Source organism: Uloborus diversus, chromosome 8 (genome assembly GCF_026930045.1).
Source record: "Uloborus diversus isolate 005 chromosome 8, Udiv.v.3.1, whole genome shotgun sequence".
NCBI lineage: Eukaryota > Metazoa > Arthropoda > Arachnida > Araneae > Uloboridae > Uloborus > Uloborus diversus.
In genome coordinates, this window is record NC_072738.1 from 29,313,671 (window position 1) to 29,429,135 (window position 115,465).

General features: G+C 35.2%; 1 protein-coding gene across 1 annotated transcript; it reads left to right on the plus strand.

Annotated features, from left to right (window-relative positions):
• The first annotated feature begins 5,487 nt into the window (after window positions 1-5,487).
• LOC129227767 (palmitoleoyl-protein carboxylesterase notum1-like) lies at window positions 5,488-102,061 on the plus strand. Its single transcript, XM_054862374.1, is given in 15 exon segments — window positions 5,488-5,696; window positions 60,302-60,583; window positions 70,644-70,696; window positions 74,858-74,928; window positions 74,930-74,954; window positions 77,138-77,198; window positions 79,401-79,459; window positions 81,221-81,323; window positions 82,614-82,802; window positions 83,451-83,551; window positions 86,481-86,619; window positions 88,356-88,403; window positions 89,512-89,667; window positions 91,417-91,625; window positions 101,317-102,061. Coding segments are annotated over 14 exon segments (1,785 nt in total). The 5' UTR covers window positions 5,488-5,696; window positions 60,302-60,320; the 3' UTR covers window positions 101,625-102,061.
• The last annotated feature ends 13,404 nt before the right edge of the window (window positions 102,062-115,465 follow it).

Sequence of the window (115,465 nt, forward strand, 5' to 3'; positions counted from 1 at the left end):
ATAAACAAAATAAAATAAATAGCTTGAATCAAAAATAAATCAATAAATAAATTGAAATAAATAAATTTAAATAAATAAATAAAAATTTAAAAAAATCCCCCTCCCCCCCAAAAAAAACTTTGATGGCGCAACTTGCGATATAATCCCTCCCCCCCCCCTGTGGGCACCCGTGTTCTGCTGAGGAACTCGGAATCATGGAGTTGGATGGGTTTTGGAGCCGAAATCATCGAGAAGTTTAGGAATCGAAGTAACCACCAACAAATCAGTTCATTTATTTATTTTTGGTTTTAAATATTTTCTATTTTGGAATGGGTTAGCTTACCCTCTCTTTCCCCTCTTTGGATACGTCCATGAAATAAGGCAATTAAATATCTCATCTAAAGTTAGTTATTTGAGAATCACAGGGGTGCCCATCCCCCCAAAGCTCAATGGCGCAAATTCCCCCCCCCCCCAAAAAAAAAATTTCTCGTTTTCGAATCGGGTTAAACGTAACAGTTTTTAGAGTGTTTAATTTCCAGTCAAATTCTCGGGGGGGGGGGGGGTAGTGCTAACAATACTTCAGTAACAAATACCATTTGAACTGAAGTATTGTTGGATTGTTGACCCGCCTTACCTTCCCAAATTTTACAACGTGAACCTTGAGTAAACAAGTTTTGGGAACCCCTGAAATTTGCTACACCTTTTTTTTTTTTCAAACGTATGAATAATTATAGGGAGAGTGGATTCAACTTTCTAGCTTGGGATGGAGTCATTACTATAGATGTATACAATATGAATCTTCAAACGGAAATTTATTGTCACTTAGATAAGGGGTCCGGGGGTTTCACCCCGGAAAATTTTCGAAATTTTAATTTTAAAACCACAGTTTTAGGCGATCTCTGGTGATGTTAGGGGGATAAAAGGTTTGGTGGCCCCTTCCCGGTAATTTTTTAATATTGAAACTTAAAAAGCGCAATTGTAGATAGTCTACCGTTGTGTTAAAGAGGGCTCTCCTTTGTTTCCTAAATTGTAGTTCTAAAAACGCAGTTTTAGACTATCTGTGGTAATGTCAGGGAAAGAAGCGATCCTAGGGCTCGCCCCAGGAACATTTTCAAAATTAAAGTCTTAAAAACGCTATCTATGGTTGGGGGGGACAAGCAGTTTTCAGAAATTGAAGCTCTAAAATCGCAATTATAGCCGACCTTTGTGACGTTGTGAAAAGAGAGGAAGCTCTCCCGGAATTTTCTCGAAATTGAAGCCCTGAAAACCAAATTTAAGACAATTTTTTAATAATGTTGACGAGAGTTGGGGGAGGGGCGCTCCACTTAAATTTTCGGACTTGTAGCTTTAAAAACGCAGTTTTGATAGATCTTCATAATGTTAGTGGAAGGTGAATTTCGGTGCCATTCCCCAGACAATTTTTTGAAATTGATACTCCAAAAACGCAATTCTAGGCTTGTCTTTGATCGTATTAAGAAAAGAGGGAGGAATCAGGGGCTCTCTCTTATAAATTTTTCAAAATTGCAATACTAGAAACGCAGTTTTAGATGACTCTTGACGATAAAGAGAGTCGTTATTCTGGGGGCGCTGTCCTGGAAGTTTTCCAAAATTGAAGTCGCATAGCCAAAAAAGATGGATCGCACGCACTGTGACAGATATTTTTCGGAAATCCTTAAACATGGATTCAGCTATTCAGCACACATCGAAAATCAAAACTCGAGAATTTTAACAAATCAAATATCCTTTTATACATACTAGATATGGAAGAAAGTAAATATGATTTACGAAAAAGTATTTAAACACCTTAAGAACAGACTGCTCTACTTCCGTCAGCAAAAACTATCATCACTGAAAGTTTTAATAAAAATCATGTAATGATAAATTGAAACAATCAGTTTAAAAATGGTAGAGAAGATGGAAGTAAAGTGAAATGAGAAAAATTCTTCATAAGCTTAAGCTAGTTAATGAAGAAAATATATTAATTGTCGATTAGAGCGATAAAAAATATGTTATTCGCTAACTTCAAATCTATTTCTTAACGATTGTCAAGGTGCGAATGAATCAATGAAGGACTAGAGCATACTGATCAGAATTATTACAAACAATAAAACATTTTTGACCTCTCTCCCTCTCATCACACACTTATTCATCATGCAGAATTGTGCTACTTCCAGAAAATTTATAAAAAATTTGAAAATAAATCAAATCGTCTAGTCCAGCTTTGAAACGAACGCCAACTCCATGACGTCTGCGATGTTCCCTTCATTGGGGGGAAGGGGGTATGCTTTTGGTGGCCCCTTAATTGTTTCAAACGCATGTTCCAATATGCAGAGAGATAGAGAGAGAAGATTTGGCTTCTAGTTTAGCAGGTCTAGTCATATTACTAGACCTTAGTACTAGTAATATAACTTTTAAATATTCAATCGGAATTAGGGGGTGTCACAGGGCTACCTTCTTGCATTATTTCAAGATTGTTATTTGAAAAACACAGTTTTAGACGATCTATGGTGATGTTCAGGAAGGAGGAGACTCGGGGTCATCGTTCTATAATTTTTCAAAATGCAAACTTCAAGCACGCATTCTCAATTGTGAATTATTTCTGATTATGACACGTAAAGGGGGATCCGGGGGTTCTCCCCCGGAAAAAATTTGAAGATTGTAGTTCGAAAAACGCAGTTTTAGAAGATCTATGGTGATATTAAGGAAAAGAGAAATTCGGGAGCCACCCCTCCCCCTCCAAAATTTTTTGAAACTTCGAAGCCTTAAAAACGCGATTGTAAACTTTTTTTGTTATAATTTAGTACACCGGGGCGAGGGAGTTTTGAAGGGGTTCGCGACCAGAAATGTTTCGCAATTTGAAGCTCTAAAAGCGAGATTTAAGACATTTTTCGATGGTACTGGCGAGAGAGGGGGGGGGGGCATCCTCTCGAAAAACTTTCGATTTGTAGAAACTGCAGTTTTAGAAGATTTTTGATAATGTTAGTGGGTGTGGAGATTCGGAGTCCTCCCCTGGCAAATTTTCGAAATTGAAATTCAATTAAAGCAATCGTAGACGATTTTCAATACTGTTAGAGGGGTAGAAGGTTTTGGAGATCTCTCCTCCGAGACGGCGTTTCTCGTAGGTTACGTTGGGAGCACTCTCATGGTCTTTAGAAATTGCAGTCCTAATACTCAGGTGTCGACCATCTTTAATGACGTTAAGGTAAGGGATGGGGTTTGAGAACGTTTTCCCTGGATTTTTTCAAAACCTAAGTTTTGAAAACTCACTTCCAGGCCAGCTTTGGGAATGCAAAAAGAAGGGTTTGGAGTTCCCCACTCTTCCTTTTCAGTTTGGCTACGTCCCTCCATCTTCATTGTAAATTTTAATTATTGATAAACATATTAAAGGAATATTTTTTCATAATTTTCCTTTGCAAAACACGATTATTTACTTGAATTTTCCATACTAAAATTTTCAATTTCCCGCCTAATATTTTTGTTTTCTTGCAACATAAGCGTTTGCGGCCTTAAAAAAAGGACTTTTAACATTTTGAACGGATGTGGTAATTTTCTGCGATACCTTAGGTCTCTACACCGCTTCATTTTATTTTAAATATGCCACCAGCATCTCTTGATCAAGCTTTGATTTACTTACAATTTTTACATTCAAACATTTAGAACTTTTGGTGTGAGTATTCTTTATATAATACTTTGAATCTCTCTTTGCATTTATAACTGTTTTTTTTCCTCTATCTCTCTATTTCAAATTTATTTCGACGACCCATACATTTTTCTCCACTTAGCAATGATTTTCAGGACAACATTTTTCATCAAAAAAAAAAAAAAAAAAAAACATATGGGAATGTTTCGGCGACCCCTATCCTATGGGCTGTCCTATTTATTTATTTATTTTTATTTTTTTAACTGCAGAACCATGAAGCATGGTTTTGTATAACCAGGGCCGCCGAGAGACGAGGCGTGCAACATGTTAGTTTGTTCGCCTGTCCTCCCTCTCATTATTCAAATTTTACTCAATGCACAAAACTTTAATTCGAGCCGGAGCCCATAGTTTCCGACTAGGCAGACATACGCACTCTGCGGATTAGTGAAGAGTGTACTGTACTGAATTATTTTTCTCGTGTTAATAAAAATGTTTGAAGTGTACTTTTCCGCAGCTCTTACTTAGATACTCTTGATAAACGAGAATCATGGATGTTCCTAAATTGTATTTTAAGATTATACATTTTCTGTTCAAATTTTACCGAAAAAATACTTTTTGCCACAATTATTTCACTTGTTCATTTATAATTACTATTTTAATTTTTTAAAACAACGAAGAGTTTTCCCTTTTCTTCGTTAGTTGCATCGCTAAAATGAAATTGTCGGCCGCACTTCTAAAAAACGGAGAGGGGGGGGGGGTGCTACGTCGACGGCCCTGAAGAGTACGCGGGAAAAGTATTATTAATGCATCTATTTCTTATTGAATGAGTTTAAACATTTTTTCTTTCCAAAATTCAAAAATTTCATGTTCTAAGGAAGAAAAAAAACCTTCTGGAAAAAAATCCCCCCCAAAAATTTTGATGGCGCAACTTGCGCCATAATCCCCCCCTGTGGGCACCCCTGGAGAATCATAAAATTAAATTCAATTCAACTTTGAATGTAACAATGCTGCTTACTCTTAAATATCACATGCAGTACTAGAGAGTATTTTGAATTTCTGTCAGTAAAATTGTGTCTTATTTCTTCAAATAGTTGTGTGACTAGTTTAATAGCTGTAAAAAGAAAGAAAAGAAAAAAAAAAAAAGAAAATATAAATCAGTTAAAAGACTTGTCTTTTTATGAAAAGATGTCGTTTTCCCCCATAAAATTAAATTTAAGGTTTTTTTTTTTTTTTTTTTAATAATACTCCAGTTTTACATTTAACTAAAAATAAAATACATAACATCTTGTTCTTCCACCAAACATTATTCAGTTTGGATTCGACGCTTTTACAAAGATGAAACTTATTATGGGTTTATTGCAACACTAATATTGATAATTTTAATAATAATTTATTAGTAATGACAATTTTGGACTAAAATTCGACATATGAACAATCGAATTTCAGTCAATAGCTGATAAATACTACGAATTAAAAAAAAATTCCCTCTGGAGCAGAGAGAATTTATCTCCGGGGGCAGGAGGTCATAAAGGGTTGCAATATGTTTTAAAAAACAAGGGTTCTGGGGAGGGGTCTCTTACTGCGTGCCTCTGACAAAGATTGATGACTTTTTTTAAAAATTCCAATCAGTATATTATTTACTCTTCTGATTTTGTTTTTAACAGGAGAAATGTGTTGAAAGTTATCAAGGCAGCCAACTGTAAGCGATGACTCAGAGCGTAAGGCAACCCCTTGCGGCGACCGGATGGCGAATCCGGCAACCAACTGCGCGCTCCCGTAGTAAGAACTAATAAGAAAGTCGAACCACAAGCATCAAAGAATCTTTAAAGCGCGCTGCTTTCGCGAATCCAAAGCCAACCATGAAAGCACCGACCCGCCGCACCTGCTGCTCTACGAAAGCCGAGCACAGATTCCAACTATCGACTTCGCCTGCTCCGTGAAAAAAAAAAGAAAAAAAGAAAAAAGAGAGAAAAAGTCCCTCCGAAGCATCTCATTTATTTGTGTTTGTTTATTTACCTGTTCGCATTTAACGGAGCTGGGAAAAAAATCGTCTACCAATTACCGGAAAATATTACGGGTAAGTTAAATTTTAGTTTTTCTGAATGTTGGAAAATTTATACTGTTACAAATGAAAATTTTGTGCATGTATCTATTTATTTATTTTTTCTTGGTAAAGTGGTGCAAATTTTGTTTCAAGACGTGAAATTCTCATTCGATATCTTTTGTAGTTTGATATTATTTTGAATGTTTGAACTCAGTATTCTGACGGTTTTAGTCTTGTTCCATTCCAGCTAAACGCTCCATTCATATGCTATTTAGGAATTCGGAAAGAATGTCTTTATATTTTTTAATTTTTTATCTTTTTTACTTTCTTGTTAAAATATTTATTTATTAATTTATCGTTTTTTTCATTTATTGATTTATGTATAACTTATTATCTATTTGTTCTTAATGTGAGGAAAAAGTCCAAAATTTCTGCTGCGCAAAATCAATCAGCCAAGTATAAAATAACAACTTAGTAAAAGAACAAATGTTAATAAGTTAAAATGAAAAATTTAAAAGTTTAATTTGTTTTGAAATTTTGAGTTTCTAATTACACGAAATACAGCAATGGTTCTTTCTTTTCTCAGTTACACTTTTTATTCATACAAAATTTAAAACAACTTGAAATAGGAATATATGAGTATATCTGAATTGTAAAACGAGGTTGGTCGCATTTTTTCCCTATTATAGTCTTTCAGTTTCTTTCCTGTAACATGGTGAATCATTCACCTCATCAAAAACGAATTCTAAGTCTAAAAATAAGTAAAACGAACGGTTTCACAACTTTAACAGGAAAAAAAAAAATTCATCAAAAATTTATCTTCTTTTTTTTTTCTTTTTGCAGTGGGTCGTTTCCAAAATTTTAAAAGTATTTTTTTTTCTGAAAGAAAATGCATAAAAACATAGGATCTGACCATTTTTTAAATAATTTGTTTAAGTTTAATATTTAAAAAAAAATACTGAAATCTGTGCGCTTTCGTTGTTTACGCTTCTGTCGTGTGACATCACAAATGATGAAATGCCATTCAGTGTTGCCAATCACAAAGCAAAATATTTAATTCGCATATTTACTCACGTGTATTGGTAACGATATGGTTGATAGCAGGCGCAGAGCGCAATATTTAATTCGCTTCTTGATTATCATAACGTGGAAACGTCGTAGAAAGATGCGCCAAATTGCATTATTTGTGACGTCATAAAAATCACGCCTTGTTTTCAAAATCGTACATTTAAAAAAAATTATTAAAAAATAACTGTTGGGAAAATGAAAGTATTTTCAGGGTAAATGTTATTTTTTTTTACTCATTCTATCAATTTCAGTGACTAAAAGTGGTACTTTTGACTGAAGGAAACCATCCCATTGTTTTCATTTTTTGACCGACAAAATCTACGTAAAGTTTTCTTTTAAACGCTAAATGTATAAGTAAAAAAGCACATTTAAATGTATCGTTTCCGAAAACAAATGTTTTTCTCATTTAATAAATATCATAAAAGTTTCTTCTTACAACTGTTTAAATAATCTTTCAATCAAACAAATTCTGATACACTGATCCTTGAGAATATCCATTAGGTTTCCAAAGTTTTTATATTTATGGATAACATATATACAGTACTATCTCATTTTTCCGGACTAAACGGGATCAAAGGTAATCCGGACAATCGGAAATCCGGCTAATATGGATAAAAAGCAAAACAAATCTTTAGATACTTAGATTTACCATTTTCAACTAAAAAAAACCAAAGTTTTGTCGCAAAATTACGCAGAATTTTTTACAAGAAAAATCAAAAGAATATAAATTATTTTTCGTAGCATCTATTGACTATCTTGGCATGGTTCACTGCCTTCTATTTCAAACATGCAGGCCTGGCTCCTGGGGAAGGCGACCTAGGCGGCCGCCTAATGGGGCAGATTTTAGGGGCTGCAAATGTCGAAGTTGAAGCATTTTTTTTTTTTTTAAGTAGCATAAACATTTGTTTCAATGCCATAAAATTCACTGCTTCAATGCTGAAAAAAAATAATATTAATAATAATAAAAATAATAATAATAAAAAAATATAATTTAAAAAATAGCGGGTGTACCAGCACTGAAAAAATTCCGAAACGTTACTGGTTATTTCCGTGGAACGTCTCGGGATTTCACGCGTTTTCACCTATTTCCTCGAAAAAACAAGTATCTTCATAAAAAAGTTTTCTGAATCGTTACAAGTTGCACTCGTGCAGACTTTTCACTGTTGTGGAAAATATTTTTAGCAACCAGTTTAAAGATTTAATGGACGTCTTTATTAAGTGTATCGGCCTAACGTTGTTTACGGCCTGTCCAGATTGACTAAGCTCCCAATGAGAGCGAAATACGGCCTGTCCAGATTGACTAAGCTCCCAATGAGAGCGAAAAAGTCAATGAATAGCTACAGCTTTACAAGGCAGGAATTGCAGGCAAGAGATAGGCTTGGTTCCTCCTTGCATAGCTTTGGCCGAGGTTGTTCTGATTTTTATGGTTCTAATCAGCTACACTAACCCTACTCAATTTTTCTAGAAGGTTCCAGAGACATGACTAGCTTTAAAAGAGGAAGATTTCGCACTTCTTCAAAAAGGTTACTGACTTTTAGCGGAAAACGTTCCTGGTTTTTCCAAGAATTGTTACTGGAAGAAATTAGGCACATCAGCTGCCTATTATTTTCCAGGAACGTTTCTGAATCGTTTTTACAGTGAGTGCTTGGATGGATATGCAAAATATAGTTCGGAATTCAACTTAATTTTAGAGGCGGCAAATTTCGGGATTTAAAAGTCTTTTGAAAATATCAATATTTGTTTCAGTGCTAGAAGATACACTACTTTAATGTTAAAAAATACAATTTAAAGTGTGTACTAGTGCTTGGATATGCAAAACCCAGTTTGGAATTAAACTAGAAACTCACTTTAATTTTAAGCACTTTACTATTATTTTTATTTTAATAAAATATTTTATTTTATATTATTATTTTTTTCAATGGAGGAGGGGGGTGGCACTTGTTAATATCGCCTAGGGTGACAGAACTACTAGAGCCGTCCCTGCAAACACGAGTGACGTTTTGACTTTTGAAAGAAACGCGTTCACGTATAAGTCTCACTTAAAGATCATAAAGCTAATGTTTGGTGTATTTAAACTAACACTACTGCTAATTATACTTTTAAGTTGTTATCTATGTAAGCATCAAATTAAATATGGAAAGGTTTTCAGTTTTGATCCGGGTAGTCCGGATCAACGAGAGCCGGATAAATATGGTGTAAAAATTTAATCATATGCTGTAAAAAGAAACACTTCCCAATGATGGAGTGGAAGAGATGTGTAATGTTTATTTGCTTCTTATTTTTATACCCAATTTCATTTATTGCACGCTCTGTACTAGTATTTTTAAGCAAATAAAAATTGTTTTAGAGTTTCTGTATATTTTGACCATTCAGAAAATAAAACGAAAAGAAAAGTGCTAAATGACTTCAAACAGCTAAGAAACGAGTTTAGCTAAAAAAAAAAAAGACTTCAGGGGGGGGGGAGGGGAATGTGTGAGTTTTGCATAGGAAATACACTGTAAAAACGATCCTGAAACGTTCCTGGAAGATAATAGGCTGCTGATGTGCCCAATTTCTGCCAGTAAAATATCTCGCAAAAACCAGGAATGTTTTCCGCTAAAATTCAGGATCCTTTCTGAAATTATCCAGAAAAATTAAGAAATTTTCCCGTTTAAAACCAGTTGTGTCTATGGAACTTCAGAATATTCTTACGTGGGATAATATAACGGCTCGGCACTTTCCTGATTAATCAAGACAGACCCATAAGCACTATTGCAACCATGGCCAAATATAAGTCAGAATTGCAAGTATCAATCATCTCGCTTGCATTTTTAGCAAAGCTGCGTAGACTAAAGACTTATTCGTTCCCTTTGGAGGCTTAATTAGTCTGACCGAACCGTACTCGATATGAAACCGATAGATCTTATAAATGCTCTCAGTTATTCTTTAAACAGTAAACAGGGAGCTTTATTTATTTTTTTTTTTACAACAGAGAGAAGTCTGCATTCATGCAACTTGTAGCAATACAGGAAATTTTTTGACAATGATACTTTATGTTTCGAGGAAGTGGATAAAAACCTTTGACATCCCGAAACGTTACACGGAAGTACTCAGTAACGTTTCGAAATTTTTTTACAGTGTATGAGTTTGATATGTTTTTAGAGATTTTCATACAAGTTATTAACATTTTATCCTGATATTTCCTTGCAGTAAACTGATTAAATAATCAAACATAAATATTCTTGTCAAGGATTAGAAATAAGTAAATAAAGTCCCATTTTCCGCAAACATGCACATTTCAAATATATAGATTCCAAGTTTAATTTAAATGCTGTTCGTGCAAATGAAAAGCAATTAATAGCTCAAAAAAACCAGTTCATACTCTTAGCGCCGTCACTTTGCTTCCCCAATCAGCTAATTTTTTCTTGCATTTCAAACCTAATTTAAATTAGACTTCTAATTATTCTCATCACTAGCGCAGGCGGGATTAGACTTCTGGGGAAGTGGGGGGGGGGGAGTACCTACCTATAAATAAACTATCATATCAGTAAGCAGCAGGTCACCACCCTTAAGCTAGAGCCGAGGCAGAATTGTATGCAAAATACCAACAGCCCGTTATACCTTCCAATGACGGTTCGTCCTTGTTCTGAACTCATCAGTCTGGAATAGTCAGTAACCGAGCTGAGAGGCCCCCTGCTCGATGACTGACTACGAATGAGTCCATAACAAAGACGAAACTGCCGTCTCTGGATGTCATAACCGGGCAGACGGTATTTTGTATGTAGTACCATGTTAGTGTCGGTAATATATATTACACCGACTGCTCTAGGAGGTTGACTCCCTAAAAACCTAGACTGCGGAGTCGGAGGGAAAACTCCGACTCCGACTCCTTTACCCCGAAATCCGTCCGACTCCAACTCAGACTCCGCAAGCATTGGCAGAGCTGTAGTCCTTAAGGGAAAATGACTAACTTTGACTCTTTTGTCCCAAAATCAGTCCCGACTCCCACTCGGCAATCCCGCTAAATATCCCCTCACAGCGCTCAGTGTTTTTATAAACAAATTGGTGAGAAGATAGAAGAAGAAGGCGGGAGATCCGTTGACGCCTTTTTTCTAGTTGAAACAACCATTTTTTTTTTTTTTTGCTTATTTTTTAATTTTAATTTTTGTGCGGTCATGCCTTCAGCAAGAACTCTCGTTTTTTCACACATTCAAAGACGAAAATGCATTAATTTTTACTAAATTTCGTTATTTGCAACATTAACACTGAAATTAATTCTGGCCCTACTGGCTAAGAAGTGCTAAAAAACACTTTAAACATTAAATAACATTTTAATAATTAATTTGTCAAAAATCTGACTCTGAGGGGCACATCGGCGGTAAAAACTACATCTGTTTAGCAAATGTTCTACTTAGGTCTCACCGTTTTCCCGGGAAGCGCGACGCACGCACGCACACACACAATCTGATTTTATTATATGGATAGGCTCCCTGTGTCGTATACTTCTTAATGCACACACAACCATAGCAAGCTTGTAGAATTAGCAGAATTTTATTTCCTCTGGCAAAAAGTATGAGGTTCGGTTCTGACAATAAATAATAATAAAGTAAAAAAGGCCTCCAAAACCATAATGAAATTTTAAATGGATTTAGGTTTTTTTTCTCCATCTGTAGAATATGCAATATATCTAGGTTAGATAAATTTCCTCCTATGTATTTCATAAATTTTAAAACACATGATGTCCAGCAGTTGTCCGTTTATGCTCTCTGCTTTTAGAGTGATCCCCGAAAAAAGCTTAAAATTTATTTCTTGCTTTCGTACTTTCGCTCTCTTTTTTATTGATGCCAGTGTCTATGCGGTTTATTTGGCCCTTTGAAGTTTAACACAACCAAAAAACTTCTGTAGTGTTTTTAAAAGTTCGTTTTAAATTTTTATCTTGCATTTATCCTTCAAACTTTTTTTAAAAAATAGATTTTATTATATTACTATTGCGAGCGTTCCCTAGCTAATTCTCAAGTAATACATATTCTGTACTCTCACATTTCATGTCATAAATAAATATCCACCACACAACAGCTCCCAATCATAATAGTACTAATAAGACATGAGAGATTGAGACCCCCTCCCCCTTATCTTGAGTTATATTAATACTGGGCTACAAAATTAGAAAGAAAAAAAAAAAATCTGGTGGTAAAATTTACCACTGGTTGGTATATTTATAAACCAATTTGGTTTTAATTTGAAACCAAATAGGAGCATTTTTACTCATTTTCTATTGGAAAATAGTTTTAAAAGCGAGAAAAAAAAAAAAAAAAAAAAAGATTATGTTTTAAAATTCCAAATTGCACTCTCTTAAAAAATTCCAGCGATTTTAACTCAGACTGAGTAAATTTTCACTCCTTTCCAGTATTGAAAACGCACTTTCCTTATAGGAGTGAATTTCATTCCTTTTGCGGAGCGGTTATTTTCACTCCTTTTGGATAAGCTAATTTCACTCCCTTTTGATAAGTGTTTTTCACCCTTTTTTAAGACTAAATTAATATCCTAAATGAGTGGCTGCTTTCCGTTTTGGAAAGCCGCTATTTCACTCTTTTTTAGAATAAAATAGGTAAAATCATTTCACTCTCATTTGGTGAAATTGTTTTTTAAACGTGTTTTCATGTGCTTATGCTGTGTATTTGAATTTAAAACTGTTTTTTAAACTGTTATTTCATTTGAAAAAAAATTTAGTTTTTAAGTTTAAAAAATGAAAAAAAAAAAAAAACTGTTTTTAGTGTTTCCGAAGAGGATGCACAAAAACTGTATGGTAAGTACGAATAATTTTCTTTTTTATTAAAACTTTAACTGGTAATATTTCTTGAACTACACGTATATCGTTACAAATCACCTACGTGCAATATTACGTACATTTCCGAATCTAAAGATTGAAATGAAATTAAAAAATCCACACAGTTCCAAATAAATAGATTTAAAATTTTGAAACTCTATATTGATATTCTCGGTGTGCCTTTTAACATTAATAATGTTTTAAAAGTTACATCAGTCCAAATTAATTTAAAAAGTCACTCATAAATTGTGACAAGATACGTTTGAATTCAATTTTGTTTCTTCGGGGCCATTCATTAAGTAAGGACAATTTTGGCAATTTTTGACATTCCCTTCCCCCTATGTAAGGGTATGTAAGACTCCTCCCCCCTCCCATCTTACGTAAGATTCTTTTTTTTTTCTTCACAATAATAAAATAAGAAATATTACATCACTGGGATTGTCCTTAAATTAACTATCATTATTTTTTTATATTTTTTTAAACATTTTTGAGTAAAGAAATGTTAACTGTAAGGCATCTAGACCGAATGTTTTTCCGACAAATAATTTTTGTATATGATGCGATAATAATTAAAAATAAGACATGCAAAACACAGTGCGATTCTTTTATTATATTTTACACGTTTCATTCTTCAAAACACAAGTAAAACACAGCTCATCCTATAATGCATACTTTTACCTTCCTGAAGCAAATGAAATATAATATTTGCCAAACCACTTGACCGCGGATTTCTAATATAAAATTTTCCACCCCCTCCGCCCAAGAACCCTTACTTAGTTAATGAATGGCCCGTTACAAATATGAATGAGTGTATTATACAAAGTTTATGATACTCTTTAAAGTTTATTATACACAAAAACAATATTTGATTAATTTAAAATATACGCAGTGGTTGGTGCTCCGACCATCGGGAGCGGATTCGGTATCCGACCTATAGATTTGCGCATGGTCGGATCTGTAACACCTGCCTAAAATATATATACAGTACACACACACCAAAGATGGTAGCGACTGTTTCAAATGTCATATTTCTGATTCGATGACCGAAACAAAATTGTTGATGAAAGTTTCATTAAATTGGAAGAAAAAGTTTCAAAAAGTTCGCCGTAACATTGCACGTGGGTGATTTGTAACGATATACGAGCAGTTCAAGAAACATTAACAGTTACAAGTTTTAATAAAAAAGAAAATTCTTCGCACTTACCATGCAGTTTTTGTGCATTTCCTTCAGAAACCTCATTGGGAAACAAATATTGTTTTAATGCATTAAATGAAGACATTTAGATAGCGACATTCACTTGGTATTCGCGACCAAAGTTAGTTAAGCCGAACGTGGAGGTATAAAAGATTCTCCCTAAACAAAATCACGTGACAGAATCGAACCAATGAAAATATTTTTGAGTCCTTCTTTAAAAGAATGTTTTTATTTTTCGCTCATCAAAAGGAGTGTTTCCGAATTTCACGCCAATAAAGAAAAGTTTTAGTCTTGTTTTTTTCGTAAAGCGTCTTTTTTCGATAAAGCTAGCACTCAGAAAGAATGAATGCACCCGCAATAGATTTCACTCTTTTTAAGAGTTATTTTTTCGTTCTTTTGAATTAAGAGTGCACCTTTTTGATTTGAAAAAAGTTTTTCAAAAGTTTTTCTTTCTAAAGGACAGCCAATGAACGAAGCTTTATTATCCTACAAACTATTTGTAACTTTCAAACAAAACAAATAAATTGCAATTCATTTCCGAATCAAATAAAAAGACGATGATTGCAAACCAGGTGTCAAAACCAACAGTAACTAACATTGAGAACAGAATTATTTTGAACTCCTCTTTCGCTTTCTGGCTTGAAAAGTTACTTAACTCATGTTAGGTAATTTAAGCCAGAATACATTACAATGCTTGAATCGATTTTGAAATGAAATAAATGGGATCCTGAATGACAGCGCTGGGCACAAATTTACAATACAATTCATTGAATTACAAATCTGCAGTGAAATTTGCATTAAGAATTCCAATTTTAATTGCAGGTTTGTAACCTGTTTTACGAATTTACAAAGAAGAGAAGGTAATCATTTGAAATTATTAAAGTTTACTGAGTTAAAATATTCCGAAAACGCATTTTAGGAAAGCAGTAATGGAATTAGTTATTAACTAAGGGGGTCCTGGACACAAAAATCGTCAAATTTTGAAATTTTTTTTATCATTTTAAAAACTACTCCGTTTTTTCTGCTTAAAAGGACGTTTGAATCTTATTTCTATCTTAATTAAAACGAAAGATATAATTATTTTGGGGGCATGCATTTAACTAATATTGCATTTAACTTTAAAACTTTGAACGCGTTTTTCTCCATGATGAAATTCTTCGCGATTTCTTGCATTCCAACTCTTATAAGTCAGGAACCGATAAAAATATAGTGATGAAATTTGGAGCATATCTTTTTCAAACAGTTTACTTTAATATTTATTCGGCGAATTTTAAAAAAGCGTTTACTGTCAAAAATATGATTTTTTTAAAAAGTATCTTCGAATTTTTCAAAATTTTTCTTCATATATTTTTATTTTTTTATTGAATTAATATTTTTTAAATCGCTGAATAAAAATTAAAGCTTAGATATTTTTGCATATGTTTTTGAAAAAAAAATTGAGAATTGACCTAGAATATTTTGAGTTATAGCAATTTAAAGCAACCCCATTAAAAAAATAATAATTTAAATAATTCTTTTTTAATATTTATGTTATGATTTTGCTTATTAAATAGATAGTGAATCAGTGCAAAAATTTCAAAATTCTAAAGTATTTAATAAAATTTTTTTCAAAATGTGTCCCAGACCCCCTGAATTTTTTTGTCGCTTGGTTTGCATATTGCACTTGAAAGAACTTTATATGCACTTGATAATGCTTGTCACGTGACAATGATGAAAATGATAGATCACCGGGAAGCTTTTTTATCGTTTCCCAAAAGGAAACATTGTCTCTACTGGAGTACTTTCTCTGAAGACATTGTTGTTGTCTTGAGCCAGCTAGGCTGGCAATTTGGGGTGTGCTGCTTCACTTTTCCAACTATACCATAATTTGATGTGAAGTCTGACTTATATAGTACACACATGCCATAAGGACCCACTTATAGGGTAGGCAACCATTCACAGCACAACAACACATTCCCACAAAGAAAGGACAAGAACTTGGGATTCGAAACCTGGAGCTCCTCATCGCAGTCAGACTCCTCTGACCACTAGACAGGGCGGGTGCGCTCTATCTTGGAAAAAGCAAAAATGCTTACCTTACATTTGCTGATATCATGTCAAAGCAGGGCCGTCCGAAGAGGGAGGCGAGCGGGGCAATCGCCCCGGGCGCCAAGACATGAATGGACGCCGTGAACTACAGTGCTGGTAAAAAAAATTGCATCACCCTCACATTTTCACAGCAATGGGATTATGTGAGAAGTTTTGGTCGACCGATTAACGATGAATGTATGTAAAATTCTGCAAAACTTATGAAATAAACATTTAACAGCAGGAATCCGATAATTGTTTACGTAGATCGGGGCTGTTTCCGGGCCAAGGAAAATTGCTTACCCTATGCTCATTTTTCCATTTCTGAACCTGCGTGTGAGTTTAGAGAAAAAAAAATACTTAGCCCCATGTCAATTTAAGTCTAATGTCAGGAAAAGGGTTTTTAAATTGTTACTTACCAGTTTTGCCTTATGGCACGGAGCAGAATCATCCTGGAAAATGACGTTTGGAACTGAAGTAATGTGATCCCGGATAGTATATAGGAAGCAATTTCTCCTCCAAAATGCCAATATACACCTGAGCGTTTACTGTTCCTTGCACTAAGTGAAGCCCACCAACTCCTTGATCAGAAATCCATCCCCAAATCATCTGGGATACGGGATGCTTGACTGTGTGTTGAATGCAGTCGGGATGATATTCCTCTCTTGTGCGGCGCGGGTGATGCCAGAAACCTTTTGATTACCACGTTCTGCAGAATATTACGGGAGCGCACACTTGGCATTAAGAACCGAAAACCTTTATCTTTTACAAGGTGACCTTACCATGTGCTGTTGCTTAGGATGGAAGACCCCGTTGGATATTGTTCTCCCAAAACCCGAATGTATGTTTTCATAACATGAAGCTTATCACACGGCACACGCTTCTGTACATTGCGGGGGACCACATTTGATATTATTCTCCTTAAACTCGTACGTTTTTATAACGTCAAGACAACCTTGTGTTGCTAGATAACGCGAGATTCCACATTGGATTTTATAATCTCCCCCGAATCCCCATGTTTTATAGCGAGAAATCATAGGTTTACCACACGTTGCTGTATATCATGGTCTAGACCACATTGGATATTATTCTACTCAAATCCGTAGTTTTACATAAGGTGATGTTTTCGGATTATCATGCGTTGCTGTAAAGAGCAAGAGCAGCTATCAGCTCCTTCCAGTGTTGTTGTTGGGGAAAAGTGACACCGTCCTCCAAAATATTAACCCTTAAAAAATAAATGAACAAATAGATAAATGTTTGTTTTTTAAATTAAATTTAAGCTGGCAAAGTAGTCTGACCTTTTGTGGTTGCATAAAAATCCGCCCGCCATGACATTTACCCTAGAATAAAACGGTGCGTTTCTCCAAACACTTTTTCCCCACTACACCACCTGGTCCTTTTCTTGTTGTATCATTAGATTGAACGGCATCAATACTGCCCCACATTGCATCCTTAATACGATGCAGAAAATATACTGTAAAAAAAATCCGAAATGTCGATGATTACGGGATTACTTCCAGGTAACGTTCTCGGATTTTAATGGTTCACCTCCGTTTCCTATGAAAAACAAGTTTCTTTAACGAAAACTCTTGTTTTTCGCTCTGGAATTAGCTTCCATGAATGCCGATTTAGCACTGTGGTGATAAAACGTTTTTATCTACCAGAGTAAAAATATATTCGACTTAACTATCAAGTGTTTCTCTTGCAACTAAGCTACTGCAAATCCGGATTGACCAAAGTCCCTAATGAGGACAAAATGCAGTAGAATGTGGGTAATGTAGATTTGAAGGAATTTACTGGCAATGCCGCCTTACTTTCTGTTGTGATTCAGTTCATTTGGGGGATTTCCAGGTAAATCAGGAAGGTGCGAGGCTCTTACTATAAGAATGCAGTGGCGTCATTATGGGGGGCGGGGGGGGGGCGGTCCGTCCGGGGACTGACACTCAAAATGAAATTGCAAGTTTCAGAAAAATAAGAAGCTAAATGGCATTTTTAAGACTATAAACTTGAAAATTTTTGGGGGGAAACCCCCTTTCTTCCACTCTACATCATGGGGTGAATACTATACTCAGGATTAGGTTCATATTGTCAGTTCTTAGACTGAAACTTGTATGAATTTCATGCTTACATAGAATATTATCCCCTCCCCCTCCCTCCTTTTTATTCGTTTGTGTGTGGGGGGGGGAGGGTGACCCCACAAATTGTCGGCCCGGGTGTCATCCATGCTAGGTTCGCCACTGAAGTATGTCATAAGTTTTCAATGAAATTTCCTGAGTTAAACATGACTTGCTCAGGTGGGAAGATTTCTGAATTATGCTGAAAGATTTCTAACTATTCGCGGGAAACTTTCCTGGTTTTTGACAGATATGTTTCTGGCAGATATTGACCGTTTTAGTTGTATGATACGACAGTCGAAATTGGTGAGATTTATTTCCAAACTAGCTTCATCGCCCTTCTTTGCACGCTCTACCTCGAAAATAAAAGCTATGTCAAGTGACGCGTGTTCAACAATCACGCTTGGGAAAAAAAAAAAAAAAATCAGTAAAATTTTGCGGCAGACTCCGAAAAAATAACCAAAAAGGAAACATTTTAAATCCCCCGATTTCAGGAAAAGTCTTTAAAACAAAGCCCAGAATTTTATTTGGTCATATTCGAGGAAAAAAAAAAGCAACAGATCTTTCGTCTCAATGATTTTATTCACGCAACAAATGTTAATAAAAGCATAGTTACGGAAAGCTGAGATGAAGCACAGAATAATAATTTGAATGGAGGAAAGCCTTCGAAAAATACGGATTTTATGTCGAAAGCTAAGTGATAGTTTTTAATTGATAGCTCCGCTAATTATGTTAAATAGCCAAACATAAAGACGGGAAGATGACGAATCCATCGATACCTGGTTCGATGGTCAGTTCACTGTCGTTCGGGAGAAGTAACTCGGACATAGATGACTACATACATAGATGACTACATAAGTACATAGATACATACACGGCCTGATTACCGCACAGGCCAACTGGGCCTGGGCCTGGGACCCCATCTCTCTAAGGGGCCCCTAATTACTTGAAGAATTATGCAGAGCATTACAACTATACAAAAAATACACGTTTTTTTTAAAATAATAGTAGAAAAGTAATGACTTGTTAATAGGAGAAAAACTTCTTTAAAGGAGAATTTTTATTCATTCTGCCAGCAGTGAATTTACTCTGTTAAAATTATGAGGGGCCTCGAAGGAGATTCATAAATGCACACAATAAATGATTTACTTAGTTCTGTGATAGACAAAGAGGAGCCAAAAATGCATTCCGCCGAGCCTCAAACTTATAAATCGGCCACTGTATTTCGCTATAGAGTCTTCAGAGGGCCTCCAAATTATTGTAGGCCTAGGGCTTCAATTTTAGTTAGTCGGGCTTTGGATACATAAGCTCTATTTTTAATTAGATAAGATTGATACACGAATCCAGTGGTTCTCCCTGAAATTTGTATCAGTCTTGAAGATTTTCCTCCGAAATTCCCTCAAGAAGACTCCTTAAGTGAGACGTCGCCGCATGCGTCGATTATGATATAAGAGTTGATCGACGTGTGACAAAAAGACGAAAAGGAACAGTTCATTATCCCCCTTGATTGCTTAGTAAACAAAGGTAATGAGTTTCTCCGAGAGGGAATGATATCTCTCTCGCTCCCGGACGACGCTAGAATAGCAGCCTTCTTCCATCTCTGCTAAATTTACTTGCTCTGCGTTCCTCTGCCTTTGGCAAAGGTGAAAGCCTTCTTCCGAATCTTAATTGAAAATCTCCTGCCTTTTGGAAAAGTCCGGGAGTTGTTCACACCAGCCTGCGAATCGATATCCCGTCGGAGAATGAAGTTTTTGAGGAATGACAAAATGGTTCTGGAGGACTTTTTTTTTTCAGAAACTAAGTTGGACAGTTCGAGATAAAAGTTGGACCTTAATCTGCGATGCTCTCTCGGATCTTCCTGAAACTGAAAAATGGCTTTGAGTATCAAATAATTAAGAGGTATAAGTGGAAAATCGGAAAGATGGAATCATATCTGATTTGGTTTAAAGTAATAGAATGAAGTGACCTTTACTTTATTAGAAGCGAAACTGAAATTTTCAAAGTAGTTTAAACTATAATTTACCTTGCTTTGCTTTGCGAGCAGTAACAAAGTAAAAAACGGATTCCTATTTTTTGTTTATTTTATTTTTTTAGAATCAAAGTTGGACATCATGAGATCAAAGCTGGATATTTAATCTGCGATGAACTCTCGAATCTTCCTGAAGTTGCAAAACGACTGAGAATCTGAAATAATGAAGGGGTATTAGTGACAGTAGCATAACTATGGGGTCTAGCGCCCCTGGAGAACTAAATAAATTGCAACCCTCCCCCCACCCGGGGTCGCCCACATGGGATGTCACCAGAGGTCACAACAGCAACCTCAAAACAAATTGTGTTAGATCTTTTTCTTGCAAGTTTTTTTTTTTTTTTTTTTTCAATTTTTAAAGCATTTTTCAAATTCTATGGTTAAAAAAAATTAAAAAAAGAAACTCTTAGAATTTTTTTTAATCAGTTGAAATGCCGCCCCCTGGCTGCTGCGCCCCTGGCGAAAGCCACTCCTGCCAACCCCTAGTTACGCTACTGATTAGTGAAACATCAAATTGATTTGGTTTAAAATTCTGAGAGTGATGAAATGAAGTGACCTTTTCTTCACTGGAGGCGAAACTAAAACTTTCAAACCAGTCTGAACTGTATTTCATTCTGTGAGAAGTGAAAACGTAAGAAATCTTTTTCAAAGTCCCCCCCCCCCCCACACACACTTTTTTTCAAAGCAAATTGGAACCCTTCGATGTAAAAGTTGGACCTTAATCTGCGATGCATTTTAGTGAAAAATCGAAATAATGGCTCATATTTCTTGCTGATTTAGTTCAAGGTAATGAAGTGAAGTGAACTTTTACTCACTTCATCGAAGCTGAAATTTTCAATCAATTTTAAACTATATTTCACCCTGCTTTGCTTTGTGAGGTTTTGGAAGCAAAATTGAACATCTCGAGACAACCTTAATGTACCATGGTCTCTCTAATCTTCCTGAAACTGTGAAATGTCTTTGTTTGAGTCTCGAATAATTGAGGGATATCAGTAAAAAATAGAAAAAAATCATGTTTCAGGTTGGTTTGGTTCAAAATTCTGAAAGGGATGAAATTAAGTGACCTTTACTTCACTAGAGGAGAACCTGCCAATTTCTGAATTAATTCGAACCATCTTTCATCCAACTCGCTTCATCCTGTAAGTACTGATAGCCAGTAGCGTAGGTAGGGAGGGGCGGAGGGGGCGGTCCGCTCCGGGCGGCACTTTTCGAGGGGGGGGGGGGCGATTTCACACTTTCGATGCGAAAAAAATTAACGCTTTTTTCCCATTAAGGAAATTATGCTTGAGATCTATTACAGGAGGCAAAAAAAAAAAGAAAAAAAGAAAAGAAAAAAAAAGGTCTTCGAATTGTAAGGTTTTGGTACAACTATGATAATTAAATTACTCTTATACAAAACATGTGTTTTTCTTGTGGACATCTCAAGTACTATCATTTGTTTTTTCACTTCCTTCGTCTGAAGCTACAGACTGAGGGAGGTGGTAGTGTAAAGTCAAGAGACCATGATTTTTTCCTTTTACAGTTAAGGTTCACTATTGCGAAAGAAACAATACACTTCATAACGTTTCGTTATATGATGAAGCTATCACTTTATTTTAAGAAAGTTCCTTGGTAAAACCACCTTATCATTTTTTTAAAAAAAAATCACTTTTTTTTTCAAGGAGGGGGGGGGAGGAGGGGTTGAATCTTGCTCGTACCCTGGATGGGAACTTCTGAGTTTGTCAATATTAAGTGATTTGCTAAAGCACGGATCCAAAAGGGAGTTATAACTTCCCCTGAGAAACCAAATTGACCCTGAGTTAGCGTTTCTAAAATTAGGAAAATTTCCCCGACCTTTAAGATCTTTCCCATACTGTCACAAAGCTTAAAATGTATTTTTACAGCGTTTTGTGGGGCTCCATTTTCAATACTCCCCCTTTTTCGCTGTCTAACGTTGCCAAAGAAAGCTTTAAAATGTGTTTTAAGGTCAGAGAGTTTTGTCCCACCAAAAACCGCTTAAAATTGTTTTCTTAAATCCTCAAAAAATGTCAAATTTTTGGGGAAGAGCAACCGAAACTTCCTATCTCTTAACGTCACCAAGCAGCCCAAAAGTGCAGTTTTAGGCCTTGAGTCTCGAACCATTTCCAAGGGATAATGCCCACTCCATCCCTTCCCATCTCATCTTTTAGCCTATTATTGAGTTTTTAAAACTTCAACACCAACAAATTCCTGAGGGCAGTCAATCTCTGACGCTTCCTGTAACGTGATTAAAGATAGTCTAAAATGTGTATTTAGACATCAACTTCGAACTTTAAAACCCCCAGCTCATCCATTGTCTCCAAAATTAGCTTAAAGTAAGGTTTTTGAAAGTTAAATTTCAGAAAAATTCTAAGGTAGGGACCTCAAATATGCACGAAATCACCTAACGTCATCACAGTTGGCTCCAAACTTCGTTTTTTAGAAATTTCTGGAGATGATGTTTTTAGGACGTCATTTTCAAAAAGTTTCAAGGGGAGACGGGAAAACCATTTGACTTCCCAACATTTGAGAACTAATGCCGTCGAAAATATTTCGGGAGGAACGTCCAATCTTTGTTGGAGTTTGGGGAGGCCCTTACACCACTAGATACAGCTTACAGTTACGTGTTTTTCAGTTTAGTTGAAAAACTTTCCGTACAGCTCCCCCGAATTTTCCCCAATATCTTCAAGCATTTATAAACAGCCAAAAATTGCATTTTTTAACATCTCAATTTCGGAAAATTTGCTTGAGAAGTCCCGACCCCCTAACTTCACCAAAGAAAACACAAAAATAATTTCATTTTTGAAAAAAAAAAAAAAAATCTGGATTGAGCTCTAAGCCCCTTTTCTATAAGCGTTACTTAAAATTGCTTAAAATTCCGAATTTTGACTTAACTTTTGGAATAAAACCCTGTTTCGTTAGGGATCTGAATTCCTTTGTTTTTTCTTCTGCAGGAAAAATACGAAAGAAAAAATATAAGTTTCTTTTCTTCTTTTTTAAAATCTTATTAAATACTTTTGACTTTCTAATGCATTAACTATTTCCCATCAAAAGGGCGGCAAATTAAGGAACCGCCCCGGGCGGCAGAAAGTGTAGCTACGCCACTGCTGATAGCTGGTTTAAAGAATACCCGACAAAGAAGGCTTTTGCCGAATGTTCTTTCAGCCCCTCACGTCTTCTGCACTGAAAGAGTGCTCATTCTAACTCCGAAACACAAGAATAAAAGAACATACAATTTTTGTGCTTTACTAACATTGTTTTTATCCATTTATTTCAGGCATACATTTATCGTTTCATTTCTTATTATTCATTTCATTTCCATAGCAATATATGGAAATGAAGTTGCTATCATTTTATCATCAGCAAATAATAATTCTGTTTAACAGTTGCATTCAATTTTAAAATAATTAGTTAAAGAAAAGAAGGGAAAAAATGCAACAGTAGAAAACTGAAAATTTTTGATAACTAATATCACAAAACCAATTAGTGCATAGGAAAGTAAGCTTTTTTAATTCTGGACGAACTAAATATTTAATCTTGGCCAGCAAAGATTGGCATTAATGCACAAAGTTTTAAAAGTAAACGATTAAATGAATTATAAATGAACAAACAATCTGCACAGGTCGAAATTTTCAATGTTGCAGAATTAAATTTAAATCATAAATATGCCATTCCTGAAGAAATTTGATTCTCTGCTAGGGCAGGAATTCTTCTTAACATCTCGGCAAACTTCAAGTAATTACAAATGTAAATTCCTCTCAAAATTTTCGAGTTCTTCCCAGCCTCCCACGCACCACATTTTTAAAGTTCCCTTTCGAGGAGAAAAAAAAAAAAAAGACGGGAAATTACGTGAGAACTTCGACAACTGTTTCTCAATCCTTTTCAAAAATTAAAGCGAATTCTCGTCAATTAACTGAATGCAAGGATTCTTTTTGCGGGAAAACATTCCCTAAAGTTGCTTTTCCCCTTTAATTTCCACAAGTTTGCGAAGCATGTGCGTGCAGCGCCCCCAACAATAACTACCAACCTCAGATCTTCCCGACTTTGCTATTATTCAGAGCACCCCCCTTTTCATTCCCCGACACCCCTCGTTCCACAAAGCACCTGGTGTTCCTCATTCCTGCTGCCAATCAAAGGAGGCCGCCGATCTCCCCCCCCCCTTTGATTTTTCCCGCTCTTTTAGATAACTGCAGAAAAGGTGCACGTGCCTAATCCGTTTAGGAAGTTTATTGAGGGAGAGAAACTTTTTCTTTTCTATTTATTTATTTATTTTTGTTTAAAAAGATGGAAGGAACGGAACCTCAGAAAGTTTGGCGATCTTGGCGAAAATCAGTTGGCTACAAATGAATTCTCCCTATTTAGGGATTATTAATGCATTTTAAGTTGTATAACTCCAGCGGTAGGGCTGTACTTTTTTTTTCTTTTTTCATTTGCTGCATTTAGTTTCATGTTAATTTGTTCCATTTTTTAATATTTTTTAAAAATTTAATTGGCAAATACGGGTTTTTTTTTAGCTTTTATTGTAATTTATAATTGCTCTATCGTTGCCTTGTTACGAAGACAAGCTTTTTAACCGTTGCCAAAAACGAATAATAGTAATTATGAAGCTAAATGTTTATAAAGTTATCGAATTAATTAAGGCTGAACTTAAGCAAGCACAGATTTTCGAATTTTCAGCTTTTGAAGTTTTTTAAAAGCTTAAAATCCATTAATATGAAAAACGACGCTACTGTAGTAGCTACATTTTTTAGTAGTTTGTAGTGTAGCGAGTAGTTCGATACAAAAAAAAGTAGTTTGTAGCGATTTCTAAAAACTACTTTTAAATAAAGTTTCAAAAAAAAAAAAAAAAGAGAGAAGAAGAAAGGAACGGAGGTTTCAAACGAATCTGACTTGTGCAAATTTTACGCGAGTAAATTTTGCACCAATCAGATTCGGAAGACTCTGAAAATTACGAGCTGACCTCAGATTGACGCCATACGTTCTATCTGTTTGACGCCATTAGTTTGTTTAGCATCGAAATTTTCACATTTCCCCAATATTCACCTTATGGCTTAGAAAGAAAAGAATAAGAGATAACTGCCAATGTAGTACCGCGTTTCATGGGCGTCCATATGGAAGGCACGTTTTGGCTCAAGCCCCACCTCCTCTGCTTTAGAATTTACCTCTTTCTTTTAGTACTTTTTTCTTCGCAAAAATATAAAAACATTTCTTCTCCTGCCATTAATGAATAAGTTATTAAAAATGTCAATTTTTTTGATAATTCTAATCTGTAATGAAATCGGTTTTCATGTGAAAATATCCTACTAAACCATGTGAAAAATATCTGACCCCCCCCCCCCCTAAAATTTTGTATATGGGCGTCCACGCCGCGTTTGTGTTTTCTGGCAGCTGAGAATGTCCCGTGGATGAACATTTCAGATTTCAATGAGACTATTGTGCCAAAATATCTACCTAATATGGAAGCTACTGTAAATGTTATGGAAGACGATGATACTGAACTGCCTTTTTTTTGGCCGGATTTTTGAAACTAAAATACTAAAAAAAAAATAACTCCGCGATTTTGAGCTTTTTTCAATAGTAACAGGTCAAGGCTAAGCCCAAAGGTTTTACACTGTTAAAACTACAGGATGCATTCGGCACCTTTCAGGGGAGAAACGCTTGTTCACCAGCGGCACCCAATACGGAGCCGAAATCGCACCTCTAAATAGGGTGAAAAACAGGCACCTTTTAAAAACTAGACAGCCGGAGTGAAAAAAAGGATCCTTCGGAGAGAGAAATGGCACCCTTACTATAGATCCTCCTCCCCCCTCCCCCGTATTGTGTGCGTTTTTAAATACAGTTGTGTACCTTTTTTTTTTTAGTTTTGTTTTGATTTATGATATTCTACGTTTTGGACATTTTTCACATTGAACTCGGTATTGGAAATGATTAAAACATGTAATTACAGCATTTGATCATATTTCAGAGTTTTCAACATAGTTAAGAAGTGCTCATAGCGTTAACTCATCTGATCGTGCTCTAACTCAGTGTTTCTCAACCTCTTTTGACCCACGGGCGCGGTAAAAGCAAATGAAAAACTTTGCGGACCGGTGAAATCTTTATCGTTTTCTTAAAGAATCATAAAATAAATAATATGAACTAGTCGACCCGTGCGGAACTCCGCACTGTTCTTCGAATCGTTTCATAAGGTATTTCGCTCTTTAAGAATTTCAAAGGAAGAACATTATGAAGAAGAACCGAAAAAAAAAAGTAAGCCCAGAAGAGAAGGCATGTAATTTAAAGACATCAGTAACAAAACCTCGTTAAATACAATGTTGTGATAATTTGATCATCGCTCACCTTTTGGTCGTACATATTTTCAATTCAAACATAAATATCATTAAAAGTGTGGCTAAGTAGTGACTCGTGAAAAAGCAATAATTGTGCATGTAAAAAAACAGGTTGTGGCAAACAGAGTCCTGCCCATGTGAGCATCTGACGGGAAAAAAGAAATATTAAAGAGATATTTATTGGCACGGATTCGAATTGGCGCCATTCTGAGTAACAGCCCGACACCCCAACAAACCTAGCAATTGCGCCTTCCTTTTCGAAAGCTATTCATTGAAGTAATGCGTAGTAAAAAACAGCAAAAAAGCTTTTTGCCAATAATAATAATAATAATAATAATAATAATAATAATAATAATAAGATCATGATTCTATGTTTTGTCATTAACCAGCATGATACAATTTAAAATTATTCGAATTGCATGGAAATTGATTAAAGAATGACGAAGATCTCACGTAGCGATTGAAACGAACATTCTAGAGAAGTAATAAATTAGATTAAAAATAAGTGTTTTTATCTTTGAATATTGAACTATTTCACATAGAAGATTGCTTTAACAGTTACGACTTAAATGCCCGCACATGTTTCTCTTTTAATCAAACACTTAAAATTCAAAACCAAAACCAGTTGAACTGAGTCCGTTTTTTAAGTGTAATTTTTCGAACGTAGACAAAATGTATTTTATTTTTCAGCAGAAAGCAGAGAAGTAGAAAATGATTTCTTGCTAATGAAGTTGATAATAATTTTAATGCTTCCTATCGTATTCGCGCGAATAAAAAATTAAAGGTTTACTGGGTGAAACTCGTAGTTTTAATTTCGCGTAGTATTTTTTCATTTGTACAAAAGGTCGCACACTGCTATTAGAAACATCTACATTTCAGCATACAATGAAAATGTTTTTCTGCACAAAAATAATTTCCTTTAGGTAAATCTAATACTTGTTTATGCTTTCATTATGCTGAGTGATCTGGATGTAGTCAAAGCTTAAAAAAAAAAAGGAAGAACACTCTTCGATTAACAGTGAACTTATCCGAATGATAACTGTAGCCTGCATAAAGGAGTCGAAACACCAAGTAGCATTCCCGCTGCATTTATTTTATTACGTTTGTATGTTATGAGTACATGTAATGCGTAATACTAATATAAATTTGAAATTCTTTCCGACAGCCCAAACTTGCTCGAAGTTCAGATAGTTTATAGCCGAACGCTCTACCGAAAAAAACTTATCAATTTAACCGAACAACTAAGTCCAGTGCTTTTAATCTTTATTAAAATATGAACACACACACACAGGCTTTTTTTTTTTTTTTTTTGCCGAAAGCGACGTAAAAAATGGAAAACTGCATTAGAACTTTGCTTTTAAAAAATGCATAAGAACTACAGGCAGCATCTAGGTTTTGAAACAGCAAAGGGCGTTTTCGAAAACTTGATTTTTCGACCGTAAGTCTATTTTTCTTCATTAGCCAGCCTGATAAGTTTTAAAATGAGAAGGGAATAATATATAAGATAAGATATTGAAGAAACATTTTTTTTATTCTTGAAAATTTTTGCAATTTGTTACCGCAGACTGCTTGAACCGTTATGACTTAGATGGCAGCACGTGTTCATCATTTAACAGCATGGTTAAAATACAAAATAAATTGAACTATACTCTTTTTTAAGCGTAGCTTTTCGAATGTAGTAAAAATGTGATAAGCTATTTGTTTTTTTTTTGCAAAAAGAAGAAAAAATATATATTTTACCCTTCAAATTGAGGTAGTAATTTTTTTATTTGTACAAAGAGTCAAAAACGCATTAGAAGAATCTATATTTCAATATACGATTTATTATTTTTTTCTGAACAAAAAACAATTCTATTGTAGTCTGAAATCTTAAACCTGTTACTTATATTTTCGCTTACATTATGCTTTAATTTTCTTACCAGAGCCAAAGCTTAGAAAGAAAAAAAAAAACGTACAATTCCGAAGTAATTTAGCACAAAGTCACTTCAAGTTTTCATATCAGCAATTAGCGTTTCCTTCTCTTTCATCTTATTCCTTCATAGTTGTTATTCACATTAATTAAGTGTTCATGTACTGCGCGATATTTCTCTAATTTTTTGTTGCAGATTGTCCGGAAGTGGGCCCGAACACGCATTCTCCTGGTTACAAAGAGAACGCTCTGCCGATCAAGCTATTCAGCTCTGTCGTCATAGCGCAAATTAAAGTTATAAGTTTAACCGAAAACCTCATTCTGGTTCTTTAAAACAGGTTTTTCGGCTGAGAAAAACAATTTTTAGACCGTGGGTCTATTTTTCGTCAGTAGCCAGCACCATAAGCTTTAAAATAAGGCGTAAATCAAAGAAATCGATCAAGAATTGAGGAAAATCTGGCGTAAAACCAAAAACAGGCTACAGAAATAATATATAAGGATAATAACTCTGGGGTCGTTAAAAAACATGTGAAAAAATTCAGGGTTCTGATGTTTTTTTTTTTTTTTTTTTTTTTTTATAAAAAGTAATGTTAAAAATTAATAAAACAATAAATATCCACCCCTTCACTTGTATCAAAGATCTGTCACAAATACGTTATAATTTAAAAACGAGTAATTATTTAAAACATGTGAGAAATTATACATTTACTAAAACTTGACGTATTCCGAAAATGAAGCATAGCTGTACTTATGGATTATTTAAATGATGAGCCAAAAATATTCAGGGATATTACAATTACGGAAAAACAAAATCGTTTCATAAACGTTAATCAAGAGTAACAAAAGAAACTGCACATGAAGTTTTTCAACAGTTAAATAAAAAACCAAAAGAAAGTTCTAACGCTCTCGAGGACTGCTAACAGGAAATGATTCTAACACTTGAATGAAAAAGCAAAAAAAAGAAAAAAAGAGCTAGACTTGAGAGAGATTTTTTTTTCGCTATCTTTATGTTATAATCTACGAAGCACAAGAAACATTTTTATTAAGGTTCTTTTGGTGACTAATAAAAGCTGCTTATCGAGTATTCAAGAAAATAATGACAGATATTTTTAGTAGCGTTTTGAATGATGGAAATTTCACGATAGTAACGGTAAACGAGAACTAGAAGACTAACGGTTACTGTGAAAAGCAATAAATGCACTTTTAAACACTTAACTATGTTTGAAAGCCCTAAAAGCTACAAAGTGATCAAAAGCTGTACTTACTTGTAATTTCGGATAATTAATCCTAGAAAAGTTGGGTTTTAATCCAATAGTGTACTTCATTCAATGTGAAAGACACACAAACGCAATCATCATTTGTCCGCCATATTGAGGTGGTTGAATGTATGTCTAAGGCAAAAAGCGCATGCGCAATGAGTCTTTCTGCGATTGCATGATGTTCTGGCTCCTCTGCTCTATTTTCTAGCCTGTGATGCACCTTCAGGCACTATGCTTTCACCTTAGAGGGAATATTTTCACTCGTCTGGAACCCCTGCTTTTAACAGTGTAGCAATTGGAAAAAAATAAATAAGTAATAGTTTTTTGTTTTTTTTAATTTCAGTAAAATTTAGTTGCCAAGTGTAGTTCTGCAATATATCTCACCCTTCTGCAGCTAAATATGTAAAACTATGCTTGATAAATTTAATGACGGAAGAACGGTTGAATCAATCTGACAAAGTTAAGCATCTACGATAGTATAAGTATTTCTTGTGTAAGGAGATTTTTGATGAATTTTATCTTACCGCTTCACTACAGTATTAAAATATTGCTGGATTACAGAATAGTCTTCCTTTAACATATAATTAAAATCTGTAATTCTTTGGTACACACACACACACATTTTGTACATTTTAAAGAAAAGTCTTTACTCATTAAGTGTGATTTTGTTGAACAAACCTTTTAAAATACCATATGAAAAGATCTTGCAATTTTTTCCGCATTTTATGAAATTCAAAAACTGCGCAGAAAATAAAGGCCATTGTTGAAAAAAAGAAAGTCTGTAAAAGAGATAAGTTTCCCCAATTATTTTATTTTACTCATTTATATACATTTTTCCCCATCCCCATTTATTTGCCCTTCGGGGATGGATAATTTTTTAGAACCCCTCCCTTCTCCGTGTATAAGGTAAATGTAAATAAATAGTATCTTACTGGGTTCCTCCATTTTTAACTTTACTTCTGGGGAAAGGAAGATCTTCAGACACTTTTTTTTAAACAGCCGAAGGAAAAAAATATGTAAATTTTATTGCCAAAACTGTGGACAATTGTTAAGGGCGGACAAAACACATGTGGTAGATTTCAAACACTAATTAATTAAGCAAGATGATTTTGTTCAAAGCATGACTTCATGTTTTCACTTTTTTTTTTTTTTTTTGAACAATCACGAATTACTAATTATCCTCACTTGACCAAAGCTGATGTTGCTCTGATTTTTCAGATTGCCATGTCGAAGAGAATAAGCTTTCTCGTTGTTTTTAGTATTTATTAAAAGGATACATTTTCGTCGTCATGGTTGAAAATCGTTTGCGTTCATTCAAGGCTTAAGTTAACTTAAGCAGATTTAACTTTTAAAAAGGGCAAGGGTGTAAAATTACGTTTCGTTCAGGAAAAACGCCACTATAGATGAGCTTAAAAAACAAAACTTTTCATCTAAATACAAAATATCCAGATTACTGATTCCCATCATTTAAGATTGATAAGAAGTAAAATACATAACGTTATACGCTGTAATTAATCTTTATGATAAGTGTTCTAGTGGATATCGGCCATAAAATCTTTATCTTTATTACCGAATCCTAACCATCATATTTTTTTTAATGGATATGCCTTGTATTACCTATTCTAGAAAACCATCAGCTTTTGACGGGTGCAAAATATCTTAGGCATTTGCATTCCATTTGTAGAAACAAGAAACCCAACATCTTGGGATCTATTGCAATTCGCGATTGCGAAAACACAATTTGAATTTCAGTTGTAAAAAATTCAAATGAATGCTCTTTGTAATTACTTCTATTTATTTTTCCATTATTTCACCTCATCGAAGCGACATTTAAAAGGAGAAAAAAAGTAATTCTCAGCTTGTGAGAGAAAACAAAACGTTATGACTCAAACTTGAAAAGGAAAAGAACCTGAGGGGAAGGAGAAAGGGAGAAATAAGTAAAAAATTTACTTTAAAAATACGGTCGATGTTCGTTATATCGACTCTAGTCGTCCAAACAAAATTGGAAGTTGTTACGAGAAGTCACTATAACGTAAATGTACTACAAGATACAGAGAAAATGTTTAGCCATATCTTTAGAATTACTGGAGTAACTTTTACTTATTATACTTCATTTTAAAAGATAACCAAAAAGCTAACAAAATAATAAATGATTGCACTTAAAACATTTTTTTAATTTTAGGTTTGAATACTATCCCACATTTGTTCGAATACAGTTAGCGAAATGTACACTGAAAATAATTGACAGAAATTTGTAACTTCGAAACCACGGTTTCCTTCCGCTTTGTATGATATTGTTTTCAAAACCATATTTTTTTTTTTTTTTTTTTTTTTGAGACATTGTAGCTGCTTTCCGTTTTTTGACTTTTTCAACAGCAAAAAAATAAATAAAGAAAAGATATTACTTCATACTGTTGACACTGTGTGCAATTCTCATCAACTCTTTGAACAGTTCATCATCAAGTAACTCCGTTCAATCGAAACATTTAATCTTTAGAATTTAGGAATATAAAATTGTTAATTATCAGTTTTCCAATTGATAGTCTTGAGAATCACAAAATAGTCCGAACTTAATTTTGGACGTTATACTTGGACTGAGCAGTTCAGTTTGGACTTTCTAACGGACGTTAAAAGAACATTATATCTATTGATTAGCAAACTGGACTTCATGCATCGGTCGTTGTAACGGAAGGGTTGTAGTAATGGAAGGTCGATCTAAAGAGCGTTGACTGTATTACATTCAAATTATCCTACCTTTTCTGCTTCATCTTTTTAGCATTTTGTCCCATTGTATCTTTCTGATACTCGCCATAATAAAAATTAGTTTGCTTGCGTGCAAGTAAAGTACAGAACTTCAACTATCTTACTATAATGCAGTTTAGATTGCAGAATAGAAAAAATCCTTGTGGAGTAGTTTTATGACCAACTAGTGGTACCTGCACGGCTTTGCCCGTAATAGAAAAATTAAAAGGTCTTTTGGTTCGCCTGTATATTTACAAATAATGCATGGTGAATTTTCTCGCCAATTGACTTGTACCCATGTTACGGTTCCACGTTATGATAATTTCGTAATTTACTTGTCCATCTTATGGTAATTTTGTTCTTAAAATTGGAATAGAAAAAGAACCACATCGAATTTTCGAAAAATCGCTTCGAGGTGCACACCCCCATGCTACAAACTAACATTGTGCCAAATTTCATGAAAATCGGCCGAACGGTCTAGGCGCTATGCGCGTCATAGACATCCTACGAACATCCTACAGACATCCTGCAGACATCCAGACATCCTCCGGACAGAGAGACTTTCAACTTTATTGTTAGTAAAGATATCCGGTAGTTAAGACCACATCGGAAGCGTTTCCAGAGCATTCAATTTTCCAGTATGAGGAACTAAAGCAATCTACATAATGGTCCAAGTCATAAAGTTTGATTACTACTCCTAATTTTACACATGCATTTTTCTTTTGTCCGTTTTTTTTTTTCTTTACGGCCATCCACTCATCCGCTCCCAAATGCCTGTTGGGGCCCCTTAAAAGTCTCGAGCCCCTTAGGCATCCGCTTAAGTTGCCTATTTCGTAATCCGGCACTGTCCGTGTTCCTATAAGCGATAATTTTTGCATAAATTTCAGCCTACTTGTTCAAATTTATATTCTTAATCTAGTTACGCAGAGGGAGAGAGGGAAGAATACCCCCTCCCCGGTGACACTGGCTTTATTGCCATTTCTAATACAGCAATTTAAATACAGGTTGAGCCAAAAATTCGTTAAGACTTTAAAAATTCATTAAAAACGAGCTGATGTGTGCATCACATGACTTTCTTTTTCACCAATTTAAAGTTAGTTCCCCATCATTGGCAATTTTAATGTGATTCGATAGTAAACTCTCTAAATATCACCAACAATGGCCAAATTGAAACCAGATTTTTAAAATAAATTGCCGAATTTGTCGCCAAGTTGGTGACAAAACTTGGCAATCAAAAGACTGGCGATATATCTCCGTGTCAGTCAAATTATAACACCACGAGTGAAATTAACATTGATTTCCCCCCAAAAAGGTGTAAAAGACCCCCTTTTTAACAACCGAATGCAACCAAAAGAGGAGGTGCACAACTAGACCCCACTAAGAGTCTACGTACCAAATTTCAACTTTCTAGGACATATCATTCTTGAGTTATGCGACATACATCCGCACATACGCACACCCGCATATACAGTGGCTCCCAAAGGTGTTCGTACACCTACGACTTTCAATGAAATAGGACTATATCCAGGGGCGGCATTTCAGCATTTCGTTTGGGGGGTCGAGTTTCTTGAACATGAGTTTCCTCAGAACGGTATAAAATACATATTGTTTTTCACAAGAACTGATAATTAAATGGTTTTAATGTTAAGAATAATTAGGTTTGTAAAGAACAATTAAAATTTTTTCGACCGAAGCTTTACATTTATTTTGTTATAAGTTATCTCACAAAATATCTCGGTACTAGTTTTTATTTTTTAGTAAAGTTTTAATCTGCTATTTTTGGAGTCAGGAAGAACAGAAAATTTTGTAACTATAGTTAATCAATATCCAATGACTTAATTTATTGCCAGTATAGCTAAAGAGGAAGGTCTTGCTTTGCCTCATTGCGCTTCGAAGGTAATTCTCTAACCTCCTGAGACACGCAAGTCAAAATTGGTTGACGTTCAGTTCTCCTACAACTTTCTGGTTGTGTGCGTAGTTTTTTACACCGATGAAGAGGCTCCATTTTTGTAGCCTTGAAATAGCTATGTGCTGTATTTTCGTGTAAATTTGTGCTTTATTTACATCGGTTTTTCAATTTAATCACGGAAGTCATCTTTCAAATGACTGACCTGATTGAAACAGTCAAAAAACAATGGAAGCAAGAAAGTAATGTCAAAAAAGCACATTTCCTTTAGATTCCTCTCTTTAAAATAACAAAGAAAGCTTTTTAAATAGGCTAGTATTTATTTTGTGTCATTAAAAAGTATAATCACAATTCACAAAACAATTCCTCTTCCCTCATGCTGTTACTTATAAGTGTAATATTTTCTTTTTCGCTTTCTATAACCGACCTACATAATATTGATGTTAAGACCAATAATAAATATATCTCATTAAATCCTGTCTCAATTTCTTGAGAAACTGAATTGATCAGTTTATTCAAAATATTGATTTAATATTTTGACTAAAACTTCATCTGGGTTTTGTCACCTCTTCCACATTGGCATACGTTGAAAACTGTTACGAAAAGTTATGTCACAAAGTTCCACACCTGGTTCAAGTATGCATTAATGCGAAAATTACTAAGAGTTTCAATTGTCAATCCAAGAATTAAGATTAGCGAATTAAAATTTTTATGATAGAGTGTAGCATTTATCAAAAAAAACGCTCCGCAATATAAATAAAGTAAATAAAAAATTCAGACAAAGGCATACATATTAAAATGACATCAAATTTTTTATCAATGAAAAGGTCGCTTTCCAGTAATTCTTCCAGGGGGCTTTTATAACTCTTGAAGACCATCTTGTGTCATTCGGAGATTGTCAAGTAAAGAGCCTCAAGATACATTTGTTGATGTGAAAGTATTTTTTGATGTGAGATGTTTTTCAAAAATAGCATATCTTTACAAAAAGTTCCCATGAAAGCATATGATACACCGAGTTGCTAAAATGTGTTTCTAGTACATGGCGTCAATGAACACTTACTAGCTGAACATTAAGTTATAATATGAACATAAAAATTTATGTAAAATGACATGGAATTTATGCGTAAAAATTGCACAGACTCTACACTGTACGGGTATCTCATAAAAGATGCTCCATCATAACATAGATTACTCAATTTTGAAATATTTAACCCATATGAAGCGATTACTTCTTTAGTTAAGGCAAACACTTATCCTCCATCAGTTTTTTCTGTTCTGAAAATTCAGGCAAATGATTGTCTAAGTTATCTAAATTGAATTTTACCATTTTATATTATTCTTAGTGAAAAATTTGGGGGTGCAACCGCCTCCTCTCGCACCCCCTATTTGCCGCCCCTGACTCTATCCATTGGTTAGAATTAATATTTCGGAATAGGTATTTAATTATAAGATCTATGATCCATTTTCACCAAAACTAGATGAAATTTTTTTAAAGAATACTAAAACTTATTTTTTTAAAAATCAAAAACCAAAAAGTGCCGGAAATTTTATCTTACAAAAGTCTTCGTACACTTTAAAAAATGTCCATATATTATTGAATAATCTAACTTTTTATTAAGTTATTATTTAGTAGAATATCATGCAGTATAACCAACACCTTTTAAACGTCTGGGAATACATTTCATTCTTCTTTCTTTCCGTTTTTTACGTAATTTCTGTGTAAGTGTTCAACCACACTCCGAGTCTTACTGTTTCTAGCTCTATTTTCGTTTCAAAGCCGTATTTTCGTAATCTAGCCTCCAGATATATCTCAATATGTTACATTAAGTTCAAATTTGGAGATTGAAGGGGTATTTTCTAAACATTAGGAAAATTTTTGAGGCACTAGACTCACAAAAGTTGAAAACCGTGTGCTTCCTATCGTTATCTTGATAAAAAACAAAATTGTTTTCGATAACCAAATTTTCGGCTAAGTGTTTAAAATTGGTTTTTTTAAATATTTAATTGAACAGCATGATTCATTATTTCATCAAAAAGTTCCAAACTACCAAGTCTTAATGCCGATATCACACAAGAACACCTTCACCGCCCTGATTAACTGGTCCAACACTGTTCTTAAGATTGAGTTCCTATTTTTTTCTTCTATTTGCAATTATACAAAAATTCAACTAAAAATGTTGAATTCATTTTATCTGTAAGTAAGACGTAGTTCCAAAACGTTTTGAGCTTATTCATCATTGATTTTGCAACGAAAAGCGTAAGCTTTCTGTTTTTCGTACGATCAAGAATTTTTTTGCGGGAAGAGGTCCCATTTAATTCCGCTAATCAGAGAACTTGTCGAACAATTTTCGGTGAAAATTAAACGTAAAAATTTTCATTTAACTCTGCGGAAACTTTTACAGCACTCAAATGTGTATTTTTTTTAAATAAATTTTTAACTGTAAATCTACGATCACGCTTTGTCAACTTTGCCGGTTGACCTTTTCTTACCTTGTTTTCTGTCCGATTCTTTTCTTTAAAGCATTTTATCAAGCACTTTACTATAGAATGGAATAAATTAGCTAATTTAGAGACATTTCAAATTAATTTACCGCTAATATGAGGAAAAAATTCAAATTTCGAATAATATTTGTGGTTTTTTTTCGAATGCCAGCCATTTAAAGTAATAAGCACAATATTAAGGAATAAATAAACAAAAAATTAAAGCCAAATGACTTACAAGGGTCAACACAATGCAAAAATAATAAAAAAACGACATATGATAAAAAATATTGGACTTCATATTCGAATTTAGTTTTGCAATATTTCGATTTTAGTAAAAAATTTCAAAGTGTACGAACACTTTTGGGAGCCACTCTACATACATACGGACGTCACGAGAAAAGTCGTTGTAATTTACTCGGGGAATGTCAAAATGGATATTTCGGGTGTCTATACGTTCTTAGGCACTTATCCGCGTGTGGTCGGGTTGAAAAAAAAAAAAAAAAAAAACTCAACATTAATTCGGGGGTGAGCAAAATGGAAATCAAGGCCGAATTTTGAGTGGAAAATTTTTCGCGAATACAATACTTCCTTTTTCCAAAAGGAAGTAAAAATAGGGTTGCGCAATAATCGCGGAAAATCCGCAAAACATGCAAAAAACGGTATTAGTGCGTGCAATATATTAAAACAATCAATAACACTTGCATACAATTAAACCATCCAGTAAAGATAAAATGGAGGGAGTGAAAACTTGCATTCATGAAACAAAGACACCAATTCACGTGATAGGTCTTAAAATGAAGCAGTGGAAGAAATCAGGTTTATTTCGCTAGTTTCACGCAAAACGTGTCAACCATTGGTCGTTATTCAGTCACGTGACTTGAGATCGTTGCCCAATCTTTTGCTATGCCAATGATTGGACTTGCTCCCTCCATTTATAATTTCTGCTCAAAGATTTAAACTATACCTAACGCGATAAAAGTGAGAGTAATATGCAGTTTCCGGAAATCGCAGTGGCGAAGGAATTTTTTATTTTTTGCGATTTCGGCATATATGCTTAAGGAGCTATTTCTATATTCATATATGATTTCACTGAAGGTTCCCAAGTTAATCCAGAAACATAAGTGGCTTTGACTTGGGAAGATATCTGAATTTTTCAGAAATATTCCAAGTTAAAGAAAAGAAGAGGAAAAACTTATGAACGGGAATTATTGGGATAATGGTGCATGGTAACCAAAAAAATAATTACAAATTCGTTATTTTCAGATAAAAATGCACGAGTAACTCAAATTATCATGTACTCCTCATACCTCAAACATCCTCATATATATAATAGCGAATGATCGAGTAACGCCTCTCACTTCATCAACAATGAAACTCGCGCCACGGGATGTTAATTTGATAATAGTTTATGGTAATATTTTACCATATGGGAAATGCTTTATTTTGAAAAGGCTGAACTGAATCCGGTTACTTAACTGTTTTACTGGTAAGACTGTCCTTTTAGGAGAGTGAAGAAACGAAAAAGTGGTCAACTATTAACGCTATCTACTGTAGTTTAGGGTTAATCCACTGAAGTTAGGGCTAAAATTTCAAGTAACAAAATATCATTAAACAGGCAATTGCGTCGTTCAAATGTAGAAGCAATTTTCACCCGTCATACCTTGATGGGCGACTTTCTAGTCTTGTGTATCATTAGTATAAGTAGTAATAGATGTATTACTATATACGTGTTTTTTATTCATTATGGGCGTTTTCAAGAGCATTATTAACAGTGTCACTTTTAAAGATTTTATTATTGTAGCAAACTTTAATTTCGCAACATTTTTTTTTTTTTTGTTGTTGCTCCTGAAGTCCTGAAGAGTGTCAGAGAACACTTTGTATTGCTCCGGAAGTTACTGGAGGGAAAAGATGACAAAAACGGTCCTCTTAATAAATATTAAAACAACGAGCTAGTTTGTTCTCGCTGTCAATGCAATCTGATAATTATAACTTATGAAACAAATGTGTAAAACAGGAAGCTGAATGGCGCATTCTTTCATGTGACCCGAAGCCACTAAGGTTCCGAAAGCTGCCTGTTGTACAAAATATTTCGAGTAGAGCGCTCCGACAGCAAGACTTTCCCCTGCCCCCAAACACAAAGCCATTTCTTCTTTGTCAATGGAATACCACACCGTACGACAGATACAATATTCCCTCTTTTATCTCAAGCACCTTCAATCTTCGTCTGTTTTGCCTGTTGGCTGTTTGTTTTGGCGAGCACCTTTTATTATTGGCCCATCTTCACACTCAGGTGAAACCTTTTCTAGGGGTCAATTGCGACGTCCCCTCTAGGGGCTATTATCTGAAGGAAGGAGGAGTTCATTAGTATGATGAACGAATTCACCAAGATCGTTTTTCTTCGACTTCTTGAAAGTGAAATTTTCTTTGTAGTCCTGGAAAACAGGACCCATTATTCTACAGAGATTCATCACCTTTTATTTACGGGTTTTACTTTTGTCTTCTCGACGTCCTTTCCGTGTTGATTGGGAAGTTGTTGATGGAGAGAAGTTACAAATTTCAAAATTGGTAACATGGAAAATATTACGATTTATGAGTATTCTTTGGTATGAAATTTAGAATGAATCACTATTGCAGATAGAAGTTACCTTCCGGAGGGAGGGCTTTTTCATAACCAGGGAGGGTAGAGTTGGAGTCTGAATGAATTTTGTGTAAAGGAGTCGGAGTCGGGAGTCCAAGGTTCTAATAGTTGGAGTCTGTCATTTTCCTTCAAATTCTGCAACTCTGGCAGTGCTTCCGGAGTCGGAATGATTTTGGTGTAAAGGAGACGGAGTCTGAGGTTTAAAATTCCAAGAGTCGGAGTCGGTCATTTTCCTTGAAATTCTGCACCTCTGGCAGTGCTTGCGGAATCAGAATGATTTTGGTGTAACGGAGTCGGAGTCGGGAGTCCAAGGTTTAAAATTTCAAAAGTCGGAGTCGGTCATTTTCCTCAAATTCTACAACTCCGGCAGGGCTTGCGGAGTCGGAGTCGGAGTGATTTTGGTGTAAAGGAATCCAAGGGAGTCCAAGGTTTTACATTCCAAGGGAAGGAGTCGGTCATTTTCCTTCAAATTCTGCAACTCTGGGAGCGCTTGCTGTGTCGGAGTCTGACTGAATAACGGCTAATACGAACAAATTTGTAAATTTTTAACATTTTATATTAATCGAGTCCAACTGTCCATTATCTAAAAGTATAGTTGCGATTGCACTGGCATGCGAACGAAACCGTTTTGAAGAAAACTGTTGTCTAAGCTTCGGCTGTGTTGTTTGATTGATGATTGGCTATTTCAGTCTACAAAAGGAGAAGTTTTCATTAATTCAGATTTAAAACAAGTGAGAAACGAAAATGGGGAGTTTGTCGCAATTCACATTTCCCGGTAAGCTATTAACTAATTTAAGAAATCAGTTACCTTGCTAGATTTCATCAAAATGGTATTTTACTTATAACTTCTATGTTTTAATCTGAAACTCTCTTTGAACCAAAATGTCGGATAGATCGGCCTGCCCTTTTTAGGGGCTCCAATCCAAATAAGTCATTTAAAAAGACAAACTATATGCGAGTGAGTGAAAGGGCGGACCGAACTTAAACTTTTGGGAGGGCGGAAATTCTCAATTTTCTGAATGATGATAGTTTTGCCGAATAGTGATAATTTTGCATAACAGACTCCGAAATTTTGTCGTCATACAAAATTTACCGAATGATGAAATTTTCGGAAAGTCGCTGTTACCTACCATCGGGACGCAGCTGAATAAGTGATATAAAGGGCAAGAAATTTCCAAATAAGCTGTATAAAGATTCACGATACATTCAAAGGGAAACAACAAATGATGTTCCCTCGACAAAGGGGAAAGAGGGGTATGTTTGGGTTAAAAAAAAATGTTATAAAGACAAATGGTTGTAGTCAACGTCTGTCCTTTTTTTTTCGCATTCCGAGCTGTTCTTTAACCGCACGTTTTCTCTCACGCCACGTTCTTGTTCTTTCTGCGCCTGACTTAGTCATATTAACAACAAAATTGCAAATTTTAGTGAAGAGAGAAGAAATAGATTAGAAACAACGAGAAAACTAAAAACACTCGAAACCTGCTCTTTAGTTATTGACAAAAAACAATGAAAAATATTTATAACTATAAAGTTAATTAATTAACAATCTAATTTCAAGGCTGAACTTAAGTGATATGGTTACAGTTTCGGATGATTTGACTGTAGTTATATGCTTGCGTTTTACTAAATTTATTTCCAAAATGTATTACCAAAACTAACTTTATAATATAAGATGTTTCATTTCAAAAAGTGTGGCATCATTTGACGTCCCCAAATGAGCGATGGAAAAAAGCGCTACACATCCAAATGAACAACGTAAAAAGTGCGCTATAGCGAGGAGTTAATGAGCTTTATTTTATTCGGATGAGCATTATGGCTCAGACTTCCGTTGGCATGAATATTTAATAGAAAATGCAAGCATCTTAGAGCTGCGAGCGTCTGAGAGAAAAGAAAGCTCACTGGAGGTGATAATTTGCGCAACATTTTATATATAAAAAAAAAAGACACTTCCAGTTAGAACCTCGCTTTTCAAGAAAGCCATCCATGATGATGCGGTGAAAAACGCCAACCGCAGGCATCCCATTTTACTCCGCAATCCCTGAAAAATATCCCTCTCTTCGGAACTTGGGGATTAATAATTATGATAATAACAATAATACTTTGAGCGCGGGAAGAAGAAGACGGCAGCTGGTTTGGCGGCAAGCACTCCTAATTAAAGAGGGGTTTCGGCGGGGAAAAAGCGAAGCCTGTAATAATCGAAAGCAGGGGGGGGGGAGTCGGTCTCGTTTGAGAGGGGGTGGGGGCGTGGGAGGCCCCCCTCATCCATCACGCCAAACTACCTGCGAATTTTCTGACACGAGACTCCATCATCAGCTTGATCTAGGCTGTTCTTTCATTTCAAAGGATATTTTTTTTTTCCTTTCTTCTTTCGTTGGGGGGTCGTTCTCGTTCGAAAGGAATCTCTTTACTACTGCTCATGTTTTTCCATTCATTTTTGCTCCTTCACCTTCTCTCGCTCGAGTGTACTTGATTTCATTTGGATATTCGATTACGCCCTCATATTGATTCCCAGAGGCGTAGGGAGAAGTTCTTCACGCAGAAGGGTTTCGTTTAGTTTCACACATATGCATATGCATATATGTGTACATATGAGTGTGTATAAATAAATAAATAAATAAATATATACAGTTGGATCTCTGTTTAACTACGCTTTATTTAACGACTTTCTCTATTTAAGGACGCATTCTACTTAGGGACGATTTTTTGTAGTCTCTTGAAAGTGGATAAATAGAGAGCGCACTGTGTGTGTATATATATATATGTATATATATATATATATATATATATATATATATATATATATATATATATATATATATATATATATATATATATATATATATATATATATATATATATATATATTAAATGCATAAACATGTACAATGTAACAAAAATACCAGATACGAAGCTTAAAGATGCGCAAAAGCAGAAAAACGGTTAAGCCGTGTGAATAGCTTATAAAAGAGTTTCAGGTTTAAATAAAATACGTTACGCTAGCACAAAAAAAATTAGAAAGAAGACTAAAAATTGATTCATAAATGGCGCCAGTACTCATCAGCAGTGAAAACTTCATCTATGGTGGAAAAACAAAGAATATTTTAAAATAAAGTAAGAGAGAAATGTATAAGTTTCGAATATTTACAGAATATTACAGCACTGGGCTAGCCCAGTGCTGTGTGTGTGATGCTTTGTAAATATTCTAACTTCTAAAGAGATTCCGGAAACTGTGAGGAAATTGAGGCCACATTATTTACTTACATTAGAGCAAATAATGGCTTTCCTTGAATAGCCTAAAACTCAAAATAATGATAATACCAATAAGTCGTCCTAAATATCCATCCCATGGCTTTGATTTGAATTTTTACATCTTGAATTCAAATTATGTAACACTTTTTCGGTAACTATGCATAAAAAGTTGTCAAATATACTTAACAACTAAATGAATCAATTATCCAACGTTTTGATGCACAAAAATTGCAAATTGTGCATCAAAATGTTGAATAATTGATTCATTCAATTTTCAAGCACAAAGGTTAAAGTAACAATACTGTGTGTGCGTGTGTGTATGTTTCTGTAGTACTTGATAGAGTAAACATTCCCCCTCACGAAACTAGTACAAATCAAAAGTGTCTTACACTTGAATTTTGTTTTTGTCAGTTCTAGTAATTTTCACTATCTAATCATATACTGTTTTATTGATTCTCCATTTAGTAAAAGAGTAAGATGAGATATCAATGGCTCATTTGCACGGAAGTAAATTATTTAGGGTTCTAAAATATTTTGACTACTCTGAGTAATGGAGTGACAAATGTCTGAACGGACAAATCGTTCTACCTAAAAAATCTAAACTAAAAAATCGTTCCAACACTGTAGCAACGATTCAGAAACTTTCCTGAGAAATAACAGGCAGCTGATGTGCCCAATTTCTCCCAGTAACATATCTCGCAAAAACCAGGAACATTTTCCCCTAAAATTCAATAACCTTCCTGTAATTATCCCGAAAAATCCAGAAATCTTCCTGTTTAAAGTCAACCGTGTCTCTAGAACTTCAGAGTAATCTTAAGCAGGGACAATATAATAGCTTGGCACCTTCCTGATTATCAAGACAGCTCCAAAAGTAGTATTGCAAACATGGCCAAAGCTAAGGCTCCTATATGAGGGAACCTGAAATATCTGACATTTTGATTCCAAAATTGTCGGGCGAAAAAATTGTATTTTTACAGAAGTTTCATTGCAGAAAACAGGTGTTCAGCTTTAGATGTGTTGCCTGATTGATATTTGATTATTTTATTCTGTAGATGAAGAAGATTCAATTAATACAAATTAAAGACAAGTAAGGTGTGAAAATGAGGTTTATTACAGTTAACATTTCTCGATACATTTTTTTTAAATTTGTGAATTAAGTTATCTTTCTAAGATTCATCTTAAGTGACATTTTACTCACGTTATCATAAATTTTTTTTACGACATAGCAACCAGTGAATTTTATAACGCATTTATTTATAAATACACTGTTATAACCAGAGGTTCCAGACGAGTGAATATATTCCCCCTAAGGTGAAAGCATGGTGACCAAGGGTGCCAAACTGGCCAGGAAGTAAAGCAGAGGTGCGAAAGTAGCAGACAGTCGTAGACAGGGGTGCCAAAACAGCAACCAATCGCTAAATGACTTGCTGGCGCATGCGCTTCCGGCATACATTCACCATTCAACCACTTCAATATGGCGGACGAATGATAGGTTGCACTACGCGTGGCTTCTACGTCTTTCACATTGAATGAAGTACACTATTGGATTAAATCTCAACTTTTGTAGGATAATTCTTTAAAATAACAAGTAAGTACAGCTTTTGATCACTTTGTAGCTTTTAGGGCTTTCAAACATAGTTAAAAGTACGTTTAATGGTTTTTAGTTACCGTTAGTCCGTTACGATACCGTAGTACCGTTAGTTGTTTATTTTCAGGTTACCCTTACTGTCGTGAAAATTCCATCATTCAAAACGCTACTAAATGTATCTATCATTATTTTCTTGAGTACTCGATAAGCAACATTTAATCACCGAAATAGTAACCGCAATGATATTTGCAATAATCAACAAGTGAGAGCCTAAATAAAAATGATTCTTGTGTTTCGTGTAGCGAGCGCAAAAAATAAAAAAGAAATCTCTCTCCGTCTATCTTTTTCTTTTTCTTTTTCGTTCAAGTGTTTGAATCATTTCCTGTTAGCGTTTATTCGATAGTGTTAGGAATTTCTTTAAATTTTTAACTGTCGAAAAATTTTATGCGCATTTTATTTTATTGTTATTTTGATTGAAATTTTGAACGTTTGAGAAACGATTTTGTTTTTCCGTAACTTTAATATTCCAGAATATTTTTGGCTGTTCATGTAAATAATTCATAAGTACATCTACACTTTACTTTCGGTGCGGTTATTTCTCACAAATGATCATTAACTTAACTATGATTATTCAAATAATTACTCGTCTTTAACTTTAAATATATTTGTGACAACTCTTTGATACCAAATAAAGTCTGTAGATATTTATTGTTTTATTCATTTTTAATATTACTTTGTAAAACAAAAACACTCATCAGTACGCAGTATTTTTTCACAAGTTTTTTACCGCCCCGAGAGTTATTATAATTATTATTATTTATTTTATTTATTTTTAAGAAAAAGATAAAAATTTCACAGGTCCGCAATGTTTTTCATTTGTTTTTACCGACCCGTGGGTCAAAAGAGGTTGAGAAACACTGATGTAGAGAACGATCAGATGAATTAAAGCCGTGAGCACTTCTTAACTATGTTGAAAACTCTGAAATATGGTCAAATGCTGTAATTACAAGTTTTAATCATTTCCAGTACTGAATTCATGCAATGTGAAAAGTGTGCAAAACGTAGACTATCATGAATCAAAACAAAACTATTAAAAAAAGAAAAATACACAACAGTATTCAAAAACGCACACAATACGGGAGAGGGGGGGGGATCTACAGTAAGAGTGCCATTTCTCTCTCCGTAGGTTCATTCTTTTCACCCCGGCTGCCTATTTTTTAAAAGGTGCCTGTTTTTCACCCTATTTAGAGGTGCGATTTCGGCTCCGTATTGGGTGCCGCTGGTGAACAAGCGTTTCACCCCTGAAAGGTGCCGAATGCATCCTGTAGTTTTAACAGTGTACTAGAAACGAATTCAGATTCATTATTGTTTCGGAACCAAAAAGTCAGCCTGTCCTTTTCAAGGGGCCCCAGCCAAAGAGAAGCCAGAATTGAAAGTAAATATTAAGCATCTCACCTGACTGCAATTCTTCCAAACCTACGCAGTACAAGGACTTATTTACTCCCTTCGGGAGCTCAATCAGCCGTAATCGATCTAAAGCCCATACACCTTATAAATATTCTCAGTTAATCTTTAAACTGGGAGCTAAAAATATTTTTTACAACAGAGAGAAGTGTGCATTCGCGCAACCTGTAGATTTCAGGAAACTTTTCTATAATAATATTTGATATTTCCAAGAAGGGGATAAGAACCATTGAAATCCCTAAACGTTACACGGAAGTACTCAGTAACGTTTCGGATTTTTTTTACAGTGAATGATTGCAAAAAATGTTCGATTACAGAACGAATACAAAATGAAATGATGATTCTAAAACTCATCCTGTCCGCGGTCTGAAGGCAAAATACTTTGATCATTATTGCAAATGTAACAGGGTGGGCAGTCAACAGTTTCCACTTTGTTCGTTTTTATATATGATCAATTATACAAGAGAAGCAATGAAAATTGAAAAAAAAAAATAAATAAATAAATAAATAAAAAAATGGAATACGATTTGGCACTTTAAGCTTTAATGTGGGCCTTCTGAAAATTGAAGTTTGGAGCTATCTTCTTTTTGCAGCGAGCCCTTCAAGTGATTAAAATCCCCCCCCCCCCGCCGTCTCGGATATAATTTGTACTACTTCAGCGAAAATGGACCACTCCCCCCCCCTTTTTTGAAGTAATATAGGAAAAAATTTAAGAAAACATGGCAGTCTCTGAATTACACCTCCCATGAACATCATCGGGACTTTAAAAGATTGATGCTTTTTCTTCTGTGATCATAACAATTAGGTAAGGAAATAGCCCGTATCCCTTGCTTACCTGAGAGCATTTGGGTTCACCTCACTCAATAGATACAATGGTCAATAGCCGGGAGCTTGAATTTTGGATCATTCATTAGAATCATTTTACAACCTCTCTCTCCTCCGGCCCTGGTTGTCTGCTTTATTTCTTCACATTGCCTGTCGCCGTTTGAGGCGACGCAAGTACAGCCATAAAAATTATCCGCTTTTTTACTTTCACCTTTCCTATTGTAAAACAAAATGACAAGCACCCAAGGCAGATATTTTCCGTTGGTTCTTTTGCAAACAGGTATTGTTATGGTCCGTTCCGTAGGTGGTCAGAACATTTGTAAGTACTGCCGAAGGGACAGTAATCAACACTGTAAGAAAATTCCGAAAAGATATAGATTATTTCCGGGCAACAAAATCGGTGAAAATTGCTTCTACATTCGAACGAAGCAGTTGCCTGTTTAGTGATATTTTGACAGTTGAAATTTTAACCCTCACTCCAGTGGATTAAGCCTAAACTCTGGCAGATAGCGTTCATTGTTGACCACTCTTTTGTTTCTTCATTCTTCCAAAATGACAGTCTTACCAGTAAAACAGTTAAGATACTGGATCCAGTTCAGCCTCGTCAAAAGCATTTCCCTGTATGTATAACATTACCACAAAGTATTATCAATTTATCATGCCGAGGAGCGAGTTTCATTGTTGATGGCGTCAGTAATGTTACTCGAACATTCGCTTTATATATATATATGAGGATTCCAGGACTTTACGGGTTTCCACCATCAACAGTTTCCTGTGAAAAACGAGTATTTTCGCGAAAAAGTTTCCTAAATCACTACAAGTTTCAAACATACCGATTTTTATCGGGGCTGTTATCAGGGGTTCAATGGGTTTGGGGTCAACCGCCGGAACCCTTTGGTTTTAGGCCATATTCTCAATCCTAGTGTGGTGCACTATTTACATGTACGGACTGCTATGAACAACTAGCCCCATCTCCACGCCAAATTCTGTCTGCAATAGCGGCTCTTATTGTTGCATTAATTATAGTTTTTCAACAGTAATTATAACTACAGTAGACTTTCAACGATAAATTCAGAAAATAATATTTTCTCGCCACGGCAAACTTTATTTAAGAAAACAATATTTTCTCTCATTTGGTCGCGCAACATGTTTATATCCTTTAAATTTGAGAATACAAACCATCATTACTGAAAAAAGATTAATGAAAAAAAAGGTATACTTCCTTTACGCGCATTACATTTACATTAAAATGAAAGTCCATACCGTTTTTGTTTTTTTTTTCTTAATAAGGATAGTTAACAAGAAAATATGTTTCAAAAAGTTTCAATGCAACTAAATTTTAAACCAAAAAAACTTTAAAATAAAATATAAAAATGCTTTTTAATTCCAAAAATTATTTCTATAAGCTTGGATCGCACTGAAAAGTATGAAAAAAACTAAGTATATGATTTCTTGTAAGATCAGCTTCCATTTTTGGATGCTGCAATCAAGAAATCATATGCTTAGTTTATTTCATACATTTTAGTGCTATCCAAGATTATAGAAATAGTCTTTAGAAGTAAAAAACATTTTTTTTAAATATTTTATTTTATTATTTTAATATTGCATGAAAGTTCGCACATGGTATGAATTACTCCATCTTTTGAGTTCAGCGTTATACTTTTCTTCGTCGATCAAAATTGATGTGAATACTAGTATAACTAATATCAAAAATTCATTAAGAAAAAACAGGAATTTAGGATTTTTTAAACGCAATTTTGTTCAAGTATAGTGAAATAAGAGAGTTAAAAAAAAAAAAATACTAATCACTTTTCGTAATGCACTCTAAAGGATAAAATAACTTTTCTGGGTCAGAAAAGACAATTTAGTATTCCTGTTTCCTGCAGTTGTCGAAAATTCCAAGAAAATGACACCACAAACGAAGAAAAGTGCGGTTTAAGTCATGAAGAGAATTTCTTTTCATTATCTAGCTTTCAATCATAAATTTGAGTGTTGAAACATTCATATTTTTCTTATTGGGAAGGTTTAATTTGTAATGACTAGAACCATACTTTTCTTCGTTTGTGGTGTCATTTTGTTGGAAATTTTGAAAACTACAGGAACATTTAAATTGTCCTTTCTGACCCAAAAAAGTTATTTTATTCTTTTCAATTCATTATGAAAAGTGCTTAGTATTTTTTTAAAAAAATTCTGTTATTTTATCCTTTTTAGTGTAAATGTATTTCAGAAATAGAATAATGTTACCATCTAGAAACTTCACCTTTCAAATGCTCTGTACCAAAATGAAAAAAACCTATACACGTGTCTGAAACTTTAAGCAGTTGGCACTAAAAATTAATCCCTGTTCCTCTCTAGGATTTATTTGTTTGCTAATTTAATTAACACCATTTAAAAATTAAAGGTTTCCCAAACTAACTTATGTTTTAAAACATACAAGTTACTCGTAATAGAGATCATAATATGTCTCTTTACTTAGTTCCGTTATCGATTATTGGCATAGATGAGGGCAATGATAGGGAATACATTTCTTGCTTGCTCCAGAGAAGCCATCATTCAAAATTTTCATTCTGATTACTATTAATATTATTGTTGTAAAACAATGAATATTTGTAACAATGGGTTTCATATTTAAACATTTAATGGGGAAATTACATGAAATTCGCTGTTTTCCATCCTAACTTAAATAATAATTTCATTTTAGAACTGAATTTTTTAGCGTTAAGTTGTACCTTAAGATTAAGCAAATCATTTAGTGAAATCCCGAAGTCTCTCAGTGGTCCAATTGCTGAGATATAAAGAAAATCAGGCCTCGGATTTTCCGTGACCATCAGGCCAATTATAATAAAAGTGCTTAATACTAATAAAAAGGAAGCTTTTAAAAGCGCCCACATATACTCGTAAATGATTGCTTAAATTCAGCATTGAAACTGATTTGTTAAATTTATTGCAATTCATTTATCAATTTTTTCATTGTTAATGTCAACAATTAAAGAGCGGAAGCATTTTAAATTTATAATTCCTATTATTTTTCATTGTTTCTGGCAACAGTACAAAACCGAAAGCAAACCGCAGGATTATGAGATAAATGTAAGCTAAGAAATAGTCAAAAAATAAATAAATAAATAAAAAAGACAAACAAGAATACTGATGTGAATAATTGTTTAATTGCGTATATTTTATGGTTTAGTAACGATTAACCCCACCAATTGTCTAGTGAAATTGAGCTGGAATAAGTTTTACAACGAGCTCAAATGCCTCTGCTCCGCGCGGCTGCGAACCAATGCAGGAAAGATAGTTTTACAGAGATTTTCCTGGGCGCTACTAAACATGAGCTTCTGTGCCGCATGGTGATATTGGATTAGGCATCTTATTTTTTCGCCAAATTTAGCAAAAGCGCAGCAATTGTCGCCATATAATTACATCTCTTCCACTTGCAATCCGTTTCATTACTTCCATTTTATCATAGGCATTTCATTCACATTCGTCAAAATAAGTATTATTTCAAGAAACAAAAAATTTACCTTCGCGCAGGTATAAGAAAATAACTTAACAACATAAGGAATAAAATTGTAAATTGTTGCTTACTTGTGTGTTTAATTACTTTGCCTTTGTGTTTTACTGAAAGCTAGAGACGCAATTATCTACTTGTTAGGGGAATGTGGGGCAAAGTTAAATAGCAGGTCAAAGTAAAATGGTGAGAGATTTACTCCGCTTTTAGCACCACTTACCTAATAATATTTTTAAAATGTAGTAACATAAGTAGTCAATACCAGTCAAGAAAATATTACCTCTGAAAATCAAAGCATATAAAAGTACAAACAATTTTCAGAAAAGGATACTCAAATCGTAATATTTTCTTACACGTCAAAAATTATTTTGATATTATAAAATGATAAAGTTCTTGTTATTAACATTTTAAATAATAACTGCAACCTTCTAATGTTCGATAAAGTATTTATTTAGTTATATTTAGCTTATTTGTATTGTTAATATTTTTTACAATTAGTCAAGTGCATGCGGACAAAGTGAAATTAGTTCATTTCGTTTGCACAATCAAACATTTACTATATCAGTTACACATCCATTTATTAACTAATTTATTTGCATTCCTTCATTTAATAATTCTCATCCTACTTTATTCATCAACTTATTTTCTTATTCATTCACTATTTTATTCACTCACTTATTTTGTCTCATGTATTAATTAATTAATTCATTTGTTTATTGTTTCATGTCTTTTCATTTATGCAATTACCCTTAGATTTGCTCAATAATTGTTTTAAAATATTTTTCACATTCAAATAGAAAATATTTCATTCGAAAAATATTTCATTTTTCACTTTGCGTCATAAAAGAAAAAATGAAAAATTTCCACTTTTTTTTTTTTTTTGAAGAAACAATTTTATTGCCAAAAATAAAAAATAATGTTTCAATGCAAGTTTTATTATTAAATAGAATATTCTTTCTTTCAGTACTGTAATTTTCAAAACAAATTTCCAATTTTTTTATTTTGACAAAGTTTAGTCATCTTAACTATTTCACTTTGCCCACATTCCCCTACATATCAAATATTTGGCAATGTAAGGCGGTTCAAATATCCGGATATAGTTTTAATAAAGTAATAATGATATTTGATTGACGGGGGGGGGGGGGCACGAATACTTGTGACTATTTATTCACGTTATACCTATAACAGTGTAATAAGTACTGTTATTATAGGTTATAACTGAATATTCTATCAAAATCATTACACTACTGACATAAAGAGGAGAAAAACATTTTGAGAGCTAAAAGCAATTTTTAAATTCGTGCATAACAAAACAACATCAAAAGGACAAACTGTAAAAAATGATAAAATGAATTTTTTACCTATGTATAAACAACCAAACCAAGCTATAGTGAACTGCCTACGGACATAGCAATAAGTTCCCTATAACCGATGGTTCACTATATCCAAATTCTTTGAAAAACTATTTTCTCCACATGTAGAAATAGTGATCGTGATTGTAAATAAATTACCTATGAATTATTTACTGATTAAACTCGCTTTAAATTTGAAACCACTGAAGTAAAAATATAGCATTTCTTCTTTTCATAAACAAACATAACTGGTGTTTTTAGTCATGAATAGTCGCTGTATTTTAAGCTGTAACTTTGAATTGTTTGTCAAAAGGCATCAAAAGGTTATGGAAATATTTCTAGCTTGTTTTTCAACTCTAAAAGAAGAATCATAAACTATTTTTTCTCTGTAGTTAATATGCAGAAAGTCGTTCAAATATGATAAGAAACGGAAATTTTTGTTGGCATACCCATAACTTGTTAATTGAATGGGTACTTTTCACGATCTCGGGTATATCGAGGTGTTAAAAATTGCGTTTCTCCTTCATTAATTATCTCAGTTCAAAGATGAACATTTTAAGAAGGATTCTCTTAATGCGTTGAAATTAAGCTGTGAGTTTCTTCACTCGCTGGTTTGCTCACTGATCCTCTCAAATCAAAGATGAACATTTTACTTCAGAAGGAGCCACTTTATTAATGCATTAAAATTAAGCTGTGATCTTCTTCACTCGCTGGTTTACTCATTGATTCTCTCAGCTCAAAGATAAACATTTTACTTCAGAAGGAGCCACTTTATTAATGCACTAAAATTTAGCTGTGAGCTCCATCACTCGCTGGTTTGTTCATTAATCATCTCAGCTTAAAGATGAACTTTTTATTTGAGAAGGAGCTCCTTTATTAATGCACTAAAATTAAGCTGTATGCGTCTTCGCTAGCTGGTTTTCTCATTATTTTTCACAGCTTAAAGATGGATATTTTACTTGAGAAGGATCTCCTTTATTAATGCATTAAAATTAAACTGTGAGCTTCTTCACTTTCTGTTTGCTCATTGATTCTTTCAAATCAAAGATGAACATTTTACTTCAGAAGGAGCTACTTTATTAATGCACTAAAATTTAGTTACGAGCTTCTTCACTCGCTGGTTTGCTCATTAATCGTCCCAGCTTAAAGATGAACATTTCATTTGAGAAGGATGTCCTTCTCCTTTATTAATGCATTAAGATTTAACTGTGAGCTTCTCCACTCGTTGGGTTGCTCATTGATCCTTTCAACTCAAAGAGATAAACATTTTGATTCAGAAAGGTCCCTTTATTAATGCATTAAGATTAAGTTTTGAGCTTCTTCACTTTATGGTTTGATCATTAATCGTCTCAGTTCAAAGATTCACATTTTACTTCTGGAGTCGGAAAATGCTGAGCATTTCTATTGTTCGAATGTAAGAAGGTTCGGCTTTCACAAGGTGAATCTTTTGAAGAGTTCCGGCAATATTTAAGGTAAGAACGACACCCACCGGTAGGGACGGACACCCAGCAGAAGCTGGTGATAAAAGGGAGGGCGCAAGGGGAGGAAGAGGGGGGCTCCTGAGGGCTCGGGGTGACTGGAGGATTTATGTCCGCATTCTCCAGGTCGTCCATCTTGGTTCTCGTTAATGGCCGAGTTTCGTTTTGTCACGCGTGGCTCGGGCCCTCCCTCCTTTATCACAGGGGGAGGGGGGAAGGAAAAAGAAGCAACCGCATTATGTACTTAACCGAGTCGAATTTCTGTTAAGATTCCACATAAAAAAAGATGTTCGACCTGGCGCCGTTTTAGTTTTTATGCCCGAGACTTACTGGCTGAGCTGAGAGGCTCAGCATCACTGCGTTCCTTCCCATTTGTTCTGCCAAGACCAGCAGTCGGCAAAGGTATGTTTGTTTTTTTTCTGTTGAGTACCTTGCTATCGCGTGGAAATTTACTCCGGCTTCCCTAAGCGCGAAGCGATTCTGTAGCAACTGATTTGTGCATCAACTGATTTGTGCATAGGCGCCCGTATGTGTGTTTTAAGAGAAAATTTTAAACGTTTTAAAGATTTGAAGAAAAAAAAAAAACTTTTCCTTTCTTCTATTTACACGATGGGGGAAAGGGGGCATATGTGAAGAATTTTTTTTTCATTTCTTTCTTTTTGAAAAAATATTCACAATTTTTCAGAGAAGAAATGTCCCTGATTGAATGGTCTTTTGTTTGTGCCGTGAAAGCTTTTCAGATTTTTTAAAGAAATATTTCGTTGCTTTCTGTTATTTTTTAATGTATTCAATTGTTCACATGTGAATTTGCTTGGGGTACGTATGAACACGATTAAAAAATGCAGGACAAGCATCATTTTATATTTCAGTTAAACTTTTTAATGTGAAACATATACGCATTTTACCAATTACATTGTGGGGTTTGCAACCTATACTGTACCAATTATCTTGAACTATTTGTAACAAATGCAAAAATCGTCAAGCACACTTTGTGTCAGTGTAAGTGGTACAGTAACTGTGTCGTTAAAAAAATATTATTTCCCAAATATATAACTCTTCTAACTCAATTTTTTAAAGTTTCGTAGTATGTTCTGATCACTGGACAGACATGAAAAAAAAAATTATATAACCACATAGCGCAAAGAATATTTTATTACGTAAAGATTATTCTCCTTATATACTCGAACATGCTTTTAAACTTCATACAGAGTAGGATAATGTATTTAAAATTCTTTTAAACTTCAATTTTCAATTGGGTGAAAATATTTTCTTTTTTTTTCTTGGCAATGACATATAATGACATACAATGACATAAATACATTGCAATGATTCTAAAACCAAATTCAGTGCAGATTAAAACATAAATTTTGAGTGACAGTATTCAGAGGTGTCCATGTAGGGGGAGGGTCATAGTGCAGACGGCGCCATTGAAATTTTTACGGGGGGGTGTATTTTTCCCTTTTTTGGAGAGGGGCTCTCGACCTTGGGGGGTCATGGAGGTAAACGGGGGGGGGGTGACTTGCTCTTAGGGGGATGGGCATGGGCACCCCTGCATTATTCATTTATGGCTGATTTTGAACTAGTTTGATATTATGCTCAACACTTATTCAGAAAAATTGGCGGTACCAATGTCCAAGGTGGATCTGAAGCCTCCTCTGCCCCCCTTTATGGGCACCCATGGATTTGTGCATAGCTAGTAGCAGGACAATTTACCGCTCTCACGTTTCTGCAGTTAATAAAAATGCGTCTTAAATTTGTGTATGTGAGGAAACGTTTCTAACTTTGCCTTAAAATATAAGAGAAAAGTGTATTCAAACTTATTGTGCGGAAAAGAAACCATAAAATGATTTTCTTCCACATTGCACTATTGATCGTAATTTTTTTAAGTGTCGCAGCTTTGTGATAAAATATAATTGACTGTTTAAGAGCTAACAATTGTTATTCTTGTTTTCTGTAATGAGGAACATTATTGTTCTATCTTATTTATTTTTCTTGTCATTGAAAATAAAAAACATGTAGGAATAAAATAAGTTTTCGTTTTTTCTAAAACTGGAGGTGTAGTTTTAAATTTTTTGCGCAGAAAAGATTCCAAGAAATATTTTCTTCCACGTTGCACCGTTGCGTTGGTCAAAAGTGCTTCGTAAGGCGTCACAACGAAGTAGCCGCTTTTGAAAATACAATGGAGTGTTTCCGAAATTTTAAAAAGTATTTTTTTTTTTTTTTCTGAAAGAGCATGCTTAAAAACAGGATTTGACCATTTTTAAAATAATTTGTTTTGAAATTTACTATTTATAAAGATTTATTTATACCGGTGCGTGGACTCAATTTTATTTTTTTGCGCTTCTGCGCATGACATCACAAATGATGAACCATTCACTATTGCCATTAGCGCAGAGCGCAATTTTTAATTCATTTCTTTACTCATGTGTAGTGGCAACGATATGGTTGATAGCAATTGTAGAGCGAAATATTTAATTCGCTACTGAATTATCATAACATGGAAATGCAGTAGACAGCAAGAGTAAACATTCAGCGGGCCAGCGGAATGCGCCAAAGTACATCATTTGTGACGTCATAAAGACCACGCTTTGTTTGAAAAATCGGAAATTAAAAAAATTAATTAAAAAATAACTGTTTGGAAAATGAAAGTATTTTCTGTGTCCATGTTATTTCTTTTTGCTCATTCTATCAACTTCAGTGACTAAAAGTAGTACTTTTAACTGAAAGAAACAACTCCATTAAGCTTGATGCTAAATTTGACTTTTACGTTTCTTGTAATTTTAATTATTTGTTCTTTTGTTTATTTTTGTACTTATATCCCGAAACCAAATGCATAACTGAAATGATGAATTCTCCTGTCTTGACTAAAAATGGAATGAGCAAAGAAGTAAAATGCATTCAAATTTGATTACTGTGCACAAATGCATTTAAAAATGCGATCAGAACAAGCATAACATATACTGGCTAGGTTTTTACATCGAGAGATTTTTTACAATCTGAGCACAAACACACACACACACACACACACACACACACACACACACACACACACACACACAAACACACACACACACATTTAAGGGAGCAGAATTATTTGCAGAGCTGTTTGTCTACTGTTCACCATTGTCGACGTCATTGGCTAGAAAATAAATACATAAATAAATAAATAAAAACATTTGAACTACTTCAAGCATCAGTTAATTTGCTTAATTTGGTGGTATTTTACTTAAAACAATATGTTCGAGTTCCTTCAGGCATTAGCTAATATGCTTACTTATTTTTCAATGTGGTAGTATTTCACTTAAGAAAAAAATATGTTTGAGTTTCTTCAAGCATATGTTAATTCGCTTACTTATTTTTATTTTTCAAGCTGTGAGTATTTTTCTCCATGAAGCATTTACAATATCTTCATTAAAATGGTTAAAATAATTTACTTGCCTTCAAAGTACCCGAGAATTTCAAAGCTCAACAACAGTAGAATTCGCGACCTTAAAAGTTTTAATTGTGTTTCACCTCTAAACAGCTTTTGACATTCTAAATAAATTAATGAGTAGAATGAAAGGATGAGTTTAGGTTTGGCGAAAGAGATATCAGAACCAATTTCAGACAAATAGGGGAATGTGGGGCAAAGTGAATGGTGAAATAGTTACTCTGCTTTTAGCGCCACCTATCTGGTAGTATTTTAACTGTATAGAAGAACATGTTATCTATTCCAGTAAGTAAAGAAATACCACTGAAGATTAAAGCATATGATATTACAAGCAATTTTCAAAAATTGATACTCATATTGTAATATTTTGTTTTAAGTCAAAAGTTATTTTTTATATTATAAAATTATAAAGTTCTTATTATTAATATTTTAAATATTAATTCAGACCTTTTAATACTGTGTGAAATATTTATCTAGTAAATATTAAGCTTATTTGTGTTTTAAAAATGTTCTACAATCAGTCAAGTACATGCGGGGCAAAGTGGAGGGGACAAAGCGAAATAGTTTATTTTGTTTACTCACTCATTCATTTACTAAATAGCTTACGCATTCATTTATTAATTCATTCATTTACATTCCTCCATTTATTAATTCACTGATATTTATTCATTCATTCACTTATTTTCTTATTCATTCACTCTTTTACTTACCTTTTACTACTCTTTTATTTTCTTTTATGCACTAATTAACTAATTTAATTTTCAATTTTTTTTTTCAGGATCTTTTCATTTACTCATTGAACCTTCTGTTTACTGATTCATTTGGTCAAAAATATTTTCTATAATTGAATAGAAAATATTTCATTAGAAAACTATTTCATTTTTCGCTTTGCCCCATGGAAAAATAAAGTGAAAATTTTCCCCTTTTTTTTCGAAAGCGCAAATTTACTGCCAAAAATAAAAAATACTGTTTCAATGCAAGTTTTATTATAAAATAGAATGTTCTTTCCTTATGTACTGTAATTTCCAAAATAAATTTCCAATTCGGTCATTTTGAAAAAGCTCAGTCATCTTAACCATTCCACTTTGCCCCACATTCCCCTACCATGAATAGTTTTCGCATACAGCCTCATCAAATTTTCCGATTATACTGAACAAAAATATGTAAATAAGGGCATGAATAAAAATTGAAAGTAAAAATAAGCAAAACTGAATGATAAATAAATTTATAACTTAAATATAAACTATCCGATAAATTTTTTTCTCTCATTCAGCATGCATCGTGTGTTGTGTATAGAAAAATTTATGTATCACAGTGTTATACGCTTATTTCTACTTCATACGAGATGTGTTTGGCATGTACCTTTTTCTTCTTTTTTTTCTTCAATTTTCTTTAATGTTTGTAACCTCGTAAATCCCAAAAGATATGTTTTACAGAATAGGTTTATTTAAAAATTTTGTGGATTAAGGTATTTTCTTAACAATACTAGATGTGTACATCACCTGAAACGTCATTTCTACGTGACTAAAACATCTTTCTTTCTTCTTCTCCCTTTTTTTTTAAATTTATGCTGTGTAAACGCTAGTATTACAGGTACACCGATTATAGTCGTACAATTAAAAAAAATAGAAAGCTATTTTAAAATAGATACCAGTCACTGCCAATCTATTTATCAGTTAAAAAAATTAAACTAAAATAATGAGACTATATGTTTTAACTTACCTGTAAATGACAGCTTCCAACTGTACTGTTATACATAGGTGGTAAAGACGATTGTTGTTGAAGCAACGTGTTATTTGACGAAATTTAAATTACGTGAAAGCATTTGTTATGATTGAAAATTTTTGAAAATTCAGTATTGACTAGTTTTGACAGTTTACTTTTGTACTACTTTTGTACTACTGCTTCTTAGGAGTTCAACCAAGCAACTGTTCCTTAGGAATTCCTTCAGGGCTGCGGAGTCAGAGTTGGAGTCAGAATCATGGAGTCAGAATCGGATTTATTTTGGGGTAATGGAATCAGAGTCGGAGTTGAAAATCGAAGGTTTAAAAGAGTCAGAGTCGGTCATTTTCCCTCAAAGTCCGCAGCTTTACCGGTGCTTGCGGAGCCGGAGCCGGACTACTTTTGGGGTAAGGAGTCGGAGTCGATGGCTCTAAAATTCCCAGAGTCGGAGTCGGTCATTTCCCCTTCGACTAGCAGTCCTGTCTCCATAAACACTGCTAATATGCTCTGTAGATGAAATACTGGAATATAGGCTCTTATTGAAGCGAAGCCTGATTTCTAGCTCACAGATTGTGCTATTATGCAGAAGACATAGACTACCGCCTCACAAAGGGATTCCTAATGGAATTCCAATTTCCACTGCAAATCCAACAACTCTGCCACTAAGATAAAATTCTGAAACACAAGATTCTTACCAAAACAAATTTCCATTTCCGGCATAGATCCTGTCAGGTTACAGCTGAGATAAAACAGTGTCTCAAGGAATTAAACTGAAACGAATGACCACTTCCGCCCCACGTCGTGCTATGATCGTTGCATACTTTACCTCGCGCTGACGCATATCAGTCCTATCTCAAGAATATGTAAGTTGCAAATCAATTCTCATTTTTTCACTTAATTCTTCTTTCCCAGAACCAGGAAAAAAAAAATTTGAATTTAATGCCGGTTAATAATGACAAGACTTGATTTACCATTAGTACCATGAGGCCTGTCCTAGGGGTAGGGACCCTGTACTTCATAGAGCACCAAAAAATTGTACAGCATTTAGAAAAGTGCAATAAATATGCCTTTCATTTGTTTATTATAATGCTTAAAATCGGTACCGAAGTATAGCAATAGCAATACGGCTTTTCACATCAAAACAGTCATGTTTTGGTATCTCGTATCAGTTTTGTTGAGGTAGTCTACACTCTCAGAGTAGCATATGCAATGATATAAAAGATGTGGGGTGCATTCTGTAGCACTTTTTCGATTGTATTGCTCAATGGTGCCCCCAAAGGCAGAAGCCGATTTACCCCTGAAGTTGAGGAAAGCTCAGTCTCATTTCTGGACCACCCATCTTTTGGTTGGAGTATAATTTTCTAAGCATTCTATTCATATTAGGAAAAAAAAGCTCACGAATGCTGAAAATATTATTTCCAAAAGCGACGAAGCGGAATTCCTATTTAAATTAATCTCCCAACGACAAATAGAAATTTTGTAGATTACATCTGTTTGAACTGCAAGCCGCAGCAAGTGGGGTAGTTAGTTGTTGAAACACATTTATTACTTCAAAAAGATAGTTAAATGCTATAAAAATTCATTGCTTGCAACACAGCTGTGGTAAATCCTACATTGAAAGTACCTTGTTAATTCATTTTATGAAATGTGTTCCCTCTTTTTAAAGTTAGTCCAAAACATTTTATTGAACCAGTTCTGATGCTTGCAATGTTTTTTAAATTCATTTAAAAACGGAAACTCGAATTTTGACTCATTTTCCGGGCCACATTAAAATTCTGAGGAGAAGCCCAAGCTTCGCGAATTTTTAGGTTTACAGGCTCTGATATGTCGCTGCACAAATTCGAATGGTAACCAAACTCTTCTCACATCATCATCAGTATGTCTATAGTGTTGTTTGGATTACTTGCAAACTCTGAAAGAAAAGAAAAGAAGAAGAAGGTAAAAAAAAGGGGTTGGAGTGCCCCTCTCTGGAAACTTTTCGAAATTGAACTCTTAAAAATGCAATTGCTGATCATATTTGCGTATATAGCCCTCTGCTACACCACGCGAGTGATACCCTTTGCCTGAGATGGTTTACATCCCGAATTTCCTCAACGTAAGCATTATTCTCGACGTGTAACCAAAAAAAAAAAAAAAAAAGTCTCATGGAATCAAATAAAGGCTTCAGTAAATCGAAAAGGTCAGTGACTATTTCGATTTATTGGCAACTAAGAAATCGAAATAGTCACTGACCCTCCAATATACTTGTTGCCGAACAGAGTATCCAATTCTTCCTCTCTACCTAATTCTGAAAAAAACAAACCGAAACTGATGTGCATAAAATTTGATGAGCTGTTGACTTCTTCACTATTAACTCACTTGGACCTGACCCAACTCATACCGTCTGTATGATTTTTCAAAACCTGTTTTGTGCACACACCCTGTATTTTCATGTAATTTAAATTATGAATACATACAATAGTCATCGTATTTTCGATTGCAGGTACGTCATCAAGTATAGCATGCGCAGCTTCTATTTCACCTCTTGCCTGATGCTTCTGTCGTCGTGCGCCCTCGCCTCGCCCTCCCCCACCCCCACCACTCTCACGGCGACCTCTCTCCGGGCGCTCCTGTCCGGGACGGCGAAGGGATCGTCCGGACCCCTTGACCTCGTCCGGCAGCTGCTACACGAGCTACACGAGTGCCGGTCGGGCCGGACGCAGCCCATGCGGAGAGTGATGCTCGCCAACCGGACGGTCACGTGCAACGACGGTTCGCCGTCTGGGTATGTACCACTTTTGCCTCTCTCACTTCACTGTCTGCTCAAATCTATTAAATTAGGCTACCGTGTTGTTTCTTACTTTCATAGGATGTATTTTTTATGCAAAATAATTGCTAATTGGTCATGCTTGAAAAACACATTTATACGGGTTACACTCCTATGATCAGGGCTGCGGAGTTGGAGTCGGAGTCGGTCACTTCCCCTCAAAATTCGCAACTCTTCCAGAGCTTGTGCAGTTGGAGTCGAAGTCGAAAGTTCTACGATTTCTGGAGTTGGAACCGAAGTTGGTCATTTTCCTTGAAATAAAGAAAAAGGTCGGACGGGATCGGGGAGATCGGTCGGATTCCGAGGTAAATGCGTCGGAGTCGGGAGTTGAAGGTTTAAAACTCCAAGAGTCGGAGTCGGTCACTTCCCCTCAAAATCCGCAACTCTTCCAGAACTTGGTGTCGAAGTCGAAGATTCTACGATTTCTGGAGTTAGAGCCGAAGTTGGTCATGTTTCATGAAATAAAGGGGTGCTGGGTAAGAACTAATTTCTCTAGTACAATGGAAAACCTCTTTTTATATATAAATGGGGAATTTTTCAACCGGTTTTTTTATTTAAGAGGTAGAAAAGTGTGTTGTGAACACGGCTATTGGGAACTTAGTCAATCTGGTTGGGCCGGAATCGCTCTTAGGCCAATACGCTAAATAAATACGTTCAGTTACTCTTTAAACTAGTAGCTAAACATATTTTTCCCAAAAGCGAAAAATCTATATTCGTCTACCTTGGAGTAATTCAGAAAACTTTTTGACAAAGATACTTAATTTTCACAAGAAATTGGTGAAAACCTGTGAGATTCCCGAAACGTTCCATGGGAATTACCAGTAATGTTTCGGAAATTTTTACACTGCATTTCAAGAGTCCATCTTTTTAACATTGGACAATTTGATAACAAGGAAAATGCTGCTGTAACAGTATATGAACTGGAAAATACTGTTATACAATAGCACCTTTAAATAACTCCAATCATTACCTATTCAGGTATAAAACGAGTTTATTACAAAGATTTGGCAATTTAGTAAATTTTGTACTGCTCTTTTTACTTCCTTGTCCGAAGTAAAGAAAATATAGTATGCACGACAAAATTTCTCAATTAAATTTCAACATGAATTTCTTCTTTACCTTACATTTCCTCGCAGGAACTCTTGTACTTGATTAGTCTTTGACGCTTTTTAACCACACCCCAGAAACTCCGATCACGAGTCCGATGCCCTTACTACTAGGCCTCTCATGTTCAACTTTCTAGTTTAAAGTGATCACAAACTATAGTGGACCGTTCACACCCATCATCTGAAGGCAAAAAATATTTCAAATATAATATTATACGAAGCCGAGCTCAAAGGGTTGATAATTGCTGAAAATGTCGCTCTCTTTATGAATGTATCAATGTGTCCGAAGTCCGCCTTAATTGTTTACTGAATGAACTCCATTAATTCGGCTTGAGTTTAAAAATAAATCCGAAGGAACAGACACCATTTGTTCTCAAATACTCCCTCGATCTGCGATATTTAACAAAAGACAATTAATCAGAGAACGCAACATAGTCGCCTCGAACAATAAACGGGTCTTTCTTCTCCTGTCCTGCCCTCAGACAAAGGACAACTTATGCGCCCGTAGTGATTTTATCTGATTGAAGATGGAGCCAAAAGAGTTTCTTCTCGTTTGTATCGTTCCTCAGAACATTCCTCCAACCCTCTGTTCCTTTTTGCACCTAGTTTCCAACCGCAGTGTGTGAAGAGGGTTGAATGGAGGATGGCATAATGAGTTTCATTCAATCACTTTCTTATTATATCATCACACTGAAAGATTGCATGTGTTTAAAGTGCTCAAATGACAATTTTAAACAAAACAAACAAGTTGAACTTCCCGTAAAATACCTTGAATATTTTGACAAGTAAACGGACCTCCAAACTGAGATTTTAGGGAGAGCTAAAATTCTCAATTTCGCTTGCAATTCAACTATAATTGATTACATTACCCAGAACACACCATGTAGCGTTGGCTACCCCTAAAGGTCCAACCTACTCTTCCCCTCCATCCAGCCAGTAAGGGCAGTTATTAACAGTACAGGGTGAGTACGAACGATTGAACCGATTAAAAACAAAATCGAAATTTCCACATATATTTCAATAAGCGTTACATGAATGTAAAGAGAAACATACCAGGTTTCTTCCAGTTACAAATACTCTGTGAGTAACCCACTATCTACTCTATACTGCAAACGTTCAATCTGTAATCCAGCTTGCTCCATACTCTTTCTAGCATCATTCTGTCAATGGTTTCTAACCACAGCGTAATCGCAGCTGTTTTCGGCATGGGTCACACTTTCGGTCGTATAGGTGCACAAACGAAGATGTGAAGATAACCCAACAAAAAGAAAACACATGGGATTAGGTCTGAAGATCTTTGTGATCATGTCATAAAGGGTAAATCATTGTCACCAGCACACTACATCCACCGATGTGAGAGCTCCTGGTTCAAGTAACTGAATATATGCAAAAACCACTGAGATGACACTACATTCTGCTGTGGCTGCGACGCAAAATATGTGCTGTTCCTAATTTGTCGCGAGAATAACCAAATTTGCAACATGTCTAGAACCAAGCACTTTTTGGAGTAGTTTTCGAGTTTCATAGCATTATTTTGGTTTGGAGTGAAAGGGAAAATTAAAATAACTGATAACATTTTTTTTAGGGGCTAAAGAGGTAAAAAGTCCAAAACCATGCTCATTTTGCAAGGTGGGAGACTCTTGGCGGTATTTACCTCTAAAATATTTTAAAAATTATCAAAAATGATCTTTTCTTTTTCACCTTTGTGTGTGTGTGTGTGTGTGTGTGTGTGTGTGTGTAAAAACAGAGTATGTTATTTTGCGAATCACTGTGCGTTTCCACCTTTTTTTACTTCTGAAATTCCAAAAGCGATTCGGCAACGGCGGATCCAGAAAATGTTCAAGGAGGGGGTGATTATATTTTACTTTTTACCCTTAGGAACTTTAATTGCTAAAAATTTTCGAAGGGGTGTGCTGAACCCCATCGTTTACCCTTACGTAATTAAAGGTTAACTACGCATGTGTTTCTTTCGAAAAATATCCAAGTGGAGCCCTTGAATCTATCTCTAATATCATCTAAGATCGTGTAAAATTGAAGTTTTGGAACTTAAATTTCCAAAAAAAAAAAAAAATCCAGTCGAAAGTTCTGGTCCCTATCCCACAGTAATAAGAGATAGGCTACGCTTACGTTTCCAAGACTTCAATTCCGGAAAAATTCCGAGGAAAAGCTCCCTTTCGCCCTAACACCATCGAAGATTAGGTAAATTTGCGTTTTGGGAACTTTAATATAGAAAATATACTGAAGAAAGTTCCTGTATCTCGGCTCAAGGAGGGGGTGATCGCCCCTCCCTTGTATCCGTCCTTGCGATTCGGATAGTCGGAGTTCGAATAACTGGAACTACATTGTACTTCCACTGAGATCCATGTTCCATTCAATCGGAAGAGCTCTCGGTGCATGATGTCATTTATCGCCGTGCGAAATAAATCGCTGACGGAAGCCAGAAAGACTCCGAATCCTCGGTAATTACAAACGAATCGCCTGTTGCCGTTTCCAGGGGAGGGGGGAGCATAAAAAGAGGCGCGCACTTTATTTATTTATCTTTTTCGAGGCACCGATGGCGAAGTGACGAGTGGAGATCTCCGGTCCTGATTAGCGCAATAAGAGGGGGAGAGAAAAAACCGCTAAGCGACTCGCATTAGCAACATTTTGCCGATCCTCGAAATGAGGGGCCGCCTGCAAATGGCGGAGATGTGTGGGTGATGTTTGATCTCATATCGTGCCAACATTCGTGCACGAATGCCTGCTATGGTCGATCCCCGCTATAACGAACTTGCTTAGGGTTCGCTGTAACCGGGGTTCGCTACATCCGATTTTTTAAAAAATCCAGATATTAGTAATTTGTAGAAAAATTTAGAGAAATATTCGTACAAACTATTGTATTCAGCCGCAAACAAATTGTAAAGAAATTTCTTTTACTTAGTATGGGAAGAAAGACGCAATTTTTGGAGCAAACTTTTTGGGTTTATGTACATTTCGTTGATTTTTCTGCCGATGGTTGCAAACAAATCTACATGTTTATCCAGTTCCTGCTGTAGAAAATTTGCTGCTGCCTATGAATTATAAATCTGACAGATAGTGACTACGGAAAATTTAGAAAGTTACTTCCTTCAACGTTTTCACCAGCTTTCTACTCTTGTACTAGTGCGGTTATGTACAAGGACTTTGTTTTGTTTTTTTTTAAAGTTCCGATCGTTTTAAAATGAAACTGCAGTTTTGACAAGACTTTTCTTTGGAATGTTTAGCTATATCATATAGCTCTTCTCTACATAGACACCGTTGAGGGCTGTAATGGTGTGAGTCTCTCGTGGTGTTGCCTGGGTCACGCCAAATCCCCACCTTCCATCTTCAACGGATGCTTGGTAAGATCTGTATAGTCAGTACCTTGGAGGAGGTGAATTAAGTACACTGTAAAAACCTTCCGAAACGTTACTGGTTATTTCCGTGGAATGTTGCGGGATTTCAAAGATTTTCACCTATTTCCCCGCAAAATCAAGTATCTTCGCAAAACAGTTTCCTGAATTGCTAAAAGATGCACGAATGCAGATTTTGTACTGGTGTGAAAAATATTTTTTCCTACCAGTTTAAAGATTGAAAGTGCGTGTTTATTAAGTGTATTGGCATTAGCTTGATTACGGTCCGTCTGGATTGACTAAGCTCCCAATGGGAGCAAGTAAGTCACTGGATAGCTGCAGCTTGTGAGGCAGGAATTGCGGGTAATTTTCCCGCAGCTTTAGTCCTGGAGCATTCTTAGTAAATTATGAAGGCTCTAATCAAATACACTAAACCAATTTCATTTGTCTAGATGGATCACGACTGACTTTAGCAGGGGAGGTTTCCCAATATTTCAGAAAGGTTACTGACTTTTATCGGAAAACGCTCCTGGTTTTTGTACGATATGTTACTGGTAGAAATTGGGCATATCAGCTGCCTATTATTTTTCAGGAACGTTTCTGACTCGTTTTTACAGTGTACGCAACCACCGCACCAAGTCTGATTCCTGAATCCACGTCATCCAGAGTCGTAAATAATTTGAATTGTTTTTTTGCGACTCCGGAACATTCTGCAACCCCATTATGGGGTTGAATCCGTGAAACCGTATAGGTTAGTCCCATTTCGTACCGTTCAAGACATTAGTCGCAACGTGGCACCAAATTTACCCACCCTTGTTATACAAGGAAGCCGTCTGGTTTTCAAAATTCTCTCCTCTCATCTGAGCCAGCTTTCTGGGCAAGAGCGGATTTAGGTTCTGATTTTGGAGGAGGTAGATCATCATTGGAATGGGTGAGGTTTAGGAATATGTGGGGATTTAAGTGCAGTTTCCAGGCACAAATTGGGAGTATAGGGCAAATTTTCCAAAATATAAGCCCAAAAACAAATATTCAGGCTACATCTGTTCACTTAAGGTGGGGGGGGGGGGGAGCAGGAACATACGGACCTCCCCACACTTCCCGTCTAAATCCGTGCCTGTTTTCGTGTGAGCAAAAATATAAAATCGGAAGGAGCGAAGCAGAGTTCAGACTGTGATGGTCGGACATGACTCGGAGTAAAATGAACGACTCCGACTTCTTTTCCCAAAAATCAGTCCTACTCCGACTCCACGACTCCGCAAGGGTCTCTCTATCTCTCTCTCACTTCGCAGCCGTGACAGAGTTAAGGACTCGATCGGAAAATGACCGACTCCAGCTCAGACCCAAGAAAATTTAAAGCTTTGGACTGCCGACTCCGAGTCCTTTCCCCAAAATCAGTCCGACTCCGACTCGAAGACCCTGCAAGAATCTCTCTCTTTTTCTCTCACACACACTCAGTAGTTGGAGCAAATTAAGGAGTCGATGGGAAAATGACCGACTTTTGGAAATTAAAAACCTTCCGCTCACGAATCTTACTCCTTTCCCCCAAAATCATATCGACTCTAAACTCATAACCACGTAGTCGTATCCAATTTAAGGACTTAGAGTAAAATAACCAGTTCCTCCTCCGATTCTTGGAAATTTAATGCTTTCGACTCCCGACTCCGACTTCATTTCCTCAAAATCAGTACGACTCCCCAACTCCGCTGGACTCTCTCTCTCTCATACCCCCCCATTCGTGGCAGATGTATGGCCTTGGAGGGAAAATGATCGGCTCCGGCTCCTACTCTTGGAATTACAAATCTTTCAACTTCAGGTTCCGACTCTTACTCTGCAGTCGGACTCAGCAGTCCGTCTTTTACTCTTCAAGGACTTAGAGGGAAAATGACTCTGGCTCCGACTCTTGAAAACTTAAAGCTTCCGATTTCCAGTCCGACTCCACAACTCCGACTCTTACGCCGCAGCCGTGGCAGATGTAAGGACTCGGAGCGAAAATGACCGACTCCGACTTCGGCTTTTGGAAAGTTAGTTTTCGACTCCCAACTCCGACTCTTATTCTGCAGTTGTGGCAGCTTTAAGGAGTCGGAGAAAAAGTTACCGATTCCGACTGTTTTGTCTCAAATATCAGTCCGACTCCGACGACTTTTACTCCGCAACCTTGGCAGATTCAAGGAAAATGATCAGCATCACCTACTCCGACTCTTGGAATTTTGAAGATCTCGATTCCTGACTCCGACTCCTTTTCTCCAAAACCAGTCCCGAATCCGAATCTTACTTCGCAGCCGTGGCAGACTTAAGGTCTCTGAGGAAAAATGACCGACTCTTGAAATTTTAAAGCTTTCGACTCTCGACTTCTTGGCCACAAAACCAGTCCGTGATTCCGGAACCCGGGTTTAAAGACCACTGCTTTGGAATATGTAACCCTACCGCGAACCGCGAGATGCTTTATAGAAGAATCCTTACCTATTCCTCCTCCGTTCTCAATGTGCCATCCATCCCCGACTCAACCCGAGAGCCTTCGTCGGCGAAACATCAAAGGGGCTTGGGTATGATCGCCACACGAAAAAGCGCGCTGATATTCGAGCGATAGCCATCTGCGGGCTTGAGCGAAAAAGAGCCGCCCTTCCGCAAAATGACCCCCCCCCCCCGCCACCATCAACAACAAGACAAGGAGAGAGAGAGAGAAAAAAATCGTAGAGAGAAAAAATGTATGTAATAATACATAAATAAATAAATCAAAACAGGTTTTGATGGACACCACAGGGCGGCGCTCTTTGATGCAGCTTTTTTAGCCGCGTTGCCGAATCATCGGAATAGAAAAATGGCCCCGTATTATAGAAGAGGGAAAAAATGGAATAATAATAATAAAGAAAAAGGTTGCGGCCACTATAAGAAGATAATTATTTCAAGCTTTTTCTCTATTTTTCATTTCTTCTTCTTCTTCTTCTATTAATTCCACTTCAGCTTTGAGCATCGGTGATAACATTGACACAGGCGAGAAGTGCTTTTGGGAACAAAGAAAGCGATGTTATTGGTAGTAAGATTTCTTTTTGCTCTCCTCGGAAGAAAAACAAATTAATAAGCATAGGGTGCTACGTTGTGTTAAAAGTGTGTGAGTGAAAGACATGTTTTCTTTCTTAAACAGAGTTTTAGTTTTCATTTAGAAAACTGGGTTTTTAAAGTCTATTCATTTTAACAAATTGACAGGTACAAGTGGAGTAAAAAACTTTTTTTTTCAAAAATGTCTTTATTCAGAAAAACGGTATTAGTAATGTATTTCCAATTATGGGCGCAATTAAGGGGTGGGCTGAAGGTGATTGGCCCCTCCCGAAAGAACTGTAAAACTACGGTACTCGTTTTAAGCGGGAGACAGAGATTACGCCGTAATATTTACCGCGTAAATTAAGACCTAATATTAGTGCTAAAATAGGTGTTAGGTTCCAGAGATTAAAAAAAAAAAAAAAAAAAACTCTTCAGTCTAGTAAATTATAAATACAGTGAAATCCCCTTTACACTGAACTTCAAGGAACCACAAATTTTGTTCGTTGTAAGAAGAATTTCCTTATAATGGAATTCAAGCAGTGTAATAGATATGAAATCGGGACTGAAATTTTATTTCGTTGAAACAGAAATATCGCTGTACTTCTATTCGTTGTCACCGGTTTCGCTACATGATTAAAGGGAAATTGTAGGTATTTCGACATATCGTCGCCTCGGTGCAACAGTAAGACATGAAATCCCAAGAATAATAGCAAGATATCTTACAGTTGCTCTTAGGCGATATGTACCTGACGGGCTTAAAGAAAACTTGAATAAACTTACTGTACATAAAAATAGTTGGTTAGGCCAAACTGTAGGCAGTTTTTAATCATTTTTCAGTGTAGTTCTATGCAGGGCATTAACGCATTCATGATTTGCCACGTCACTTCCATAATAGTATTTTTTTTCATTAACAGATCAAAAAGATCATTTGCCATTGTCAATGGGTGCCCCCCTAAAGGCAAGGGAGACCCCCCTCAATATCGCGAAAACCCCCCCAAAAGCAAGAGACCTTCCAAAAAATGAGAAAAATACCCTCAAAATACCTTCCTCCCTCTAAAAATTTCAATGGAGCAGCCTGCACTATGACACCCCCCCCCTCCCATCCCCAGGTGAGCACCCCTGGTCACTGTAAGAGAATGTCCGAAAACTTTCTATGTTTAAGTGTTGGATTTTGTGTCATCGTTGTTGGTATTCTTGTTGGTTTCGTCCTCTGTCATCACTTCTAAAAGCTCTTGTAGCATTCTGGAACCAATTACGAAAAAAAAAAAAAAAAATCTCTACTTTGACCAAACTTTGACAAGATATACGGTTTATTGCGTGTTGTCAGCTATTTCAGAAGTTAGGACACTGAAGGAGGGAAAAACTTTCTCTCAAGGAGGGAAAAACTGCAATGCCACTTCCCATTCACCACTTCCCCATAAAATTCATCCGCAGAAAACAAAATAATGATGTAAAATATTAAACAGAGTACAATCAAATCTGTATAAAATAAACCCACTTACGTCGTAGGATTAGAGTCTACTGTACTTATTATGAATAAGATATTGGTATTTTCATACTTAAATTTTGAAAAATTTCGAAAAAATGACTCACGTCCCGACCGAATTAAATTCCCGTAAAAGCTACTATTTCCAATTCAGCATGGCTTTTATTTGACATAACAGCTGGCACGAGTCAGCTGTTATTCAATGGGATTAAGAATCTGGATCATAATCTGTTTCATTTTAATAAACTAATAAGTATAGGTTCAGTGCAAAAAAATTATGCACTGTTAAAAAAAAAAAAAAAAAAAACTCGCTTTGAAAAGTAATAGGTAGCTAATGTGCTTTATTTCTGGAAAAAAAACTGGGATGTTTCCCGCTAAAAGTCACTGACCTTCCTAAAATTACCCTGGCTTTTTTCTGACGAATTCAGGAATCTTCCCAATAAAAGCCAGCGATGTTTTTGGAATAAATCAAAAACCTCCTGAAAAAAAGTTAAATGTGTTTGGAAGCTTTGCACCTTCCTGATTTCTCAGGAAAGCTCCTGAAGCAAATACGGCCTACGCTTATACAGTTTTGCTAAAAAACCCGGAACATGTTATTTGCTTGCAAAGCTGCAATATCTAGGGCCTGTTTTAGCTCTTATTTGGAGCTTAGGCAATGCAGAGGCACAGAAATTTTGGTGCTCGTCAAAAATGAATTTTACGGGCCCCCCTCCCTTTTGTATAGCCCTATATCTCATCCCTAGTTTTAAAAATATTAGGCCCCTCTGGCCCGGGTTAACAGGTGTCCCTCCTCCCCTTCCCTGTACACGCCCCTGTCCAGAGGACCATTGTTGTATGGAAGACTAAATACAGAATAAAAAAGATAAAAAAAATTTACACTGGTAGCTAAAATTATTTTCAAAACAGTGTGAACTCGAAACCCATGGATCTTGAAGTGAACTTGAACTTAAATGCCTGTTTTCTATCGATTTATGTTCATCAAAACTAGAATATGTTTTTCATCAATGTTATCCTAATGATAACCTATTTTCTTTCAGATATTACATTAGAGAATCACGAGCTAGCAAAAGATGGATTATTTATCTGGAAGGTAAGTGCTACATGAGGTTGTTTCTGTCTCCTTGAACAACAAATCAACGGTTTTATTCAATAAATATTAAATGGATGCCTCACTTGCCAAATAGACTAACTCCACAAAACAAAAAGTAGAGAAAAGTTATGAAGAAGGTGGTGCTATCCATAGGAGTAAATGGCCCTCGTGTTACATTTTCTGCACATGGTCAGAAATGTACTGAACCAAATCTTTTATACAAATTCACATGCTAAGCATTGATAAAGCACTATTAATGTAGAAATGAGGATTTGTTTTTAAAAGTCGAGTTAATCGATTTGGCAATTGAGAACTTTAAATAATATTTAATATAAACTTAACTAATGGTTTTATCAGTTATGATTTTGTTCTCAAACTCTTTGGGCACAGTCTGATTAAAAATGGCCTGATGCGCAACGCTGATGGTGAGACATTTTTAGGTCCTTTTCGAAATATTATCATAACTACATGAGTTTATATTTGCTTTTAGGGATAATGTGATAGTTGATTGTTCGGTGGTGTAATACCATAAATTATGTGAGACTTTTTTAAAACATTTTTGACCCCCACCATACTTTTGTCCCAATGTGTCACTCTGCACATTCGCCGCGCTCTAACTCCCTGTCACATAACACGCTATTTTTCCACAAACATATTGTTGTAAAAAACGTGCGATGTCACGTTTCTTGTTACACCCTCCTTTCCTCTTGTCACAAACTGACGCGATTTTACCAACTCCTACCTCCTCAAAACGTGACTCCATTTGTAGACGACCCCTTGTATAGAGCATATTGTGATACCTTCAACAAATGTTGCAAATGTATTCATTTGTATTGGCAGTTTCAACATGTTTGTGTCTGTGCAGATCCATAATGTGATGCAGGGGTGCCCCATTCCTAAGAGCAAGAGCCCCCCAAAAAGTAAAATACCTCTCAAAACAACTCGCCTAAAAATTTCAATGGCGCAGTGTCAATGGCGCTCTTGATATGATGCATAATTTTATTCAATTTAAAATTTCTGTGCAATGTGACCATTTTTCTATATTTAGTTTTCTGAAGTCCTGTGCCCTAAAGAGTTTAATGACAATAATAGTAAGTCTTTTTGTACTGAATGGATAAACTAGGATCGGTTGCGGTAAACTTGTTTGTCATTTTTGCTCGTGTGTTGGAGCGAACAAAAGTAAAAAGGAAATATTTCAAAAATGTTGTTTAGCAGTGTATTTGTTAATAAATGCATTAGCGAGAATCAAAAAAAATTAAGAACTTTTGACTTTAGTTGGGTAAAAATACTACAATGGGTGCCATTCAATAAGTTTCAAAGATCACAGCTAGAAGTATTTCTGTGGTCGAGAGGTCTAGAATGTGATTCAGGGTACATAGTTTTCTTCCTTAGAAAGCTATTTTGGTACACTCATCAAATTAGTTTAAAATGTTTAATATATGGTAACCGAACTCAACCTTGTTTTTCTCAGTACCCTCATTTGCATGAACTGTTTCTCATATACGTGACAATTATTTTGACAGGCAACAACATAAAAATTCATGTATGTGAAAAAACTTTTTTTTCTGACATTTTTTATTGAATTAATCCTGTATAGCTTGACCACGGAGAGACGGCAGGAGAACTGGAAGCGGAAACGGATCACTTTATTTCCTTATAGGTAGAATCAGTGAGAATGTGCGACTTTACTGCTTGCGCGTTCTCGCTAATTCTACCTATTACAAAATGAAGTGGTCCGTTTTCGCTTCCTGTTTTTCCGCCAGCTCTCCGTGGTCACGCTTTAAAGAACAGTTAAAAAACAATTTGTAGTGGGTAATAAAGCGGAATTGGAGCGGATTTATAGAATGTACCTATACACACAAAGCTTTCTTGAGCTGCGGAATCAGAAGAAAAATCACCGACTCCGACTCCTTTACCTCAACACTCAACAGTCCAACTCTGATTCCACGACACCGACTTCGTAGCAGTGACCGCGCTGCGAACTCAGAGGGAAAACGCAGGGGTGCCCACTCCCTCTAAGATCAATGGCTCACTCCCCTGAAAATCGTGAACCCCCCAAAAGCAAGACCCCCCTAAAAATAAGAAAAGTAACCCTCAAAACACCCCCTAAAAATTTCAACGACGCAGTCCCCCCCCCCCCTCTTCCCATGTGGGCACCCCTGGAAAAACGACGGAATTCGGGAATTGAAAACTGCAACACAATAAGGAAATTCCGAAAAGTTATTTTATTTCCGGGCAACATACCGGGACTTAACGGGTTTCCCGCCAGTTTCCTGTGAAAAACAAGAGTTTTTGCTAAAAAGTTTCCTGAATCGCTACAGGTTTCATGAATACAGATAAAAAACAATTTTAGCAGAAAACGGTTAATGATAAAAAGTAATTTCTTGCAGAAAATTAATGCGATAGGCCGAAAATTTCCCCCCCCCCATGAGTTCCAAGAGTTTTAGTTCAAAATGTTTTCAACAGATGGCGCTTCAGTGTGTAAGCCCATAAATGAAAAAGAAAGAATTGAAATTCACCGATTTTTTCTCCGATTGCGACATGTGATTGCAGCTGAAGGTAGACATTTTGAAAATATTGTTATGTAATCTTGTTCTTTTGAAACATTTTTCGAGAATGTATGATGTAATTTAGTATTTTTTCTTGATTTACGGGCTTATAATCCGCAGCACCATCTATTGTAAAATTTTTGAACTAAAATTTACAACTCTGGGCGGAAAAATTTTCAGCCCGCCCCAAGAATTTTCTGCAGGAATTATTTTTTTTTATCATTAACCGTTTTCCCCGTTATAAATTTTAAAAAACAGTCTGTGTATTTCAGGACACCCAGTAATAGTTCAGTAAAAACTGCACATATGATAGCTGTTCGGTATTTGCTCGAAGTTTTGACCGTATTTGCTCCCAGCAAAGCAGAAAGGAGTGCCAAGTTATTACTATAAACATGCCAAAAAATTTCTCTGATTCCTGTGTTATGCCAGAAAAATGAGTGAGAGAGAGACTTTTAATCTGCCAGTTAATTCTTTCGAAAGATTCCAGGTTGCTAAAAAAAAAAGAGGAAACATTTATTTTCTTTTTCTTCGTCTGTTTCTAGCAGAAATTAGGAACCTATTACCTGCTCATTATTTTTCAGGAACGTCTCGGAATTTTTTTACAGTGAACATCTTGACAGAAAATCAGTCCGATTTTGACTCACGATCCGGACTTCTCAGTCCTGGTTTTATGGCTATCTTTTTACCGTGCCAGAGGTTCAGTGAGAAAGAAAGTATTAAGAGATAGTCCCTCACCCCTCCCTCCTCACCACAGCTGAGCCCTACGTTTTAAATTTTAAGCAATTCTGGCCCAATGTGACACCCCGCCCCTCAGAAACTTCTGACTGTGCAATAATGGCATGACTACGTATGAAAGTTAGACAACTAGCGATATGACTATGGTACAGCACCTATCAACAATCACCAACAATCTCCTATTTTCGATAGGTGATTGTTGTTTCTCAAAATACTCTTTGTTTTAAATAAGCCAAGGTGTGAACATTTTGTAAGCTTAACTAAGAGGGACATAAAGGTATTAAAGCTAATGTCTCAATCTCAATGATCCTGTTACATGATGTAACTGTTCATCGACTGTTTTGTAAATGTAAGCGAGACAATCTGTAACTCTGCTCTGAGTGTTATTATAAATGTGTCATATTGTGAACTTGTATATTGGCACGTATCAAAGAGTTGTAATTGTTAAATAATGTCAACAATGGCTCCGCTTGTTTGAGTTATAAAACAATGACTCATGATTGAGGAGGAAATAAATTAAGTGATTTAAAAAGTCACTTTACAAAGTCCGGGGAAATAATCCTGCTATGAAAATATATCTCAGACATTGGAAGCTTCCGAATACGTTGCTACTAGAAGCTAACTTTACTATTGCCACACCTAGTGGCAGCCGCCTCAAGCAAATATGCAGTGGCTACAAAACCTTAAAAACTTTTATGCATGTAATTCAAAACACAAATTTGTAACTAAGTACATTTTGTTTTGAACTAAACATTTAATTTTTGCAATTAAAAAAATGACAGTTTATGTTACTAAATCTTGTCAGTTAACAGGCTAAATAATGTATTACGTTTTACATGATTTTTGGTTTATCTTTAAATATGCTTTGCAAACGCAGGTGGTTGGTACTGTTTCGACGAGAAGAGCTGTAATCACCGGTGGGCGAGATCGAGAAATCTGATGTCGTCTTACGCTGTGGCCAGAAACAAGGAGTGGTAAGACAGTAAGGCCCTCAATAACTCTCTTTACCATTCAATTTATTTGAAAATCATTATTTGTCCTTTATATAGTCTATTGATATATGTCACTTGAGACAATTAAAGTTCAACCTCGTTTATCCGGACTAACTGCGGCCAAAGGCATTCCGGGTGATCAAAAATCCGGGTTATATGGATAGGCAATAATTCAAATCCTTAACTTAAATAAGCAGGTAACTGTTCATTGCGATAAGGAAAACGTGTTTTGTAACAAAATTAGATACACTTTAAAAAAAAATTTAGAAGCGTATTTTGATTTCACGGAAAGGTTTTCGAAATAAGCAGAATCCTCAATTTAATAAAATTCTTCTTATCTATTCAGAAAGCTTTTCTTTATTTTAAAAAAATAAGAAGCGGAAGTATTGACGCAATGCTTCACGTATTTTTCCTTCCAACTATGGAAATAACACGGGCACTACTAAGTCTGAAATAAACAAGAACGTTTTTCTTTTTTTTTTCTTTTTTCTAAGAATTGTTTACAAGATATTAAAAAGTAATAAAATTGTTAACATCATTTCTTAACAAAGAATTGGTCCATTGTCTTCTGGTTCAAACACATGTCTCGATGGTGTTAGATAGATTACCAAAACGTATTGTGCAATTAATACAGGAGCTGTACATTTAATCAAAATAAAAAGCGAATGTTCGGCGTACGTTTATGTTCTTGCTATTGTTATTCAAAATTATCTATGGGAACATAGTTTCTTTACAAAGCTGCAAATTCGATCTGGATAATTCGAAGATGCGGATAAGCGAGGCTCTACTGTACTTGAAATCAAGTCTTCCATTAATAATGTCTAAGGATGTTTCGTCCATTTATTAAAGTTCATTTTATAAACATAGCAGAGCTTTGATTATTCGAAATTCGAAGCTACTGCAACTGGCTCTGTTTCGGATAAGCACAAGTTCGAAACAGCAAGTAGACAGTCAATTTCTCTACATCACCAAAACGGTTGAAGTGTTGAAAGGTATATCCATTCATGCATGGTTTTTATGCATAGTTTTATATATATATATATATATATATATATATATATATATATATATATATATATATATATATATATATATATATATATATATATATATATATATATATATATATATATATATATATATATATATATATATATATATATATATATATATATATATATATATATATATATATATATATATATATATATATATATATATATATATATATATATATATATATTTTCTTGCAACTACTCTTAAAGTGCAATGATAATTTCCATTTTTTATTTACACCCTGAAGTCCCCTGCACTTACCGTTTGCACGGTGTATCGGATTTTGGCGCTCAGGCAAGCCGAGTAGATGGGACCTATTCACTGCCACTTGCTAAATCCAAAATTAAGAGAGAGAGAGAGAGAGAGAGAGGGAGAGGGAGAGAGAAATCAAGAATTGGGAAACTTAGATAGTTCGGTTAATTGAAGCTCGGTTGATCACTGCACTTCTCTAGTCAAAACAGCTCAGTGGGTAGCATATATAGATGAAAAGCTAAGGGAACATTACAATATATTTTTGAAAACACAATATTTGTTTATGATCGTTTAAGAGGGTTAAGTTGAACACGAAATAATTTCTCGTTTCGGATATGCATATTCTTTGATAAAATGTAACTTCGCTACATTTGTAGCGAACACCTGTTCATTTCGCTATCCGGATCATTAATGAAAGGTTACAAACTTTAGACCCCCACTTTTTTTTTTTTTTTTTGCTCTAATATAAAATAGTGTAGTTAGAAACGTTAGATTCCTTTTTATAGCCGACCATCTTTTAGTGATATGATTTTCTTTTTTGAATTAATTTTTGTTGTACATTTTACATTCTTTTTTTTTCCAATTGGCTATCTGAAGAGAATAGCACATAGACTCTTTAGCACGACTGCTTTTTTCCAAAAATTTTCTTTTTATTATCGTGGTCCTTCGGTCAGTCGTTACTCCAGTGGCTAATTGTTTCAAAGAGAAGTGGAAGAATTAAAGAGATAGTCCTCGGAGTAACCACATATTTCTTAGCATTTAAGAAAGGTATTTGGAGACATGAGAATTTATTTGTTTACATGTCAAAAAATTAAAATTGTTTTAGGGAATATTCATCTTTTGTATTTTCATTGCAGTTAGTGGCATTTTATCTTCTGACCCAGAAGAGAACCCTTACTGGTGGGATGCAAATCAAGTGTAAGTTCAGTTCGGTATAGGATTAAATATTAGTTATTGTTGCTTATCTTATTTATTGTTATTTGTGTGACTTGGTGATGCGTAGTTAGTCACTTTTCTTAAGCATTTTTCTACTGAATTCGTAAAAGGCGCCACTCTTTTGAAACACAATTTTCGCACTAACAGTATACAGTAAGCAGACTTGTTAGGGGCGCATTCAATTCTAACAGAATGTGATCTAATCGATTACGATCAAGTGTTTCTACCAATGGTGCAACCAGAAATTTCCGTTGCCCTGCCCAGAAGAAAATTTCTCGTTACGCTACTGGCGGAAAGAATTCGACGCATTGAACAAAATTAAGTTGAGTGAGCTCCTTATTACAGAATTTCAAGTCCGACTCGAGCGCATTTGGCTCGTAACCAAAAGCTTTTTCGTCCGAAACCCAACCTTACAAGAGGCAAGGTGGTCGTTATGACCTTAGCAGACATCAAACAGAGAGAGCAGAGGGTTGCTTCACAGCTTCCACCATGGAACTGGTTTCTGTTTGGTTGTGTTTGTACGTCATCAGTAAAAGTTTTCTTAAATACACGACTTTGTAAAAGACAACAGAACGCACACTAAAAATACAAAATGTATAACAATGTTAAAAAGCACAAACTTGTAAAATATGTACTTCGGGGTACACCAAACGATGTGATATAATCGTTGTAAAGACATCCGACGAAAAGTCCGACAAAAACTTTTGTCGAATGTCTTTATATCCATTAGTTTACATAAATGGTACTTAAGCTTTTCTCACACGAGGGCTGCATCTCACACGAAGCTGAATCTCGCGGGCTGAAACGCAAATAAACTTTAAATATTTTTAGAAAACATGGAAAAACGGAAAAAGTAAAGATCACTAATTACGAATCAAGAACTGTTGTTATCCTTACAACATGCTTATTTTATCGATACAAAGTTTTCATTTGTTTTGTACCAATTTCTGACTATTTGGCTTCAAATTGTCAACAGTCATTCGTGATACCAACTGAAAATGATCATTGTTTTGGAAGGTTACGGAATACATTTTTCAATTCGTAACGTTTATTCGTTCGTTTCACATGAATCAGCTTCACGGGCCACATATGACCCACGGGCCGTTGGTTGGGCACCGCTGGCATACATCGTTTGACATTGAAAGAGACGTTTCTTGCAACCAGGGCTGCGGAGTCGTGGAATCGGGAGTTGGACTGATTTTGGGGTAAATGAGTCGGAGGCTTTCAAGTTTTAGGTTTCGGAGTTGGTCATTTACTCTCAGAGTTCACAACTCTGCCAGGGCAATTGTCTGCTCTGCAAATTTGTCTGGCTTTTTTCTTCTAACTTCCTTCTTCCTTTGAAGTACAGTGCTGGTAAAAAAAAAAAAAAAAAAAAAAAATTGCTTCACCCTCGCATTTTCACAAAAATGGGATTATGTGAGGAGCTTTGGTCGACCGATTCACGATGAATGTATGTGAAATTCTGCAAAACTTATAAAATAAACATTTAACAGCAGAAATCCGATAATTGTTTGCATAGATAGGAGCTGTTTCCGGGCCAAGGCAAATTGTTGACCCCATGCTCATTTTTTCATTTCTGAACCTGCGTGTGAGTTTAGAGAAAAAAAAATTACTTAACCCCATGTCAATTTAAGTCTAATGGCAGGATAAAGGTTTTAAATTGTTACTTACCAGTTTTGCCCTATGGCACGGAGCAGAATCATCCTGGAAAATGACGTTTGGAATTGAAGTAAAGTGATCCCGGATAGTAGGAAGCAGTGTCTCCTCCAAAATGCCAATATGCACCTGAGCGTTTACTGTTCCTTGCACAAAGTGAGGCCCACCAACTCCTTGAGCAGAAATACATCCCCAAATCATCTGGGATACGAGATGCTTGACTGTGTGCTGAATGCAGTCGGGATGATATTTCTCTCCTTTGCGGCGCTGGTGATGCAATTTTTTTTTACCACCATTGTATTTTTCGTTATTGTGAGGCAATCAACGACAATGAAACGGAATAAATTTTGTCTTTAGCATTCAAAAACGTTGAGGTACGACTTCAAATCATTGCTGGTGTCAAACATAGTCGAATATAGTCTGCCACTTCTATTCTATAAAATTATCTGCATTTGATATATTTAATTTCTTTAAAGAGGGATTTTTTTTTCTGTGCCTCATGTATTAATTTCGCTTTCGTTCTTTCAGATTTTTGCCATATTGTTCAAGTGATTCTTGGAGCGGAGCTTCGTATTCATCCAGAAAAGGTAATTAGTGTTCTATTTCAGTTGCTTACATTTTCTCTTTCATTATTTACATCTATTTTTTATTTATTTATTTATTTTTTAAATGATAACTCACATTTTTTCACCTTAAAGTGATTGGTGCAACTTATTTGCGATGTTCTGTAAAAGTTACTAACGCTTTTTTTATACATCTCTCGTCTATATAAATATTTTTTAAATAATTTCACATCTGAGGTGCAGTGAAGGCTTGTAAAGGGGTCAAACGACCATGGAAATCTTGTTTTTTAAGTCATATTGCTACTCCTATTCTGATATTTTATACAATCATATGATTAAGTAATTATATTCAGATATTCTTAAGAATCCTAAAGAGTCCAACTACCCCCTCCTCCCGGAAGATAAATTTTGACGGCGCTAATTAATATTTCTAATATTGGAGAGTCTTATGCTAATGATAACTGTTTGTAACATCTCTTTATACGTTTATGTGTTATCAGAACATCGAATTTTAGAAAATCCCGTCAAGGTTGCACACTCTCATGCTCCAAACTAATTTTTTTGCCAAACTTCATTAGAATCTTCCGAAAGGCCTTATGTGAGCCACACACAGACATGGTACACTAAGAGCCTCTAGACTCACTAAGACTAACACAGTCAATCTACAGACATACACACACACATTCATCCTTTCTGCTCAAAGGCCAAAACATCAATATTACTATGGCGTTGCGTGGACATTATATTCAAGACCGTTTTCAGTAGATTTTGAAAACATAATCGTTTGCTTATATGATTGCCTGATGGTCCCTTAATTTAATTTTAATACACTGTAAAAACAATTGAGAAAAAAGAATATACAGCTAATGTGCCCAATTTCTAGCAGCAACATATGTTGCAAAAAATCGGATTGTTTTCTGCTAAAAGTCAGTAACCTTCCTGAAATTATCCTGGAATCTTTCTAAATAATACAGAAAGCTCCATGGTTATAGCTAGTCATGTTTCTAGAAATTTCACAGGAAACTTGAGTAAGTTTTTAGTAATAGCTTGCGCCTATCGGATTTACCAAGGAAGCTCCAAACGCATTGTTTCAACCATGGCCAAAGCTACGACAGAATTGCAAGTACATACTAAGCACTTGCTTGGCAATTCTCGTCAAGTCTTAATTCGCTCTCATTGGGACCTTAATACAGCTGGACGGACCATAATTGCTTTCGAAGTCGATACATTTAATAAATACGCTCGGTTAATCTTTAAACTGGTAGTTGAAAATATTTTTTCACAACAGTGAGAAGTCTAAACGATGTGATTTAATCGATGTAAAGACATCCGACGAAAGGTCCGAGAAAAACTTTTGTCGAATGTCTTTACATCCATTAGCTTACATAAATGGTACTTGAGCTTTTTTCATGCAACTTGTAATAATTTAAGAAACATTTTAACAGATATACTCAACTTTCACAAAAAATAGGTGAAAACCTGTGAAATCCCGAAACTTTCAATGGAAATCATTAGTAACGTTTCTGAACTTTTTTACTGTACCTTCTTTTAAAGCATTTCGTTTTAAGGACATCTGACTTCTGAATTGTGAACAGTAACCTTGTGGATGCAAAGTGGTAATTGCATATGGATAGCTTTTACCATAAACTATATCTTTTTTTTTATTCGTCATCTTTATTTCTCATACAACAATGAAAATATTAAATTTACCTGTCTTACACGCCGTTATTATTTTATCAAATTTATACTTGCATACGTATAAGATGCAGCCTTTCTTTTTAACAGGAGAATTTTCATTCCTTGGATCTCTAATAGTGATTGAAGTTATCAAAGATCTGCTGAACAAAGGACTTTTTTCTGCGGATATGCTTCTCCTTGCGGGTAGCAGGTATGCCATATGCTCTATAACTACCTTTTCTCTAAAAGTATGAGGATTTGTCAATTTGTTATTATGTGGGGTTAGTTCGAGTAAATGAAAACAAATTTTCAAAATTTTAAATTTTGACCCTTTCGTTTGGAATAATTCCGAGACAAAATTTTGTCCATTGCATCCAAGACTATAATCCATGAGAGTAACTGGATATGACAGTTTTGGTTTCATTACTATTTGCTAATGAATGAAGTCCTGTCTCCATTAACCCTAGAGACCAGGGGGTAAACAGAAAAGTGATTTCATTCACCTTGTGGCTATGTAGGCAGATAACTGTGATATACACAGCCAGTTTAGAGGCTTAATAAGTTTCTCCACAATGATACTTAATTAAAAAAAAAGACAGATCATGACATTTCAGAAAAAAAAAAAAAAAAAATTATATAAAAATTTTCATTCAGCTTTAAATTTATTATTGCTTATGACAGTGTATCTGAGGGTGGTCAATACATGATTTAGTTTTTACAACCAAATTTAAGAAGTAAAATGTCTGGGAAGGATCCTTAGCACTACACAAACGATGCCCATATACAGGATGTCCCAACAGTGACCGGTCACTTTTAAAAATCAATAAAAACTAAACGGGTGGAGATAGAAAGACGCGTTTGTTGCAATAAGCTAAGGACAACAGTAAATTTTCATACATACAAACATAAAAAAATAGTTACAATGTTCGCCAATAGATGGCGCTGCAGGTATTTAGAGCAGGAGGCTTCAGGTGTGTCTGGCTGAAAATTTACTGTTTTTTCAAGCATATTGCAAACAAACGGTGTATTTCTGTCGCTGCCCGTTTAATCTTAATATTGATTTTTCAAATATACCAGTCATTATGGCGATTTTACAGACTGCGTTTTCTTTTATACCTTTTAAACTACCTGTAGCGCCATCTGTTGAGGAACACTGTAACTAATTTTTGGTGTTTGTATGTATGAAAATGTACTGTTGTCCTTAGCCTATTGCAACAAAACGCGGCTTTCTATCTCTTCCCGTTTAGTTTTTATTGATTTTTAAAAGTGACCGGTCACTTTTGGGACACCCTGTATCATCACTTCACCGTCTGCTTTGCTTCTGTTGAAGAAATGCCAAGACAAGAAAGTTCACGTGTAGCTCTTTCCCAGTAAGGATGTATAAAAATATTGAAGCATGAAACTCTTATTGCTGCTTCGCTTAAGAGTACTGAAACAGTGCCTTGGAAAGAATGTCTTTTATTTTTTACCTAATCAATTCATAGTATTATTCCAATTGCAGTGCCGGTGGAACTGGAGTGTTAATCAACCTCGACCGGGTTTCAGATTTTTTGAGGAACCTCAAGTCAAGGATCGAGGTGCGGGGTTTGGCCGACTCTGGATGGTTCCTGGACAACGAGCCCTACCAACCTCTGGATTGCATGGACCCGCAGACATGTGCTCCAGTTGAAGCTATTAAACGAGGAGTAAAGTACATACTTTTCTTGATTTATTCCCCTCCATGTTAAATACAGTAGTGAAATATCTATTTAATTTTTTAGTTTTAATCTGTATTGATTTTTGTGTTTACATAATACACCTTCAAATGAAAGTGACTGCTGATGCTATGGGAGGCAGCCAGTAAATCAAGGAATCAGTAAAAAAACATAAAACGTACACAAAAATGCCTTTAATTCGGATCAAGACTCACGAGATGAAATGTATAATGCGGATGTTGCTGTTTAAGGATTTTCATGAACCAATTTGTATTTCATTGTTTTGTTCCCCCTTTCAAGGTAATTCCGCTTTACCAACAATCTTGTAATGGGCCAAAGCACTTATTGGCTCTATCTTCAAACTACATCTCAATTTGTAAGTGTATCTGGATTTCATTTCTACTTACGCCTTAAAAATGGTTAACAGGATGTTTAGAGCTAAGGAAGACCCTTATAGAAACTTTGCAACAGCTGTTCTCCATTACGTGCATCATTATTGTAGTGTTTTTATTTTATTCGTTTTGTTTCGTAGACATGAAATACGCAACAAAGATGAAAACTTGTTATTTCGCTAAACAAGATGCTCATATGCAAGACGTTGTGTGAGAGATTTTAGTTACTAAAAGTTTTCGTTTTTGTTCTAGACTGTGGAATGGGCAAGTACCGAAGAGATGCCAAATGCAATACACAATAAGTGATGTTTGGAGGTGCTATTTTGGATACAGAATTTACACAACGCTCCAAAGTAAGATGTTATTAATTATCAAAACTTCCATCAAAAAATAAACATTTAGCTCTGCTGATGGAGCGAGCATACTAAGGAGCTGTTCTCAAATGATGTCACGTTTTGAGGGATGGAAGGGGGGGGGGGTGTGAAATTGTGATATGGGGATATAGGGGATAAAAAGAAGTGTGATATCATGTATTCTTTTAGAGGCTGTCCATAAATGATGTCACGCTTTTTTTTTTCAACTTTTTTGCCCCCCCTTCTTTTTGTCACCAACTGTCACACTTCACCATACTTCTCTTCATTTGTCACATGTCATGCTATTTTAAGTAAACCTATTCAAATAAAAAAATGCATGATGTCATATTTCTCAGGGGTGAGTACCTAGGGCGGGGATCATGACGCAGGCTGCGCCATTGAAATTTTTAGGGGGGGGGGGAGTTTTAAGGGGTACTTTTCTCCTTTTTGAGGGAGTCTTGTTTTTTGTGGAGGGTCTTTGCGACATTGAGGGCGGAAATGCGCCTTTGCTCATAGGATGGGTTACCCCTGTATTTCTGGTTACCCTCTTCCCATAAGCTGTCACAATTTCATGTACCTCCCTTCAAAGCGTGACATCATTTTTGGACAGTCCCCTATGAAATACAGCGTGACATGTGACAAGGAGAGGGGGAAAGGAGAAGGTTGTCAGCTCGTGACTAAGGGAAAAGAGAGAGGAGTTAAAATGATGAAAAAAAATGTGACATCATTTATGGTTAGAGAAAATCTACATTTATCACAGTTGATTGAAAACGCGTACTTAATAATTCCAAACTATTACACAGCTGACGGATGGTTTTGGAAAGCAAATGTTAAAACAAAAATACATGTACGATAAAATAAACGTCTGAATGAAATTATTACTATCAAGTATAATTTATTGTTTTAGTTTTGAATTGGAGCACTATTTAAAGTGAAAGCCTCTTTTATAGACTCTTTATGAAAAATTATGTACTGTTGACATTAAACCAACTTACTCTGTTCAAGGTGAAATACGTTATCAAGTGAACCCAATTTCACAAACCCTTTTACAACCAGTAGTGTGAGCTTCAAAATAAGCAATTGCGCGGTCCTGATGTAAAACTGAAATCAAGAGTGATTAGCTAATGATGTTTACATGTTTGGGACACAGTAGATTCCTAATACTAGAATGGTTCTTTATTCACACAGGGGACCTTGATTAGTATATGGGACGATGTTTAATAGAAGGTTAAAATTCACAGAAGTAAGCTTCCTTTTCTTTCCTTGTGAATCAATGTGGGGTCAAAAGGAAAAGTGAAGGTCGAAAAGCAGGAAAGGATCCATACTTATTGACCCACACTTAAACCATACCGTCTCAACAATATGACGTATTGCCTCTTTTCGGTAGAAGTTACCAGAGTTGCCTAATTCCTTAGTTACCATCGAAATGTGCACTGTAAAAAAATTCCGAAACGTTACTGGTTATTTCCGTGGAACGTCTCGGGATTTCAAACGTTTTAACCTAATTCCCCGTAAAAACAAGTATCATCGCAAAAAAGGTTCCTGAATCGCTACAAGGTGCACGCGTGCAGACTTTTCACTGTTGGGGAAAATATTTTTAGCAACCAGTTTAAAGATTGAATGAACGTGTTTATTTAGTGTATCGGCCTTTGTTTGCTTACGGCCTGTCCAGATTGACTAAGCTTCCAATGACAGCGAAAATGTTAATGGATAGCTGCAGCTTTGCAAGACAGGAATTGCAGGCAAGAGATATGCTTAGTTCCTTCTTGAATAGCTTAGTCCGTGGTCGTACTGATTAATATGGAGCCTTCTTGGTAAATTGGGAAGGTTCTAATCAATTACACTAAACCTACTTAATTTTTTTAGAAGGTTCTAGAGACATGACTGGCTTTAAGAGGGCAGATTTCGCACGTCTTCATAAAGTTTCAAGGTTAATTTCAGAAAGGTTACTGACTTTTAGCGGAAAGCGTTTCTGATTTTTCCAAGATATGTTACTGGAAGAAATTGGGCACATCAGCTGCCTGTTATTTTTCAGGAACGTTTCTGAATCGTTTTTACAGTGTAGTGTGGTTTCAGTACCATGAGCTCCTGCACTGAGGGGAAAAATATCGAAACTTTCCTGGAAAATAATGGACAGCTAATATTTTCAGTAAGTAACATATCTGACAAAAACCGGGAAAGTTTTCCGCTAAAGGTTAGTAACTCTCTGATAGTAACCCGAAACCTTTCTGAAAAATTCAGAAACCTTCTCAATCAAAGCCAGTTATTTTTCGGAACTAACTCAGGAACCTTTAGAGAAAATTTATATATGAGGTAGTAAGAAGCAAAATGATGTAAGTGGCAAAATAAAAAATTTAGAGATAACCTGCACAAATGGTAGGTGAACCTCTCCTCTGTCTTGGGGTAAGAGCAAGAGATAGTACTAATAGCCCTGGCAAGTGCTGTTATACAGCATGATTTAGAAAAACTTTACAATGAAAGCCTTCCTAGGACCTTATCTTTAAACGCGTTTTACTCAAAACTAGAAAATGTTTTTTTTTTACATCCCTTTGAATCTCACTGCCTCATATGTATTAGCTTGGAGCTTGGCACCTTCCTAATTTACCAGAAAGGCTCCTTAAACAAATATGGCTGATGCAAAGAAGGAATTGCAAATAATTCCTTCACAGCTACACAATATCTGGAGACTGCACGACATTATTTACTGCTTAATACAAAGTACAGCTTTTGCCGGTATCGACGTGAGAACCACTCCATTTTCCCACTATACAGAAAGAGGAAGACCTCCCCCCCCCCCTCCCCACCCTCCACACACGCAGTTTCTTTTTCTGTTATACCACTTTTACCGGACCGTGTAAATGAAAAAAAATCTGCGAAATATCGAACGACACTGCAACGTTTTGTCTTCAAAGTCTGGATGGTGTTTCAGGTCCTGTATTCGTGTTTCAGTGGCTCTTCGATGAAGCACAGATGACTGCTGACAACGTTGGGGCCCCGGTGTCTAAGCCACAATGGGACTACATCCATAAGATGGGTAACGACCTGAGGACGTCCCTGGAGAACGTGACGTAAGTTCAGTTTAAGGATGATTTCATACCAGTATCGGTTGTTAAATTATAATTGTTGTATAATAATATAATGAATACATTGTGTATATATAATTTATATCGCAATTTTTGCGCGATAGCAACAAAATAGTACGTCTGCCGCCACAGATTGTTGTTATGGATACAAACAGCAATAATTTATGTTCCACATGATGTCATTTAGCATCAACAAATAATGTTCCTCTGAACAGAAATAATTTTTAATAGTGGAATAAAAAATGTCAATGCGTAGAAAATCGGCGATAGGAGTGCATGTTAATTAGATGACAATCAGTGCAGAACTATAGAACAAACATCAGTACTGTGTTCACAAACAAGCTAGATCAAAGCAAACAAACGGGTTGCCGGAACGTTTGTCATTTTTGGGGATTTTCTCAGAGAATAAGAAAAAAGTCAATCAATACTATATTCGTATTCGCTGCTTGCTTGGCCCCGATTTGTCCCTGTCCAAGCCAAGCATGTGATTGACGTCGCCAGATGGTGCATTTCTTCGTGACATCTAGTCTTTCTCGCGAAAAGTTCGAAAGTTTCGTTTTACTATCTCATTCGCCAACACGAAAGTGATTTTTGGCAACGAAGTAGTCAGTTCTCGATAACTCGAATATTCTTTTACCCAGAAGTTTTCATTGGGTGCCAAACATTTGCAGAAGATTGTTCTGGGAACTTCCTAGAACTCGAACTGCCAATTACTGGGCTTCAAGTTATAGTGAGTTGAATTATAATAAAGTAGAGGGCACTACTCAGACCCAGAGTTAAACGGAGTGCCCATTATGAAACCACGCGACGCGAGTTTTCTTTCTTTCTTTCTTTTTTATTTTATTTTATTTATTTATTTATTTATTTTTTTATGACCAGCTCAAGTTCACCGGGTTGTACGATTTTTGGCTACTCATCGCTTTCTTGATTTTAACTTTTTTATTTTGTCCTGTGCTCCTAGAAAATGCAGAGGAATGAGGGTGTCAAGAATAAGAAGGAGTAAGAGCATCATTTTACGTCACAGTCTATGACAGTCAGTTAAGAAATCATGTTTTTTTTTGAGGGGGGAGAGGGAGGGGCGAAAAGGGTTTTTAATCATATACTATATGATTAAAAACCCTTTTCGCGCAATCAATGCCCGTTTGGTGATATGAGAATCGAGTGGGCGGAGCTTCAAAGGGTCATTGGTTCTACGTAATGATTTACCAGTGACGTGGGTAGAAAATCGACGACTAGGTTTTTGTTGCTGTCGCAATAAGTGTGGAATCAACTTAAGATTCAGTGAAATGCTACATATTGTCTTAATGTTTACGGATTCACTCTAGCTCAAGAGGATATGAATGATAATTTACTTATGAGTAACAGTAACGACTCCAAGATACTTATCTATTGTCACATCAAAGCAACAGTAGGATATCTTACTGTTATTACTGGTCTTAGATGTCTTACTGTTGCTCTGAGGCGACGATATAAAAAAAAGTGCATTTTGATACCTTTGATGTATGAAAAATATCTTAACGGTCCGAAAAGTAATTTATCTTGTTAAGAAAAGAATACTTGATTGTTTTACTGTTATTAAGATGGAATCATTCCATGAATATGAAAGGTGAAGTATACTCTGTGGCATCTATTACGCAATCAAAATAGCAAGTATAATACATGATATACTCTATAAATAACACATTATAAAATTATATTACATACATTTTTTCTATTTCCAGGGCTGTTTTCGCTCCATCCTGCATTTCACACATGGTTTTATCAAAAAAGTAAGTATTGAATTACGAAACTTATTTTTTTGCACAGTTTCCTAAGAAAATAATAATTTCACTGGGTTCCTGAAACATTTTCAAGAAAAAAAAAATTGTTAAATTAAGTACAAAGAATACAATTGTATACAATTAAACAAAGCGAAAGTTACATTAAAGTGGCCGCTTAACTGAGCAAGCAAAACTTTGAAAAATATTTTATGACTTTTAACCAACTAATGTGCACAAAACCATCCAAAACCATTTCATGAAATCTAATTTCGTGAAAAATAAATTAAAACAAAATAAATTTTTAAATAAAAAAAAAACGATTTTTTATAGTTAATACGTCAAGGAAAGAAGAAACCTAACCAGCTACAGCTTCAAGGCATTTCAGAAGTAACTATTTAAATATAATATAATATACGTAGAGGAGAACTGGGAGCAATGGTACAGCTGCATTTTCATGATGAAATAAAGAGTGAAAAATTATTTATCTTGCTTGTCCAGTAAAAGTAGCAGATTTAGGCTCTAGATGAGCTACATATATTGGATAAGTTGGATTTTTAGGGGGGGGGGAGGGGGCATTAAACGCAGAAATACCATTCCGTCTGGGGTTTTTTTTCAGAATATCTAATCGTAATGCATCTTTTCCTGCTTCAATTTTGCATGAAACATTTGACGGAACCTTTTTATGAAAAGAAACACACACACACAATAAAAAAAAGGAAAAAGAAAAAAAAGAAAGAAAGAAAAAGAAGAAAAATAAAGTACATGAAAGGGGTCGTCCAGAAATGAAGTCATGCTTGAGGGGGAGGGATGTTCTTGAAATTGTGACAGTTTGTGACAAGGGAAAGGGAGGAGGTAACAAGAAGTGTGACATTGCAACAAAGGGGATGAAAGGTATGGTGAAGTGTGACACTTTGTGTCAAAGTAGAGGCGGAAGGGGTGGGGGGGGGGAGGTCAAACGTGTCGAAAAAATAAATGTGACGGAATTTATGGACAGCCCCAAATGCAAATCGTCTTTCATTTCACTTGATCACACATTTGTAAAAAATTTTTAATCTACCTCAGATTTGTGCTTCATGTACATTGATTGCTGTTTAGTTATTTTCAAAAACCATTTCAGAGACTGGAGGCATGTAAAAATCAACAAAGTGTCACTGCCGCAAGCGCTCCGTTGTTGGGAACTTCAGTCCCACGAGCACAATCATCATCATCATCATCCTCATCATCATCTGTACGATCCACTTGCGTCGGACTCGTTACCGCACGATGCAACGAGGTTAGTATGAGAGCCTAATAACTTTTTTCCATGCATTATTCATTTATTACTAGAACGTCGCCCGTCAAGGTATGACGAGTGAAAATTGCTTCTACTCTTCTACACTTGAACGAAGCAATTGCCTGTTTAGTGATATTTTGATAGTTGAAATTCTAACCCTAACAGCAGTGGATTAACCCAAAACTCCGGTAGATAGCGTTCATTGTTTTCGTTTCTTCATTCCCCTGAAATGATAGTTTTACTAGTAAAACAGTTAAGTTACCGGATCAAGTTCAGTCTTGTCACAACAAAGCCTTTCCCTGCATGTTAACATTACCAAAATATTTTATCAAATTATCATGCCGTGACGCAAGTTTCATTTTTGAAGCATGCTGGCTACTCGATGATCGGCTCATCGGCTATTACTTATATGGGGATTATTTTTTAAAAGAGCAAAAAACTGTGTTACAAGTGATTAAATAAAACAACCAACACACTTAAAATCAAAGTGCAAAAACATTGCATACACAAGTTTAGGTTGTAATGAAGCTCTTTTTCAGTGTTAAAAAAAAAAAAAATAGCTTCTGGATGTTAAAAAAGGTTTCTTTTTTTTCTGAGAAACACGTGTCGACAATATTTTCGCAACTGTGCCTTATCTACTTTGATATTTTTATTTACTGTTTCTACAATGCAAACTGTTTACTTCTTCTGTGTTGTTATAAAGAGTGATTATGGTTGAAGTTACGATTTTAAAACGCTCTGATTTAAAAACCATCGTACAGAATGACTCGATACTGTACCAGAGCAGTCGTGACGCCACAGAAATTTGTTTAAAACGCGCGTGCGCACGCGCGCGCGCACTCACACACACACACACACACACACACACACATATATATATATATATATATATATATATATATATATATATATATATATATATCGCACACCTAGTACAACACTGCCACATCTGCAAAAACTACTTTCGAGAAAAATCAATTTAAATTAGCTCTTTCTCGGTCTGTTCAAATTTCCTAAGCTCAATGAGAGCTAAGTCTCTATATTCCATAGCTTTGCAGAATTTGCTAGTACAGTCGATTAGTGCTGCAACGCGATTCTACTTACGGGAAATGGCTGTCAAATTTTAGAGGTAACGCGAATTCCTCACCCACAACACGAAAATTTTTTATTGAATAATTTCGGAAGAAAGCAGAAGATTAATTCATCACTCTATTTTGTTTTATCTCTATTTCTGATGAGTCTCCTACCGTGCATCATGCGGTGTCAGGGGAAGACATAACTGTGACTGCTCAGCATAAATGGATCTTCATACTTTAAGTTATAAGTCCAATTAAGTCATCTCAGAGCATCTTGGAGGCCATAAGGAATAGCCCAGCTCTTCCAATAAATTTGCTGCCGAATCGAATATACAGGGCTTCCCGTGCACACACAGAGTGTCGTGGTGTGGTGCTTCATCTTGCTGAAAGTAGACAAGACCCTTCTCTGCCTCAATATTAAAAAAATAGAGGGAAAACATATTCCTCTAACATGTCACAGTAGACTAAATACACACACTACAACTATTATTTATTGTATTTTCTATATGACTTCAAAGTTTTTCAAGAAACGGGTAGCAGGCAATCCACCACTCCACTTATCTAGTTACTCAATAGGTGGTGCCACTTGTCGTTGTTTTCAAATTAAACCATTGTGCTTCATGAGTTTTGCAATTTTCCAATGTATACTCATTTTCTCGCTTTTGGATTTCAGCCCGAGCAGCATGATCGGCGACATGCCGACAGCTAGCTTACGTATCGGTAGTCGGCGGAAGTCAGACAACAACTCAACCGAAAACGAGCCTGACTCCACGGAGCTCTTATCCTTAGACAAAGAAGAGAGGAGGAAACTAAGGAGAAAAGAAAGAAAACGGAGAAGGCAGAATAGAAACAAAAAGAGGAAAAAGAACAGCAGAAAAGAATGTAAGTATCAAGTCCTCTTCCTCCAGCTTATTATAGTTATGGGCATTAGTGATATTTTAAAGAATGAAGGCGTATGAAAAAGTAATAAACTAAGCTATTTAGTATGGTACACAAAAGAAAAAATACTAAAATCCTTTCAGGTTTTCGTAGAATTTTACAATTAATAGCAGCAATGCTGCCCCCCCCCTCCATACATATATTGGTGTTGATTACATACAAATTAGTCCAAAAAGCATGATAGAAAGTAAACAACCGTTGTGGAAAAAAGATGAATTAAAAGAACATGAAACCTATTTTATTGACTTGGGATATGAATGGCATTGAATATGCAAGATGGTCAAAATGGTTATGGTTCCTGACTATAGTGCTATAATGCCGCTTCTGAAACTGTATAACTACTTCATAACTTGCTTCAGTGTGGCGGCCCCAACAAGTGCATCAATCTCCCGATCAAGGGCCGATTTCAGGTCTTCCAGTGAATCACAGTGTTTTCTAAAGATTCTGTCGTAAATATAACCTCATAAGAGGTCTCACGGTGTTATGTCGTCCGCACTGTATGGGAGTCTCTCTATCCCTTGCCCGTGAATTTCTCTGCATCTGATACAATCAAACGCCCACCAAACTGCGTTTCAAGCCACGTGAAGATATCAACAGTTCTCTAGGGACGAGTCCCACCCACTCAGCATTAACCAACACGGCATGTCATGTTGAGACGGCCTCAGATCGTCAATGAATATCGGTTTAATTATCCTCTTCTTCGATGATATGACACATCAGACTAAGACCTTTGGATACAGTAGTGAGACGACATTGAGAAAAGTATTTTCCGTACCCCAATGGCACTAGTTTTGCTTGCGCCTTTCGGAAACTGCTTTATGACACTATAGTTGAGGACAGTAGAAATTTCGAGCATCTTGGGTTCAATAGTTTACATGTTCTTTCATGCTGTCTTTTATCAGAAGATGTCGTTAACTTTTGATCATGTTTCTTGGACCATCCTATATCTCGTGTACAATATTTATAAACAAATTAACAGAACTATTTTCGAGACATTTAGAGTGACTCTAAAAGCAGACTAGGAAAAAGCAGATAGACTGTATATAAACAACAAAGTGTCAACTTTTCCGTTTGTTTATCTGAGCCAAACTGTAAGATTTAAAAATTACATTGCTTTTTTAAAAATTATAAATGCTCTTTACATTTTGATTCAGTGTTCTTTTTTTAAATTTTAATACATATTTTTGTTTATCTTTCTTTGTTTTTCTACGTTTAATGAGTTCATTTTAAGTATGTGTTTAAAACTATAGAAATCTTTAAAACTAGCTTTCTCAACTCTTTATGTCTTCAGCTAATTTATAACTAACTCAACGTGGCTGGGGCGGATCTAGAGGGGGGTTCCATGGTCCTTCCCAAAGCCTTGTGATTGTAGAAAATTTTTTAAGAGGAAAAAAAAGAACGAAAGTATTATGAGAAGATAACAAAATTTAACGTATGTGTTTTACTTTAAAATAAATTTAGGTCTTGTGAGAGAAATAAATCCCTCTCCTCGAAACAGAACTATTATTTCCAAAATTTTGCTATATCGTTTACATCAATTCTTGATTCCAACTTTAGACACTTGGACAATCTCTAAATATTGCTGTCCTCAGAAGACACCTATTGCTCACGAGACCAAAGAGAGCCTAAATTTGCGTTTTTAAGGCTTTAAATTCGAATCTTTTCAGGAAAGAGCCACTTTTCTCATGCTCCTTCACAAATGCCACGAAAGGTAATCCTAAATTGCATTTTAGGATTTCAATTTGGAAAATATTTCATCGGAGATTAGCTTACTCTGCTCTTTTTCCCTTAACTCGACTAAAAGTGGATTAAATGGCCTTTTTGAGGCTTCTATTACAAACGATGTTAAATAGGACTCCCCCTCCTCCCCAGTTTCACTTGATGAAAGCTTTAAAACTAGGTTTCTATTAGGAGAGCTCACGAATCTGCTTTCCTTTTCTCTAATACGTCCAAAAATAGCTTTAAGTTGAATTTTTAGAGCCTTAATGGCCAAATATTTCCAACCTTCACTCTCCCTTTAATGTCAGCAAACCTTGTCTAAAAGTGCATTTTGAGGCTTGACAGCAGAAGGGCTAGAGTAGCACCCACCCCCTCTCCTAATTTCTCAACATATAACGGAAGAATATTTTGGTTTCTAAGCTTTACTTTCAAAAAGTATTTTTTTGGGTCAGCACCCGAACCCTGATCTTTCTTCTGAAATCATCAAAAATAGCCTAAGTGCGTTTTTAGGACACTCACTTTCAAAAACAACTCGGAAATTTCAATTTTGAAACGTTTTCGAGAGAAATTCATAAATTCACTCCCCTAACCTAAGGTCTCTAAAAATAGATTAAAATTGAGTTTTTAAAACTTTATTTTAATAAATTTTCTGGGGAGTTCGTTCAACAATTTCGACGGCCACTCCCAAAATGATCGGCTAGCTCCACCACTGCAACGTTGATCGTTGATCGTTGATTAACACATTTTAACCCTGTGAATTCAAAAATAGCGAGTTTAATCAGTTTTGCAACTTGAAAATTTGAAATTAATCGAACAAAATAAATAAAGAGCGAAAAATGGGAAAGTAAAAGAAAACATAATTCAAAAAGGTACTTTGAATTCAGGTACGCAGGAAAATTTAATACTGAGTCATTCCACGTCAACTGACCTAATTTTTCCAATCGTCCCCACTCGACCATCTCCGAATTGGATGAAATTTTATAGAGTTGTAGAGATAGATGCCTTTGACACTAAACTATGCAAATTTTCAGTTTCCGAGATCCAAATCCTGAGGATCTAGAATCTCCCAAAAAAATGACCCAAAATGGCGGATGACCTTTTTGTGACAAATTGTCATCTTTAGCAAAAGTTTGCAGAAAAAATTATCATCCTGGAACCCTGAAATTTTTGGAGCTTAAAGTACAATTGCCTGTTAATACACTCATTTATTTTTGTGAATTTGAGCTCATTATATTTTTTATAGCACGCGTGTAAACGTGTGAAAAAGCGCGGTGGTGAAATTTTTTCCTGGATTTTAGGTTGTCATAAATCTGAACAAAAGTAATTCAAAGGTTCGTACTTCGTGATTATATTGTAAAAACACTTGGTTTTAATGGGTGACACTTCCAGAGCTTAAATATCTATTTTCTAAAAGTTATTGTCATCCAAAGTGGCTATTAAAACCGTTCAAGTGAAAAATAACCTACTTTCAAAGCGCTGTAGCTCAAGTTTGTCACCTTGCATCTTTGCGTTTATACCATTAGAAAGAACACGTTTTTTCCTATCAAAATAAGTTTTTTCTTCGATGGTGTTCTTTCGAATAAGGAAAAAAAATGAGCTTCAAATTCTGTCTGTCGTACCGATTTGCCTCGTTTAAGGTCAGGTAGTGGAAAATTTTATCGCACTGGAAGTCTGAAATTTTCGGAACTTAAAGTACTTTTGGGTGTAAATGCGTTCTAGTATTTTTGTGAGTTTGAGCTCATCAATTTTTGTGTAACACGCATGCAAAATCTTGACAAAACGCATTGGAGAAACTTTTTCGTGGGTTTTAGAATGTCATACATTAGGAACAAAAACAATTCAAAAGCTCGTACTTGGTAATTCTATTGTCAAAATACATGGTTTTGATGGGTAAAAGTTGCAGAGCGTAAATATTGATCTTCTAAAAGATATTGCCATCTAAAGTAGCTATCAAAATCGTTCACGTGAAAAAGAGCCAATTTTCAATGCGCTGTATCAAGTTTGTCACCTTGCATCTTTTTTTCATTTATATGTTATATCACTAGGGGGGTCTACCCCCTGCTTGCTGACGCTTACCAACCCCAGAAGATTGCTTCGCAATCTTATTTTATTTGCAAAGATTTAAAACGTCAATTAAAAAGAAACAGATTAAAAACGCATTATGTTTGGATCAGAAAGCAGGGCACTTGCCAAGCCGTAATGGCTAAGGGTCTCCTGAGCATTGCAAGACTGCAGTTTTCTACGTTTGAAAAGTCGCTTTCATATTCGTGGTCTCTAGTAATATATTTTGCTCTTTAGCTCGGGACTTGAATTCGGTTGAGCCTAAGATTTTTCGTTAAAATCGAAACCCTTAAAGTTTGTGAATAACAAGGAAAAAATATGCGAATCGAAAAGACGTAATTATGGCAACGTCAAATAAAACATGAATAATGTTAATGGAGATGCGATTCGCAACTCCAGAGCTCGAATACGCTACCTTGCGGTGATTAACACTATTACCGAAAAAGGTAAAACATTCCATTCCACGTGTATTCTTTGGGGTAAATTACAAGATTCAGACAGTTTGTTGTGTAATCTAATTACAGAAAAATAGAAAAGAAAGCTTCCCACAAACACGATGAAAAATTACTGTCATTCACTAAGCGTCAAAGCAAGTAATAAGTTACGACATTTGTTTGTTTTATCTTTTTCATCCACCATTAAAAAGTAGCTGCAGCGTCCCCTATAGTTTATTGAAGTTGCGAATTATTCTAACTTGAATTTTAAAGGCTTAACTTTTTTCCTTTAGAATCATTCTATTCTATTCAAGAGTCACAACTGACTACAACTGTATTTATGTCGAGGACTGCATACTAAGTGCCTTGCCTCCATTATTTTATATACCGATAGATGGCAGCACCATCACCGGATCGAACAGTTAATGAGAATTTAGAACTAGTCCAAGAGCTAATAGCTACCTGGTACTAGCACCCCCAGAGGTATCGTTTCACTTGGAGGACATTGAGACCACGGGCATATTTAACGTCGCCCAGTCCCCTTTAATGACGACGGTGGGTCTTCGACCAGCGGGGATCGAACACGAGACCCTCCGGCCCCGAGTCCAATGCCTTACCGATCAGGCTACCACGGCCCCTTTGGAGATAGAAACTAAATTTTTCGACCATAGGTCGAGTTAGATCTGGAGTAAAAAAAACCGCTCTATTCAGTAATGTCAAAAAGAAAACTGGGACAATTTGTTCGTTTTTTACTGATAGATTTAATGTAGAAAGTAGTGACTAAATTTTAGCTAAGCCTAAAAAAGTTTAAGTTAAAAACGCAAATAACTCCCGCTGTATTTAAGTTAGAGCATTGAAACAAATTTCGTAGAACGTGGAAAATTTTACCCTTTCCAACGATATATACTATCAATGTGTGCAAGTAATTTTTCACACCTTTAATAGGCAATAATAGCCAACTTACGCGAAATGTTTGCTTAAAAAATTAATTACATAAAATAAAACCCCAGGTGCACACCCCCGGAGTATAGTGCCTAGAAAGAGCCCTTTAGGCACTGTACTCCGGGAGCAGTCCTAGAAGGAGCCCCCCCGGGGAGTGCCCTTCTAGGCACTATACCCGGAACTCGAAGTAATTTTGTACAAAATTTCAAGGATGTAGGTGCTATGGGGTCTCCTGGACGCACGCCCACCACAGACTTTCTCTCAGAATTTCTTTGAAACCTTACTTTTATTTACTATAAAGAGATGAGAAAGAACATATTTTTTCCTATAAAAATCAATTTTCTTTCCGATGTTCTTTTTTCAGGTAAGCATTAAAAATGAGCTTGAAATACTATTCGTCGTTTACGAGAAAATCTAGTTCTAAATTAAATAAAGAAAGGTGATTAACATCGAAACCGGTGTATAGTGATTTTGCAACTGTTATTAGTCAGAAATAGTTTTTTATTTATGTTTTAAAACCTATTTTGCAAATGAAATATGGTAGAAACAGAAAAACATCTTGTTTTGTCTGGTGTGTTAGTCTGTTTTCAGAACAGGATGTTTTTCTGTTTCTATCATATTTAATTTGAAAAATAACTTTTTAAAAGAGAGGGAAAAAAACTATTTCTGACTAATAACAGTTACAAAATTACTATACACCGGTTTCCATGTTAATCACCATTCTTTATTTAATTTAGAACTAAATTTTCTCGTAAACGAGGAATAGTATTTCAAGCTCATTTTTAATGCTTACCTGAAAGATCACCATCAGAAAGAAAATTTATTTTTATAGGAAAATATATGTTCTTTCTAATGGTATAAACGAAAAGAAGATGCAAGGTGACTAACTTGTGAGCTACAGTAAATAGAAAATTGGCCTTTTTTTTTCTTCTGTAAACGATTTTGATAGCCACTTTGGATGGCGATATCTTTTAGAAAATCAATATTTACAATCTGCAACTTTTACCCATCAAGACCATGTATATTGACAATAGAATTACTAAGTGTGAGCTTTTGAATTATTTTTGTTCAGAATTAATGGCATTCTAAAAGACAAACAACTAAAGTGACAAACTTGAGCTACAATGCTTTGAAAATAGGCTTTTTTTTTTTCACTTGAACGGTTTTTAGCAACTTTGGATGACAATATCTTTTCGGAAATAGATATTTAAACTCTGCGACTGTAACCCATTAAAACCAAGTGTTTTTACAATGTAATCACGAAGTACGAACCTTTGAACTACTTTTGTTCAAATTTTATGACAACTTAAAATCCAGGAAAAAATTTCCCCACCGTGCTTTTTCACGAGTTTACATGCGTGCTATAAAAAATATAATGAGCTCAAATTTACAAAAATAAATGAGTGTATTAACAGCCAATTGTACTTTAAGTTCCAAAAATTTCAGGGTTCCAGGGTGATTAATTTTTCTGTAAACTTTTAGTAACGGTGGCACTTGATCACAAAAAGCTCATACGCCATTTTGGGCCATTTTTTTGGGAGATTCTAGATTCTTGGGATTTGGATCTCGAAAGCTGAAAATTTGCATAGGTTAGTTTCAAAGGCATCTCTACATCTCTATAAAATTTTATCCAATTCAGAGATGGTCGAGTGGGGAGCACTAGGTCACTTGACATGGAATGACTCTATTGTAATCATCTTTTTTTTTTCTTTTCTCTCTTTCTTTTTTTTTTTTTTTGAGCTTTTGTTTGCAGTCTTTGCAAATTACCAATTATAGATGGAGGGACATATAAAACACCTTCCCGGGACCAGGTCCTTTATCTCCTGACCATATTTGAAGTCCTAAAATGTAAGTCAACAATGGCACAGTTCTTTTTATTTTTTTACGGTGTGTTAGCACTTTTTGCATATCTAAGCTTTGTGTTGAAATGTACTACGTATGACTGAAAAAACTAGTCGTGTACATTCTTTAGTTAAATCTATGTCAAGTAACTCAAAAAAAATTGTACAGTCTGAATCCATCGAAAATTACAAGTTTCATTAGGTTATGTGTTGGTCATGCTTGATTTAATACATTTCCAGTTGGTTTCAACTTCATATATAGCTTAATATTTGAGATATATTGGCTGGTCAAGTACTGACATATTCATGTTTGGATGCTAATCGCCAAATTAGCATTTAGCAAACCCCTTTATAAAAGCTTCCTTCATTTAAACGCTAAGTTCATTTTCAGTTTTGATTTCATTAAATCGTTTTTTACTGTCCTTGTAAATTTTGTTTTGGACATAAAGAGTTAAAATAGGTATTACGAATGTCTAATGAACTGAATGACCCATACATAATGCTAAATCTCAAAATTATTAATAATTTTCTTTTTACTGTAAAAATACAGATAACAAAGTTAATCCTAATTTGTATTTTTACAGTGAATTGAACATAAATATTTCGAGATTTAGAGTTACGTATGGGACATTTCACAGTCAAACACTTATGACCCTTACATAGAATTGAACACAGTAAAGCTTCGATAAATCATCAACCAACTCCGACATCCTCAGTCAATTTTTTCTTTACAATATGTACTTCTTTTTCATAATTACTGTACATTGTATCTATCAGAGTTTTCTTAGTCTTTCTCAGATAATTTATCGAAGTTTTAACTGCCCATGCACAGTGAATATACTATAATTGATATTGATTATCTTGTGAATCTTCCTCTTTTTCTTTCTTTTTGTTTATATTCCTAAATATATTTCTGTCAACAGCAGTTATGCAAGAACATCTTGTTCTAGATTAAATAATCTTAGGGGTTGAGTTCAGTATTCAAGACACGCTTAAAATGACTCAGGCAAATTATTCATTTCAGACATTACTACAAAAACAAGGAAGAAGGATTTGACATTCACTGCACCCTTCAATCTATTCTAACACTGTTCGTAGAGCAAGGAAAGTGAGCTTTCGAAAGTCCAACATTATTCAATTACAGTGAAATTTCCTACAACGAATACCAATACAACGAAATTTCCGTTTCAACGAACTACATTTTCAGTCCCTATATAACTGCCATTACATTATTTGAATTCCATTACAACGAAATTCCTGTTACAACGAACAAAATTTGCGGTCCCTTGAAGTTCGTTGTAACGGGATTTCACTGTACTAAAAAAACAAACAAAAAAACAGGAAAGTGGAAATTGGCATTCACTGCACCCACAACTCTGTTCTGAAACAGGTTTAGAGGTAGAAAGACAAAGGAGGGCTCTACAAAAAGAAGGAAGAAGGATTTGGTTATCTGACGGGGATTTGGTTATCTGATCTGATTGGTTATCGGACCCTTTATCTGTTCCAAAACTGTTTGTAGAAACAGGAAGGGGAGCTATCGAAAGTCCGGCATAATTCAACTAGAGTACAAAAACAGGGAAGTAGGATTTGGCATTTACTGCACCCATCAACCTGTTTTGCAACAATTTAGAAATGGAAGGGGAATGAGAATTATTAAACACAATGCCGATTGTAACATTTTTTTCGAAGCTTGATTTTTTATAATTTCTTGAAAATGGACAATGAAACAATCTGGCGATTGTAAGCACTCAATAGCATCACGAAGGTAACCTTACTTAAATCAACACCAGCACAATTTTCATGAGAACTCACTAAGAGGCAAAAGCAGCACTTAAACTTGTGTATTTAAAGCAGCTTTATAAGGATTAAAAAAAAAACACTATAAATTAAAAAATAGCAAATATTTTCCCATCATTACACTGAGTAAATGTTACAAGTGAAGTATAAAGTACAATTTCTGCCATGCGTTCCTCCACGACTTGCTTTGAATTGTCTGTCGGTGGCATTGTCCATCTAAATTTCACAAACCCGCATTGATGTGATTGACAACATGTTCAATTTCTACCTCGAGTTTCACTATTTGGGGTTGGCTGAAAAAAACTCTTTATTGTAAATGAACCCACAGAAAATAATTACATCCAATAAAGTCACACAATCGGGCAGACCAGCTTTGGTCACCTTCGCAAGAGGGAACAGCTCAAAATGTTAACCATCTCTATGTCTGGTCCCCATTGAGAGGGAGGACTCGGAATGCTAATCAGTTTTTGGTTCCTGCCCCATCTCTAGAGAGGACTCCGAATGCAGTCCATCTCGGGTCACCATTGCGAGAGAGGATTCGGAATACCTAGACGACTCGGCTAAAAAGTGTCGCAAAATAACACATAAAACATCAACTTGGAACATTTCCCCATTGTAATGCTGCAAAATTCAGTGCCATTTTGAAAAAAACGAACCTTAATTGTCATATACCTTGAGCTTACAATTTTGTATTTAGCTAAGTCTAATGGAAAGGGGAAAATTCAATATGCATGTCATCATTACTCTACTGCTGCTATTCCTTCCCATCTACACTTTCTTTCCTTTTTCTTTGGCCAAAACAATCGCCTTCTGTCTATCCCCGCTACTCTCTGTTTAAAGTGAGGAGCCGTGACAAACGTCGCTCTCTCTTTCCGGAAGATCTACGGGTGCGGCATCGGTGGACCCTTCACGAAGACCTCTGCTACCATTGGCTGGTGGATGACTGCACCTGGCCCCAGTGCAACCGAGCATGCCCAAGACTGCATGACCCTTTCACCGGTGAGGAGCTGGACTTCATAGAACTGCTCAAGTCCTTTGGCCTCGACATGAGCAGTGTGGCCAACGCTCTGGGCATAGACCTGGTCACTCTCAACGACATGGACCATGACACGCTGCTGCAACTCCTGACTCAACAGACCAATAAGTAGCTTCCAGTGTAATGTTTCAGCACAACCTTCCACAAGTAACAACATCCCTATTTCCAGCCAACCAAATTCCGATGTTTCGTTACAGCTTGGCATAAACTTCGTGAGCATCAGGAGTGCGTGAAATGCTACACTTCTTGAAGATATGCAGCCTGATATATAGTCACGTTTAAATTGTAACATAAAAACTGCTCTGCAAGGAGACATAGACTTACAAACTCTGGTAGTCACAAGTTATTTGTGACTTATTTTAAAAACTCTGAAGCGAAGCAGAGGTTTGTCTCTTCAAGCAGTTAAGTTATTTCCGGTAATACCTCAATTTCATCAAGAACTTTTGATGTGGCTGCCTAAAGCTTATTTATTGACATTATATTATCACCAGATAACTATGGTTTAAAAACGTTTTACTCATAGTTATTGGAAAACAAAACCCAGTGTATTTGCCAAATGTTCTAATGTTTTAAAATCATTTGACGTTGCCTATGATGTAGTGTTCATTCTAATTTATCGTTAAAATCTATAGCTCTTTCATACATATAGTAAATATTTCAAATATGAATTTTCCAATCTTTCTATAGATTAGACAAATATGTAGACATAATTTCACTAAACAACCTGATTACATACTAGACTTGTACTCAATAAGTTGTGAATACACTGCACTCTGGTATGCTTTTTTAAGAAGAACATACCTGACAAAATCAAAAGCAATCAGTCAGTAAATATGAAACTCTTAGATATGTAAAAAATGGTCACATTTGCAGTTAAGTTCCACAGCACAATTTAATGATGCATGACTTTGACTTTCTCGCAAAATGTATTCTGTAAAAACAATTAAATGTAACCTATAGGCAGGGCCCGACTAACTAAAAGTGAGGCCCAAGGCCCACAATAATTTGGAGGCCCCCTGAAGGCTATTATTTTAAAAATGTGTGTATTTTTTGTATAGTTGTTATGCTATGCATAATTCTTTAAGTAATTTGGGGCCCCTTAGGAAGAGGGGGAACCAGGCCTAGGCCTAGCAGGCCTGTGCGGTAATCAGGCCCTGCCTATAGGAATAGTGTCTTGATTTCAGGGTTTAAGGCAAATCTAATTAATTAGTTCACGGAAAATGTGTTGAAAAAAGATAAAAAGCAGTTAAGCAGGTTAAATGCAATTTAATCTGCTCCAAAAACCTATTTTTGGAACAGGTTAAATTGCATTTTGTAGCAGTATTTCGGGGGTTGGAGCAGATCTAAATATTATTATAAGGGTTTACAAACAATATTAGACATTATTTCTTTCAAATGGTGTAAATATATGCAGACCAGCTGATATTTACATTTGAAACTTTTCTTAATTTTAGAAATGAAGATAAGATTGGGTTATTTCCCAGCAGTGAATAGTAAATGTATGGCACACTCATTCAAGTGTTTCTCAATCATTCAAAATTAAAAAGTTTGTAAGAACTATGTTTTATTGCTTTTTGAACCAAGTCAGACTGCAAATAAACAGCGCCGCTTTTGAACATACTAGTAATCAATATAAAATTTGGCATTGTTCCTATGTGTTAGCAGATTCAGTATCATGGGACATATAACTTATAAGTACCATTTGATGGCACAACTAAGTAAAAATATTTCTTTTGAATAAATTTAATTTTACTGATTTATAAATTACTAAAAATATTTATTGTGAACAAATATAACTCTATTGATTCAACACAATAGGTAAAAGTGAAAATAATTTTACTGTTGTAATATAATTACATGTAGATATTTGTTGTTTTGAAATTTTGAATACATTACTGTGAGCATGTAGTTCAACTCTGAATGTTTTGTTAATATGTGTAACACTAGAAGTAAAGTGAGATAGGAATGATTTGAATTTGCGCAAAAGGTTAGTTGAATGTGTCTTATTCAATCACTAACTGGATTTCATATCAAACTGAAGCTAAGACAAAAGAGCATAGTTACAACAAGTAGAGGGCCCAAGTTTTCCCAAAGAAAAAAAAAAGACCATGATTTTGTGTCTGCATGTATATATATATATCATCAGAGCAACAGGAGGTACGAATAAAGCTGTAAAATCTTAGTTCCCAGGAAAAAAAATTTAATGCTGCCAGCAAAATTAAAGACTTAAGACCTTACCTTGAACTATTAAAAAGACACATTTCTTCTAAAACCTTAATTATTGAAAAACAGAAGGACAGATTTAAAACTTCAGAGAAAATTTCCCTGTTTAGTTTAGAATGTTGTCAAGGGATATAGGCCCTAGAGATAACCTTTCAGGATATACGCCCATTTTAGAACACAGATGTGAACTCCCCATGAGCTCTCCCCCCCCCCCCCATCAGACCACCATATGTGGAGAATACAAGAGTACAATCAAAATTTGGAGCTGCAGCTGACTATTTTATAAAAATACAGATAATTTGGAAACAAAATTTAATATTACTACACATAATTTTTATTTTCAACAACTCTTATTGGAACACTTGAAATCAAGGAACTAAATACACCTAAATTTGAAACAATCTGGCTGAGGTTGGCATACTATATCAGTCACTTTCACAACATCAAAAAGAGAATAACTACTGTTTCCTATTGACAAATTTTTGAATATTTCGTTTAATTTGGGAAAAAATGCACTCAGGTCACTTTTAATAGCTGTCCTTGCTCAATATCTTCACTTTATGCCAATTAATGCTGCAAATACAGATTCCCAGGGATATGTGGACAAAAACTTCAAAAACAACGATAATGTCAAAAATATTTACATGTGACTACAAAATTGAGTAAATTATAGTTCCTTTCACTTTTTAACTATTTTTGGAATACATTCACGTCTCCCTTGAAATTCCTGTATTCCTGGGTTGAGAACCCCTACTTTAAAATATATAAAAATACTACAACTGTATATATGTAGGCACCATTCTGTTTTCTTGTAAATCTAAAACACTTTCAGAATTTAATAAGGTACCTAAAAAACTAAATTATTTAATTTCTAATTAAATTTCAAACTACTAACTCAATTAATTCATTATTACATCATACATGTGTCATATATTACATCTGTTTACACATATGTTGCCATTATATATTGTTCATGAAAAAAAAATAGAAAATGTTAATGAGATTGAAAAAAATCAAAATTTTTTCATGTCACTATTACTTGACTTGTAAACTAGCACTTACAATACTTAAGACAACAGAGTAATTTTTAATTCCCTAGAATTAAAAATTACGTTCATGTTGGTTTTTGCTTCCTCTCTCATTCTGAATGGACTAGACGCCCAGGTATTTTTTTAAACATCAGGGATTTGTTGGATCCTTGATGCAGGTATTAAAATGTTCATAGCAGTTACTTATTCAATATAACAATATACAGTGCATCCCACATAAGGTTAACCAGCATCCAACATTGCAGGTTTCGAGTACGTATTCATAATCTCCCGCACATAATCGTGCATTATGTTACTAATATTCATCGCTTATTTATGCACCCTAGAGCATGTATAATGAGTACTAACCTTTATTAGAAGCAGTGTTGAAACTTTTTAAGCATACACCACTTGGAGCATGCATGTTGTCTGCCGGCCCAGCTTTGTGTGGGACGCACGGCACCTGTTCAATACGCTAAAATAGTAGGAACTATGTAAATAGGCACAAATAAAAAATTAATTCGCAGACTGGCCTCAAGGGAACTCTGTCAGTGCCTAGGAAAGGGGAAAAAATTGTTAAGTAAAATTTTTTGCAAGGTACTGATGAAAAGGGGCCTTTGCTCTCAAAACTGGTCTACTGATTTTCAATTTTTTAATGCATTATTAACATTGTTTTTACTATTTTAGCATATGTTATTTGCAATGTAAATTCTGTCCAATACGTGTTCCAGTTCATAATACAGTAAAAACTGTGAAGTCAACCACCCTTGTAAGTTGACCACCAGTCTAAAGTTGATTGCATTTTTCAGGTACAAAATTAGTCCTATGTCATATAAATCAACCTCTATAAGTTGACCACTAAAGTAGAGCACTGCAAGTGGTCAAGTTACACAGGCTTCACTATAATAATAATAATACACATGTAAATATATACACATATCAGGGGTGAATTGGTGCTAGAATGCATCAGAATGTCGTTCCAGTACTGCTTTTCAGGAAAATAAATTTTCCTTTCACATAAAACTGGTCTGGATTCAGGATTCAATTATCTCTCATTGGTGCTCCAGTACAGGAAAATTTATGAATTCATCCCTGATATATATATATATATATATATATATATATATATATATATATATACACAGTAGAAGACCGTTATAACGCACACCTTGGGACCAGAGCTTTTGCGTTATACAGGTTTTTGCGTTATATAGATCATTTCACAAATTTTGAAACTAATATTCAGAATATATCTATATATTAGCACTTCAGAATGAGTTTTATCTGCAATGAGTATTAAAGCACCAATATTACAATTAGTTGTTCACAAATAAATATGTTTCACAATCAAAAGAAAGTGCATTATCCTGCACTTCTGCTAGCTTATTGGTTTGCATAACAGCTGCATTTTCAAGAGCCATCTGGTATTTTCTATTTACTGTAAGTACTAATTTTCCCTTAAAAGCTTTGAATTAAGATGGAAAGATGAGAAACTATTTCAAAATTTGATTTTCCTTACAATTTTAGTGCTTGCAAAGCAAAACAGAGGGATTTTTTAAAACTTCAAAACATATTGTTTACTTCTGAAAAGTTGTGCGTTTTATAGAGAATTGCGTTATATAGGTCGGCGGTATAACGGTCTTCTACTGTATATATATATACACACAAACACACACATACAGGGTGTTCCAAAAATGACTGACACATTTGAAAAATCAATTAAAACTAAACGGGCAGTGATAGAAATATATCGTTTGCTGCATTACGCTTGGAAAAATCGCAAATTTTCAGACAGACAAACTTTTAAAATTAGTTACAATGTTCCTCAACAGATGGCGCTGCAGGTATTTAGAGGAGGATGCAGGTATGTGTGTCCAAAAATTTACTGTTTTTCCAATTATATTGCAAATAAAGTTTCTGTTGCTGCCCGTTTTGTTTTATTGATTTTTTCAAACATACCGGTTATTTTGGCGATCTTACAGACTGCCTTTTCTTTTATACCTTTTAAAATACCTACAGCGCCATCTGTTGAGGAACATTGTAACTAATTTTGAAAGTTTGTCTGTCCAAAAATCTACTATTGTCCGAAGCACAATGCAGCAAACGGAAAATTTCTGTTGCTGCCCGTTTTAGTTTTTAGGTGTTATGACAGTAAAAATTCCAATTATTACATTTTTACTTATTCACACATGCTTTTTAAGATCATTTCTCAATAACCAATAAAATGGAGCTCAAACAGCAGTTTAAAAGCCAGGAATTACAGAAACCAATAAGAAGTGTTCCGCGAGAAAAACATAGAGAAATAAAACTGCATAATTGAGTGAACTGCTTTAAATTTTGAGTAAAAGATGTGCTAAGTTGAAACCCTAGGTAGGCTTTCATTGAAAAGATTTCCTGCTGTATAACAGCACCTATCAGAGCAACTAGTAAAATATCTTGCCACAAAACAATAGAGAGTTTCTTCTACAATTTGTACTTATATTTTTTTGGTGCTACTAGAAGCTGCAATTCTTTTCTAAGAGAAATATATTCAAAGTAGCATGCATCTACAAATACTTGCAGTAATATCACCTATGTTTTACATGGCAAATGGCATTTGCATAGAAGAACTGAAAACAAGTATTATTCTCTCTTTAAATAACAATTCTCAGAAAACTAAAGGTTAAAGCTCTTCAAAGTAAAAATAAGAATTTTCAAATGATAAATAACCAAATTATTGAGCAATCACGATTGCTTATTGTTCTCATTTGACCGTTTTTGGTATCCGTGCCCTTTTCAACTTGAACCAGAAGCCTCTGCAGCACCACCGCCCACCGTCCTCTGCTGGCGGCGCGGCTGCTCCGTTTTTGAGCTATCCGCTTCTCCTGGTCGGAGGCGTCCATGTCCTACACACACGCACGTTCATACACATACACACACACGACTTCACACACATACTCACACACGCCTACGTGCATACACACAGGTCTACACACACACACAACTATGCACACGTAACCGCCCAGGAGGAGAGGTAGGCTTGGGAGGGACAGGAGCCGTTTCTAGAAACAATAACTCCAATGAGTAGGGTCCTGTCTCAGTTCGTGATTGCGAAAAACATAATTTGAATTCAAAATTTCAGAATTCAAATTAGTTTTCTTTTTTATTGTTAAGAATAATAAATAATATTATTCCTTACTATTCCTAACTAGTGGTATCCGCAAGGCTTTGCCCGTAATAGAAAAATTAAAAAGTCTTTTGGTTCGCCTGTATATTTACAAATAATGTATGGTGAATTTTCTCGCCAATTGGCTTGTACCCATGTTACGCATAGGCGGATTTACAGGGGTGCCAGGGGGTGCGCCGCACCCCCAAAATTTTTGGTTGGGTTTTGAAAAAAAATTAGTTGAGTATATTTCACTCAGAAACGCAGTTGGGGGGGGGGGGGAATCATAGCTGCTATGCTAGTAAATTTACTTGAATCTAGTGTATCACCACACGTCGCTAGTGCAAGAAAAACATAACTGTGCTCATATTAAGAATTAAAGTAATTTTATCCATTTGAAAAAAAAAACCTAATAAATAATTTCATGCAAATAAAGAAACTTCTCAAACAATTTATTGTTCAGTGCTGTGTTATTGTATAGAAGAATTGCATGCTCTGTAATTGGGTATTTATTCGAATATCAATACAAATTCTTCTATTTTAAAACAACAATGGCTATTGCAAGAAACTTGATCAATAAAATCTACACCGAAATCAACCGAAAACCAACAATTTTAAGGTAAAATATCAAATTTTTGAAGGAGGACTTCCGGACATTTTGCTGCAGTTGTGCATCCAGTGGGGAAGGGGCACAAGACTGGTGACCTTCCCCACAAAATGCTGAGTAGATGTTTTTAAAAAAAATTCTTTATTATTGAACAGAAAAAAAATCTCATTTTGGGAAAACGCAGTTATTTTACGGGAAAAAAAGAACGTTGGGAAAAAATCTTAATTTCTCTTTCAAAAAGAAAATATTGACATATAAATTTTTCAACAGCTTCAGATTATTGGCGGCGAATTGTGTGCCTTCTCGCACAATCCTCTTTTTTTCATATCTCCCCCTCCCCCCCTTTTTTTTTAAACTTTTTTTTTCTATTTCGTTTTCATTTTTTCTATTAGTCCTCAAAATGTTTTTTCTCCAAAGACCTTTCTCCAGTTAAAGTTATTACAGAGTACCTCAAATTTCGTTTCTTGGGCTTCACTTTCGCAAAATTTCCAAGGAAGATCTTCTAATTACCTAAATACATCGAAAATCGTTTAAAATTGCGTTTATGGAACTTCAGTTTTGAAAAACTGCAGTGTCCCTAACGTTACCAAATATGATCTTACACTCATGTGTTTAAGACCTTAATTTTGGAAAATATTCGAATAAGGGCCTCTGACCCCCCCCCTTTCTTTATTATCATCAAAGAGTGTTAATATTTTGGTTTTGAAAACTACTATTTCGAAATATTTAAGTGGGAGAATCCTTTTTTTTTAATACCATGGATTATTGCGGAGGAACTTCATTTTTAGGATTTCAATTTCGAAAATTTTCCAGGGGAGAGCTCCAGAACACCCCGTCCGGTAACAGCATCAAAAATTGTCCTCTGTAGTTCGAAACTTCAATTATGAAAAGTTAAAGAGGTAGCGTGGGGGAGGGGAGAGGGGGTAACGAATTTCTATCTGCTTTTCAAAAAATCGATTGGAGACAGTCTATGAGTCTCATTCATAACCCAAACTATAAATATGGACTATAATCACATTTATAAGACTAAAACTTCTAAAAATAGCCTTGGAGCCACACGTACCTTTCTTGCCTCTAAAATATCACGAAGAACTGTAAAACTGCGTTTTCAAAACTACTATTTCAAATTTTTTCTGGGGCGTGAATCCCATTGCAAACCAGTAGCTAGATTCACCCATTGCTTCTAATATCAACTTTCGTTTAAGACTTCTTCTGCAGTTTGAAATGTTAAGAATTGCGCATTCCTTAATCTTACTAAATATGGTTTACATCGCGTTTTTTAGACTTAAAAGTGTGTCCCGCCCTAAAATTATTCTCTGATTTCGCCACTGCCTTGTTATTCCGGGAATACCCCCCCCCTCCTCAGATCCCTGTTATTGTTGCACCCCCAAATATTTCGGCCTAAATCCGCCTATGATGTTACAGTTTCACGTTATGATAATTTCGTATCTCGCCAATTGGCTTATGCCCATGTTACGGTTCCACATTATGATAATTTCGTAATTTACTTGTTCATCTTATGGTAATTTTGTTCTTAAAATTGGAATAGAAAAAGAACCACATTGAATTTTCGAAAAATCGCTTTGAGGTGCACACCCCCATGCTACAATCTAACTTTGTGCCAAATTTCATGAAAATCAGCCGAACGGTCTAAGCGCTATATGCGTCACAGAGATCCTGACAGAGAGACTTTCAGCTTTATTATTAGTAAAGATAACAAATAATGCAATATATTTATCAGGTATTCCCATGACATAGAAATACAATGAATTTTCCCATTAATAGAAATAATCTTCATGCTGAAAGAGATTGTTGAAGGTCAGATGATCACTACTTTCATGGTTTGCGTTCACTATTGTTAATTCTATTTTTAAAAATCTGTAGAAAATTTTTCATCCTTCCACATCAGTAACTATTAATTAGTAAATCTCTTAATTAGTCCCCCTCTTTAAAAAAAAACATTGAAATACTTCTAATTTTTCAAGTTCAATTTTCCAAACAGAGAATGCAGATAATATTATTGCATAAACTCTGGGACTCCGTACTATTTGAAAATCATTATTGGAAAGATCATGTAGAGACAAAATTGTTGGGAAAAACTCCATAATTAAAAACTCTAGGAAACCAATGAACTTTTTTAGGAACTTTTTCATACAACATAGCTACTGACAGCTGAGTCTTATTATAAGTTTTCAACTGAATTTAGCAATTGAAGAATACAACTTGTATTCCGGAAAACAGTTGTTGCAAGTTAGTAAAAAACATATCTTTATATATAAGACTGGTGTCAGAAAAAAAAAAGAAGTTGAAAATGAACAGTTAAATCTGGTAAGTAGGCCAAATATGGCAACTCTAAGGTTCAGGGACTACCTGACACACTTCGCTTAATGATTCAATTATCTCAAAACTTTGTACATTCATGAAAGATTCATGAAAAATGTTCCACGAGAAAGTTCAAGTTTAAATTATGTTTGTCAGCGGTTCAACAAAAAATAGCAAATTGGCCATATTAGGAATAGGAGAAACAAAGGCCAACTCTGAAAATAGTCAAAAAGTACTCTCAAACTAAAAAAAAATTGATAAATCATTTATTGTCCATTTAAAAAAATATTCACTACATTTGAAAAATTCAAAAATATTATCAAAAACTCCATAGTTACTGCAATACAAAGGAAAAAGATCAATCTCCACATTCGAGGCACTGATAAACCGTTGTTTTCTGTTTTTTGGTCACTCCTGTACACAGTTCATGCATATATGTGCAGCATATGCAGCACAGGATCATATCCATGCAATCTTTCGATGTCTTAATAAGGACGCTGCGTCATAATAAAATGTCCATCATAGCCATATTGAGCTACAGCCTACCTTTCTAGGGTAGCTTAAATCAATCGAGAAATGACGATACACGGCATTTTTCTATCAATGTCTTTTAGAAATTGTATTTTTATGGTCTGCAATTATAACCCATTAAGAACAAGATTTTTGCAAATAAAATTACAAAGTACAAGTCTTTGAAAACTCTGTTCAGAATTTATGAAACCGAAAATCCCGGAAAAAACTCCCTCACCGCCCTTTTTAACAAGTTTACATGAGTGATATGTAAAAATCAAACAAGCTGAAACTCACAAAAATAGCACAATGTTTTTTCAGCCAAACATATTTTTATGCTCCCAAAATTTCAGGCTTTCAGTGTAATATTTTTTTTTGCTACCTGAGCTTAAACATAGCGATTCTTCTCACAAAGTTGATCCATCACTTTGGAGCACTTTTTTGGGAGACTCTAGATCATCAAGATTTGGACCTCGGAAGCTGAAAATTTGCATAGGTTACACCTCTATAATATTTCAGGCAATACAGAGATGGTTGAGCTGGGAGAATTAGAAAAATCAAGTCAGTTGACATGGGAATGACCCTATAATATGTGTGGTTAAAATAGAACTTTTTTTTCCTTTTATCAAATCATTGGTCAAGGGTGCCCACAGGGGAAGGGGATTATGGCACAAGTTGTGCCATCATGATTTTTGGGGGAATTTTTTAAATTTTTTTAATTTATTTGTTTTTGTTTTTTTAATTTTAACTATTTATTTCATTTTATTGAGCAATCACGATTGCTTATTGTTCTCATTTGACCGTTTTTGGTGTTCGTGCCTTTTTCAACTTGAACCAGAAGCCTATGCAGCACCACCGCCCACCGTCCTCTGCTGGCGGCGCGGCTGCTCCGGTTTTGAGCTATCCACTTCTCCTGGTCATAGGCGTCCATGTCCTACACACATGCATGTTCACACACATACACACATACGACTTCACACACATACCCTCACACACGCCTACGTGCATACACACAAATCTACGCACACACACAACTATGCACACGTAAACGCCCAGGAGGAGAGGCAGGCTTGGGAGGGACAGGAGCCGTTTCTAGAAACAATGACTCCAATGAGTAGGGTCCTGTCTCAGTTCGTGATTGCGAAAAACATAATTTGAATTCAAAATTTCAGAATTCAAATTAATTTTCTTTTTTTATCTTAATTTCATTTTATTTACTTCATTGTTTTGTGTGTATGTTGTTGGTGTAGCACAGAACTTTTCTAACAAAATAATAATAACAATAATTAAAAATAAATAAAAAATTTAAAAAATATATTTTTAAAAAAAATGAATAAAATAAAAAAGGCTAAAAATATAAAAATTAAAAAGAAGGCTAAAAATATAAAAAGAAAAAAGGGCAAAAGGATTGAGATAGAAAAAAGGGAAGGGGGATTTGTGCCATTGAACTTGGGGGGGGGGGTGATGGGCACTCCCACTACCAACTACAGTGTTGGTCACTTTTGTTTAGTCCCTATGGGTGACCTTATAATGAGAGTTGACTGTAGATATATTGTGACATTTGTGTGTATAAGTTTGGGCACATTAATGTATAAATAGGAAAAATAATGTCGAGTAATAGATTAAACTAATAACTTCAAATAAATTAAAGAAACCTGGGTCCTTCTACAAAGTCACCACAGACTGAACTGATGCCATTCCTAGCACAGAGAATGAGTCATGAACTCTGATGTCTACCTCTAAATCTAAATTGCACAAATGTATTTTGTTTCATGTGTCTTTGATGTTTCGCGTTTATAAATCAGCACTCAAGGTAAATATCTTGTATTGTTGATGTTTCTCAGAATCTGTACATTTGTGTTCTGGTGGTTTTTTAATCATTTCAAGTCCTTGTACATTTTGAAAATAAATTATCAAACACTAATCTTAGAGTTTCTTTCTTTTTTTTTTTTGAAATATAAAAACATACAGTGAAACTTCTATGAGCAACCACCTTCACTGACCAATATTCTAAGACCCCAATTTTCTCTCACCAAAAATTCTTTCAGATGTTGACTCTGCATTTTGTGATTTGCCCTTTGTTGTAAGAGTTTTCGATGGTCTTTCCAAGAGAGGAAGGAGTTTTAACATTGAGTGGATAGGTGAGAAGAGATATATTAATACAAGCTGTTATCATTCATTGCCGTGAAAGAAAACTTTTTACTATCAATAAATGTCAGAAATTTCTTGCATATTAAGTTCTACATGTAAAGGTTTAACTCTTGTGTTGCAACCATATCCTTTTATTAATTTCTTTTGCTGGGCAATATAACTTTAATTTCCTCTCCTTTTCACTCAATGTTAAAACTCCTCTTTTGGAAAGACCATCGAAAATTCTTACAACAAAGAGCAAATCACAAAACTTAGCACCAACATCTGAAAGAATTTTTGGTGAGAAAAAACCAAAAGAGATATAACCAAAAAACAAATGTGGATGCACACCAGGGTACATTTTATTTAGGGAGCTGAATGCATTAAAAGTTTTTATCTTAATACAGTAGTGAAAAGAGTATAGATATATTAAAATGAGCTGTTATGATTCATTGCCGTCAGAGAAAACTTTTTAATATCAATAAATGTCAGAAATTTCTTGCATATTAAGTTGTACATGTAAAGGTTTAACTCTAGTGTTGCAACCACATTCTTTTATTTATTTCTTTTGTTGGGCAACATAACTCGAATTTTCTCTCCTATCCACTCAATGTTAAAACTTCTCTCTTGCAAAGACCATCGAAAACTCTTACAACAAAAGGCAAATCACAAAATTCAGCACCAACATGTGAAGGAATTTTTGGTTTAAAAAAAACAAAAAAACAAAAACAAAAGAGATCTAAAGGAAAAAAAAAAAACGTGGATGCACATCAGTGTTCTCTTGCTTATGAAAGTGAAAAGTGGGTCTGACTGCAACACAAATAAGCCGATTAATTTTTTTCTTGTAGTAGTTGCAGTTATCTTCAATATAATTCAAAAATGTTCACTGAAATTAAAAAATGTTTTTTTTTTAAGTTTAAATTTTAGTAAATTTACAAATTTTTAGTATATTGATCATGTGCATTACCAACTTTTCCATCATTGAGTAACTCTAAATATTGTTGGAACATGCTAAAATTTTACCTGATTTTTTTTTCATAAAGAAGAACCAACTTAGAGGATGAGAAGAGTCATATTTTCAAACTTCAAATAGAATTTCCACCCTACTCAGGACCGTATCCAGACTAATGTTTTGGAGATGGTTTTACCAACACATTTCTCAATAAATCTATATGACAAGCAGTGAAATTCCCATCAATTTTTCTGAGGGTATACTCCCAGTAACCCATTGTGCACAACATGTGTATGCAATCATATATATAATATGTCATAATATGAAAATTTTTGAAACTTGAGGGTATACACAATATGTCTAAAACATGTTAGAGAATATACGGCATATATGGAGTATATCCTATGGGAACACTACTGATGACCAGTAAAGTTTGATTTCATTCGTATATTCTAATGATTTTTGTTACAATAGGTTATTTAAATGGAGGGGGTGGGGGAGTTACTTTACAGAATTGAACCTCAGCAAATGCAAACAGATTGAATATTGAATGAAGTAAAAAAATCACATTTCGACATTACTTAAGTTCATCTCTATGAAGTATTCAATATATTTTTAATAACTCAAAAGAATAGGTGTGTGTACTCATATACAGTAAAACCTGTCTACAACCATACTGTCGGGACCTAAAAAAAATATCGTAAAAGACAGGTTATCGTTATAGAGCAGGGTTGGCAAAAACCCAGTTTTTTTTTAAAAGCCCATGGACCCAGGGTTTTTTGGGTTTTTTAAATAAAACCCAAAAAAACCCAACTAAAGCTGTGTTTTTTAAAATAAATGTTTTTTTTTTTTGGCTTTTTTTAGGGAAAATGCGGGGTACTTGTAGCATATTGTAGGGTAAGTATATCGACAAAGCACAAAAATTGTCTTAAGGTAAAAAAAGCTGGAAAACTAGTTAAAATTCAACGTTTTCTGAAGAAAAGTATAAAAGACGATGAAACCCAAGAATGGTGAAGTTTGAGATTTTTTAATTTCC